The sequence below is a fragment of the Ruditapes philippinarum genome, unplaced genomic scaffold (assembly GCF_026571515.1).
Source record: "Ruditapes philippinarum isolate M1 unplaced genomic scaffold, ASM2657151v2 ctg3615_1_1_1_1, whole genome shotgun sequence".
Lineage (NCBI taxonomy): Eukaryota > Metazoa > Mollusca > Bivalvia > Venerida > Veneridae > Ruditapes > Ruditapes philippinarum.
Genome location: NW_026863180.1, coordinates 1 through 117,514, shown reverse-complemented (window position 1 = coordinate 117,514; position 117,514 = coordinate 1). Strand labels below are relative to the sequence as shown.

General features: G+C 34.5%; 8 protein-coding genes and 1 long non-coding RNA gene across 11 annotated transcripts; 4 read left to right on the top strand and 5 right to left on the bottom strand.

Annotated features, from left to right (window-relative positions):
• Positions 1-1,625: 1,625 nt before the first annotated feature.
• On the top strand, positions 1,626-4,141 carry LOC132721381 (uncharacterized). The gene is made up of 3 exons (XR_009624457.1): positions 1,626-1,779; positions 3,431-3,554; positions 4,075-4,141. It is a non-coding gene; the product is annotated as an uncharacterized LOC132721381 (long non-coding RNA).
• Positions 4,142-5,434: 1,293 nt separating this feature from the next.
• On the bottom strand, positions 5,435-15,426 carry LOC132721386 (uncharacterized). Its single transcript, XM_060705682.1, has 6 exons — positions 15,008-15,426; positions 12,827-12,890; positions 10,931-11,074; positions 8,269-8,403; positions 7,296-7,403; positions 5,435-5,888 (listed from the first exon to the last, which is right to left on the bottom strand). The coding sequence occupies exons 1-6, from the start codon at positions 15,065-15,067 to the stop codon at positions 5,809-5,811; spliced, it is 591 nt and encodes a 196-aa protein (XP_060561665.1). The 5' UTR covers positions 15,068-15,426; the 3' UTR covers positions 5,435-5,808.
• An 11,789-nt stretch (positions 15,427-27,215) lies between these two features.
• LOC132721385 (glycoprotein-N-acetylgalactosamine 3-beta-galactosyltransferase 1-like) lies at positions 27,216-46,565 on the top strand. 3 transcript variants are annotated; one of them, XM_060705679.1, is made up of 5 exons: positions 27,216-27,490; positions 40,599-40,872; positions 42,160-42,225; positions 43,613-44,307; positions 45,632-46,565. In XM_060705679.1, exons 2-5 carry the CDS (start codon positions 40,755-40,757, stop codon positions 45,779-45,781), a joined length of 1,029 nt encoding a protein of 342 aa, XP_060561662.1. In that variant the 5' UTR covers positions 27,216-27,490; positions 40,599-40,754; the 3' UTR covers positions 45,782-46,565. The 3 variants fall into 3 exon arrangements, with proteins under 3 accessions (XP_060561662.1, XP_060561664.1, XP_060561663.1); XM_060705681.1 differs by lacking the exon at positions 27,216-27,490 and adding an exon at positions 34,967-34,984; XM_060705680.1 differs by lacking the exon at positions 27,216-27,490 and adding an exon at positions 39,326-39,464.
• Positions 46,566-54,439: 7,874 nt separating this feature from the next.
• Positions 54,440-65,621, bottom strand: LOC132721384 (peroxisomal acyl-coenzyme A oxidase 1-like). Its single transcript, XM_060705678.1, has 14 exons — positions 65,455-65,621; positions 64,212-64,374; positions 63,826-63,986; positions 62,991-63,098; positions 62,114-62,233; positions 61,246-61,361; positions 60,843-61,012; positions 60,259-60,421; positions 59,617-59,807; positions 58,494-58,646; positions 57,571-57,676; positions 57,100-57,246; positions 56,242-56,448; positions 54,440-54,896 (listed from the first exon to the last, which is right to left on the bottom strand). Exons 1-14 carry the CDS (start codon positions 65,567-65,569, stop codon positions 54,813-54,815), a joined length of 2,004 nt encoding a protein of 667 aa, XP_060561661.1. The 5' UTR covers positions 65,570-65,621; the 3' UTR covers positions 54,440-54,812.
• Positions 65,622-67,773: 2,152 nt separating this feature from the next.
• LOC132721380 (uncharacterized) lies at positions 67,774-77,230 on the bottom strand. The gene is made up of 4 exons (XM_060705674.1): positions 76,949-77,230; positions 75,204-75,498; positions 73,983-74,152; positions 67,774-68,405 (listed from the first exon to the last, which is right to left on the bottom strand). The coding sequence occupies exons 1-4, from the start codon at positions 77,177-77,179 to the stop codon at positions 68,175-68,177; spliced, it is 927 nt and encodes a 308-aa protein (XP_060561657.1). The 5' UTR covers positions 77,180-77,230; the 3' UTR covers positions 67,774-68,174.
• Positions 77,231-80,416: 3,186 nt separating this feature from the next.
• Positions 80,417-84,033, bottom strand: LOC132721387 (uncharacterized). The gene is made up of 2 exons (XM_060705683.1): positions 83,256-84,033; positions 80,417-80,466 (listed from the first exon to the last, which is right to left on the bottom strand). The coding sequence occupies exons 1-2, from the start codon at positions 84,031-84,033 to the stop codon at positions 80,417-80,419; spliced, it is 828 nt and encodes a 275-aa protein (XP_060561666.1).
• A 9,163-nt stretch (positions 84,034-93,196) lies between these two features.
• Positions 93,197-99,262, top strand: LOC132721382 (uncharacterized). Its single transcript, XM_060705675.1, has 5 exons — positions 93,197-93,628; positions 95,513-95,642; positions 96,070-96,252; positions 96,709-96,876; positions 97,325-99,262. The coding sequence occupies exons 1-5, from the start codon at positions 93,491-93,493 to the stop codon at positions 98,233-98,235; spliced, it is 1,530 nt and encodes a 509-aa protein (XP_060561658.1). The 5' UTR covers positions 93,197-93,490; the 3' UTR covers positions 98,236-99,262.
• A 475-nt stretch (positions 99,263-99,737) lies between these two features.
• On the top strand, positions 99,738-110,757 carry LOC132721383 (uncharacterized). The gene is made up of 2 exons (XM_060705677.1): positions 99,738-100,171; positions 107,349-110,757. Exons 1-2 carry the CDS (start codon positions 100,148-100,150, stop codon positions 108,762-108,764), a joined length of 1,440 nt encoding a protein of 479 aa, XP_060561660.1. The 5' UTR covers positions 99,738-100,147; the 3' UTR covers positions 108,765-110,757.
• A 2,347-nt stretch (positions 110,758-113,104) lies between these two features.
• Positions 113,105-117,239, bottom strand: LOC132721378 (uncharacterized). Its single transcript, XM_060705673.1, has 4 exons — positions 117,113-117,239; positions 116,584-116,766; positions 114,845-115,012; positions 113,105-114,385 (listed from the first exon to the last, which is right to left on the bottom strand). The coding sequence occupies exons 1-4, from the start codon at positions 117,237-117,239 to the stop codon at positions 113,667-113,669; spliced, it is 1,197 nt and encodes a 398-aa protein (XP_060561656.1). The 3' UTR covers positions 113,105-113,666.
• Positions 117,240-117,514: the final 275 nt, after the last annotated feature.

Genomic DNA, 117,514 nt, shown 5'->3' with positions numbered 1-117,514 from the left:
GCACGAGGGAGAATGAAAGGGGAATAATTTTCTAAACGTGATTTTATTCGGTTTGCTGGGGGAGAAACAACTTTGTTCCGTAGGCATGATTAATACTACAAGACTTCTTATTGTCTAAATTTGGGACTTTAAAATGTATAATTTTTTATGTTCAATTAAGATGTTGCTTAACTTGCAGTTGTTATTATCATTCAATGATATTAAAATGACATAAAGTATTTATGATGAACAGTCCCTAGAATTTTTGATAAGGAACCGTCAGTTGTAAAATGGTATTATGATCTTATAATGAACAGTCGTCATACCTGCTGGTATGTCATTTATAAATGGTTTTTAGGTTTTTCAAAATTTGCATGATTAACAATCCGAATGTAGACCTCAATGAAATGTTCTGGAAATATTAACAAAATGAAAAGTCAACCATATTAACCATATAATTATTATATGAATGGTTGAACGATAAATGGCGCAATGTGCATATTTTCTTATTTAACAGCACATTTTAAGGCAAAAGAAAAGAAACTATAAGTCTGAAACATTCTGTCATAGCCTTCCCATCGTACTAGTACATTCAGTGCTTTGATTATATGTGTTGTACCGTGTGCAAAAGAATGTTTTATAGTATATTATTATTTTAGTTAATTATAGATAAATTGGCTACAGAGGATGGTGCTGGTATTCAATACTTGAAACTTTATTGTGTTTATCATAGACATTTTTTATTTATATCTTTCTCTTGGTGAAAATTATTTACTATAAATGTATATTTAAATCCATCTTTCTTCATATACATGATATATATAAATTTGCTGCGGTATTTGAGGAAAATATCAGTGAATATAGGAACTGTTAAAAAAATTCGTAATCAAATTTGAAAATTTATTGAAAAGTAAAATATTGTGAAGGGAACAAAGAGATTAATTTACACAAGGCAAACGGCACTTATAAATTTATGTACAGAACCCCCCAAAAAAGGTCAAAATATTCAAAAATAGTTCTGACTGGGTTAGTCACGTAGCAAAAATATGGTGATAAAAACTAAAAATCAGAAAATTAACCCCGCACAAAATTAGGGAAAATGATTGTTGATCTTGAATTTTTTTTTTCAAAAATTTTAGATACATAACTAAAGAGTTTTTTTTCTTGACTTTTTTGCTATTGGAGGCAGCTTTTTTTAAAGAAAACCCGAAGGCACGGTTGTCTGGTTATAATAAATTTGGTGTCCAAACAATTTCAATACCGAATATATCGAATATATTTAATTTTTTTAAATAAATATGAATTTATTTTCATCTAGTGAAATATGATAATTTCCTTACCACAGAATGAAAATAAATACTGTATTAACTAGTATAGAAAAAACTTGGATTTCCTGTTTATCATATACATTTTTTGTTTGTTTTGACTATTCAATTAGAAAGACTTCCTCTTAAATTTTGTGTATTGACTAAATATAGAAGAAATAAGTCCGACAAGACACCAGTGAAAATACGGAAAATATGTTTCACTACAGTGAAAAATGAATTTTACAGTGAAAACACGGAAAAGTAAAATACGCATTTTATTCATCAATATTTCTCAATATTTCATCTTTAAGTATATAATATAATTATGTATACATGTATATCATTTACATCACAATGTATTGTATGTTTTTAGTGACAGCGGAGAACTGTGATCATGATTCTGATTGCAAGTTGACAACATGTGGCACTAACTTCCACCTTGATTGCTACAGTAGAGATAATGTGTGCACATGTATACCAGACCGTAGTTCAGGTACAGTCTAATATAATACCAGACCGTGATTTAGGTACAGTCTAATGTAATACCAGACCGTGGTTCAGGTACAGTCTAATGTAATACCAGACCGTGGTTCAGGTACAGTCTAATGTAATACCAGACCGTGGTTCAGGTACAGTCTAATGTAATACCAGACCGTGGTTCAGGTACAGTCTAATGTAATACCAGACCGTGATTCAGGTACAGTCTAATGTAATACCAGACCGTGATTCAGGTACAGTCTAATGTAATACCAGACCGTGATTCAGGTACAGTCTAATATAATACCAGACCGTGATTCAGGTACAGTCTAATATAATACCAGACCGTGTTTCAGGTACAGTCTAATATAATACCAGACCGTGATTCAGGTACAGTCTAATGTAATACCAGACCGTGATTCAGGTACAGTCTAATATAATACCTGACCGTGATTCAGGTACAGTCTAATGTAATACCAGACCCAAACTCCTCACAGCGGTTACGTCACGCTTTGCTACTTTAACTGTACAGATCAGGGGAAGTAACCGCTGCGAGGAGTTTGTACCAGACCGTGATTCAGGTACAGTCTAATATAACTCCCAATCCTCCTCTGCTCAACAAAATCAGTCACTGTGCAGTGTCATATGCTTCCGGAATGTAGCACTGAAAAAGCAAAAACATAATGTTATGTTGCCTTCCACGAGATTTTTCTGTTTATGAATATTCCTTCCACGGGATTTTTCTATTTATATGAATGTTCCTTCCACGAGAGTTTTCTGTATATGAATGGTAAATGAATGTTCCTTCCACGAGATTTTTCTTCATATGAATGGTAAATGAATGTTCCTTCCACGAGATTTTTCTTCATATGAATGGTATATGAATGTTCATTCAACGAGATTTTTCTGTATATGAACGGTATATGAATACAGCTTCCAAGAGATTTTTCTTTATATGGTGTATGAATGTTCATTCCACGAGATTTTCATGTATATAATTGTTAAATAAATGTTGCTGCTACGAGATTTTTCCGGATATGAATTGTGTATTGATAAAAATACCTTAAAGATAAGAGTATTAAAACCCCTGGACAAAACAGTAATGCACCTCAGCAGACGTTAACCATATGTTTGCAAATTCAAAGGGTCATAATCGCACATGTTTTATCCAAATTGAACATGAAAACTACGTCACAAGGCTGATAACTTCATTCAAATAATAGTAGTGGTTGTGGATATAAAACTCGAACAAATTTGTACCGAATATACAGACGGATGTACAGAATAATGTATGATGCCAGTAATTAATTTAAATGTATGAAAAGCTCAGGATGTGCAGCCATATTCCTATCACAGATAAAAGCACTAAAAGGTCAAGTACGGAACAGAGAATGTTCCGATTGAAGTTCCGAATACACATCCAGGTCATTCCCTACTTCCGGTTTCTCAGAGTATATTACTCTACGCGTTCCAATAGAATTATTCGGTAAATTATGAGCATTTCTGTCTACTACTTCATTTCTGTATTACTACTTTCAATTGACATAACCGTAATTTGGCCTTTCATGTCCTTTATCGAGACATGACAAAAAGTTTCTTGAAGTGTTCCGAAGCTAAACGGCCAGAAAGATGCGATTGGACTGATCAATTGATTTTTATGTCCACAGACTACAGCTGTACAGGAAATGGTGCCGATGCTTGCAAATCACATTTCGGAGATTGCACTCATGGTGACCATCATTGGCATTGCGTTGACGGACGTTGCCGATGCAGCTATTTCGGATAAAGCAAGTATGTTACCAAAAATTGTTGCTTTATATTCTACAATATTTTGAGTGCTTAAATAAGAAATGTTTGTTGACAAAAATAGACACTGACTAAACTTTAGGTACGATTTTTACTGAATTTGTAAAACAGTATTGTGTTAAGACTATTATTTTAATGCGCATAGGTTCTTTTAAAATGTTGACATGCGAGATATTGACTCTTGCTCTTTTTTATTTTATTATATAGAATTTTAATACAGATTTTATATTTCAGCGAGGCTACCATAGCAATTTTAACGTTTAAATTGTTACATGTTCAGCTTTAGTGAGTATCATAACATAATCTCACGAGATTGTAAAAGTTCCTCGCAGAGAGGATTGACCTAATTCTGACATGTCTCTTTCGGAGAACTTCGACGTTTTTCAAGTACCTTCAATCAAAACCGAGGTCTACCGAAAAAGATATACGAAAATTAAGGTTATTACTTTATTTTTTCGTTCCGTTTTGCATTTATTAAAGTTTGGTCCTTTCCTTTCTATTTCAGTTTGAAACGGCACATCAACACGCATGATTACTTATAATAATTTTGAAATAAAATTATTGCGTTAAAATTCTCAGGTTTGTTTTCCCTTTCAACCGTAAGTTGTAAATTCAGCCATCTTAACATAATTGGTAAAAAAACCGCCGAAGGTCACTAACCAAAACTGACAAATAAAATGAACAGAGCTTAACTCTAGCCCCATATATTCTAATAAATTCAATGGTATATATCTAAAAGTTTATTAAGCGCTTATCAATTACTCGGCGTGGAAAGCTCCAGATGCAGGACTGTTTTCACCACTCATCGTGTGGCCAGTGATGTAGTATATATGCAAGTCAATCTGCGACGCATCAACTTGGCGCATCTTTAATATTTAAAAGACTAGCTGTTTCCCCTGACAAATGAACTTTCGTGTTGCCGCTTGTAGTTTACGTAATGATATAGGTATACACAGGGAAATGGGTTCTACATAGTAACTTGTTTGCTAGCTGATAGTTTACAAATTTCTTTCTGTTAAACGGCCATTTACGTTATGGTTGATAGTATTTCTGGGGATGGCAATTATATACTTATTGAAAATTATTTCATTTCTTTAAAATCACCGGCAGAATGCTTTACTACTATCGCATGAATCGTTTAGTTTCCAACGTGAAAATATCTTAATATTCTGCTTTATATCTTTCTAGCAAATCAGACGACAGTACATGAATAGTATTTTTTACTATAAAGGGAGACAAATCTTGAAATCATCAAAATTATTATTAATGTACGGATTATTTCCCTTGATAAAACACTGAAAACTTAACTAGATTATGATTTATTTCATCTACGTCTTACGCGTATAAAAATTCTCTGTAATATAAACATGATGCTTTTCATAAATAATAGATAAAATTACACAAATTTGAAATCTTGAAGCTTCTTTTTAGTTCACCCTGTCTTTTCCTGTGCTTTTCATCGAATCATCATCGAGAGATTTTCAACACTTATATGTATTAGTGTCCAACTTTATTTGTCATCCAATGAAAACGCGGTATTTCTGTGCGTTAATTTTCATAGAAGAACAAAAGTCGATACTATATCGAATTTGGCCATAGTCGACTTCTATTTTTCACAGTACTTCATAGAACCGCATAGTGACGTAATAAAGTGAATGATAATGAGGCCAAATAAAGGTTGACACTAAATATGTTAGTATTCATCCGTGCTGTTCTACAGAAATTAGAAACATTCTCCTGTCGCTATCGCTCCCGTCGAAGTTTCTAATTTCTGTAGAACAGCACGGATGAACACTAACATATACGTATAATTTCAGAAGAAATGAAATCTTAAAAAAATAATGTTGTCGCTATCGCTCCCGTCGAAGTTTCTAATTTCTGTAGAACAGCACGGATGAACACTAACATATACGTATAATTTCAGAAGAAATGAAATCTTAAAAAAAAATGTTGATCAAAACTATGTAGTTGGAGGCAGTTCGTTACACAGCAAACTGACGTCATCTTGTCCGACGGCATTTGAAGAGCCTGAGACGTACCAAATAAAAGCATTTCAGGTCAAAGATTTTGTTTAGATAAAAAAATGATGAGTAAAATGCTAGATTAAATAATAGCTTGATGTTTTTCTCCAAAACTTAAAAATCGTGTCATTTGTAATGAGAAAAACATATTTTTCGTGAAATGTGTGACATCATTCTCTACGTCATATCCGGTGGCATGGCATAATATTTGAAATTCATTATTGCGTCTCATTTTGTTCATCTTGTTCTGTTGTATAGTATCCACATGGCATTGACTTGGTAAGAAAGTTCACAAACTCTGAAATATAAATATAATATAAATATTGTTAGAAACTAAGTACATTAGATCTAAAACATCATATCTAATTTTCAGAGGAATTGAAGATCTACCGGCAAATTCTAATATTCACTCCGTTACTCTATTTCCGTCATTTTACACATATTCTACATCATAGGCACTCGGTTCCACAACCTTTTTTGATTTTAATTTCTTAAAAAAATTATATTATGTATATAAAATACTACAAGGTTTCGCAGCCGCCATGTTTTAACGCAACGGAAGTGCATTAACTGGTTTACAATTAAAAAAAATATTGGCTCCCGAGTCACCTTTTAAAGAATATTGTCGAAATAGTCAATAATTGTGGTACCCATATTAGCCAATAGTCTCCTTTCATCGAATCGGGAACTAGTGTTTTTTATTGAAAATTGTGCACCAGTCAACGCACTTCCGTTGCGTCAAAACATGGCGGCTGCGAAAGCTTGTAGTTTTTTTAAAGTTGTTACCACATTTAAGTGAAATTGTATATAAATTATGTAAATAATTATGCTTCTAAAACAATTTTCAAACACCGAATAATATGTTAAATATGTACTGCAAATATTTGTCCACATTATATGTAATCATTAAAATATATGCATTCATTTCTTCTTAGACTTTATAGAAAACAAATTTCTAATTACCTCCCTTTATTAACATGAAATGTAAATTTAGTAATATCTTTACAAATAGAATATAATGCTTTTTGGAACTTACAATATTGTTAAATCTTCATTAGAACATTATATTTATGATATGAAATCATAAAAAAATTGTGTTACATGATCTTTAGACTCACCCTCCAAATAAAAGTTAAACTAACTTTTAAAACCAAATTTACACTCCCTACGTCACATTTACAGTCAGTCCATCACAATTTCATTATCAACTTCTAATTAACGTTTACGTGTATTACGTCATTACCCCTTCATTGTGTTAACACTTTCAACCCTTATATCACATTTACACTCATCACGTCATATTCAAACTTACTACTTTACATATCCAGCTAGCTTACGGAACGTCGGTGGTTCTACTCAGGTGCCCGTTCGTACTTGAAATAATGCACGGAGGGGCACCTGAGGTCTTCCTCCACCAGTAAAAGCTGGAACGTCGCGATATGACCTATACTGTGTCGATGTGACGTAAAACCCAATCAAACAAACAAACAACTACTTTACATTCGTACTCCATACTTCACATATACATATTGTATCACCACCATATCTGACAGTGACTGACGGTTTACATTCTCAATGTTGAATTACACGTGTATATATAATTACGCGATTGTCAAAGGAATATAAGAGGCTTTAAAGGTGTATTTCTTTACTAAACAATACATAAAGTCACCATATGACGTATAAGGTTGACGGAGAGTATTACCGTTTACATCAACATATCCATCTTTGTTCGTGTCCATGGCAGCCATAAGCTGATCTGCTTCTTTCTCTGTTAAAGGATCACCACAAACACACAGCGTGTCTACCAGTACTGTAATAGATCGACATTATGTTATGTTACCAAGGAACAGGTTCACAGTAATGGCTAGGCTGCTAGTACATTATATGTACACCTCATTCACATTACATGTACACTTAAAATAAACTTCACATACATTACATGTACATTTAATATACATTACATGTACACTACATGTACTTATACACTTCATATACACTACATGTTCACATCATGTACTTAAAACATTTCATATACATCGTTATAAGTATCGTTATATTTATTCTGAAGATAAATTTAATCAAATAATTGACCAATTAGCTTCTTATCCTATTCTTATCTATTTTGGGTCATTGAGTCCTACAGATGCTAAGTACTTAAAAAGCATAACCTACATTGGTGATATTTGGTGGACAACTTAAAAACGTTTGTTCAATAGATTACAACTGAAATGAATTGGTTTTCCAAAAACAGACTAATAGGATCGTTCAGCTCTTGCATATTGTCACATAACTTCGCTTTTCTTGGCTGGAGAACAAATCGGCAATTACGAATCAATGATGGAAGTGATATATTATGCTTTCAGATTATCTACAGTAAAACGTCTGCAAAGCGGCCTTACGTAGAACAAAAACCTCTCGTTTCTATAGAAGTATCATATTTATCCAGATATTTCACAAAATCTTTGACCTCAGTCTGTAGAGCAACGCCATTCAGTATAAAGCCAAACGTTTTGTCTGCCAAAATTGTTACTATGCAAAAGCCTTTCTTTATTCCAAAACTTTATAAGCCTCTTTTTTAAACATGTTTTTTTTTGCAATAGACGTCTTGTCACTGTATAAAAACGGGTACGCTGAAGACTATAAGCTATTCCATATGATGAGAAGAAGCAGTTTACCTTTTTTGTTTACTTTCCCTTCTGTAGAGGAGAAGACAGAAAATGCATCGCGTAATTCTTTCCTGGCCTGTTCCCGGGTAATCATATGCTTCATAATTAACCTTACAAACTCTTGCTCATCCACTTTTCCATTTTCTAAAACAAAATATATAATAACATGTTATCACGTGAAATAAGCAGACATCCAACAAGTACGGTCATCATTCTGAGACAAACATATATCTAAATCAGTGTTTTTATATTTATATTATGGCGGCTAATTTGTGCCATGTCGTATGTTCGCTCCGCGATCAAAATACGACAATGTCACTGCTTTGACGTATCCTCGTTTCTTCGCCTGACGTCCGGCAGAGCAAAAATATGACATGGCCTAAATCAGCTACCATAGTTTATTCAACGGGACTGAGTGGTCGAGAATTTGCCATCCCTATCACTAGTGTGGGTTTAATCACAAAACTCTGCGAGTACGCCTGCGTTTTTATTTGTTTGGGTCGTCAGACCAAACAAATAATGGTAGCGAAATTTCAGAGTCTAATGTTGCTAATTGCAAATGCCGAAAGTAGTCCAATTTTTTTGGAGCGGTTACTTCCCTTTTGTATGTTCACTAAAGCCGAAAAATTCAGGGGAGATCACTGCGTAAAGATGGTCAAAGACAGGCGCATCAATTTTCAAGCAAAGTAATTCCCGAATGGTCAAAGATTTCTAATATTGTTTTATTGTATTTTCTGATCGAAAATAACTAAATACAAAGCGGACATTCAATCTCTGACACAGAAGTTTACTACAAACCTAACAACAAGTAGTTCTCAAAACAGCTAAAAACTAGCGATTTAAAAGAAAGAAATATTTTATTTTGTTACAAGTATCCAACAAATTACAACGCATTTAAAGTTAAATTATTTGTTTGGGTCGTCAGACCAAACAAATAATGGTAGCGAAATTTCAGAGTCTAATGTTGCTAATTGCAAATGCCGAAAGTAGTCCAATTTTTTGGAGCGGTTACTTCCCTTTTGTATGTTCACTAAAGCCGAAAAATTCAGGGGAGATCACTGCGTAAAGATGGTCAAAGACAGGCGCATCAATTTTCAAGCAAAGTAATTCCCGAATGGTCGAAGATTTCTAATATTGTTTTATTGTATTTTCTGATCGAAAATAACTAAATACAAAGCGGACATTCAATCTCTGACACAGAAGTTTACTACAAACCTAACAACAAGTAGTTCTCAAAACAGCTAAAAACTAGCGATTTAAAAGAAAGAAATATTTTATTTTGTTACAAGTATCCAACAAAATTACAACGCATTTAAGTTAAACAATAGCGTTGGCTTATAGAATTGTCAATAAATGCACAATCACAAATTACGCGGATGAATATGATTTTATCAATGAAAATACTATTTTTAGCCATGTTGATTACCGAATACTACACAAACCGAGTAGTGGAATATATAGATTCTACATGCCGGACCGTTTGGGGCGAGAGGATTTTTGCTAAAAATATCTACTTCAATTATAAACAACAGGTTTAGCCTAAACAAAATACCTCGAAATTAATAAGGATTACAAAACCCGAACTGCAATGGAAGTTCCAAATTTAGAATGATTTGATATTATTCAGACACACTGTGTATAACTTTTCCGTGGTACAAGGGTAACGCGCTCGCCTCGTGAGTGAGAGGTCTCGAGTTCGTATCCAAGTCGAGAAAACTTTTTTTTTGTTAAATTCTTTTTTTTAAGTGTTTTTTGTTAAGGAAGTAGCCATGATATACAAAGATAAAGTGTGGCTGTCGTAAAAAAAGGACATAAATTGATTTTTTGATGCAACTCTAGTTATGCAGAATTACGGATGTATCAAACTCTGGTGCCTTACAAAAGGAATTATAATACATAAAAATAAACTTATACAGGAAAATGCATACAGATATCAGAGCTGCATTACTGGTAATGGTACTGGTACTGCAGTACGTACTGCAGCAATTTTGCAAGTACTGTCAGATATACAGTACGATTGCAAAGATCAGAAAATACCACAGAACTTGCAGCCGTTTGATTCTTTATAAATATACATGCTTATAGTAAGCTCCAGGATTATTTACATCTGTGTTAAACAACAGTTAAAGTCGTTACAAGCCCTAATTTAGAATAATATGGTTTTCTTCAGGCCGTTCACATATAAATTTTCACCGTGGCTAAAGGGTTTTCGGGCTCGCTTAGGAAGCGAGAGGTTCTGGAGTTCAAATCCCAGTAAAGGTTACTCCTTTTTTTTAATTGTTAAAGTCAAAATAAACATTGATTGAATATCAGTGTTGCAATTAGTCTAATAGCCAATTTACCACAATTAAAACGCTGGAAAGCATTGGTGGCACTCAACATATAATCTCACAACCTGCACCTTTCTTACATTCTGAGACCCAAACAAATTCAGCGCCTTCTGTGCTTTGATTTATTAAAGGTCCTAGTATCTTTTTGACCAATAACTGAAACATTGTCATGACTGAAAACGTCTGAATTCGGATATGATTGGATTATTTCCTTTAAAAACATTGCTGTCAAAGTTAATTAAAATCATTTTGAAATTTTGGCCACAATGTACAAAGGAATATAATCCAATGATTATCGCATTAATCATAAAAGCTTTTAATTCAAAAAGGGTTATTCTTACTATCAACATCTGCTTCCTTGACAATATCATCTACTTGTTTCTTGGTGAGATTTAACCCCATTATTCTGAACGCTTCTCCTAGCTCTTTCTTGTCCAGAGTGTTGTCATTATTCTGGTCAAACAGCTTGAAAGATTTCATCATCTCTATAAGAAGAAATTTGTTTTAGAATTATGATACTTTTTTGAGTGAGACTAAAAAAGATTGGAGCACCACACTAAATACCTTATTCCGGTAGATACCGTACAAGGCGCTTAAATGATAAAATGCTAAAATTTTGCCCTTTTACCCGACGGAATGAACTACATTTGTATAATTGGTCTTATTTATTTTTCCACACCGATTTTTGTATGATACTGAACAAAAAATGTAAGAATCGGTGACATAACGATATTTGTCTATTTTGTGACCATGATTTCTGCAAGCGTCTATAGGTACTGCCCCAGTTCTGTAGTGAGTTAAATCCTACTTTATTTAGGATTTAACTCACTACAGAACTGGAGCAGTACCTCTAGACGCTTGCAGAAATCAAGGTCACAAGGTACAAAAATATCACAAATGTAAACAAAAAAGTACTATTATTCTGACTTCTTTACAAAAAACATGTACTAAAACACTAAAATAGTACTAATTGCATATAGCCAAAATGCAACGGATCAAAAGATGGTCGAGATAAATGGCAAAATAAGTACCTTTTTGGAAACAATAACAAGACACCAACTATGAAAAGATTTTGAGATATATAGATAAACGAATTTCTTGCGAATAATACTTGGCCTTTAAAGCAGCACGCCTTCAGATATCTGATAATGTTCATGAAAATTTTGAAAAAGTATTAAAAAGCAAAAAAAAATGTAAAGTGAAGAATTAAAATGATTTACATATTGCAAACGGCACTTTCAATCCATGTACTTTACAAAAAAAGTCAAAATATACAAAAAAGCTTTTACCGACTTAGTATCGCTTTAGAAATATGGTGAAAATCCTTCAAAATCGGTCATAAATGACACATTAAATGGAAATAATTACTTTATCTTGAATCTTTTTTACATTTCTCAAAACCTCATTACATTTTTCTGAAGTTCGATTTTCTTGAAATATTGTATCTCATTTGTGGTGTGCAGCTTTAAAACAAGCAAACATCTTTGAATTATACTTTATTGTTATTTGCAAAGACTCAAAATATTACAAGTTATCAATAATATACAGGTTTGTGCCACTTTCCTCTTATTTCCATCTGTAATGGAGGGCCACCATCTTTAAACTTTATTCAACAATTGTGAAATGTCCTCGTTTAGTTTCTCACGAGTATTTTAGTGTTAAACTTACACTATACATGTATCTAGTCACCTTTAACTTACTTAAGTTGATTTTTGGAATATTTTACACTTATTTAGACTTAGTATAATTAAGAACGTATATAAAATGTTTATACGAAAAGACGTGCGGACGGACGAACATCCCATCACAGTATCGCAGTATACAGTATACATTTATTAGATGGGGGCATAAAAAGTGCATGAAATTAAGATGCACTGAAGTGAAATCTTAAGGGGATGGGGTGAGGTTTAATCCGTGACCAACTAACTGGTCTTACTACATAGAGTTTGAGTTACTTGGTTTAAACATATTTATTTAAGCTCGCTTGCGAAACAAGTTCTTGCAACTTTTATTAATCACTTTCGAGTCCGCTTCCTGGAATCAACCAGTACTGGTGTCATATGAAGAAACATGGTCGTTACCCGATTAGGGCTCGAGCCCATGATCCATGGGTTGAGAGGCAGACACCTTAACCACTAAGCTACCGCTCTCCTTTTTACTTGTAGTTGAGGAAACTATCCAATTATTTATTACTTAATCATTTTTAGAAATAATATAGAATACAGAAATCAACATACGTTTGACTTTTAACGGCGTTACCTTCACGTCGGACGTTTGACCCGGTTTGCATGCATCGGTGTACTGTAAAAGAAAAAGAGAGTTAATGCCTCTATAGGAACCTAAAGATAAAAATATATATTTTGTATATTCTTTTTTAAATGTCTACAGGAGGTCAACAGATGTAAGTATTAATTTTTTGCTGAATAATGGCCCTATAGATTCTACAGTGGTTGAAAAATGAAGTATGGCACGTGTTAGAATTTTAAGACAATTATTAACTTCATCTCTTGTCTTTTACTAACTAACGTTCTCTTCTTTCTCAATCTTTTTCTTTGTTGATCTATGACATAAATGAAAATGCCATGTCATACGAAATGAAATTATAATGCTTATTATTGCAATGAATACTCATGTAATTGTTAACACTTTTGAGTTAATAAAGGTATGTTCTGTTCTTCTCTGTGGCAGATGTTCTCAAAATAGAAAAAAACATGCACAACCCAACCCCACCACTACTGTACTGTACCCATCCTATGTACTGAAGGGAAATAACTCGTATAGAAATATACGTTTCCTCCTTCAGTCGTTCACCATGCAGTTGTTTGTAAAATTGTTGCTTGTAAAGTAAAACTTCAAAATAAAATACTATTTTTAAAATTAAAATATCATGAAAAGAAATCTGCCATCTTATATTAATTTACATTTATATGATACTGACTGCGTTTATTTATGTGTTTAAATAATAAAATCTAACAGTCATTGTTGTCAGGGGGTGGGGGTGGGTGGGTACCTTCACAATCTTAATTCGATTTGTCATGATATACACATTATAAGGCACACTATACCTCAGAAATCCATATATATATTTTAATTCTTTGCAAATGTCAAACATTGGTTTAAAGTGTTTAAAATCTTTAAAATGATTTAACAATGGTTTTAGATGTTTCACAAACAAAGAAAGTAGCATTGACGTGTTATAAAGGTACCAAATGTAAACAAAGTGGTATTTTGACTGCCATACAAAATACTTATTCAAAATAATTATACCAATTACTAATATAGCAACAGGAGCAAAGGTTAGTTTATCTAGTATATGGCACATGAGTTATGTGAGAAGTATAATTAGTATACTTTAGTTCCATTGAGAAGTCGCAGCACTTTGAAATCAGTTTTAATGGAAAAATCAATGCAAAATAGTAATTTTTGGCAATTTTGTGATGTCTCCTCGTTGCCATGGTAAAAGGAAATTTGAGATTGAATATGCGGTTACAAAGGCTATTGTCCAGTTAACATTTGTGCTAAGTTTGAACAGATTGAAGCCTTTTTTTATAGTTTCATAGCAATTTGAACTTGTAACAGGAAATTTTTCAATGAAAACAGTCATTTTTCACAAAATGCTTACCAAGTAATAGGTTAAAGTGTGATAAGTAAGAAACACATTTCAACCTAAAGATCAATTTATACAATCTTTGACCATTAAAAGAAAGATTAAAGAAATTTGATTTATTTTTTAAATGTGCCTTTTAGAGGCAAATGAGTTTTAAATAAATAAATACTTGCTTAGAAAAAGCCAAATATAAGAGACATAATATGTAAATTAGAATTACCATACAAAATACTGTAGTTGAAATAAATTATCACGAAAAAATTCTGCCATCTTTTATTAATTTTCGTTTATTTATTATTATTTGTTTTTTACATTTTCAAGTTAAATTATTGTATTTTGATTAAAGTTTTTATTTCACAAACGTAAGTGCGGATAAGAGGTAGTAAAGATTATTCAGAAAATATCAAATGAAAATTATAATAAAAATATCATTTAATTAAAACGCAGCATCAGTTTATTATAACAGCTGGGTTCAAACTTTCAAGAAAAAAATGCACGCGACACTTAAAACAAAAAATAAAACTTGTGACTCTAGTACCTTTATACATAGGCTATACGTATATAAACACACATATCAACTGAATTTCCAACAAGTTACATGTATTATAAATATGAGCCGCGTCACGACAAAACCAACATAGTGCATGGATCCATGCTGTTCGCTTACAAACCCTATAACAAGTAGAGAAACTGATAGCGAACAACATGAATCCTGATCAGACTGCGCGGATGCGCAGGCTGGTCTGGATCCATGCTGGTCGCAAACCCATTATGTTGGTTTTGTCGTGACGCGGCTCATATATAACCATACCGTGTCGACGGCAGTTTCCAGTTTATTTACTGCGTTATTATGATCCTCGTTTTCTGACATCCTGAATTTCGTCGCAATAAACTAAGAATAATTTCGTGTAGTTAATAAAATATCCACCTATCAATAATGATGTGTAATTTTAGTCAGATAACTTTTAAGTTATTATCTTTTTCAGCAGTTTTCGTCAAGGATTTCACATTTTCCAGTTGAATTAGGTAAACAAGTAAAAACGTTCTTAACTGTCAAATGATTTAGAATAATCCTTCAACACATAAGTTGACACCCCTTTTACATCGGTTGAATTTAAAGTTAACATTTACACCAATGTGCTTATCATTAGTGTGTTATTTATCTGGTATTGACATTAAGATTTTAATAATATTTTTAGTTAAAAGAATTTCAGTTCACATTGATCAATAGAACGGAACCTTGATTATGGCTACACTGCCCTACAAAAGTTCCGCCGCGCGAAATGTATCCAATTTCCTTTCATTTATATTGCATGTATTGCCTGTAGGCTTGATTTGCGACGCTACATTTATTTTGTACGTTTCATAGTTTAGGTTGGTATTTTGAAGTTAATAAGCAGGATATTAATCATACACACAAATCAAAATTATAAAATTTAAAAATAAAAATTCTAAGTGTTATAATAAAGATACGAGTACCTTTAAACGAAGAAAAATATAACCACCATTTTAATAAAGAAGCTTGATGAGGTAAATATATGTATAAAATGAAAAGAAATAAAATGAAATTTAAAAAACATCTACAAGGAACAATGGCCGTTTTCATGCAAATTGAAGTCTAACTTACAACAAGTTTGCTTCTTTAAAAAGAAGCATGCGAGAGGTCTTTTTGCTGCTGTAGAAGATTTGTTTAATTTGAAAATATTTGGAAAAAAAGACACAATGAATGGTTATAAATTACAATTATTTAACAAAATAGAATTTATTATACAAATTGAATATATAGTATCATAATGAAAGTTTGTTTTACACTTCATTTTTTTAATGTTTTGAAACATTATATGCCGGAGAAATTGACTATTTCTTGGCGCATTAGGGATACTTTTTCTACAAAGGGAACTTAATTAAAATAAATGATATGTATTTTAAAAGTAGTATCAAATTTTCTTGTAAAATTCAATAAGAAAATTTTCGCTTAATGTTTTGGCAAGTATATGGAAACATTTCCTCTACATTTTCGAAAACGGGCATAAAGTATGTTAATCAGACAATTTTAAGTCCAGGATTTACATAAAATATGTTTTATATCATTTGATTGGAATAAACAGAATATAAAGCTGCATGCCTCCAACCACTATTTTTAAGAAAATCAAACTTGTGTCAAATTTGTGCCATTTGCGCCTAAAAATCCCCGTTGCGTTACTTAGTCATACCGGTTTAAAAGTTTAAGGAGCAGCAAAATTTCGGTACATGGTTCACTCGGTCATATAATAGTGTAGCTATAATGTTCACTGTTACTTTTTATTGTCACTGTTACTATTTATCGGAACATGAAATAGTAAAACGCTATTCAGAAAACAATACTGTAATCGATTTATACAGTTTAAAAGATTAGAACGAAATGAAACATCCACGTAGCGCATAGTAACGTAAATTATATTTTCCGATTTTTCTATGTACCGATTCGTTCACTTCGATGTTAATTTTTCGTTTAAATTAAGTCGTATTTTGAAACGGAGCATGCGCAAAACAAATTTTGTAGACTGCTCCTAATGATTTTTAGCTGTAAATGAGATTCGTTCACTACAATCAGATACGCAAAAATGAATGCCGCCAGCAATCAGTCTGAACACTGTGGAGAGGTCTGATGACCTCTCCAATTAGATACTGTTAAATTGTAAAATATGAATCCTTAAGTCACTGATCAATGCAAAATAGGTGAAATATATTTTTAAGGCCTGCAGTGACAAAACCATGCCATTGAACATATATAAGTCTCTTTTACGTAGGCACTGTGCCTTGGTAAATATAAATAATATGTCGTACTAAAAACAAATATGGTGACGGCCCACTGAATTTTCGTACTATATATCCTACAGTAAATCCATCACATCTAAGACTAAATTCTGAACACAGCATATCCCGTACAGGCATTTGATGGCTAAAACTTTCAACAACAATACTATCCAACTAAATTTAGCACAAAAAATAATACAAATAATACATTAGCCCTTGGACTTCGAGTGCAGCTTTTAATTTGTGTAAGCACTATAAAATAAACCAAATAACAACTAGGGTGTAGACTGGCGCATGGTACTTCCTGAAACCTTCCACCAAGAAATTAACTCCTGCAAAGATAATACAAAAAAACAACCTTTAAAGTACTCAGAAATGAAACTTCATGTACACATTTACAAAAAATATACTTAAAATATAATCAGTCTTACCAAGATTTAAAAGAACTACTTTCTAGACTACAACGGGCACGGTCTAATTCCGTACCAGGGTGATACCGTACGGTCTCATATCCAATCCTTGTGCTAACAAAGTTAAGATGCCGGGCTAAAAACTAGTATATATACGGTGCCGTACTAAAACAAAAACGTTTCCATGCTCAGATCTGTTGATTTCGTCGGTGCGTGGTAAAACCAGATACGGTGCCAGTGATTGCGTCGTGCTAAATATAAGCGAAATATTGATGCTAAATATATAGATATATATATTATAATGCAATATTTATGGCGAGTAGTGTAAAGTAGTGCATTACAAAATATAATTTTGCACCTACACAAGGCGGATTACGTTATGTTAACAGTATATAAGTACGTTAACATACTAAATAAGCCTAATCACGAGAACCACTTTACTTCAAACACTTACCACTGTGATCTTTAGGTTTCTATTTGCTTGTTTTATTGATATAACAAACATACGGTCTAACTTGACCGGTGACTTACTTTATTAAAAGATCGTAGATCAAGATCCGAGTCGATTATCTTCTTTTCAATTAAATCTGGGCCTTTAAAGTAGAAAGTTCTATTCGAAATACCCGGAACGAAAATCTCAAATAGTCACACATTGATATACAATTTTACAGACACATAATTTGCAATATTAAATTTCAATATCACGCGCGTTAAAGGAACGTATATTTATCGGGAATGTTGAAAAGATCTTTATTGAAATGTAGGTACAGTTGTAATTATAGACAGAAAAAAATCTTGAATGTCTCACAATATGTAAGTGTCGTATAATGAATTATGAAGACGTTCCGATATTATAATGTTAGACACTCCACGAGAAAGAAATTTTCAAAAAGATTGATTTAAATAAGGGATAAAAAAATGTACAATGATTATATATACCGGCATATTGAAATCTTCACATTTGAAAGTAAACGTTGGTGAATTTAATCTGTTTTGACTGATATTTCTCTGTGATAATAAAGCGGTTAGAAAAGGTTTTGTGATTTTGTTTCTAACAAAGATTATCCGACTTTCGTCTTTAACGTGTTACAGGTACCTTTAACTCATCTTGTTTCCTGAGAGGTTCGTAACGACGGAGGAACTATTCCTCCTAAATTAATCAAACCAACCCTATATATTTACTTCAATAAAAATGCTAAGCAAGTTATTCTAATCTTTTATACACCAATAAAACTCATATAAAAATACCATTCATATAGCCCTACAATCAACATAAAGGTGAGTATTAAAAATTGAAAGCATTTACTTTCATCAAATCCCCTCTATCTTTTAAAAAAATATTGCGATACGGGCGGTATAAATGTATTTCGAATGTAAAAGGTATAGTTTCTTAAGTAGGTCAGAAGTTTTAAATATTTTCAAATTATCTTCGTGTTCTGCGACTGAACATTTTGCCCATTCAATAACTTTTTTTATTTCAGAATACAATTTCTGTTACGGTTTTAGCTTTTTCATTAGTCAGTTGGTATTAAAGTCACTCCGACATTGTAACACCTTTACCCTGCTTGCGGCAAGAGATTCAACACATGCGACCGCAATCGGAACATCTTCGGCTATTATCTATAATAACATTATCCGAAAATTGACGGAAAGGGCCGAAAAGTTGCGATTGATGCGACCGGTGGAGACACAGAACATGTGATACATTGTCTGCACTTATCCTTATTGTATCATAGATATTGTGAATGTTTAGCGTTCAGTTAACGCTAGTTATGTTTATATTTAAATGAGATTATTCTGATATACATTTATTTATATGTTTAATCATTTTTTTCTGCAGCAATATATGTTCATTCTCCAATATACTGTAAATCTTTGATTTATATCATGTGTTACGCTATTTATTATATTTTGATATGTATAGTGTTACAAGATACTGTATTGTATACGTTATGAAATAAAATTTCTGGTCTGTTCATATTCAATGCAAATCGAGCCATGATATTTTTATTTTCATACAATGTATCAGTTCACAAACAGTGATAATATGATGTATACGAAGAAGAAATCACATTGTTTGATACAGGTAGAAAAATTGTACAAAGCAAACATTTAAGCCGTGTCACGACAAAACCAACATAGTGGGTTTGCGACCAGCATTGATCCAGACCAGCCTGCGCATCCGCGCAGTCTGATCAGGATCAATGCTGTTCGCCTACCAACTCTATTACAAGTAGAGAAACTGATAGCGAACAGCATGGATCCTGATCAGACTGCGCGGATGCGCAGGCTGGTCTGGATCCATGCTGGTCGCAAACGCACTATGTTGGTTTTGTCGTGACGCGGCTCATTTAATTTAATTGAGTCAGTACATTCTAGTTTGTACGGGAGCGTCCTGGTGCCAATTTAACATGCTCTATAAAAAAAGATAACTCCTACGTAGGACTTTGTAACTCCTACATAGGACTTTGTAACTCCTACGTTGGAGATATAAAAACCTGATTAGGAGTTTTGATGTCCTTCGTAGGACTTACAAACTCCTACGTAGGACTTTATATCTCCTACGTAGGAGTTAAAAAAACCTAATTAGGAGTTTATAACTCCTACGTAGGACTTTATAACTCCTACGTAGGACTTTATAAGTCCTACGTAGGACTTTGTAACTCCTACGTTGGAGATATAAAAACCTGATTAGGAGTTTTGATGTCCTTCGTAGGACTTACAAACTCCTACGTAGGACTTTATATCTCCTACGTAGGAGTTAAAAAAACCTAATTAGGAGTTTATAACTCCTACGTAGGACTTTATAACTCCTACGTAGGACTTTATAAGTCCTACGTAGGACTTTGTAACTCCTACGTAGGAGATATAAAACCCTGATTAGGAGTTTTGATGTCCTATATGTAGGACTTACAAACTCCTACGTAGGACTTTATATCTCCTACGTAGGAGTTAAAAAAGCCTAATTAGGAGTTTATAACTCCTATGTAGGACTTTATAACTCCTACGTAGGACTTTATAACTCCTACGTAGGAGATAAAAACATAATTAGGAGTTTTAAAGTCCTACGTAGGAGTTTAAAAGTCCTACGTAGGAGTTTATAACTCCTACGTAGGACTTTATATGTGTTCCTCTACGTAGGAGTTATCTTTTTTTATAAAACATGTTATATTGGCACCAGGACGCTTCCGTAAGTTTGGTTTAATTCATACTGAATGATGAACAAGTTCATTGCGTAGAATGTGTTGCAGTGCTGCAGCTTAACCGGTGGTGGAAGATATGAGCACATGACCAGAACCAACGCCTTTCCGTTCACTAACTGGAAAATTCACTCACATGAAAGAATCTTATGTCCCTAGAGGGATAAATGCCTGATTATACAAATTCTGAACCTCGAAGAGAGGGCTGCTTTTCTGTTTTATGTGCATTTTTGTTTGTTTGTTGTTTTTTTTTGTTTGTTTGTTGTTTATTTGTTTGTTTGTTTCTTCTTTCTTTCCTTCTTTCTTTCTTTCTTTCTTTCTTTCTTTCTTTCTTTCTTTCTTTCTTTCTCCAAAAGCTTTGTTAAAACGCAATGTTAGCAGAAATGCCGAGAACTTAATAACAATATCAATATTGGGAAAAATATAAATGGCCTACCAGAACAACCTCGGACAGAAATGACCAATCGGTTGTCTGTGATACCTCTCGATCGTTAATCCATGTTTGTTTACATTTTATCGACTAATTATAACATGTTTATGTCATTTTCTAAGGTTGTACTTTTGTAGTGTAACGATCCTACATTAATATTGAATATTATTAAACAAATATGTAAATTGTACTTAAATAAACATTTCTTACTTAGGCAAATGTATATATATGTTTGAAGAAAATCAGAAATTCTATTATTATAGCTCTCAATTAACCTTGTGGTCAATAAATTATCGCTCAGACTTATAACAACTTAATTTGCAGGTAAGTTCTATGTTAGGTATATACTGTGGTCATTTAATTTCCAGAATGTTTCTTTGATAACCGACACAAATAATTGACCTTTGTTATCATTTTTTTTATTCTGTTTTTGATTGAATTTATACGCAGATTGATAAATGATCGGATGACACTAGATTGGATATAGTTATTAATTTTGCTTAAATGATGTATTATGAACAAGTCTGATATATCCTGTAAAAACCTAGCATTTCTACTTGATCTTCCCTGCTGTAACTTGTTACAATATACCATCAATATGGAGCCAGTCCGACCTATTGAAGTCCATTAAACTTTAACGGATTGTTCTAAAAGGAAAGCTCGAAAAATCTTTTAAACAAATAAGGCAGATTTGGATTAAACGAAGTCAGTTAGTTACCACTGTGTATATCCATGAATAATGACATATCTTCCGGTCGTCGCAAGAAAGAAAAGGTTATAGTTCCCTCTTAGGTTAACACAACATAGAGCATTCTTTTATAATAATTAGAATTAATTACAATCAATAATGGTGACATAGTATGATGAAATAAATAATTTGAGAATGACAAACATAGCCATATATACACTATAACAGTTTTGCAATATGTAAATAATTCTTTACGAACATATATTAGTAAATAAAAGCATCATCCATATCTACACATACAATATGTAAACACAACTTAACAAAGCAAAATTTACAAGTATATGGCTATTCTATACAGAATTACAGGAGACTAAGACTACACACATATGAGCTGTGTCACGACAAAACCAACATAGTGGGTTTGCGACCAGCATGGATCCAGACCAACCTGCACATCCGCGCAGTCTGATCAGGATCCATGCTGTTCGCTTTCTGGTCAGTTTCTCTACTTGTAATAGAGTTGGTAAGCGAACAGCATGGATCCTGATCAGACTGCGCGGATGCGCAGGCTGGTCTGGATCCATGCTGGTCGCAAACGCACTATGTTGCTTTTGTCATGACACGGCTCATATAATAAAACATATTACATCGGCAATTTGTACATAGTTTAGCTTAGGAGCAGGAGGTAATCATTTTGTAAGACTTATATAAAAACAGTAAAGAAACTGAAACAAAAATGCACTACTGTACATTTGTTACATAAAATCTGTACTATAAAATAATTAAAATCAGCTGTAAAGCTTTCTGTCCTTCCGCCAATTTATTATACAATGTATACAGAAATGGACACAAAAATCAAAGGAAGTGTTATAGATACATATATGTTATATAGACCTGTAGTAAAACAATAAAACAACAATTTGGACATAAAGTTTATTTGATGCCATGTGGACAAAAAATACAATTAGTAATCATATTTACAATAATAGAAAATAAAGGGAAGTAAGGCAAAATGATATTGGCTCTTTGTTGTTCTTACAGTTATCTCCCGTATAACGGATAATGAATTAATGGCTAAATGTGACGGCCTTCTATAAATACACACCATCAAACAGTCATCAGAGGATTTTTTTCTATTAAAAATCAGGAAATGTATTTTATTCAAGTCACTTTTGTCGATGTTAACAATTAACCGCTTTAAGTGTTTACTTCTGAAATAGAGAGGGCGTTTGAAAATAAACCTATTTTTTCTTAGTGTATTCATCGAAATCTATCCCGTTTCTTATCTTAAGTTTTTATGTAAAAAAAAACAACCTATATTTCCAAAAGAAAAACAAATAAACGCCCTTGTGTACGTTTTTTTTATATTAATAAATTTAAAATGAACAGATTTGAATAGTAGGTTAAATTTAAAACTTTAAGGAAAGTTTTATAGGTCACACATACCGCTGTGTTATCTTTACATTTGTCAACAGTTAACATTTTTTTAACATAGTAGGCTTTATTTTAAGAAGATCTCTACAATTCTGACAGCATACAGATGATAAAAGACAAGTAGGTTTTAAAGTTATACTGATTTTTTCTGTATTACTATTTTGAACAGTTACTGTCTTATCTAGGCGAAATATTCTTTCAATGTACATTCAAATGAACCCACGAACACCCCCCACCCCCCAAAAAAAACAACAACAAAAAAACAAAAAAAAACACACACACATCCAAGAAAAACAAAACAAAACAAAATAAAACAAAACAAAACAAAAATAAATAAATAAACAAAACAAAACAAAACAAAACAAAACAAAAATAAATAAATAAATAAACAAAACAAAACAAAAATAAATAAATAAATAAATAAATAAATAAATAAATAAATAAATAAATAAATTAAATAAATAAAATAAATAAATAAATAAATAAAATTAAATAAATAAAATGAAATTAAATAAATAAAATGAAATTAAATAAATAAATAAATAAATAAATAAATAAATTTTAAACAACAGGATTTCATCTTCAACTGATGAAGCTTATAACGCGGAACATTTATTGATATTTAAAATTGTGTTGGCTTTTGGTTTATTTGTCCTTTTCTCAATCACGATTTTAACCTAATGAATTCATGACGTCAGTCTCATGAATATTCATGATATCAGCGAGTGTTCATATCTTCTCCATTGCATGTGATAATTTATGGTGGCTGATTTGGTACACTACAAAAGTATTGAGGCTATTCGTTGCCAAAAATCCAGCCTTGTTGATTTGAGTTGAACAGTTTGTTAACGAAAAAAATACATTTCTTTGTATGTAAACTCCAATGTTACATTCTTGGATTTAACATTGTAAACATGCATTTCAACAAAATACATTTTGTTAAATGACAAAACATTAACTGTTTTGCTGATAGTAGCAATACCAAGTGTTGGAATACTCATTGTTAGTGTATATGCCAACAAAACAGAAGTTACATTCTTAGCTTTACATTGTCGAACCATCATGATTCGGATCAGCATAATCCAGCTTTACACGTTTTTCAATAGGAGACAAGTAATATGGTTTCCTGCGGGGAACATTTTTAATGATATAAAGATATTTCATTTAACTATTTTCAACATTGCTTGGGGGGGGGATAGATAAACGTTTGTATCAGGAATATAGTTGACAATAATCGATCAATATAGAGGAAGTTCTTTGGAAACTGGTGACCGTTATAGACCGGAGAAGGCCGAACATACAACAGTTATTTCTTTTTAAGAAAATGATTAAAGATGCCTACCTTATTATAAATTCCGAGCAAAAAAAAAATTAAACACACAAGTTTACGCAGAAAATATCTCTATTTATTATGGCAGATGCCACTACGAGTATTTTAATTTTGTAGATTTTCAGTATAAACAAAAAATTTAATGTTTGTAAAATTTGAATAGATATTAAAGTAACATTGAAATTTTCAAACAAATCATTCAAGTTTTTCCACCTTAAACGGTAAAATTGTTATATAAGATTAGAAATACAACGTAATAGTTTTTTGTTCTTAATTAGGTGTAATTCGGACTATGACCCTAGAGGTAAATCCGTAACGTACCGGTACACGGTATTTAGCTAGGTTTTCGAAAAGGTCAATTAACCAATCATGTACGGTTTATGGATCACATGCTCCTCCATGTACCGAAAACAGGTCACGTGCTCCTCCATGCCTCAAAAGTTAAACGCGTACCAATACCCTGCGGTCTCCAGACCGCAGGGGCCTGGGTATTGCGGTCTCCAGACCGCAGGGAATAAACAAAGCTCCGCCCATTTTCCCTCCCACTACATAATCGTAAATAAACGTATTTATCCACTCACCTTCGGTATTTACCGTCGGCGACAAGAAGCTGCGTAGTTTCCGTTTACCAAACCTTTTAGGTGTTTAGTTATTCACCAAACTAATCACATTCACTTGCATGATTGCCATTCTATGCCTTTATACAATCAACATCAGCGGACTTAAAAGGATTATAGGCATACGTTGTAGATACCATATTTCCTAGAAAAAAAAAAACACTAAAAAATAATAATAATAAAAACCTCACCAGGCTACTAACTGCCTGAGGTTAAATATTTTTCAAGGAAGTAAAAGCTATTGATAAGACTACTAGTATATTCAATGATAAATAAATTTTACTGAGGGGATTCCAATTTGCATAGGAATGAGTAACATTGGCAGTTAAGCTGCTACCTTACCACTTTCAAATTTTCAATTCAACATCTGATAGAGATTTTGATACGACTAATTACTAATACACTGTTGTCTTTCCTTGTAGTAGCATTTACTATCACATTAGTAACCCTAATTCTAGCGTATGACTTGACAAGAAAAAACTTTAAACGATAGTAAAATTAGAACAAAAGTTGTATGTACCCTTTCGTACATTAATTTTTATTTTTACCATACTGTATAGATATAAATTCCCATATTTACCATTTCGTTTTTTAATAATAATATTTAAAGTCCAAAGGTATGTATGTTGATTAGCTGATTATCAATTTATGTATACCTTGTTTATTATATCTCTTAGAAAGCCATCGCTTACCAAACTTAATAAATATTCTGTGTAGTATTTCATGTAAAAATAGTTCTCTGCTTTTGATCAGATAGACAGCATGTCTAGGTAAGAGCTATTGACAGCATGTACTCGCAGATTTAAGAGTTGCTATTGATTCAGTAAAATGCATGAAAAGACCTTAACCTACGTCAGCTTACATATATTGAATAATAAAAGGCTAAAAACACATCCTATGACTCAAAATACCTCCCAATGGAGGTAAACAGAGATGCTAGGATACATTGAATATTTATTTCAACATTAAAATGGGACAAATTCACAAGCTTTTGATTATACAATGGAATGATCGATAGTAAACTTTGAATTGTTTCATGGTTATACACTTGGTCAAAAATATGTTTTTTTCTACAATCCACATAGTCCTTTAAAGAAAGAAGGCACGGGCTTACTGATCAGTTCTCTTTGTTCGTGCTGCCATTAAAGTGACTTCCATGTATCGCATTTTAGTACTATTTGCTGAATGTAAAAGATATGCATTTGAGTATTACCGTGTAACGTTTGAAGGGAAACAAACGCTATCGTTCATATCAACAAATTGTGGTGTGTGTCATTATATATGGGAAACATTCCCTTATGTTATCTCGCCAACTTTAGTTTTTGCATATTATTATGCTCATTATCAGTATAAACGTTGTTACATTGTTACATTATATCTTAACCGATTTTGCATTACTTGAATATCCTGTACTAGAATACGTTTTAACAAAATCAGAAGATGTTCAAAGTCAACTGTAATGCAGTTGATGTATGTATAACAGACAGTTCATATAAAATTTGAAATATTTTTGTAACAGCAAGAGTTACCTCTCTTTATATTCTTGGCTCCGTCTATTCATTTTCGCCTATTTCCGTGATAAATCCATATATGGAAGTTGTAAAATCGTTTACAAATGTTAATCGCGGTAGTATGTAAAAGGAAAGTGTGGTGTTGTAAACCTGAGTGTGTCAAGTTGATGCAGTTACATTCTCAACGTCATGATGTACAGCATTTAACTTGTTGTGTACGTTCTATCGTTTACATTTCTACATGTCGCTTTGAAGTTATACATTTATAATACAGTTTGCAATTTATCTAAGTTGCATGTTTACAGCTTCCATTTTATCAAATCGAGTTAATCAAAATGCCTAATACCAGTGCAGTATGTAACTCTCGGATCGACAACTAGATTTTTACTAATTTGTTTAGTAGAACCCAAGTATGCATTGTGAAGTCTCAAAGGCTGGACTTTTGGCAAAGAACAGCCTCCATACAAATATTTGAGCCGAGCAACAATATGACATCGCGACAAAACGCCGTTTGACTATGGCAGACCTGCGCAGGAGAATAGCGAGAAATTGACTATAATGGCTTTCCATACATTTTATGATATCACTATATTTAAACAGTGAACTTTTTATCAATACGTAAAATAAAGGGTGAAGATAACGGGTTGAGTTGGTCATTTTAGCCTATGACTATTTCGGATGGAGATATTTACGAACATTTTATATACATGTATATTGTGGACTGTGTTTAAATTAAATTACACTTTATATTCCGGATTTAACTTTTATCATTTATATATATATTTGAAGCACAACATATTCAGAATGTTTCCGCACTGAACAATATTCATAAGAGTGTTTTCATTATGTAGATTGGATTGTGATGTAAAAAAACAAAGGTACGCAGTTTTACTTCTCATAATAGTTTTAATTGTTTTAAAAGGCAAGTTTTAAGTAAAACAAGACAATAGAAGATGACAATCGTAAGCGCGCAGTTATACAAAATATGTTACAGAAACCACTTCACGTACATGTATTAAACTAGTGGTCGCACTGTCTGACCCTTGACCTTAAGTATTTGTCAACACGAGCTTGTATTAATTATGTCAGTGATATTGTTATGAAATTTGAAACTAATCTTTTACTAGAAGAGTATTCTTTTAGAATGGTAAATCTGGACAATATTTCTAAGCTGGTTAAAATGTTTATGTTAACTTTTACTCATTTTTGTTGTAAAACAATTGAGTCATTAACAGTCCAGAATATTGGCACAGCTCAGTTATTTTTAGATTATGATCATACCTCATTCCAAATTTGGAAAGGTCGCGCAGACAAAGGTCGCGCGACACTTAAGGTCGCGCAAAAGGAAAGGTCGCGCAGAATCAGCTTTCCCAGGCATGCTAGTTCCAAATATGGAGAGGTCGCGCAATAAGAGGTCGCGCAGACTAAAAGTACAAGGTTTAAGTTATTTTTAGCCCTTCAGCATCTCAATTGTTGTTAACAAAGCATAATTTGGTCATATCAGATTTTATGAATGGGATTCCTTCCTGCTTTATCTATGTACAGGTTACTTGGTTCAAATGTTGAGCTGTATGTTGTAAAGCTGGAGAGATTATATTTCTGTTGTTTAATGAATTATCAGTCAGTATTAAAAGTTTATAGAAATGTCAATCAGTAGTAAATGTATTGGTCTTATAAGCCATATATAGTACATATATCTTTATTACTGCAAGTATATTTTGCACTATTAAGATGCATTATTGGACAGATAATTATTATCCTATTGAGTGTTCAAACATGTAAATTTATATAACTATTATGTATTTTTGTACTAATGTTTGTATTGTACAACAGTCTGTATACCTGAACCAGTTGCAGGCCATTTTGAACATTGTTAAGGCATTGTCAGCATTTTAAAAGGTCGCGCAACATTCAGGTCGCGCAATGAGTTGTGTGCAAAACTGGAGAGGTCGCGCAATAAGAGGTCGCGCAACAGTCTACTTTTGCACACCACCCTAGCTGCGCAAACAGAAGGGTATATAAGCTGGGAACTTTTCTAGCTGGGTTAGTTTTGGAGTTTTGGAGTTTTTGAGGAGTTTTGGAGTGAGTTGGAGTTGGTTGAGTTGAGTTAGTTAGTAATTGCAGAAATGTATTTGTTGAAGTTGTTAAGGATTTTACTTTGGTTTTGACTGTTGATAGAGAATAAAATGATGCATTATTTTGATTTACTGCAATAAATATAATCCTGCTTTCACTTGGACTTGACTTGTTCATTTTACCAGCATAGAGAAATGGTTTACTTTTAAGCGAAAAAAGTGAATAAACAAAGCTTTTCACAAAAGTGAAATGATTTCGTAACACTGGTGGCAGCGTCGGGATAAAGACTTTAACATGCTTCAGCATAGGGATAAAGACTTTGATTTTTTCTACTTTTGAGTGTAATGGACTTACAAAAAAATGGAAAAGGAATTAGAATCATTGCGTCAGACTGTTTCTTTGTGCTGTTTAGAAATAGGAAATATCTCCAAAGAACTAGTTAGTCATAGTGAAAATCTAACAAGTGCATTTAGTGATTTTTGTAACAAAGTGAATGAAATTTTAGAAAAGAAAAATAATGAAATCAGTGAATTAAAATCATATAATGCAAAATTACGTGCTTCTATGTTAGACGATGACACTCAGGTTTTAGAAGAAAGTCAGTAATATGGGACCTAAGAAATCTGCTAGATCTGCATCAGCATCACGTCTTGAAAATTCAGAACTTACAATGGATTTACGTCAACAACTTTCCAGAAAAATTGATGAAAATGATGATTTACAAGCTAATTTAACTGATGCATTGGCAAATATTGAGAAATTAAATGAAACTGTCAAAATTTTACAAAGTGAAAAAGTTGGATTACAAGAAATTATAGAAAGTGAAAATGAACAATTTCGAAGAGATAAGGAAAATTTGAACAGTCTATATCATACAACTCAGATGAATAGAGACAGACAAATCCAAGTATTGACAAATGAAATTGATGAATTACAAAATATTTTACAATCAAGAGATGTTGAACTTAGTCGCCTGCAGAACATTGCATTACGAGAAAGTAACCAAAGAAATTCTCGGGATTATAATGTTCCACTACCAAACCAGGTTCTTTTTGATGGTAAAACGTCATACACCGCATTCATACGTCAATTTGCTGTGTTGGCTGAAACATGCCAATGGAGTGATAAAGAGAGGGCATTTCGCTTGCTGAATAGTCTGAGGGACGATGCAGCAGAGTTTGTATTCAACCAGGTCAGTCCTGAAACTCAACAATCTTACACACAGCTTGAGCAATGTCTAGCAGCAAGATTTGTAGAAAGACGTTCTACTGCCTCTTATCTGATGGAGCTCGAAAATGTAAAGCTTCACTCAAGGGACAAACTCGTGGAGTATGTTGCAGATATAAAGCGTCTGGTTCGAAAGGGCTACCCCACTGCAGATGATCACACTATTGGTACAATTTGTTTACGGCATTTTATTAGAGGTCTGGGTGACTCCCAGATGGCTTTGGCTATAGGGATGAAGGATCCGACCAGTATCGAAAATGCACGTGAGATTCTGGAGACGTACTATAGTTTGAAGGACGAAACAAAGGCCAACACCAAAGTTCGAATGGTTCGACAAGGGAACAACAATGTTTCTCAAGAGCAGTTTTTGTCTTTCAAGAAAGAAATAGATAAAAAATTTGATGAGATTCTGTCTGTCATTAAAAAGCAAGATATGCAGCCAGAAAAATTCAAAAGAAGGGATTTATCTACTGTTGAGTGTTATAAGTGTCATAATTTAGGTCATTATGCACGTGATTGCACGAGTCAGCAGAGTGATAAAAATAAAGCGGAAAACTAGGTGGGACTAAGGCAGACGGCCTTGCGTTAGTCCAAAATCATAGTGAAAAAGTGATAAAAATTCATTTTAATGATACCTGCAATGGATTATCTTTGTTATTACCTGTGAAATTTGGTGATATCAGTGCAAATTTAGTAGTAGATACTGGAGCAGTTGTTACTATTGTTTCTTCTAATATCTATCATAGTGTGCCTTCTGATATTCGTCCATCATTGGAGAAAATTGATCCAAATTTTAAGCTTGAAGTTGCAAATGAAGGGTATCTCCCTATTTTAGGTAAAACTGTGATGAGTTTTAAAATTCATAAGGATATATTTAAGTTCAATGTGTTTATTGCACCAATTCAAGAAGATGGTCTTTTAGGTCTTGATTTTCTACAAGAAAATAATTTTGTGTTAAGTGCAGAAAATGGTTTGCGTCTAAATGGAAAGAAGTATCCTACGTTGATGGAATCTTCAGTTTTCAAAGTGATGCGTGTCAAAAGTTCAAAGTCAGTCATTGTACCAGCAAATAGTGAAGTGATAATAGAAGGAAGTTGTTCTGGCGGCAAAATTGATACCGAGTTTGGAATTGTTACGCCATTAAAAAAAGGTGATGATAGTGAAAATAGCTTAATTGTTGGCCATACGCTGGTCAACCCTCATTCTAAAAATGGTTGTGTTCCAATTCGTTTAATGAATATTAGCAATGAAAATGTAAAAATTGAAGCTAATACTACTCTTGGATATATTGAGAATGCTGAAAAAGTTAGTTTTTGTGAGAAAAATGAGTGTTTTGTTAATGAAAAGTGTGACTCAAAGCTTCCATCTCATTTAAATGAGCTTTATGAAAATTCAGTGAAAAATCTTAATTATGATCAAAGAGTGAAACTTAAGAATCTTTTGATTAAGCATTCAAATGTGTTTGCAAAGTCACCAAATGATTTCGGTCGTACATCTGTAATAAAGCACAACATCAATACTGGGGCAGCAAAGCCTATTAAGCAACGCCCTAGGCGCCCACCAAAAGCTTTCGCAAATGAAGAAGAGAAAATAATTAAAGATCAGTTAGCGGCCAATGTTATTCAGGAAAGTAATTCTCCTTGGGCGTCACCATTAGTATATGTCAGGAAACGTGATGGAACAACACGACCTTGTGTGGATTATCGTCAGCTTAACAACGTAACAGAAAAAGATGCATACCCCTTACCTAATATTAGTGATTGTTTGGAAAGTTTAGGGGGATCATCATATTTTTCGTGCTTGGATATTTTGTCAGCCTATTATCAGATTGAAGTTGATGAGGCTGATCGCCCAAAGACAGCCTTCACTACAAAATTCGGTTTATTTGAATATTTGGTAATGCCGTTCGGATTATGTAATGCACCGTCAACCTTCCAACGATGTATGGAATTAGTAATGAGAGGTCTTCAGTGGGAAATTTTGCTGATATACCTTGATGATTTGATTATTTTTGGCCGCACATTTGAAGAACATTTAGATAGGCTTGATTCAGTTTTAACGCGTTTGTGTGAGTGTGGAATGAAACTGAAGCCAAGCAAATGTTTTCTGTTAAAAACTGAAGTGTCATTCTTAGGACATGTAGTTAGTAAGGAGGGAATAAGCCCTCAAAAGTCTAAAGTTAGTTGTATTGCAAATTGGGAAAGGCCGTACGATTTAACAACTCTGCGATCCTTTCTTGGTTTTTGTTCATACTACAGGATATATATTCGTGATTTTTCCACAAGAGCTAGGCCATTAAATAGGTTGTTGGAGGCCGGACAACCATTCGAATGGTCTGATGAATGTCAGAAAAGTTTTGACGATTTACGCAGTGCCTTGACTGGTGATGAAGTCATGGCATTCCCTCAAGATGATGGATTATTCATACTTGATTGTGATGCGTCGAATTTCGGTATAGATGGAGTTTTGTCACAAATGCAGTTTAGTGAAAAACTTGGACAGTGTATCGAGAAGCCAATAGCATATGCGAGCAAAAGCTTGAATAAGGCTCAAAGACGCTATTGTGTAACACGTCGGGAACTGTTGGCAGTTGTTACATTTGTTACTATGTTTAAACAGTATTTGTTAGGACGTTCGTTCTTAGTGAGAAGTGATCATTCTTCATTAAGATGGATTATGTCCTTCAAAGAACCAGAAAATCAGATGGCTAGATGGCTTGAAGTGCTATCACAATATGACTTTAAGCTAGAGCATCGCAAGGGAACTAAGCATGCAAATGCTGACTTTTTGTCGAGGATTCCGTGTGACCCTTGTTCGTGTACTTGTTATAGTGGTCACTCTATTCTAAGTGAGCTTCCGTGTGGAGGTTGTAAAGAATGTGTGAAAAAGCATGAACAGTGGTCGGAACTTGCAGATTTTGATGATGTGGTTCCACTGGTGTCTAAGAAAGTCAAGCGAGTCAGAGGAAAAGGTGTTCCTGCCGACTTAATTAGGGACTGTTCTGCATCAGTGCTGAATTTTCTGTTTGTTTTTGCGTTGTATCTGGGAGCGTTTCTCAGGCAAATTGAACAGAAATTTCGTGGTTGTGAGAAATTTGTTTCTGTGAGAAGACTTAGGGCAACGGAGAAGAAACGTGCGCCTAAGTCTGGTGCTGCGGATAACATTGATTTAAGTGATGCCACCAAAGAGAAGGATATGGCACAGACATCACATGCAGGAGGTCTGTACCCAAATGGTGACATTTCTTCTGAAAAAGTGTATAAGTTCTCAAATTGGGTAGGTTCGTATACCACAACTGAACTTATAAAAATACAGAAAAAAAAACAACAGGCAATTAGTGACTTTCTAAAATGTCTCACTGAACTTAACAAAAGTGTGTTGGAGATTGTGAATTAAATTGAAGAGACAGGGAAAACTGTTATGGGATTTTATCTAATTGAACAGTAGAATACTTATGTTTTATATTTCATAAAAATCCATTATGCTTATTTGTTAATTTGTTTAGTTTTGCTTATGTTAATCTGCATAATATCATATAACACTTAGTAGTTTTTCACATGTATTGTTTAGTAACACTTAGTAGTTTTTCACATGTATTGTTTAGTACCAATATTATTCTTTTATTTTTATTTCAATTTCACTTAACAAGAGTTTTCAAGGTTTGCTTCAAATTTAAAAACTTAACATATGTAAATTAATTGGTTTTGCTTCCGGAGTAAGCAAAGTCCAAAGGTGGGAGAGTGTTATGAAATTTGAAACTAATCTTTTACTAGAAGAGTATTCTTTTAGGATGGTAAATCTGGACAATATTTCTAAGCTGGTTAAAATGTTTATGTTAACTTTTACTCATTTTTGTTGTAAAACAATTGAGTCATTAACAGTCCAGAATATTGGCACAGCTCAGTTATTTTTAGATTATGAGCATACCTCATTCCAAATTTGGAAAGGTCGCGCAGACAAAGGTCGCGCGACACTTAAGGTCGCGCAATAGGAAAGGTCGCGCAGAATCAGCTTTCCCAGGCATGCTAGTTCCAAATATGGAGAGGTCGCGCAATAAGAGGTCGCGCAGACTAAAAGTACAAGGTTTAAGTTATTTTTAGCCCTTCAGCATCTTCAATTGTTGTTAACAAAGCATAATTTGGTCATATCAGATTTTATGAATGGGATTCCTTCCTGCTTTATCTATGTACAGGTTACTTGGTTCAAATGTTGAGCTGTATGTTGTAAAGCTGGAGAGATTATATTTCTGTTGTTTAATGAATTATCAGTCAGTATTATAAGTTTATAGAAATGTCAATCAGTAGTAAATGTATTGGTCTTATAAGCCATATATAGTACATATATCTTTATTACTGCAAGTATATTTTGCACTATTAAGATGCATTATTGGACAGATAATTATTATCCTATTGAGTGTTCAAACATGTAAATTTATATAACTATTATGTATTTTTGTACTAATGTTTGTATTGTACAACAGTCTGTATACCTGAACCAGTTGCAGGCCATTTTGAACATTGTTAAGGCATTGTCAGCATTTTAAAAGGTCGCGCAACATTCAGGTCGCGCAATGAGTTGTGTGCAAAACTGGAGAGGTCGCGCAATAAGAGGTCGCGCAACAGTCTACTTTTGCACACCACCCTAGCTGCGCAAACAGAAGGGTATATAAGCTGGGAACTTTTCTAGCTGGGTTAGTTTTGGGAAGTTTTGGAGTTTTTGAGGAGTTTTGGAGTGAGTTGGAGTTGGTTGAGTTGAGTTAGTTAGTAATTGCAGAAATGTATTTGTTGAAGTTGTTAAGGATTTTACTTTGGTTTTGACTGTTGATAGAGAATAAAATGATGCATTATTTTGATTTACTGCAATAAATATAATCCTGCTTTCACTTGGACTTGACTTGTTCATTTTACCAGCATAGAGAAATGGTTTACTTTTAAGCGAAAAAAGTGAATAAAAACAAAGCTTTTCACAAAAGTGAAATGATTTTCGTAACAATATAATGAAATAACAATTAAGTATTTGACATAAAGCGATATGCAATTTACTTGGATGTAAACTAATGCGCCAACAAGGTAGGTGTTTTTATTGATGAAGGAATAAAGGCTATGCATGTTGCTGCTGAGTTATACATGGAATTCTGTTTACACATTTAATTGACAGCAAGATATTATAATGTAGGTCAGATTACAAGTCCATGTACATGTATTTTGTGAAATTCTGAATAAGATTAAAATGAGAACAGGACAATTCTCAATTCTTTATTAAGATATTATTTTTTGAATTGAAAACGGTATTTTAAGGCTTGGGTGATATCAGATTGCTATAGGGTTTGGGAAGAAATCATGGGTCAAAGTTGTTTGTTAGGCAAGGCAACAGACACAGATGAATTTTAAACTTTTATCTTAGGTTAGTTTGGATGGTGAATATTTGTTTATAATGTACATTATTGTTGTGTCTGTTACGATGGTGAAGGGGGTGGGGGTTCATGAAATTGGTTTTGTATTTTCCTAAATTGAAATAGTGATGAATTTTTGTCTCTCGGGGTTAAATTGTTGTTGGTTTATTCACATGTAAACGACTCCAGGTGCCCCACCCCTTTTATGCCATTCTACACTACGTTCATTAATGTACATGGTGACAAAATAACCTGAAATATACAGCTAACACTTCAATAAATTTTATGTTAAAGCACACCTATTCATTAAGATTTGTATTTAAATAGCTTTACTTATGATAGTGTCAACCACTTAATGTGCAGAAATTTATGTTATCGTAGGATTTCTCAAAATGTTCTCTACTTTAAATAATGCTCAACTTAAAACTATTTACTTATCACATTAGAAAAGCGGAACATACGACATTGTGGTTTGTGTATGTAACTATGTATTCTATTGAACGGTCATAACATATTATATGTTGTAATGATGTCATAGTTTGTCTCAATTTTTAATCCGCTATACTATTAATAATTCATTACAGACTAAATTAAATGTTTCCAAGATGATAACACATGCTATATATGTGCTTCATAGCTGATTATCATAACACTTACAACAAATGTTTCCTTGTTAGTTACAATTACACATACGGTGTCATGCTGCTTTAAAGATATTTTTCTATTATTCAATGATGTAGAGACACTGCAGAGACTTAATGAATATAGATTTCCCGGGTTTATTTAAGTAAGTCTGACTTTAGTTCCATATGTATATAGTACAAATGTAATTGTATCATAGTTTGGGGACCTTTCTGTTGAAAAAGTGTCAGAGTTAAATCGTATACATATACATGCACAGTGCGGTAACTGGAGTGCAGGTATCAGTTACCCGCACTCCAGATCATGCCCGTTGATTGGCTCATTTTTGGTGGGGAATTTACATATTGTGACGGAAGAAAGGGAAAACGACAGAAATATCATATTCAGATGCTCGATCATTGGTTACTTTTTCCCGGGGTTTAAAATTGTGACAACAGGGAACGTGTTTTTATGTTTGACTATGATACAAAAGAGAAAGAACACCAAAAACACTCGGCAATCTGATTTATACTCGGGGGCTACGCCCCCTCGTACAAATCAGATAGCCTCGTGTTTCGGTGCTCTTTCTATTACTTATCACTACGGATAAGACTGACAAAAGTTTGTTTAAGGATATTCTATCATTATATTGAAATAATTATGTGTCAAGATATCGTGATTCAGCTTGTTATGATTATCGTTATTTATGATTTGTACACTTGACAATGCCACAGTTAGACACATCATTCCAGTCATTGCAGTCGTTGTCTCATAAAATCATCACTGTTTATTATATTGATTTGATCACCCACAATTATATTAATATTATGAACCCTTGAATTTTATAGAACACCATAAACACCTAGATGTAACAGGAACGAGTCATGGCACGAACTGTACAATATCGAACATTTTAGGTTTTATAAAAATGTTGAATAAATAAATTCCAGTACGCTTTGCCATACCCTATTAAATAGAGTACAAAAATTAGAGTCTTATTCGCTGAATTGAACAACATTAATTGGGGTGCAAAAAATAAAAAAACAACTTCTAAGGTGTCTTATGTAAATTAGCCAAAGTGGAACCCCTGTTCGAGATTACAAACAACACTTTGACCGTCCGGAAGGAGAACAGCACAGAACAGATGCAATACCTGTGCTCTCTGTTGTCGACCTTTTTTGGCAAGCCATCTGTTTTGGAAAAGCTGTTCCGGTTAGGTGGTTTCCTGCTTACATTTGTTAGTGCATGATTGAACGGGAAACCAGCTGCAATCGTGCCAATCGCAACTTTTCGGCCCTTTCCGTCACTCTTTGGTTTAATGATAATAGCCGATGTAGTTCCGATTGCAATCGTGACAATTCGGGCGAGTCCGTCATACTGCGGAATCAGACGAAGTAATTTTACGGAAATCTAAGCTATTTTAGTTACTTCGGTAATCCCAGTTTGTTTATATAAATAGGATTTCTATTTTTACTTGATTTATCGGTTTAAACCGTAATAAATTATAAACGAAATTGTTCCGTTTCAATTCTTTTTCAAGACGCAAAAGTTAGTTTCATTATAATTGTTTTTGTCTGTATTAGTTTTATACAATAGAGAATGGTTACTGTAGTCCTGCTTACCAAGTCACACAGAGTATTAGTTCATGATCGAGTTATATTTAGATCTAATGAACGCAGTTCAACGTCTTGGTGAGGTAATCTAAAAATAGCCCATGCATATCATTAACCTTACCACGTGCTGATCTACAAATAGAGCATCGTATCTGTGGTCGACATGCTTATTAATTGGTACCACGTAACGAAGTATTTTAGTGCATTTACTTGTCCATAAAGATGCTATATAAATGAAATTAGCAACTGCCAAAACGAATGATTTCTCTGCGAAAAAAGTGGAAATGAAATGTGCACACTTGTTTCCCTTCAGTATGATAGATAGATCTCCACGTTAGTATTTTTACGATTGATTATTTTCTTTATTAGTTTTATACAATAGAGAATAGATTTCAAATCGTTTTGACAAAAAATATTCGTTTTTACAAAAAAAAAAACAACTAAATAAACCATTTTTGATATACAAATACCGTAATTCAAAAAAATTGTGATAATAAATTGAAACAAAAAAAACAAAACAATTTTTAAGGGTTGGGTTGAAGGCCAACTGTGCAAGCCTTTCCTTTTAAAAGGAAACTTTATTTTGAGATTTTGACCAAACACTTAATGACCAACTCATTGATGCCTAAACAGTAGTAGTTATCCGCTCGCTGATGCCAGCGATTTCAATAAGTTTTAAAGTAAATATATATCGTGATATTAATAAAATTAAGTCAGAACTGACATCAGACAGACACACAAACATAGCAAGAACAAATAGATGCTCAAACAAGGTTAAAAGTATCTCAGAATAAACTTTAACAAATAGATAAATAGAGAGATGGACGGACAGTCGGACACACAGACAGGAAGACAACCATGTGGACAAAAAGAGATACTTAAAGTTAACACACGGACGGACAGACAGACACATTGATGAAGAGAAGTTCTTATTACTACTGTAAATATGTTTTCGTCATGCGATTGTTTAAGCAAAAAATCTACTAACTGATAAAGAATAATAATTATATTGAATTCTCCATCAGATACTCCGAATACAGTTTCGCATCAAATCCAGGATTAGGTTTCGGTGGAAAACGTCGAATACAGATCCTCGAATGAATTACAAATATATGTATATTAGATAATCAGACACTTTAAAGGAAATTGGACTACCATTGACACAATTTTCAGAAGAATTTTAAATATTGATAAAAGCAACAGCTATGTATCATTTGGATATTCTTATAAAATATTTCTTGGAAAAAATGTTGATTAAGTTGAGAGTGATTACTTTATCGAGCTGATACATACATAAGGTGAAAAATAATATTTTGTTCTAGAGCATGTTATTATGTGCTATAAATATAGGTAATGTCGGATCATGTTACAAATATCCATGTATATGTATAATTCTTTCATATTTTTTTGTTATGTCTGATGCTAAATTTTTTTCAACATCATGCTTAATTGTATATACACACATTCCATTATAGACCAATTTACTTTAACAAAGTTTAAAAGAAACACTTACGACCTTGACATGTGTCTATCATAACTATCATAACAATTATTTTGTTCTTATCAGTACAATTAATTCGCATATTTTTCATAATAAGACAACATTAAAGTGACGATAAAACATTAGTCATATGACAATTTAATTGTCGTCTGCTTACAATTTACAAGTGTCCACTTAATTGTGTATAACAGAAAACACATAAACGTGTACATGGTTGATAAAACATAATAACAAGTTAAACATTAAGTATTTTATCTATAATTAGGCATTGGGTGGGCCTGGGAACATATTTGAACTTTTATCTGGTGAAATTTATTTATAATTCGTACGTTTGTTAATAGGATACAAATATTAAAAACTTTTGATATCATTTAACGGTGAAATATAAAACAACAGAAATAATGACACTGGTATTTACAAATGTAATTATTTATTTTCTTTTATATTTCTTTGTGTTATTGTTTTTGTGAGTTCTAAGTAATGTATGTATTTGTGATTATCCAAAAACAAAGTTCGAGAACAAAACAAGCTATAGCCCTATGCAATTTATTAATACTACAGACATAGTGTTTAACTTTTGATATTTATTTTGTTATTTATGAATAGCAAATGAGCATAACTTTCGGATGTTTTACACGAAACTAAACATGTGTTAGCTTTGTGTGAATTTGGCAACGAGCCCACAGTAGAGGTTAGGGATGAGGTTTGTAATATAAAATGTTGATGCTTATGTTTCGTAACGTACTATTGACTAAGGTTTAGAATACTGTTTTTTTTTCCAAAAATACGCAATGTTTACCCATAAGACTTAGCATTAGCCCGATCAATATTCTTAGGTTATTTTAAATCGGTTGTGACCGCTTTTGCCACCATATATATAGCCAGGCCAACTTGCATACCCGTCCAGTTTGGTCAGGTATTATACTGCAAGTTGGTAGCATAGATTTATAATTTTTAAATCCTAAAACTCGGAATGAACTGTTTCAAATTTAAAACAGCGCAGATCTATTAGATAAACTCGGTAGATTAAAAGAACAAAATGTCCGGCCTCAAATTATAGAATCTAAGGAAAATAACAAAATGTAAAGAATTAAATACAATGAAACTTTTCGCAAAGCGGATATAAAATTTACTTTAACGTTTAACAATTTATGCAGTAAATAAAAAAATAGAATAAAAAAGAAATCAATTCCCACACGCATAGACAATGAAAAGTCATTTTACACGGTAACAATTCTAATTGGCCAGTTTTGCATAAATGTACTTTATTCAATGATTCAGTCTGAGTAGATAACTTCCAGTTGAAATTTCTCGGGCGGAATAGTTTATTTGATACTGCACGGAGTAATTATGACTTGTTTGAATAGAATAAATGAAAGTCCGTAACATGAAGTGTTTCCGACATGATTGTATTCTAATCAAAATATTGCAGTTTCCTGTATTGTAACCCCCTAATTGTGCGTATTTAAGTTTATACCGTCGAACGACGTACATGTATTTGTCTGTTTTATAACAACATTGTATGCTGTCTTTGTTTTTATTTGAAACATTCGTAGGTGATGAAGAACATAGACCCTGTACGGATAACAGATCAACAATAAGGAAATAACGACTAACAGTCAACCGACATTGTCGTCTAGTGTTGGATATTCAGCGTGATGTGAGCTAGAACTGACAATTTACGGAATAGGACCGATCTCCGGTTTGACAGGATGACGGAATCTGGTGTGTCGTTAGGGAGGTGCCATGTACATAAGAGAACGGTCATATGTGTTTTTTTCGCGCTTATTGTTTTATTGATATTTGCGACATATGGACAAATAGGGAATGGTAAATATTTGCACAAAAAGCTTCATATTATATTATAGATTCTTGCTTAGTTCTTTAAAGAATTTACAATTTATCTCCGTATTCTTCATTTTTGGTTCAGCAGTATTATTGTCTTTTTTAAACTAGATACCCTATATTCATCAATGATCTAGCTGATCAATTATGGTGTATTTCCTCACAAAAGGGAATATATCAGTGACATCCTGGCTTCTCAAATCTATGTCCATAACACGTGCGCATGCGTTCAAGGTTAGCCATAAGAAATCAGTACAAGACTTGGCCATATGCTTTTCTAGTGATGATTTTAATTTTAACGAATTCGGAGAATAATTCCAATAAGAAGGTATTGTTTGGCAATAAAATCTTCTAGCAAGTCATGTGAAGATAATGCTCGCACACCTTTATTAAGGGCACATTATGAAAATATATTTTTACTTCTTAGAAAGGGAAAATGAATTTTATAACGTTTAAATAATGGTTATAGAGAAAATTTGAAGCCTGTTACTTGAAGAAAGTAGCGTTGAATGTGAATTAACTAACTTACCATATAAGGAGCTAAATGAAAACTAAGTAATATTTTGATTTCAATACAATATATAAAATCACAATAACTGTACTAATTGCCAAACGGCAACAGAAGAAAAAGATGGTTCAGATAATTAGTCAATGAGTAACTTTTTGAAAACTATGTAAGTACAGAAAAAAAACTTTTGAAAAATAAAATAAAAGCATATCTTGGGCATAATGGGCCTTTAAAGGGTCAATGTCGCAAATCTTATTTCAGAGAAATTGTTGTCATAACTTTGCTTTACATAGTTTTTTAAAAGAAGGCATTTGAAATTGTACTAAGGATATGTACATGATGTAGTCTGTTAAAAACATACTAATCTCAAAATTGAAATTAGAATGAATTGACAATTGCTACACAGTTTCTTTCTAAATATAAAGTAAACATGTTTTGACTTCATGACTTCATGTTTTGTTAAAAAATTCTACACTAGGTGGTTACAATATGAATATTTAGTGTCATTAAAAATAAGAAAAGACCTACTTTAATTGACGTGTAGTAGGGAACGCAGCTTCACATACATAGTTTATTTATTCTTTTTATTCAAATTAATAGACATATTCAGTAAGAATTTCATAGAATTCAATACATTTCTGTGACTGAAATATTTTAATCAAGGAGTAAAATAGTATAATATAATTATTATATCTTTAAAAATAATTTTTTAAGTATGTCAAATATATGAGATAACAATTTATATGGTTTTGCTTTCCTGATAGGACGACAGCTACACAGACCTAATATGGAGAATATACAGTGGCCACCGAGTCCTAACAACCTAGCAGGTAAATTCGTAATTTAACTTTCAGAATTTGTCTTTTTCAAAATCTTACTTGTACCTTTTTCGTGTTTCACTAACAAAGAAAAAAGTTCTGAAAATATTTTACTGCTGGGTTAGATGCCTTTCTTAGAAGTTGTAGGGTATACAATAAGATCAACGCATTTTTCTCCTTTATTCTGTAATATATAATTTATTTCTGTAATATATAGTTTAACAAGTGAGTTATGAGTGAAATGCAATGAGTGATGTACTGTGAGTGATATATAATAACTGATAAACAGTGAGGGATATACTGTGAGTAATATACAGTGAAGGATATACTATGAGTGATATACAGTGAGTGATATGCTGTGAGTGATATACAGTGAGTGATATACTGTGAGTGATATACAGTGAGGGATATCCTGTGAGTGATAAACAGTGAGGGATATACTGTGAGTGATATACAGTAGGGGATATACTGTGAGCGATATACAGTGAGGGATATACTGTGAGTGATATACAGTGAGTGATAAACTGTGCGTGATATACAGTGGGGGATATACTGTGAGTGATATACAGTAAGAGATATACTGTGAATGATATACAGTAAGAGATATACTGTGAGTGATATACAGTGAGTGATGTACAATAACTGATATACAGTGAAGGATATACTGTGAGTGATATACAGTGAAGGATATACTGTGAGTGATATACAGTGAGAGATATACTGTGAGTGATATACAGTGAATGATGTACAATAACCGATATACAGTGAATGATATACTGTGAGTGATATGCAGTGAAGGATATACTGTGAGTGATATACAGTGAGGGATATACTGTGAGTGATATACAGTGAAGGATATACTGTAAGTGATATACAGTGAAGGATATACTGTGAGTGATATACAGTGAGAGATATACTATGAGTGATATACAGTGAGATATATACTGTGAGTGATAAACAGTGAGTACTATACTGTGAGTGATAAACAGTGAGTGATATACTGTGAGTAATATACTGGGAGAGATAAACAGTGAGTGATATACTGTGAGTTATATGCAATAGTGATGGCAGCGAATGATAGAATGCGTGATATTCAGTAAGTGATATGCAGTGAGATACTGTTAGTCTATAGATATACAGTAAGTGATATTCTGTAAGTGATATACAATAAGTGATATACTGTGAGTGATATGATTTGAGTGATATACATTTTTGATTTGATCAGTATGTGACAGGCAACTCGCGCTTTCTTATCACTCAGTATGTAGGTGTCCAATTGAAATCGGTTATGTTTGGTCCCAGAATATACATGTATTTTTCTGCACTCAGATCTGTTATTGAGTACCGCAATCAGTGTGGAGTTAAGTTAAAATACGTAATATTGCTGTCTTGTTTTCAGAATCAGAACCAATCTTGAGCGAACAAAGACAAATTGTTGAGGCCGTAAAGAAAGTGCGAATTCTTTGTTTAATACTTACTATGGAAAAAGACATAAATACCAAGGTGGCGGCCGTAAACAGCACGTGGGCGACTCGATGTGATAAACATTTCTATGTGATAAACTCACGTCAGAAGCGACATGATTTTCTGAACATTGATGTTCCTGACACTCGACGTACTTTGGTACACAAAATGAGGAAAGCTTACGAAGAAATCTATAAAAATTATAGAAACGATTTTGATTTCCTGCTCAAAGCAGATGATGACACGTATGTGATAGTTGAAAACTTAAAATACCTTGTGTGGCATCATGACGCTGATAAACCGGGTTATCTAGGCTTTCATTTCAATAAATTCTTAAAAAGTGGTTATATGAGCGGAGGTGCTGGTTACGTCATCAGTAATCGTGGACTACGTCAGTTAGTTGAACGGGGATACCAAAATGGCGTTTGTGAGATTGTTCCCCGGAAAGATGACCCAGAAAACTCAGAGGATATTGAAACCGGAAGGTGCTTGGAGTTAGCAGGGGTTCCAGTCTGGTCGTCACTGGACGTGCAAGGCAGAGAGACGTTTCATGCATATCCGTTAGAGCAACATCTGTTTGGAAATTTACCACAGTTCATGTTTAGCTGGGCGAAACATCCCTTAAAAAAGGTAAGAATTTTGTTTGATTTACAAACCAAACCACAACACTCGTTTTACCTAAAATGTTAAGTATTAAGAAATGGCAAACTTTACCTTCATTATAGATGCACATGTAAATTGATTTATGAATCTCATTTTTATTATGAACACACACACATACCTGACAAATCGGAAAGACACTTGTAAACATGCAGTGGATGTGATGTAATTTATACGCTGTTTATAAAAATGTTTTAAACATGTTAAGTAGATGCAAATGATTATGGTTTGAATAATTAAGATACAGAATGTCCACGAAAGTTGATAAATCATCAATGGAATATAGCAGAAATGTATGGAACGCCTTTACTGCCTCATTTTACATTTCGTATTTTTATTATTGGTATTATCCATTATATGTTTATGTGTCTAGTTTATTCTATTATGTGCATACTTATCAATCAGCTATCATTTTAATCCGAACATGACGTATATGATTATTTTATCTTGACGATGTGAGCTGTTAAGTAACAACATTGATAAAATAAGATCGCTTGTTAGATAGGACTGTCAACTTATATCCTCCTCAGTTAAACGACACGGATGTAAACATCTTCAGATTACTTTCGTTTATTAGTAACAATCATTCACTGAATCTTGTAGTATCACGTTCAGTACACAAATACATGTATGTAGCTATACTTAGTTTTATAATTTCATTACCACACTAGGGCAGCTTTACAATTTCTAAATTAAATCTTGCTTTTTCTATATCTATGTAACGAATTTGATCTGCTGTAATAGGATAATTTGATGAATGAATTATTTTTGCTTTTCTCTTTCGTGCTTTATTTCAAACATGTGCGAGCACCAGAATAGACCCTAGGGTATCCAATTACTAGCTGGATAGGCTCTCATACATCACAAAATCCAAAGTCTCGAACCTACAATGGTGATGGGCCAGTGTTATTTAGGGAACAAACTTAACCACCCGGTCACGGTTTGCCCAAATATGTCAAATATTAAAATGAAATAAAAAGATGAACGAAAGTTTCATTAAGCCTCGTCATACTTCCAGTGTTCAAACTTACCCGGTTTTGTACCAGGAGGTCCACTAAGGGAGAGCATCAGATTTTAAAGCCAGGCAGAGGAAGCTCTCGGGCGACCCTCGGGCGAGTCGAAATATTTCACACGACAGTTGATCTCTGACTTTGAATAATAAAATTCTTTTCATACTTCATTATGATTTCTTCCTTATAATTTCGTTTTAAGTGCACAAGGTGATCAAGTGGGGTTCCTTTAATTTGGTTAATCAATATGCAGACTGATCTATTCATATATTCTTCTCTTTCAGGGTAAAGAATGTTGTTCGAGGTATACAATATCATTTCACTATGTGAAACCGGATGCCATTTACTATCTTCACCACGTGCTGTACGAGACAACCGTGTTCGGGTTAGCCGAGAGTCAACATAGAAATGAACCTGTGTTCAATACGTCATGATGTCATTTGAAGTTGTTTAGCAGACCTTTAAAATCTCACTTTTGTGTATTTAATGGTTCCACTCTTCATTTTGAGATTACGTTTTGCTCTCTCAGGAATTTAGCAGATGTGAAATTCTGAACGTGGCCAGTTAAACAAACCAACGCAAGATAATAATTTTTATAACATTTTTATAAAGCTACAAAATTAATGTGCCGGTTCGGAACACAATTCAAAAAGAACATTAGCAGTTTTTTTTCAAGTAGTGATTAGCGTCAACAGACGTTAAATAGTGAAATAGTGGCATTGACGTCATCGTCACCGTTATTTTTGAAGAATCACTGATACGCGTCATAAGTAGCCAATCATTGTTCTGTTAAGTCATATGCGTCATATACGTCTCAAACTTTTTTGTGTGAATCATCGATGAGCGATGAGTTTGTAGTAACGTGGCAAAGCGTAATACAAGTCCCGCTGGCCGAACCTGACGCCACCTAAAAACTTCAGATATTCACAAACACGGCTACGGATGGCGATAAGTACGCGAGAAGACGTCAATCTGTTAAAATACTTGAATAATTCCAAACCGGCTTAGGTATTGATATTGTGCCAAAAAGTGCATTTTTTTCCATAAACGAAATAATTCACGTTTACAATATCCATTCTTATAACGATTTGGTTTTATATTGATAATAAGAGATTAATTTTGTATGTTTTTCAATAACTAATAAAATACACGTTATTGTTACATGTTAAATTTGCCATATTTTTAGATATTCTATGCTCGTCCTTAAGTAAAATATTTAATTACAGAATACATATGAGCCGCGCCATGACAAAACCAACATAGTGTGTTTGCGACCAGCATGGATCCAGACCAGCTTGCGCATCCGCGCAGTCTGATCAGGATCCATGCTGTTCGCTTACAAATCCTATTAAAAGTAGAGAAACAGATAGCGAACAGCATGGATCCTGATCAGACTGCGTGGATGCGCAAGCTGGTCTGGATCCATGCTGGTCGCAAACCCATTATGTTGGTTTTGTCGTGACGCGGCTCATATGTTTAACGGTTATAACAGTTGAAGTAAAGATGGTATTTTCTTTGTATATTCATATTGAAACTGTGCAACAATTATCAATATTTTTTTTCAAATTTGAGCATAGTATATTTTTGAAATAATATACATGTAATATCGAACTTAACTTGTAATTCTCGAAAGGTCTTTTGTTTTGCTCCGATAATAATGCGTACCTGAAATATTCACTGTACAGACGAACAATCTTTTACATCTGAAATGTTGTCTTGTCAATATCATATTGTCCATGTGACATTAAACAATATTATTATTTTTCTTAATTCGTATTTATGTCTTTATATTACACAAGTTCGTGTTTTCTCTTTTCTTCTTTTCCAAAGATTGACTTACTGGCAATTGAGCGATATTGATGATCATAAAAGTTATGAACTGCATAAAGTATAAAAAAGATTATCCCACTCTTTTTTTTATAAATTGAACATTACTGATATTTTCGAAGAATATTTGTGGGTCAAGGGGTTATTGAACACTCGGTTGACTTTCTTTTCAAAATTGAAAACAAATATGACAAAATGTAAAATTATTTTAATTATATCTTACCACTCGCCATGTACTATTATTATTTGATAAATAAATGTACGGGTTATCGTTCAAATGCTTGACACTTGACATCATATGACTTTTTTTCTCAGTGAAGACTTTTGAATTAAAACGTTATTCTTTTGTGGATTAAATTATACATTTAATATTTAATATTTGTCTTAAATTTGAAATTCGATCTTTTTCGACACATTCGCCTATTGATTATAATCTCAGACTCTCAGTACTGGGGTAAGATCCCGGGCATGCACTGTAACACCGCACTTTGGGGTCAAACGCACTTTGGGGTCGAACCCCAAAGTGCGTTACGCACTTTGGGGTCGGACCCCATAGTGCGTTACGCACTTTGGGGTCCAATTTCGACCCCAAAGTGCGTTAAACAGGTACATATGCATTTTTCAACATCAAGCAAACGACCGCACTTTGGGGTCAGAGAAAATTTATGTTCATTATGTTTTAAATAATATAGTGTAGTCAAAGCCAATGGTAAACAAAAATCAAGGTATTAATTAGACCTGAATCAATAGGGATTTAAATGGTCTTGATTAGTAAGTGAAGAACTTTCACAAAATAAATCACCAAAAAAAGAATTTGTATAAATGCAGCACTGTAGGAGCACATTTGTCTCGAAGCACATTTGTCTCACGAAGTGTGACCGATGTGTTCGTAAACATTCTTATTTGCGACAAATTGGAAATGAGACAGATGTGTACGACACACAATAGGAAGGACACTCGAAGCACATTTGTCTCACATTTTTTCCATAAAATTCTTAAAAGGTGATAATTATGTCCATCTGTATACCGGCTACCAGCCATTTTCTGTGTTTTCTGTATATATCATACCGTTTTTAGGTCACTTTCGGTCAGTCAAAAACTTCCTGCCTCTGCATAGGAGTCATATATTAAATTAAAGAATATCCCTGTTCTGCATGTCACAATGAAAATTTCTACAAGTGCAGCATCCAGAAACACATTTGCAGCAAGTCTATTCTTATCGTTATCAAGTGATACGTTTATTGTCAATGCGTAAAGTTTTATAGAGGATTTATGGCACTAGAAATATTCTTAGCAAAAACAAGGTAGTATCTACGGTGGCATGAAGGGGACACGAAAGCGCACACGATAGCTTTTCCGTGGCCTTGCGATACTATTACGTGCGCACGCACATATGTATCGCGCATTTGGACCCTGACCGGGATTTTTGCATGAATATTTCGACGCCCCGTGTAGTCGAGCATACAGCGGTTAAGGACAAGTGGTTTTTTGAAATCACTCGGCCACGAAGGCCCTTAAATGATCTATAGAGAAAATAAGAAGACCATTACACACGTATTTCGTTTTCATCAGAAATATATGTATACAAATCGTCATTTTCCAAGAACTGCGGCTTTCAGATTCGCAGTTGAAAAGCACTTACAACATGCATGAGTGCCTAAAATAATCCGGGTAATGCCATAATTATGGAATATCGGGCCACTCAGAATGGGCGAGACGCATTCCGATGAGACACAAAGCGAGGCACGATATTGTAACAGGAGATCTCCCAATGTCGAAGTATCCCGTACCAAAAGATTTCAGAAATTAATAAATTTTTACTTCTTTAGATAGGGCAAGTATGAATTTATTAATATTCAAAAAATGATTTTTGAGGAAGTTAGATGCTTGTAACCCAAAGAAATTTGCAATAAATGTGAAATAATGCGTCATTAAGCAGCAAAATGTTTACAATGTACATGTAGTACTTTGACTTCAATACAAAATTCTAAATCACTTCAACTGTACAAACTGCAAAAAAAGCAGCAGATGAAAAATGCTTCAGGTAATTAGCCAATGGGTAACTTTTTGGAGCTTTAAAAGTATACCAAAAAAAAAAGCTTTTGAGGAATACAAATATGTAAAAGCATTTTTCGGGCATAATGGGCCTTTAAATGATTTTATGTAGATTATAAAGGGAATACTACTTAGCGGTTTATGACCTGGAATCAATTTCTTGCCTCGCGTCGACGAACGGGATGCGAAGCGAGACGCGAGATTTCGCGAGACGCGAGATTTCGGCGAGTTGCGAAACGAGTCACGATATTGTTTCATTCAATATAAACCGATTACGGTGTTCTGTTTGGACATAGGTATCATTTTTGTCTCCCTGAACAGCTTTGCACATTGGTACAAGGTGAAATTGAGATGGTACGATGATTTAAACACGATGGTGAAATCACGATAATGCGATGACACGATAGAGAAAATAATATCGCGTTTTCATCATATCGTACCATCGTATTTTCCCCATCGTAACATCATCTTTCGCCATGGTACAATCACGTTTTCATCATCGAGCCTTCGTTGTTTCACCATCGTACAATCGTTGTTTCACCATCGTACAATCGTTGTTTCAAGTTCGTACAATTGTGTTTTCACCATCGCATCATCGCGTCATCAACGTACCATCGTGCCATCGCGCTGTCACTATTGTACCATCGTGAATGGGATTTAGTATGTTTCAGTGTACGCCTTCAGGTTAAGCCAATCATTTTCTTGAATTAGAGATATTATAATTAATTGTTTACTCTAGGTTTTCATAAAAAAGCATAAGCAAACCTATTGATGATTACACTTGAGGTAAAACGGCGAACCTCGATTCTAAAAAAAAATTTCTGCCGTGGGGAAATATGTGATAAATAATTCATAAAAAATGACATAAGACAAATGTGCTTTATAAACATATGAGACAAATGTGCTTTCTTGTCCCTTAAAAAACTTGATCGGAGCACATTTGTCACACAAATAAGTTTTTTGGGGTAGACATTTGAGGTCCCATTTATCTCATGTGGGACAAATGCGACCGCATCGGTCTTACGTAAGACAAATGTGCTCCGAGACAAATGTGCTCCTACACAGCACGCCTCCAGATTCACGCTAATTTTCATGAAAATTTTAAAAATTTATTTGAATGTATAATATTGTGGAATAACCAAAAGGAAGCAATTTGCACATTATCAATGGCACTTATAACTTACGTAAATTACCAAAAAGTTGTCAAAATATGCATAAATAGCCCTTAATGCGTTAGTAACGCAGTAGGAATATAGTTGTAAATATTGAAAACTCAGTCATTGACCGCACATAACATGTAAAATATTACTTGAATCTTGAATCATTTTACATTTCCTATAATCGTAGTACATATTTCTCAAGTTTGATTTTATTGAAATATTTTGACTCATCTGGAGGCATGCAGCTTTAAGCTTAAAATATGTTTTTCTAAAATTTTCCATTTATTTTAAAAGAATGTACACCTTTCATTAACTCCATTGTTTTTAGCTAAATGCATCATTTTCCCATTTGTTATTTACACATTTTACAGAAATATGATAGTCTTTGCATAGACAAAGGCATAAATTATGGGTAATCTTAGTAAGACATTTCAGTAAAAAAAATGCCTGATAATATGTTAAAATAGCCATTCATTTAGCTAAATGTGACACATTAGAAACTTGACTAGGTGAAGATGCGGCTTTAAGTAGTAGTCCGTACAGGCAGTCAAAAAATATCAACTATTTAAGTAGTCGCACATTAAGAGCGAGCTTCAGAATAATGTAAAATTCTCACTGGGGGTGTAGAGGGGATTGTGGGGTATCGATCTCCCCGAGGTTTAAAAATAACATTTTAAAGGTCCATTATGCTTTTATTTGTTTTTCTTCAGCTTTTTTATTTTGATGTTCTTTTATATTATCAAAAAAATACACATTGGCCAATTACCTGAACCATCTTTTTCATCTGTTGCTTTTTGACAATAATGAGTACAGTACTGTTATAGTGATAAGTTGTTTACATGTTTTATATGGAAGTCAAATACTACATTGTTTTGACTACTTTTATGACAAATAATTTCACATTTATCGCTACTTTATTCAGGTAACAAGCATCTTACATTTCTCTGATACCATTATTTTAACATTATAAAATTCATCTTTCTAAAGAAGTATGTAAGATTTTCCCATTAAAAAAAGCATCTGGCGAACGGTTGTTACGGAGGGGGGGAAAAATATTAACTGCATTTTATTTCATTCTTTACATATTTAAAATGGAGCTCAACATGGCACCAAAAGGTATCAAGTAAATGACTGACAGATCGGGATATTTTTCGCAGCATCTTTAAACTTTAGGAATACACGATTTCTGTACTAAAATATTTTGAACGGTGGCAAAAATGACATTTGCAACTTTTTTTTGTTTTTGATACTTTTTTTTTTCGTACATATTTTTTGTTGTTTTTTTTGTTTGTCATACATTTTTTGTTAGTTTTGAATACATACTTTTTTTTAGTTTTGGCATACATATTCTTTTAAAGTTTTGCATACATATTCTTTTTAAGTTGTGCCATACATATTTTATTTTAGTTTTGCATACATATTTTATTTGAGTTTTTGGTACATATTTTATTTTTGTTTTGTTTTTTACTTTTTTTTCGTACATAATTTTACATGACGCCATTTGCAAAGTAGAGGTTTGGATAATTACGCCATTTGTAAAACACCATTTTCAAAACACTTCGCCATCTGTAAATTACAGTACCCCATTTGCAAACGCCATTTGCAAATACCAACATTTTCATTTTGGAGGTTATCAAAAAGATAATAACACATTTTAGTATACATATATATACAGAGACATAGATATTATCTATGTCTCTGATATATACATGTACATGTATATACATGTATATATATATTTTTTTCTAAATCAGTGGAATATAAGAAACTATTTAGATCTTTTATTTTGCATTATTGTAATACACCAGTCATTGTAACCACCTCCCTTGCCCCGGGGGAGTGCGGGTTAAAAAAGAATCGTGTGATTGTCTGTGCTGTTCCGGTGCATAAGCAGGAATGTTATTATCTGAATAATCCCCCGCAGGGCGAAGATTTTACCAGTGGTCGGCTTGGTTTAAAGTCAATGCCCCTCCCCCCCGCTATACTCAGGGGGTGGGGTTGAGTGGTGCATATTCATTCACCAATCAACAGCAATTTCCAAATAGACACTAATATAATAGTAGATAATTATTTAAAAAATACACTAATTATATTAAATACATATGATTTAAAAAATGGGCCGAAAAAGGTCGGTCGAAACCAGACTTGCGCGGCCAAAAACGACTGGGCCGATTCCAAAAAATGGGCCGAAATATGACCAAACTACAGTGCTAGTTTTATACTCAACTATGGGCTGTTATGAGATGTGAAGGCTGTTTTGATTGGCTAAAATATGTACGAAAAAACCAAAATAAAAAATGTACGAAAAACTTTAATAAAATATGAATGCAAAGCTCAAAAAAAAAAAATATGAATGCAAAACTGAAAAAAAATATGTATGCAAAACTTAAATAAAAATATGTATGCAAAACTTAAATAAAAATAAATGCAAATGTCACTTTTATGCCACCGTAATTTTGTTATATGAACAATTTATTATTATTATTGGATATTTTAAGTGGTAAAATTAATGAAACTTTTATCATTTAAGCATCATCAAAGTATTGACCGCCATCTTGAACTCCACCTCAAATATTTCAATGTCGAAGATCGAAAATAAGTCAGTTCTCAGTATTTAAGCAGAACTCAGATTACACCTTTAGACCTCTGGAACCCAAAGTGCGTTGATATGTAGCATATTAACGCACTTTGGGGTCAATTTCTCGATTTTGACCCCAAAGTGCGTTTGACCCCAAAGTGCGGTGCGAAGTTTTACGCACTTTGGGGTCGGACCCCAAAGTGCGTTTGACCCCAAAGTGCGGTGTTACAATGCACAATCTTCAGTTTACTAAAATTTTATAAAACATACTCGGAGTAATGAAATAGTTTTCTGAAAGTCAAAATTTTAAAAGTTTACATAAGGGTTACTTTAGTTTCAACAAAAACGTCTGAAAAAAAAATGCATCGTTTTGATCGGTGCTTAAAATGGATCGGTAAAATGGATCGTAAAATGGCTCGTCTAATATTGAAAGAGATAAATCACACGAGGTGGATCATTAACCCTTTTTCTTGCCTTTTATTATCTTGTTATTATCTAATCTTACTGAATTGACAGCACAAAGTATGCTATTTAATTGCATGACCTCGCATTTTATACACTTAAAAGGGAGGGGATTTGGCTTGCATGCATGTCTAATACTGAATGTATTTTCTTTTGTGTTACTGTCGTCTGCTTAAGTGATAACGGACCATTTACATATTGGCTTGATGCAGATTTTTAAAAAAAACTGACTTTACAAAGATTTTTTTTTAATTTTCGAAACCTGGATAAAGTATAATTATATCGTTCAAAAAGAGCCATAATTGTGTCAAAGTCCATGCTAGAGTTATGGTCCTTGGACAGTGATACCAACCTGCACATGAAAGCTGATCAAAACCGACGCTTGCATGAGCTCTCTCTCTATTCTTTGAATATTTGAGCTACATACTTATAATCTTAAAAAAGTCCCAATGACTGTGTTAGCTCGCCAAAAATCATCATAATTCTTCTCTTTAATTTAAATAATAGTAATAGAAAAACATGCATTTTCCTATAAACCTTTCAATCAATTTTCATAAAGTATAACAATAAATATAAGTAACAATCATTGAAGTCATTTTACGTACATGACATATGCACGCGGCCTTATCAAAACATTATATGATTATAACCTTTTTGTTTATAAACAATATTTCAAATACTTTTGTTTTTAACTGGATTTACACCATCCATAGAAATCTAAACCGCGCACTTTTCTAAATATCAGGCCCTTCACAATGGCCTTTGATCTGTGGGTAATCTTATACACAGGTTAGAATTGTCACTGTCAATATGTGTTTATTCTGTTTTACAAAACTCCGAAATTCTCTTTTCCACATTTGAGTATATAAGTAATGTCGAACTTGGATCGTTTTATTGATTACATTAAATTCTCCTTTGAGGTTAATTTGAAGTTCGATTGTAATACTCTTTAACTTGTTTTTGTTTTCATGTTGTTGAGTCTTATTAAAACAAATTCATGAGGATGATATACGTATAATAAAACGTCACGTTTAACTATTCCACTATCAATCACTTTTAGTATGATCATAAACTGAAAGTCATTTTTTTTTATACATGTATGATGCACAATTACTTGTTGTATGTTTGCAAATGTACTGACTATCATTCATGAAAAACCTAATTTTTTTTTGGTGGCAACTTGTTACACCCCCATACAGTAAATAAACATTTTTCAAACAGCGATTCATGAAAGGCATCGTTATCTGATAAAGTGTGTGCAAATGTCTCATGAACTTTGTTACTTTAAAAACACGATATTTTATTAAATAGTAAAACAGCACCAAATATGTAAACAGAACGTTTTGTTAAACAATGATAACACAAAAATAAATGAAATTAATTCTACAGCTTCGAAGGCGGTGCAGCGTCAAACTTGAGCGTTCCCTCCATCAGCGGTTTTAGTGTGGTATAATATGAGTCTTGAACCTGAAACAGAAAGTATTGCTCGACAAGTTGAAACATATTTGAGCCGCGTCACGACAAAACCAACATAATGGGTTTGCGACCAGCATGGATCCAGACCAGCCTGCGCACCCGCGCAGTCTGATCAGGATCCATGCTGTTCGCTATCAGTTTCTCTACTTGTTATAGAGTTTGTAAGCGAACAGCATGGATCCTGATCAGACTGCGCGGATGCGCAGGCTGGTCTGGATCCATGCTGGTCGTAAACCCATTATGTTGGTTATTTGAACTACTCTCTAGTCGGCTTGATTGAACTACCCCAGCACTAGTTTCCTAGGATATACACGTATGTCACATCTGGAAGCATTGATCGTTATCCAAGTAGGGTTCGAACCCACGATCCTTGCCCTCTCATCCCACCATCTTAGCTAGTTAACTTGACCTGTGTCACTTAAATCACATTTAACTCAATTTGAAATATCTTAATATTTAAAGAGCACATGTAATGTTGAAAATACTTTAAAACATTTACATAACGTAGGGACAGTTATATGTTAAGCGCAACCTTTACAGAGCGGGTCTTTGTAAATGTATGCTTTCATTACATTTGGTATTACATATATGAGCGGATGCGCAGGCTGGTCTGGATCCATGCTGGTCATAAACCCATTATGTTGGTTTTGTCATGACGCGGCTCATATATATTTTGTTACATCCATGTATGACGTCACTCACATACGTGTACATTTCGTATATGTGCCACATAAATGCATTAAGTATATTTATGACGTCACTACATTTGGTAAATGTACCGCATAAATGTATGACGTCACTTCATTTGGTATATGTGCCGCTTAAATGTATACTGTCACAAAATTTGGTATGTGTGTCGCATTAATGTATGACGTCACTAAATTTGGTATATAAGCCGCATTTATAAATGTATAATATACTAGTAACTACTTTTGTTAAGAATGTTATTGAAACTTCTTTTTGAAAGACCTCATGTACGCTTCCGTGCATTATTTCACGAACGAGTACCTGAATAGAACCACCGACGTTCTGTAAAGCTAGCTGAATTACTTTCTCACATGAAAGAATGAGAACTCCATGTCGGAATTCTAACACACAGCAGTGAGGGGCAAGTAGTTTGAAGTCAACGATCTTAATCATTCGGCCACGCGGACAACAAATCCAATGTATCTTACTCATCACTCGAGCTCATGAAGTCACGCCTAGCACTTGTCCTGCTGAGCCGGATGCATTAACAACTGTAACTGCACAACTGTGTGCTTAATCATACCTTCAAATAATAATAATTTCAAATTTGTCTGTTATTTTTTATATCATTTCTTATAATATTATTTACCTCTTTTTCATTTAGTGGTGATGTCTTGGCGTATTCATACAGTGCCTCGTAAACGTTTCCATCATAACGTCCAAGACAACTTTGTAAGATTTGATCGGGATAATCAAACGCGTCAACCAGAGCTACAGCGTTTGGTCTGATCTCGGCAAACAGTGTCAGGGTTTTGTTCAGGATAATATCCGCTTGCCGACCGTCCAAGAAACCGTCCTAAAAGACAAAATAATATCCGATAGATTCATACAGTTATAAGAATTAGAAAAAAAAATATCTAGTTAAATGTTCATATAATAGTTCATGTCATCAGTCTCCATAAATTTTCTAACCAGTATAAGACTTGTTAGCCTGTTCTCCACAAAAAGTTGTCAACTTCTCCACATATCAATATAAACAAAAAATTAATGTGGGCATACGGATAGTCAAACTGACTAAAGCATCTTTTACACCGATGGAATATAATTTAAAGTATTGCTAAGAGGCATGAATATGTTGAAAACATCATACTAGCATAGAACAGATCTACAACAATTGTCACCTTTTAATCTAAATTGATTTCATTGATATCTAGGGATCTCCCCCTTTTTCAGAATTTATTATTTGACAACGGTTCTCTTTATAGGTTGCAATTGCAGAAGTGGGAAATAGAACTCGCAAACCCTATCTGAAGAGTCTAACAGCAATAGTTTAACGTTACAAAATTGGATAATCTTACCTAAACAGTAGTTTTTGGTGAAGTCAATAGAAAAAAAAACTAAAAAAAAGTGCCCTGCCAAAAGTATGGCCGGAGAAAAATTTTCAGATTTTTTTCAATGTTCTACGTGTTTTAGTAGATATATTATACATGAATACAACCGTAAATACCTGCATAAATTCACCTAGTCTTTGGTTGATTCCATAAACCGCATACAGTTTGCACAGTGTGACCAGGACTCGAGCCACGGCAGGATCAATTTCCGGTTGTTTTACGACACTCGCAAAAAGTTTCACCACAAACGCGTGGCAGTGAGCCTGTATTTGTAATTTATTTCAATGAATATTCCTTTCATTTATTAAATAAATGATATCATTTGTTTATACTTGTTAAAACTTTGAAAATAAAATTGAGTCTGACAAATATGAAAGCATATCATAGTTAATAAACCTAATGATTCTCCTGGACTATAACAATGAACTAACAAAAAATGGCGTCAAACTTATTAAAACAAATTATTAAGCTTTTTAGAACAAAATCATTAAAAAACGACATCTTTAGTTATGCATTCATTCATAAGTTAGAGAAAGATCGGTATTTTCCGTCTTCTTCTGTATCTTACAATCGATGAAAGGCCTTACCTTTGCAGCCACCACCAAAGATACTCCACATCGATTTCTTGCCTCTTCAATAGGAAGTCCACCTTTTACCAGTGACTGAATCTTAGATGCTGCCACTTTAATTAACCTTTGTTCAAATACATCAAAGATCAATTATTAATTTGCAGGGGAAACAACTGTGCAAAATAGTATCGATAGTACTTGTACTATTTACCTCCCTTGTTTACCTACACAAAAATTAAGGTTGTTGGGCTGACCTCAAATGAAAGGATAAAGGGACTTCTTGGTTGGAAGTGACAGGCATATAATTCGAACCAAACATTCTGACAAAAAGTGAGATTTCATCATAAATTGACAGCAGCCCTGTATATATTAGTTATAAAGACCGTTGACAGGTTATATGGCCCTATATAAATGGCTATTTGTAAATATAACCCGAGCCGCTAGGCGAGGGTTATATTGCAAACAGCCGTTTATATACGGCCATATATCCTGTCAACAATCTTTATAACGAATTTATAATACAGCACGCATATTTTTTTTAGAGAAAATGTAAGATTTCTTCATTATTCGACAGTAGTCGTGTATATATAACTATATAAACACCACGATTATTCATTGAAAAGCGACGTTACAAACGTGCAGTATTATAAAAAAAACTTTATAATACTGCACGTTTGTAACGCTATAAGACCTCTTTGGGTATTGAACTTTGACCAACGACGAACGAAATGATCAAGGTCAACATTCCTTCTCCTCTCAGCAGTATAAATACACTAAGGTAGCTGCCTTCTCGTCTAAAACACATTTTTACATTGTGTGTATTCATATTGTAGTGAGGATGTACTATGTACAAATCCAAAATAGAATTATGTTCTGTTCTGTTCTGTTCTTCTATGGATATATGATTTATACAAAGCAAACGTAGGAGATTTATCGTTTACCTGACTGCCGTATGTTCATATGCCTCAATCAAATCAACCATACTGAGGGAATCATTGAGGGAACTTCTCTGTTTGACTGGATTGTTGAGGTAGGACATAAATCCTACAAGTGTCTGTCCACTGGCCGCCTGGGCATACTGTTTTACTAAATACCTAAGATTAGAAGCTATGATATATACATGTATTTGATAAATATTTTTTAGCATTTTAACGCACATTTTCTTTAATGTATATAATGATAAAAATAAGGATATAAATACGTTTTGTTTCGATTGCTAGAAAGATGTTACAAATTAGTATTTCACAAATCTGTTTAAAATCAGCTCCTAATTAATGCTACGCATAAGGCAAGAAATAACTTAAGTCGATCTGAGCTCTGTGTAAGATTGGTATTTCACCAATATAGAATCACCGGAAAACAGTAGTTTAGTTTTATATGTTGTGCATATGTACACTGTACGTATTGCAGTACATTTACGACATTAGAAGCAGATAATGTTCAGCGTTCTAGTTGTATTGCACATTGTTTCTCTGACACTATTTAGTCTTTTAATATAACACATAATTTTACATTCTTATGCGCATGTGAGTTACTGTTTAAATGTAATGAAAAATGAAATTTGTACAGGGAATGACCCTAGAAAGTAAGCTAAGACGACAAGAATGGTGTGCTATGGTGCGTGAGCCCCTAGCACAAATAGACAGCATGACCGGTAGGCTTTTTGCTGACACCAACAGTAATTTTAAGGGCTACCCTTTCATTATTGTCTCAGGTTACTGTACATTTAGTTTATCATTGACCGCCATACAGTGACCTACTTTTGGCTCAAAATCCAGATCTTTTGCTAATACTCCGTCGAAATTGCATGGAGGTAAATTATCACCCCTTTGTGCTTCTAAATTAACTCTTAAAGGGCATGGCTGTTGACATGTCCGGGGTCTGTACTCGACAGCGAAAGCTGCATTTTGTGCCCTACCAGGCGGATGGACCCTCATAAAGCATAGACTACATCCAGGGATAAAGAAGTTGTAAAAGTGTTTTGTTTTTTTCGTGTTTCTAAAATAACTATAGCTAATACCTATGAAGTTGTAATTTTCTTTAAAATCTAGTTTAAATACACACCTTGCACACTGTAGATACATGACCGTATTTTCGCCTTCATAAGTACATGTTGGTGTCATATATGTCCAGATTTTAGGGATTCCGCTGGCGTGAGTGTATCCGTGGCCGCCACACGCCATACGTAACTTATCTACACCGTTGCTAGCGACCTCTGCAGAAAACGCTTTTAACCCCGCGGCCAACCCATGTAGCTATTGTAACAAATAACATTTAAAGTCAATGCTTTTATTACTTCATTACTTGCATTCATTTCTAATTCTACATATCCAGTTCTTAAAAAAAAAAACACCAAAAAAAACCTCAAATTTAAGAAAAATATACTTATATTTAAAAAATATACTCGGTTTGATTGAGTCTGTACATGAGGGATAATGGAAAAGTGCAACATCTCTCAAGCCCCCTCGCACTGGCTTGATCGGTACTAATCTCTCAACACTTAATAGTTCTGGCAAGGGCCAGAAAAATAGGTCTTTCTATGAAAACATGATTTATTTTCATCGAGTGGTATGAAAATAAATATTTCATGAAATAATAATAATTATTATAATAATCACAAAACAATCACCGTCAGCACCACCACAACAACAACAAGGTATATAAAATGAATATAAACTAAAATGTAAACTTAAGTTGAATTGTTACCGCGGCCATTTCGTCTAGGATTCCTTTGTCAATGTCGGCATTTATTCTAAAATATTCTTTCAGCATCACAGTCCCGCTAAAAAGGAAGGCGTAAGCAGACGACAACAAGGGAAACAACTTCTCCTGCTGTGTTTGGTAGTCTATAACTTGCGGTTCCTCGCCACTTAATGAAAGGAAACAATTATTTTGTAATTACTTTTATCACGTATAATTGTTTGAGACAAGCAACGGCCACAACAAAAACAACGACAAAACGAAGGAGGCAACAACAGAAATAAAATTTAACAACGGGCATGTTTATTTAGCAAATTTCAGTTATTCGGCGGGTCTGAATAACTCGGATTGGCTTATTTTAAAATCTAAAAGTAATGGTACCTAAATAATTACAAATTCTGTGTTATAGCTCAAATTGGTTCCTTACCAAAGTTAGTTACAAAACGTTTAATGGCAATCAAAATGTTTATTCAGGTCCATTTGAAACGTTTTGACAAAAAATGTATTTTAAGTCACTATTTACAGTTACAAGACTGAATGCTTATCTTCTTTTCTTTTTAAAGGAAATCATGTTTTTTTTTTCAACATACCCCGGTCTTATTTCTGTCTGTCTTCTCACAGCACTGTATCTGGTTGCTATAACTAGGGCTTGTGACAGAGACTTGGCACACGCGCCTACAATGAGTGAACGTATAAACACCATAGTGCCATATGCGATTCTTGGATTTTCTGGTGGTATATATGTACCGTCTCGTTCTAACTGAAAAACACGAAAACAAACATAAAAAAAAAAAAAATAATAATAATAATAATAGTAATAATAAAATAATAATAATAATAATAATAATAATAATAATAATAATAATGATAATAATAATAAAGTAATAATTATAATAAAGATATTAATAATAATAATAATAATAATAATAATAACGAAATAGTGTGCTGTTCAAGAGTGAAATTAATACGGTGTTTATAACTTCACCTTCATACCTTAGCATATCTTGATAACAAACTATTTCTGGGAACCCTGACGTTGTCAAATTTCAAAAAGCCATTGTCTACTGCATTGAATCCAATTTTGTTACCTATATCTCCAGCAGAAATTCCTAAAAGATAGAAACGATTGTTCAGAAAATATTTTATATATGCACTAGACGTCTTCAAGATTTCTTCAAGTTTATATATAGAGAAAAACATGTTTAGAGTTACTTTAAAAGCGTATCTTGTAAAGCGCGACTTAAACATTGCAAAACGTTGCAAAGCGCGGCTAAAACATCGGAAAAAAACGGCTAAAACGTCGGAAAAACGGCTTTAACGTTGTAAAGCGCAGCATGAACGTTGCTCTTAGTTTTTGTAAAGTAAACAGACGAGCCACACAAACACGAACATTCAGTAATTATTTTTTATTGCAAACGTTTCGGCTATATGCCTTCATCAGTGCAAAACATAATAATTTTTTTCTTAGTTTTTGTAAAAATACTCGTTTCCTATTACTGAGGTTTTTTTAAAAATAATTTCACAGTACTAGACACTGGATAAGTGTTATGTATTTAGGTGTTAAATGTTGATTAACAAAAGGGAAACTGTTCATTCACATTGTATTCTGATAGTCATATCCAGATAAGATTTCAGCAGAATGTGGATTACATCAGAAAGCGGAAAACGCAACATTCAACAGTTTTAGGGTTACGTTTAGAAGCAATTTTGCATGAAATCCTTCCGCTTTAGAGAACTTAATTAAGCATTACTCTTTCATTGTTGGTACGATTTTCATCACGATAATGACAATTGATTTACAAATTACATACCACCCAAATATAGTTTGGATTCTAGATTTAAATATGATAATAAGACAAACCTGGCAACGTTCTGTGGTCTTTCATACTTCGTATCTGCAAGATGAAAGCGTGCATACCGTGACACACACCCCGGCTGTACAGCTGAGCCATCAATACCACGTGATTACACGTGCTTCCCACTGTAAATGTGACAACAATTTTAAAATAAGTCATCAATTTTCGCGATTTCAAACTCAGTCTTACAACTTTCATTTCTAGCAGCTGTTATCACCTTGCAAAAAAGGTAATGTATCCACTTTTGTTATGAGTAAGCTTTGAAAATAATATTCCGATCTTTTAAAATAAAAATACAGTCAATTACAGACTGAACAATAATGTGATAACACATGCCTATTTAAACGGGATTCATAGATGACAATGTCAATTTAAAATGAAATATTGAAGGAATATTCTTACGAAAAGCTTGTCCCAAAGTTGCAAAAGTATGTCAGAAGAATATGGAGATTTTTCTTGACCATTGGAAGAAGAAGAAGATAATGAAGAAGTAGAAGAAGGAGGAGGAGGATAAGAGAAGGAGGAGGAGAGAAGGAGAGGAGAGAGGAAGAGTAGGAGGACGAGGAGGAGGAAGAGGAAAGGAGGAGAGGAAGTGTAGGAGGAGAGGAGGACGAGGAAGAGGAGGAGGAGAGGAAGTGTAGGAGGAGAGGAGGACGAGGAGGAGGAGGAGAGAAAGAGTAGGAGGAGAGGAGGACGAGAAGGAGGACGAGGAAGAGGAGGAGAAGAAGATAGGAGGAAGAGGAGAGGAAGAGAGGAAGAGGAGGAGGTGGTGGAGGAGACAAAGAAAATAAACAAAAAGAAAACACCAATACTACCACCGACAAGAACAAGAAAAAACAAAAACCAATCAACACCAATGAATGAAAAGCATAAGTCACATACATGCAGCCGGCCAGTATTTTATAGATGACACTGTTGGGCTGTTAATAACAAACTCTTCTGTCTGCGGGTCATATGTAGCCGTTGTTTCCAAACCACGAATATATGTTCCTGAAAATAAAACATTTATATATATTTATAAAAGTGAAAATTCTCTCATTGTTACAGTATGCAAGAGCAAAAACAACCTGTGTGTAAAAGTACATGTCAAATTTAAATAAGAAAATGATAGCCAATAAAGCAACAACAAAAAACTATAACAAACAAACTAAAATCAAATTGATTACATAATAAAAAAAACCCTACAAAACATTACGAAAACAAGTTCCTAAAGGTAGGTTGCAAAAGAACAGATACGTGTTTCATCTATTTATAGATGCTTTAAGGGCAAAAAGTCTCAGCTAAACGTTATGAATAAAACCTAGCTGATAAAGATATATACTTAACCTTCAAGAGTTCTCATTATATAACTCGATCTATGAACGATGAATGAATGAAAAAAAATTTGTTCATTAATTATATACGGTGCTCCGCGTTTTCTCTGAGAACGAAAAGCGCTAAACCTGAAAGTACGATAGTGACAGTGCGACAGTATGATGGTGTTAATACGACAGTATGATTGCGAAAGACAGGAAGATGGTGCCAGTACGTACTGCCGTATTGTCATCATAGTACTGTCACCATCGAACTGTTGTACTGTTATCATCGAACTGTCATGTTTCGGACTTTCCGTTTTCAAAGAAAACGTGATGGCCCTAACGGAACACCGTTATTATAAAAAAGAATATGTTTATTTTGTTGAAACTTGTATTATTTTGTACCAGCTGTTGACACTCACCATGGCCGATCTCAGTCTGAGCATAGGTTCCTATGATCTTGAATTGTTTGGCTGGTTCCAAATATTTAGCTTTTTGTTCGTTAGTACCCAGCTTCTCGATTGTAGGGATAAACATAGACTGGTGTACACCCATTGGTTGCCCCTCGTGATTGGAACCAGCCCTGATATGACACAATGTTTGTTAATAAATAGGAAATGAATTAAGAAATAATCTAACACCTAAGTCTCATTTTATGGACACTTTTAAAGTAATAAAATACACTTATTCTATGAGGTAATAATGAACAGTAATACACTTACACATTAAGATAATTAAAAATGAGGTAATTAAAAAGCAATAATACGCTTAATTTTTGAGATAATAAATATATCAATAATACACCCACTCTTTGAGGTAACTTTGCTCCAAGAAATCAGTTATGTTCAGGTCCTTGATCAGTTTGTTCATGTACGCCCCTTTCTTGATAGCAGTTTCGTATTGTTCAATACGGGATCGATTCCACCATGGCTTGAACGAGTTCATGTATTTGTCCTCGAAAATAATATTGTCTGCAATCAGATATGAAAAATGTTAAATGCCATTGTTTGTACTGAAATATACAACTTTTTATATACAATACATAAAATAATGAATTAATTATGGCTAGCTACTGAACGGGTTGTCGTCCGCTCCTAAGCATCACAGACCACATTATGGACTCTCGCGCATAAATGTAAATCTGTGATCCAAAAAGATTTGGTTTTACTGCAGTGCCATGCTATACAAATTGTACGTATAGTAAATTTAATTGCCAAATGAGAATCCGCATTTCCGGTTTAGAGAGTTTTTACTGTGCTATGGTGGCCTATCAGTGCTTTATCTAATACTGATAAGACGGAAACTATTGCCTTGAGGAAAATAGATTAAAAAGTGAATTAAAAATAAGTAAAAAATAAGATTACATTTCCATCTAACTTTGGTGACATTTGCAGTTTGATTGCCGTCATAATTTTTATGTGGTAGCATACCACGTTGTGTATGACGCAATTTCCGGTGGAAGATCATTAATTTCTACTTCAAATATGTGTTATCATTTCGTTTTTTTTTTTATCAATTTATATTGAATTTAGCTCATGTCTCCTTACTCTAACACACTTATGTTGTTTTTTGTCATGATTTAAAGTTGATTCAGAATGTGTAGCCACTCCGAATTTATTGCTTTCAGAATCACATATTTATTTTATTTTATATCAACAATGTTAACAAAATGATATATTCCTTATACTATTATTGCCCTCGAGAAATATTTGAGATTAAAAATTCTTGGATGGACTATGATATGAATTTAATAGATATGTTGGACTCTAAAAAATCAAAACGTGGCTATATAGAGTGCGATATGGATTTGATATCGACTTTTTGGATTCTAAAAACGAGACTAAAGTGATCAAAATGGATCCAATTGAACACCACGTGATGCAAATGCTAAAAATGCATTTATCAAATTTCATAAAGTGTGAAATAATATAAATTATATCAAAGCAAATAACACTTTTATTAGCAGTAGCGTGATTCTGATTGGCTGTAATATTGCACGAGAGAAACAAAGCGTCCATTTATATAAATAATAAGTTCATGATAAAACTCACGTAAATATCTTCGACGTTGCACCATTTTCTTCCCGCCATAAAGAACTGCAGTAAGCTTCTCTGTGTCAAAGGTTGCGGCTGCTCTTTCCTTTTGTAGATCCGGATTTACCGCCATCTTGACAAATTTCTATCCGACTACTGTTACAGTATAATAACACCCAACGACTGATACACATTAACTAATTCACTTCCCTATAAATAATGGTCATATAGTCCCATTTAGGCCAGACAATTTATTTTAAATCTTATTTTGAAAATCAGGATCAATGTATTTATTGATGCAAATATATATTGTGGGTTTAATAATAACAGATTCGTTTGTGAATAAATTTGCATTTATTTTTTTTTTAGAAAAATACATTTTCTAATGACAGAAAAAAATCAGAAAGGAAATGACACTGAAAATAAAGGACTATTACACATTGTTTATAAAACTATTCGCCTTCTAAAATAAACAAATATCATTCTTAAACTCTTATTTAAAGGCCTGTATTTTAACCGAGGTAGTTCAGTTAAAATCTAGGCCCCTAGATAAAATATAGTTCACCAAGATGCACACGTACTATTTAATTGCATTTATTTATCGGATTAAAAATACTGATTTATACCTGTTCAACCACTGGTCCATGTTGCGATAGATGCGGTCGTTGCATGATTTTAAATCCATTCCCATACGGTTCCTCGTGGATTTTTTTGCATCCGACTGTATCTACTACATACGTTATTGTACTTCCGCTAGTGAGCAAAACAAAGATTTTGTTCACTGTATGGGTACAATGCTGCTTTTACCCTTTTTCAATGTACATATTAGGTGTAGTTTTCCAAGTTTATGCGGTAAAACATTAACAATTAACAGCGGATTGTGAAGATACACATCAATGAAGGTATACTGTAACAGGAATTGTTTGAATTGCTGGTTTAAATGGTAAAACATATAAATTTTGATGCTAAATTGCACAAAAAATGAAGTGTATTTAGAAAAGGAATTCTAAATGTCTAATTGATAATGTATCAAGTTTTGCTGTAAAATCACAGGATGCGATAATAAACGTTCTTTTCTACTTTTTTTTCTATATATCTATAATTGTAGGCTGTATAACGACTACTTTATATTTAGTATGGATTAGCGACCTCAATTAATTTGTATATATTTTGGAATATTCAGACTTGGCAAAAGTTGTATTTTTTCAGCACCCACCTCGTTTTGATTTACAAAAAGTGTTAATTTTCTAAATGTAAAGTTTTCAGGAACGACATTTAAAAACTTTGATAAAGCTAGAATTCATACAATTCATACAAATAAATCACTGTCATTATATAGATCACTGACCAACTTTTGTTTAATAAGCCATTTTTAAAGCATTTTTCTCATATAAAGGCAGTCTCAAGCGAAATTAACTTAAGACTATAACTATTCACTTCTTCTAAAATTGTGTACTGAAGCTTTTTTTTTTATTGATATACCAATGATAATCATGTACGCTCTTCATTATAATTACAGGGCAAGTCAGCCACGAGCACGGAAACTATTTTTTTCAATCTCTAAATGAATGCTCGAGTGTTTTTGTTTTTTTCTTTGTTGTTTTTTTGTACGTGTACACTTCATGTACTGATGATTACCTTAAATATTTTACCCAATATTTACAGCCTACCCTTATAGTAATAGTAACGGACCAGTTCTTTATTATTCATTTACTTTATTAATGCCATAAATGCGATTATGTAGGACAATTTAATTGTTGAACGTGTATTCCAAAAACATCTACGACAAATTGCTCACAAGCGGAAGTTGAAACAGTTGAGTTCATGTCTCAAATATTTTTGGGGATAGAAGGCTATAAGTAAATGAATTCGAAAGTCAAGTACATCATAAACTTGTTTTATTGTTATATAACCTTACATAGTTTGCTATGTTTTCAATTGTGTTTTACGTCGTGCCAACACAGTATAGGCCATATGGCGACTCCAAAGTTTTATTGATGAAAGAAGACCTTGGGTGTCATTCCGTGTATTATTTCAGGCCTCTGAATAGAACCACCTACGTTTCAAAAGCTAGCTGGATAGCTTCCTCAAATGGATAAATCCAAAGACCTACTAGGGATTCGAACCCACAGCGGAAGGAATACATGTGTTGTATAGACAGAATGACGTTGCTGACTAAATTACACAACCTTTCGTTACGTTGAAGATATACAATAAAATTTATATATGGCCATTGTCTTGATCCAAAACACGATGAACACATCACACTTGTCGCCTTTCTGGATCTTACCTAACTTGCCGAGAAAAATCTACCCCAATTAAATACAAGTACATTCATAATATTCTTACAAATTTCTTTATTTGTAAACAAAACACTGAGTAAATAGTACATCTTTTGATCTTTTAGAAAAACCTTTAAGGAATGAATGAAAAGACATACATGTATATTGCTCGCGATATTTTAATACGTGTATTTAGATAGAAAGCATATCTAACTAGTGTCATCAAGTATTGATAACATGAATAAAGCACTATCAAGTTCAATTGTAACTCCCCAAAATTTTGTATAGGTATAAGTGTACAAAAAACGCACATTTATAAATCAAACTGTTCAAATTACAACGAATGTCTTATACATTTGTCTTTATTCAAAATATTGCATATGAGCTATTAATTCAAAAGATGATTTTTTTACATATGCGCCGTGTGAGAGAATTTCCGGTTCGTCTGTTTCCTGTTTAAATAAGTTGGTTCATCAACGTTATTGCCAACATCACCATGGTAACAAAGAATGAATATCTACATTGATCAGTACCGTGGCTTCCCGGTGTGTTATATCTGTCTGGGAAGACATTACCACGTGCTACGGAAGCCTTATCCGAGCACGTGACGTTATAAACCTTGAAATAAGCGCCTCCAATGACCGATGAAAGATCATTGCTATTGAATGAAATGGTGATTGGAAAATTCTGAAAAAGAAAAAAAAATTGTAACTTACACCAAAGGAAAACACGATAATCCTTACTTTGTGAATAAAAATTGATTCAATTTGTTGACGACTTGTAAAGTTTATAAGTTTTTGATTTGTATAAGCATACATTCATTAACAAGGACTGTCAGTAGAACAACACACCGCTTAACATTACACAAGAGTCTGGATGATGTAGGATTAAACAAAAAGAGATGTTAGCCTTGAACAGTTTCAGACCTCCAAGACATTCATGAAATGAGCCGTGTCATGACAAAACCAACATAGTATAACATAAACTTTAAATTCCAGTGTCATTAGGATACAATTTTGTCTCGAGAATGTACTAGGTCACCCCCAACGGAAATGACGTTGTCAGGGGCGTACCTACCGATACGCCAATACGCCCGGGCGTATAAATTCAAGCAAAATTCAAAAAATTTATAAAGTTAAAAATTCCAAAAATGGAATAAAAATCAAGGGGCATAGTGTAGGTCCTTTGAAATTTTAGCTTACTCGAATCGATCAAAACTGACTAGATCGATCCTGTGAAGTAAGAAATAAACGTATAGATTTCAAGTAGCCTTATACCGTAAATACGGTTTATACCGTAAATACGGTACTCGGCAGTTCTACTTTGTCAACGGGAAGCAACTCTAGCGAGGATGATTTTTATCGTTGTTTCTATTCGGGATCCGAATGAATGTTTAGCGCTACAAGTTTTCAAGGCGGGAATTTTAAAATGTCTTTTAAAGATGGAGATTTTATTCCGCCCTATCCTCATCCTTTTGGAGATGGAGAAAGATTCAAAGAAGTTAACAAGAAGCTCGTTCTTTTGACTCAACCATGGAATGATGTGCAGGCCTTTATATTCCCATCAAGGTAGATTCTAGCTTTTCATTCTACCTAGAATTATATAAATAATCAAAAAGTAGCTTTATCCAAATTATCGCGTAAAAATATTCATTTGAGATTTAAATGATTAGCGTGGCCTAACATGTATGGAGAACAATTACATTAATATACGGCCGAATATTTTAATGTCATCTGACGACTATATAATATTATATACTTAATATCAACCGAATTATATTAATGGCTATATAGCTCAGTGGTTAACAAAGAATTCAGCTGTCAGTTCAAAACCTTTCTGCGTGATTTTTTTTCTTTATTATATTTTTTTTAAATACAAATTTATTTTGCATAAGTAGAATTTAGATCTTAATATGATAATTTTAATTTTCAATGACATTCTTGTCTTTTTTTAGTTTTATAATTCGGTAAAAAAATTTTACTCTCAATAATTTTTTAACATTCAGGTATGCTAGTGGAAGATTTAGGACGCAACAACCGGCTTAATTGGTTTACGTCTTATATCTGGCTGAGTTATTCTGTGAAGCTGGATGGGGTCTTTTGTGTCCCGTGTTTTCTATTTTCAGAAATCAGAAAATTGCAATATAGCACGTGTGAAAATGGGAATATTTTTTCACTTTTATGTGTGATAAATAGCATATTCATTAGAAACTAACACATTTTCTTTTCAAGATGCCTTAAAATGTAGAAAAAACTCAATTTTCAATTACTGATTTGAACGACGCTCGTCAGACATTCAATGTGCGAAAAACGCTATTCAAACAAACGAAATAAAGCTTATAGTTAACATTGTGGTGAAACGTTTAACTTTTTTAGAGAAATAATGACATTTGAATCGATTACCGAAGCTTATCAGGGCCCCCACGTATGTAAAAGTTTTACGTCACGTCAACTTGTTTCTTCTTGTTTTGACCAAAAACATTCCATGAAGACGTTATATGATAAATACGTAATACGTAGAAGTTTTTAATCATTCCCAAAAAACTTTTGTTGAATTACCTGAGCTATTTGTCAATGCGAGTAAACGTCATTGCGTCTTACTAAATATTTCAGCAAGGTCGTGAAATCACGAAGCTTCGACAGGATTTTTGTCGGAGAGCATATCGAGAAAAGTTCAGTTGCAATGCCTTAAATCTTCTCATCTTTGTCAGTAAATTTTATTGAGAAATTCAAAAACATCTTATCAATGCGAATAAAAATAAGGTAACTTAGCGTAAAACATCTTATCAACTGTAGGCCCTGATAAGCTTCCGTACCATTAACAAGTTAATTTACAAATTTTTTGAAATCATGAAAATTGAAGCGTACACCAAAACAAGTTCGGTCACAGTGTGAATGATAATTATACTGTTGGTGATGTGGATTTTAATTCACCAATAAAACCCAGTATCTCTCCAGTTAGCATTTTAATAAAAAATATTGTATGAAATTGGGCATTTTATATGTTTCGTTGTGTTAACAGTTACGGAAGCGTATCAGGGCCTACAGTTGGTGAAATGTTTTGCGCTAAGTCGACTTATTTTTATTCGCATTGCTAAGATGTTTTTGCATTTCTCAATAAAATTTACTGACAAAGATGAGAAGCTTTTAGACATTGCAACTGAATTTTCTCGATATGCTTGTAACGTTTGTCTCTTCGACAAAAATCCTGTCGAAACTTCTTGATTTCACGACTTTGCTGAAATATTTAGTAAGACGCAAAGACGTTACTCGCATTGACAAATAGAACACGTAATTCAGCAAAGTTTTTTTTGCAATGATTAAAAACTTCTACGTATTACGTATTAATCATAACGTTTTCGTGGAATGTTTTATGTATTACGTATTAATCATAACGTCTTCATGGAATGTTTTTGGTCAAAACGAGAAGTAACGAGTTGACATGACGTGAAACTTTTAGATAAGTGAAGGCCCTGATACGCTTCCGTAAACAGTACTGAGTGATGCTGAGAGAAATTGTATGTCGACATATATTTTGACAAATACTTTATCACATTATATAGAAGCTTTCATGATAATTTGTAAACATGTTTAAATCAACTTTATTCTTGATAACTAAGACATGTACTGCATATTTGAAAATGCTCATTGAATCCATTACTACTACATATATAACGATGAATTCTTCTTTTAACATTATTTCATTTAAAGAATTGATTCTTTGCTTAAATTGTAATATTGAAATTATCGATTATTTTATAGGTTTCAAAGTCTGGTCTTCCTGTATTACAGTGCTGAGAACTATACAGGGGTCTACAGACATGCTTGGATGTAAAATTGTTGACGAAGATACATTCCTCCGTGAATGTGTCTTGTGGAGGACGTGGTGGACTGATCCAACACTAACTGCCCAACGAGAAACGACTCCAGAAAACGGATTCATTAAAAGTTACAAGTGAAGCATTGTATCCAAGTATCAGGAAATGCTTGGCACTTCTTATGGTAGTCCCGGTCTCTACCGCTACTGCAGAGAGATTGTTCTCTACAATGCGTAGAGTTAAATCATACCTCAGGTCAACCATGACAACTGAGAGGCTGTCCGGCTTGGGACTTCTGAACATTTACCAGGAAAAGAAGCTTGATGCTGAACGTATTGTCGATATTTTTGCGGCTAAAAAAGAAAGAAGACTGGCTTTGATATTTAAAGTGTAGATTATAATAGAGATGTAAATGAATAAATAAATAAATAAAAACATAAAAATTATAATAAAAAAGAATGAATGAATTAATATATAGTAAATAGTAATGAAGAAGGAATAAAATCTAATCGTTTGTTGTCATACGTTTATTACTTTTGAGTTTTTTATATTGGTTAAGTTTTAGTCAGGGAAAGACATTTGAGAAGCTATTTTATGGCATTTCAGCCTTTTAAAATGATACTTAATCAAATTTTTTCGGGGGCCTCCGGCCCCCTGAACCCCTGGCCAGGGCTTTGCCCTCGACCCACCGGGGGCCCTAGCGGCCCCCTGGCCCCCAACTTTTATAGGCGTATTCTTCAAATACCTCTAGGTACGCCCCTGGTTGTGCCCACTGCAAACGGGCAGCTCGATGACGTGCTGTAAGCACTTGTCCCACACAGGGCCTCCTCGGCCGAATTGGTTGCCGGGCTTGCCTGAGGCGGCGCAACACTGTCTGTTTCCTGATACCACACTGCCTTGCAGAACTTGTCGCCGTTTGAAAACGACGTCGAGGGTGCGTCAACGTAATGAACCTGTCCGTTCAAGGGTTTGTAACCCTCGGTCTACCGGGTCTAGGGCGATCTGCTATCCCGTCTGTTTGCTGGAAACGCTGGCGCAACCGAAAAATTGTGTTTCTGTGACAACCGAACGCTCTACTGACGTTGGAGACGTTGTCGCCACGAGCAAGCATCGTTAATGCTTGAATTCCCTGATTTTGATTCAGTCTAGGCATGTTCAGTGGCAAGCGCTGTGAAATCAAATGTGTTTTTTCCCTATGTAGTGGGTATAAGGATTATTTCTATACACAGTTCCTATGACATGTACCTTCGCCTCGGACTGCACGTGCAAATTATGCTATATTATGCATTGCCATATAAAGCGAAAATTCCGTGCCAGCACGGGATAGGTTTTACATTGGATTGATGTATTGTGTACTTAGGACTAACAATGCCAAATTTGCAAAAGAAACGTCTGCTAATTTTCTAAATATTTAATATTTAAAAGTGAACACTTTCTTTTGGAACCGAGTATATAAGAGACACAAGTCAATAAATAAATGCTAAAGAAGCAATATTGTAAAAAAATATTACAAGCATCGGTGACCTTGAACTCGGTGACCATAAACTTCACCCAAAGCTATATGTCCCTACAGGACGTGTAAGTGAATAAAAAGTCTGTAAAGGAAATAGAGTAAAATATATATTTTAGCACCAGTGACCTTGACCTCAGTGATCTATTGATTTTCATAAAAAATATGGAAGATATCGGTCAATAGGAGAAACTTAAGACAGATCCGACTAACCTTAATAGGTTTGTCATACCAGAATGTGATAAAGGGAAATAATTTGGGGCGCGGGGTGGGGGGAGGGAAGGGAGGTGAAAGCCATATTTATGTATTTTGCCAAAATCATGTATTATAAAGCAAATGGTATTTTTAGAACTTAGGATATATCCAACATGTCGGTTAAGGTTAACCTCATACGGACGGACAATTAAATTATATTTTGTCCGGGAAGCATTAAAATTCGGATCTGCAAAGTGTTGTTCAACATACACTTGCACAATAAATCGAATCTCACAGACACAATGTCATAAGGAGTTTTCAGCTTAACTGGAGGTGAAAGAAATAAGGTGACCCTAATCCACCCGCACTTCTCTTGCATTATTTTAGGCACTCTATACATTTTCCAGACAAACGTCACATTTTGACATCATTCTCTCATTTCGTTATTTTCTACTTTACAGCAGTATAACAACAATGGCATATAGCGTAACTCATTAAGTATTGAAATTGTATCAATCTTGTAATTGTTCACGTAATATCTTATGACCTATGTTTGGTGAAGATATTGTTGTTTTGTTAGCTGTTTATATTCATATGAAAATGTGATTTCAATGAATAAACGAATAGAATTGAAATCGAACTCATCTCTTGATATCCCCGCAATTGATATGGACTGTTCCAGAATGGACGCTGGATGAGTCTATTTTAATAATTCAGCAGGGTAATGGGTTAAACAGCTTACCAAACTACATCCGCCGACGGCAACAAAACGTCTACCTTCCAGGAACTCAGAATTGCATTTTTGTTTTGTCAATTCGGAAAATGATACAACGTAAATCAGTTGATCTGGGTCAGGGTTACTGACGTACAAAATACCAAGGTTGTCTGGATTGCAGGCGATGGAAATTTCATCTGAAAAGAAAGAAAAGAAATCATTGAATATTTTTACCCGCCAAAAATCATATACATGTAGATATAAAATCAATCGATTATCAACTTAAAATGAGCCGTGTCAAGACAAAACCAACATAATGGGTTTGCGACCAGCTTGGATCCAGACCAGCCTGCGCATCCGCGCCGTCTGATCAAGATCCATGCTGTTCGCTTACAAACCCTATTACAAGTAAAGAAAATGATAGCGAACAGCATGGGTCCTGATCAGACTGCGCGGATGCGCAGGCTGGTTTCGATCCAAGCTGGTCGCAAACCCATTATGTAGGTTTTGTCGTGACATGGCTCAAATGATTATATTATTGTCTGGTCCTCGATGCTTATCCTTTAAGTGATAATACTTTGTCATCATAATATCTATGCAGTGTGACCAGGTTGAGTTACATATGTCTAACATAATTATCACCCAGGTCGGGAACAAGGCATGGGATTTCTCAGTACTCTGTCTAACCCAATATTTTACTATTTCTCTCTTTTACCTGGTCACATAGAAAACTAACCTTTTCAAACATCAGTTAATCCACTTGTAATGCACATTGAATTTTTTGTCCAGTTCACAGCCTTGTTCGAGAAGAGGGGCTGGACTTAGTCGCTTGACGTTTCAAGGTTGACAATAATCATACGGCAGTTGTAAAAAACATGTATCTTATTTTCTGAATGGAACGACTTGCTCAATAGTTCAATAATCTAGCGATACATACTACATTCATGTAATGGATTCGTCCAGCTTTAAATAAGGAACATACCAAGAAAAATTTAGGGGGGTTTCCTTGTATTAACAGTCTACTCAAATTGAGCTTTTATTTAAGTAGTTAGTTTATAATTTTTTATTTTGGTTCGATTGTGTGGAAGTTATAAGCTTATATTACAACACTCAAATCCTCAAAGCTTTAATTGTACATGTTAATATAAAAATTCCTTAAAAAGACAACCATGAAATTACTATCAATAAAATAGTCCAAATTCAAGCTGAACATGTCACAGATTTAGAAAGGTTAAAGATTGCCCATACCGTTACTGCTGAAGTTGAGCTTCACTTCAAACGAGACCGACGTCTGGAGGTTCTTTATATCGTCGTCGTCGTCATTCCCCGCGTTAACATCACCCGAGACATCTTTACGACGACGTTGGCCAACAATAGGTTCTTGGTAAGTAAGATATTCGCTATCTTTCCCGCTTAGATCAGCAGCTTGGTAAGTTTCATGGTGACGAGTACTCACTAGAGGTAAGCAATTTATTCTGTAAATATGTAAGCTAGAATCTGAGCCGCCATGCAGGAAAACGTCCACGTGTGAAGAAACACCTGGCTGAAAAAAATAATCATTAAAACTTGTACAAGAAACGATTTTAATTTTTACTTTTTGACTTAAATATTTGCAAAAAATGACTGTCGGTATTTTATACATAGTTAATAATAGCATTTTTATATACTTTTCAAACTTTCTACAGTTATTAGGTATTGGTAATTTTATTAAAAAAATTGTATTTACGTCTACAGATAAAAGTCAAAGACAAAAAGAATGAAAGAAAGAAAGAAAGAAAGAAATGGGGGAAATATGAAGCTATGCATGATCAAGGCGGAATAAAAATTTACCAAGAAATAGACAATAAAACAATTTACCGATAGCTAATGCTGTACAGAAAACTTAGCACACATGAGATTTCTATTAAAATTTCATACATTGCTCTTGAGAATAAAATTTTCTCATTGGCTCGCAGATTTACCTCCATCAATTCCATATATAAACTAAGCAAGTACGCAACAAGTATTTAGTTGGTTAATATAATACACATTACGCGAAATCCTGTATTCATTAATGCAGTTTATTAGAAGGGAGACAACTCTGGCATCAGAATGTCATATTCATATCAGTTTTCTCCTTTAGAAAGTCAGGTTTCTGTTTTGAGTTAATTTCCATCATAAAGTTTAGTTTCAAAACTTATAAATTTGCACAAATATATAAAAAAAAAGTAAAGAAAACATGAAGCATGGCAAACAGATCTTGCACTTCAGTGATCAACACGATTTCGAATGGAATTCACCTTTACTAATGTAAAGTAAAAAGTATATAGTTATATTAGTATATGCGACATTTTCGTGGACAATAAAAATGTTATATGTATTTTTTTTGTAATGTCTGATACATGATGGAGTACATTTATAACTGCAACTTTTTATGTTCCTGAGTTATGGACCGTTTTCTGACTAAAACAGTTACTTAATAATAAATTTAATGATTTTGCTTCGCATAGCTTTTTAATACAATTCCGTGAATTACGTAAGAGTTGAACATGACATTCTTTTTCTCAATGCCGACATAGAGATTGTTTTGCTGGCACAACAGTAAGGTTATTGACGGTTGAACTGACGTGTAGAGCCTAGTGGCGTTCACGACATCACACGACAGCACGACACCCGTAACAGTATAATTGACCAGTTGATACGTGAGCTAGCACGACTTTCAGCACGATATTCGTAACAGGATAACTGGACAGTGAATATAGAAACTGGCACGACATTCAGCACCGCATTCGTTACAGAATAAATAAACAGTTGATATAAAAACATGCACGACATTAAGCACGACATTCGTTACAGAATAAATGAACAACTGATATGAAAAGTAACACGACATTCAGCAGAATAAATGAACAGCTGATATTAAAACTAGCACGAATGATTCAACTCATATTTGAGACCTTAAATCTTTTGAAAATCCAAAAAATATATTTGTAAAGCAATTTGGAAAAATATACCTGCACACATCCATGTATCTTTAAAACATCTCCTGCTACTTGATGGTCACAGACCGTTTTCTCTGAGCTGGCAAATATATATTCCAAGCTCCTGGACGTCAAGTTCGATCCTTGCGAGCTCTTTCGGAGATACACGTCCCCATTCACAGCACATCTTACATCTGGAGATATCTTTGTTTCAACAAACTTCGACAACAAAATAAAAATCATACAAGATTTTAAGTAAGTCATCTTTTCGTATCAACTGCACGAACGCTGATACACACCACTCACTAAATAAGTGAAAATCAAAATTCAGGCCCGGTAATGTAGTTCATTTGTTTCTGGACACGATTTTACAATCTATTTTTAGTATTAAGGCCAAATAAAATACATTATTTTTAATTATTTCTGTACATTTGTATATGTCGCGCTGCCTGTTAATATGGCAGTATATATATATATGTATTACCAGATACAATGTATATTATGCACAGGCGAAAACTTAACTGTCCATTCTTCTGACCAAAAACAAAGAAAAATAGCCTTTGCCTTACTCATTTGTGTATACAATTTCAGCACGAGAATTTCGTAAATCTCGGTCACTAATGGAAACGATGTATGGTGTTCAAGAAAAGCCACTGGAATTAATTAAAGAGTCTGTTTGATATGTAAAATAATTGAACCTATTTTATTCAGTATCGAGTCAACACTATTCAGATACCCAAGCGCAGATACTCAAGCGATTATGCTGATTGTTATTCATAGAAGAATATAAGAATTTTGGCCAAGAACAGGAACTTCGGCCATAAACTATGTAATAAACAAATGCACTAGATTTCTAGTGCTCGAATCGATAACAATTTATTGAATATGAATATGCAGGGCGATTATTAAGGTGGTGTTAAAATATTGTTTTACAAAATGATGTCATAATCGTTACAAGTGTTTCGCGCGTGTGTGTGTTCAATCAAGTATGTATGGTGTGTAAGTGAGGCCATTGCCGAAATAGCGACGTTCACATGTACATTAATGCCCAAATGATCGCAGTCCGTATTTTCTTTGTCTTATTAACCTTTGATCTTTTGAACCGTTAGTTAACCTGTTGAACTGTTATTGATTAACCTGTGTCATCAATTAAGGCAGGAACTGCCATCTGTATAATTTTTCCCGTTTAAATTGTTTCTTTTATTATAACAACATGACAATGTTTAATAAAATTCTATTGAACAGTTTTAAGTTTGCCTATGTGTCTGTATGAAAACTACCGAAAAGTCTTAAAATGTTGTTAACATAATTTTTCTTTCCCTTAATATTCTGTAGAAAAGCACTCACACTTAAAGCTTAATGCAGGACTCTGCAACAGTTCAATAATCAAAATGTAATGTCAAATTATAGGGTGAGCGGTGGCCTAGTGACTCATATGTCTGTCTTTCAACCAACCAAGGGACCGCGGGTTCGAGCCCCGATCGGGGAAAGACCATGCATTTTCCTATGACACCAGTACTGGTTGGGTTCAGGAAGCGGACTCCAAAGTGATCAATATAAGTTGCAAGAACTTTTTTCGCAATCGAGCTTAAACAATATGTTTTAACTAACACGTACATTATGATAAATAGCCACATTTTCACTGCAAACCCATAAGCTGCTTAATTTGTAAAATGAATTTTCTAAGGATTCAATTTCAAATAGTTCATTCAAGTGATTTTGATATCAAAATACAGCTGCTGTCTGGTAAGATGTAACTGACGTAATGAAGGCTAGCCCGGCGCTATAGTGGTCACAAACGTGAATCATGTTTATTTAAGCTCGATTGCGAAACAAGTTCTGACAGCATAATTATATTAATCACTTTCGAGGCCACTCACTGGAACCAACCAACTGGTGTCATATGATGAAGCATAGTCGTGACCCGATTAGGACTCAAACTCATGATCACTGGGTAGAGAGCAAACGCTTTAAAAGTTAGGCCATCACTACTCACTTTTTTTAGCATTTAAAGGATCATTGACTATTTACAACTTATGGACGCGCTATTGTTTCCAGTCTTGAAACTATAAAAATATGTTATATTCAGACAACACTTAATACACAGCCCCGCTATCACTAACCCTGTGAACGTCTGGCACATGTTTTGCTTGGAGGTATCCCTTACGTGTGTGGCGAATTTGTAAAAATACAAAATTATGATTGGCTGAGGAAGCAATATAAAACACATGGCCGTGTCTTTAACGGTTGCAGAATGCCCCAATGGCATAGTTTCTAGCCTTTGCTGCATTTTTCATAAAGTATATATTCTTAGTAATAATATAATCTTATGCAATAGTTTGAAATATTTTCTATACGATTGTGCTTGCAGAAGTAACGAAGTCACAAAATGGATCAAGCTCGCGCAGCATTTATTTCTGCCAGTCTTAAAACGTTTATTATAAGCGTCCAATCAGCTCAAAAGGTAGGGCGTTGAAGTGTGAATCGGGCGACCCAGTTTCGATTCCGGACGGCGCAGGTCACTTTCGTCGTGATTGATCATGGAATCATTTCTACGGCCATTCGCACTGTACCTCTGCTCTTGCATGTACAGAAATAATCAGTTCCTTGCTTAAGTGTAGGCAACTTGTACTGGTAAACTGATTGACAGCCTGCCCAGGAACGATGCAATGGCTAAACTGTGCTCTTGTAAATTTAATGTGGCTTACTGCCGTGATCCGAAATGAAAAGTACCAACACCACCACCACCACAAACTCGTTTACTAGTGTTAGAAAAGATACGCCATTATCAGAGTTATACTGATTATACCGCAATGAAATCAATTGTGTGCAATACATTTTCCAATATCTTATTTGAAACAAGTGAAATGTCGATGCTGCACATCAAAGACGCCGCCAAATGATGTGAACAGTCACAGGTGATGTACAAAATACATGTTTTCTATTAAGGTTGGATATCCAAAGCATTGATTACTTTTCTTCATGCTCATGGTATGTGCTCGTTGTTTAATAATTTAGTTGCATATTTTTGTGAAAAAGTAGAACCTAATGCATAAATGTACAAAGTTATGCCATGTCTGAAATTCTAAAATGTTTGTCTTTAAGTATACCGACCATTTCATTTCACTTGTTATCCAATAAATTTTGCTTCGATCAGACTTTTCAATCTTTGTCGCAACAAAATTCAAGAGAAAGACAGACGTAAAGAAAAACATCTCCGTTGCGCCGAGAACACGTCCATTTAAATATTGGTGCGAATTGCATAATGTCCGAATGATTTTGAGGACGAACTGTTCTGTTTTTTTTTTACAAATATGTAGCAAAAAATTGTCTGTAATATCAAATAAAAGTTATGAATAAATTGTTGATAAAATGAACGTTTAAACAGACACGTTTGTGACCCATGAGCTGGATAAGAATAGACATATAAGAATTTTTACTTTTATTTCCTTTTTATAATAAGATTGTACAGCTTGAAGAATACACAAGACTAAACAACCATTATTCTGTGGTGGCTGAAACATTTTTCAATTGTCTAGATGATGAACGACCTTGAATATTAGAAATTACAAAATCACGCAAATATGCGCCACATTGCTTTTGTTATAATTAATTTACAAGAGGTGTAAAGCTATGTCGGACCGTATTTGGTACAAAAACGAATATGGTACAAATTTGTACCATATTCGGCCGAATATGGTACAACTGTCTAATTGTACCATATACGTATCTGCAGTTTTGGGATAAAATGCCTGACCAAATATGGTACAAACTTGTACCATATTCGGATGAAAAATGTACCACATTCGTTCCGAAATTGGTACACACTCATCATCGTCATCATCATCGTTATCTCATCATCATCACCATCATCATCATTATCATCATCATCATCATCATCATCATCATCATCATCATCATCATCACCATCATCATAATCATCATCATAACTACAATTTGCATCAACGTCATCAATACCATCATGAAAATAATCATCATCGTCCTCTCATCATCATCATCATCATCATCACCATCATCTTCGTCATCGTCATCATCATCATCATCATCATCATCATCATCACTACAATTTGCATCAACGTCATCAATACCATCATGAAAATAATCATCATCGTCATCATCATCATCATCATCAGCATCATCATCATCATCATCATAATCATCATCATCGGCGGCCGGTAATCATTGGCGTCAACATAATAAAAAACTTTTTTCATCATCATCATTATAATCATTACATCGGCCGATAAACATCGCAGTTATCATCATCACAATCATCAAACCCCAATCATCATCACCATTGTCATCATCATCAATTACATCATCATCGTCACCATTAACACCATCATCATCATCGTCACCATTAACGCCATTATCATCATCATCGTCATGATGATGACAAAAGTTTTGATGATGATGACGACGATCAAATTACCGTCATCATCATCATCACAAACTTTTATCATCATTGTCATCATCATTACCATCATTATCACCACAATCATCAAGGTCATCATCATCATCAACACCATCATCATCATCACCATTATCATCATCGTAATGAAGATCACAAAAATGTGATGATGATAACTGCGATGTTTTTCGGTCGATGGTGATGATGATGACAAAAGTTTTGTAATGATGATAACGACGGTCAGCACATCATCATCATCATAATCTACCGATAAAAATCGCCGTCAGCATCATCAAAACACATTTGTCATCATAATCATCATCATTATAATAATCATCATCGACTGATAAACATCGCTGTCATAATCATCCAAATACGTTTGTTATCATCATCATCATCATCATCACATCAATTATCAACACCCCAATGATCATCATCGTTGTTATCTTCCCCAACACCACCATCATCATCACCATCAAAACCAACATCATCATATCCATTATCATGATCGTAATGGTGATCACAAAAGTTTTTTTTGTGATGATAATGACAGCGATGTTTTCGGTCGATAATGAGGATGTTGTGATGATGATGACGACGATGAGAATATCATCATCATCATCGGCCAATAAACATCGCCATCATCATCATCACAAATATTTTGTTATCATCATCATCATTATCATCATCGTCGGCCGATAAACATCGCCGTCATCATCATCTAAAATCTTATCATCATCATTATAACCATCATCATCGTCCGATAAACATCGCTGTCATCATCATCCCAAAACGTTTTTATCATCATCATCATCATCATTATCATCATCATCCTCACAATCATCAAACCCCAATCATCATAACCACTGTCATCATCATCACCACCACCATCATCACAATTTTTTTAACATCATCATCATCGAAAACGTTTTGTCATCATCATCATCATCACATATTCATTTTACATTTTGTATTTTATAATTTGTTTCATTCAAGAGATTCAACAAACTTGTACTTTTTTCATTTATTGGTATACTGACAGGATTTTTCAAAGTAATATTGAAGAACATAGAACAGCATTTAAATTTTAATCCAACTGTAGCATTTTGACCAGACATAATATACATATATACATTCATTTTAGTAGCAGCCAAAATATCCCAAATGTGCTTCGTAAAAAGTTACCATTAAATGAGCAAATGACAACAAATTTCCGGTAGAAGAACATAATCATCAATCACAAAAATAACATAACAGGTTTCCAAACACCGATATACATGTATATTTCACCTGTAATGTCTGTACATGACATCTATGATATCATACCAACCGATTCCACTAACACGCGCAAACGCAGCCATGCGTTTGCCCATTTTGGCCCCTTGATGATTTCTTTTATTGCCGAAATAAGACCGCTGTTTCTGCCCGCTCTTGTTAATAGGAAACGAACGCTAACAGGATTTCTGTTACTAGTATCTAGTCCAATATCCAGCCGAATGTAAATTCTAGGTGTTTGCAAACTCATTGACCTTATTAAATCTCTAAAGGGTTTGCCGACCTTCGCCAACACAAACTGGATTGACGGGTTTGATTGTATGCAGAACTTTAAAATTTCAACTTGAATGTGAAGTGGTAACATCAGAAATGGAAAAGTCGTTCGCCTCTGTGCCCTCCTATTGTTTATCATATCTTGAAGCTCTTTCAGGGCTGAACACACAGAGACGTCACCGTTGTCGCCAGAGTCACCGTTGTCGCCGGAGTCACCGTTGTCGCCGGAGTCACCGTTGTCGCCGGAGTCACCGTTGTCGCCGGAGTCACCGTTGTCGCCGGAGTCACCGTTGTCGCCGGAGTCACCGTTGTCGCCAGAGTCACCGTTGTCGCCGGAGTCACCGTTGTCGCCAGAGTCACCGTTGTCGCCAGACGCAGCGTTGTCGCCAGAGTCATCGTTGTCGCCAGAGTCATCGTTGTCGCCAGATGCAGTGTTGTCGCCAGACGCAGCGGTGTCGCCGGAGTCACCGTTGTCGCCAGAGTCACCGTTGTCGCCAGACGCAGCGTTGTCGCCAGACGCAGCGCTGTCGCCAGAGTCACCGTTCTCATACGCCTGTTCTAAGCGTGATATTATGTCCTTGTACACGCGTTGATTGATACGGATACTAACGTAATGCATGCCAAATCCTTCTGGGAAATACCCCAATGCAATTGTTCCAACATCACCATCGAACTTTCCATCTGCTGACACAATTGATGAGTGTTCTAGTCCTCGGGTAGAAACTACCAGGCACTGCAAATTATATTCTCTCATAAGTGCAATGAGCGTGAGGTTGTCGCCGTATGTCCCATTCTTAGACATATTCTTAACGTATTCATCAAATGTTTCATCATAGACAAAAGTTTCATAGAAATATCTGTTTTCTACAATGTGATGGACTGCTTCCTTACGTAAAGCATCTACGTCTTTGTATATACCAATTTTACCAAGTTGATGCGATATAGCAGCAAATTGACAATTTCCATCCGGATTTGGGTCCATGGCAATATTCACCCCATCCAACAACTGCAGATTTTCATGGTGTGTTAAAACATGATAGTACTTAGTTCTGTGATTTTGTTTCTCTGAGCGGTTCTGTTTTAATAAATGTTTTTTAATTTTTCGTTGTTTCTCTAACGCAACAGTTAGGCTAGTCATGTTTTCGACCCCAACCGATTTGCTTACGAATCCAAGTTCGGTTTGTTCGGTACTTGAAATGACACGATATAAACACCATTTCGTTTTACTTTTTCTACCTTGCCTTCGATAACATATCTTTTGGTTGGCACCCTGGATTTTCGAAAGGGATAGCGAATTAATACTGTCTCTCCTACTTTGTACTTGCTTGGGGAAGTTGCGTTTTTCAACAGCGACCTGTAAGCTTTTTTATTTGCTCGCCGTATGGTTTTCTTTATTTCACGAGAACTATGACGTTCTTTGGTAAAAACATAACTTCTTCCGTAGTAGGCTTCAAAGGGCGTGAGACCCCCAAGAACTCGTTTGAAACTTGTGTTTATGGCATAGGCTAAATCTTGAAGCCCTTCGACCCAGTTAAATCCACGTTTACTTTTTGTTGCAAATAGAATCTTGGCCTTTATAACACTGTTTGACCTTTCACACTTGCCCTGTGATTGAGGATGATACGGCCTACTATTGATCATTTTGATGTTGTACTAGTTCAACAAAAGTTTCATACTAGGGCCTTTAAATTCCAGTCCGTTGTCACATTGGATGATGTCAGGGGCAAGGTTAACCATCAACACGTCCTCTTATGCCTTTGCAACTTCACGCGAACTCTTCGTTTTCAGGGGTTTTGGCATAACGTACCTAGAATAAACGTCCACGACTTGTAGAATATAACTGTATGTGGACCCCTTGTAGCTAACACTTTGATTTTTCATGTTAATTATGTCAATCTGCCATCTTTTGCCTGGTTCCTCTTCTGTAATTGTCTTTGGCGTTGGCTTGTTTGTAAATCTCGGATACTTCTCATGGTAATACTTGCTATTGTACAGTATTTCAAGGATAGCTTGTTCCGAGAACCCCGTGTAATTTACTTTCAGTTTGTTGTAAATAACCCTTGCTCGTCATCCTTTGTTTTCCATGAACATCTTCTCAACAAATCTAGGAAGATCTTCTTTCACAAGGACTTGCTTTCCTCCACACAATAAATAACCCCGGTCACCAAGCTCGAAGTCCTTACGTTTTCTAATCATGGCCAAACAATTATTCTCTTCAGGTGTCCGTTTCTTCACAGGGACATCGAACGATCCGTTTAAACATCTGACAATAATGTCGTACTTCGACCTGGGCAAGCACCCTAATTGCTTCCTTTTTCTCCTAATTGCTTCCTTCATCTGAAATAATATAATAAGTTATTATACATTTATACTTCATTAGTTAATAGAGCTTGTATTGAACACCGCGTGTCGAAAACGAATGTCTCACGACATGAGCTGAGCTAAAATCACTCGTCTGATAGCTCCGCTAAAATTTACAATCCGAACTTCCGGGCAATATGCGCAATGAAAGTAGCAAGTACTTCATGTAAAGTTTCATTGAAATCCAACCGAATTCAAATTCAGGGGAAAAATAGCGGGCAAACTTATGGCGGTCAACGGACAAACGGTCTGTAGAAACCAATGCTACGTGGATGGAAGGGATATAAAGAAGGGGCCCTGGGGGCCTAGGTCGCTCACCAGAAGTCACGACTAGGCAGAGTTCGAAGGTCAAAGACCTATAAACTCCATAAAATTTAAAATGTTCAAATCTACAGATTAAAGGAGCTCGATCTGATTTTTGGTGGAAAATACACTTTCGAAAAAAATTGTTTCCAAAAGTCGCTATTAATGATTTTGTGAATTGTTTGGGTTAATCTAAAAATACTGACCAGAGGACATTGCATGACATCAAATACAATCCGAAAAAATAACAAGATTTTTTATTTTTCAATTAAAATACACCAAAATTTGGTATTTTTGTCCTATTTATTGAATAGGAATGGAATAGGCCGAAAATATCGCGTTAGTAGATCTAACGCGAAATCCATTTTCCATGCATTTTCAGTTGTTTTACGATACAATTTCTTCGATATAATTCAATATCCTTTGGTCAGTAGTTTTAGATTAACCGAAAACAATTCACAAAATCATTAATACTTTAATAGCGACTTTTGAAACAATTTTTTTTCGAAAGTGTATTTTTCACCAAAATCAGATTGAGCTGTAATAACTGTAAGGAAAATAAAGGCAAAAGCTTCAAAATTAAGTCACTTGGTCAAGGTTTAATTCATCAAAAGTCGAAAGTTCAATCGAAAATGTCACATAACAAATATCAAAGCTCTGAGCAAAGTGGTTTTAGAGAAAAAGATATATATTTTTAAAATTTCTCTATATAATAATTATATAGTTAAACTAAGCGTTTTTGTACCAAATACTGTCGACAGAGCAGGGCCAATTTTAAACCCAGGGGCAATATTCGAACAACCTTGGTAGAAGACCTCTAGAGAATGCCGTCTATTTCTTGTACACGCATACGCACCCGCATCCGTAGCCACCCGTATCAGTAACTGTATCCGCAGAGTTATGCCATATTCCATGTACCCGCATACGTAATCATTTTTGTAAGTAAAATGTCTAAGCTGCCCTCTGTCTTAACCCTTTAATTACAGTATAAGTATTTCAAGTATGTTTTCATTTATTTTATGCTGCTTTTTACTTTAATTTTCATTTTACAGTGATTAGCGTTTATTTTCTGGGTTATATGGAAATCCACACAGTCATTTGAACGTAAATGAACTAAAAAAGCATTGCAATTTGAAATGCTAACGTCTGACAAGCTTTACCAGTCGGTATATAATTTATTTATGAATCTTTAAAATAAATGTCTGTTTTTCATGGGCAAATCTTGCCCAATGTTTGGCTTGGGAGTTCGTGCATTTTGTTTTCAAGAAGAAAAGTTAACAAAAATGAAACAGTAGAAGTATGCAGATGTATATTATGTAAATATTCAATAAATAGGGACAAAAATACCAATTTTGATGTATTTCAATTGAAAATAATTAACTAGGTGTAATTAGAATTGTCCGCAAAAAGGGTCCGCATCCGCATATCCGCAAACGAATCGCTCGCTGAGCGATTCGACTTGCGGATGCGGATGCGTATACGGATGCGTACTGCGGACTACGGATACATGGAATAGGTCTCGAACTCTGAACTGTTTCGATTTTTAACGGATGCGGATATAATGTTATACTAGAACGTCATGAATAAATAGTTTTAAATAGAAATAATACATAATTCTATGGCCAGTGGGGCCGCCCTGCGTGTGCTTGGACTGTCCAGGTCCCGGTTGTGCGACTCCGCTGGTCATGGGTTACCGGTATGATAATACCGTAAGATTTAAATAATGTCTATTAGACATAGTGTCTACTCAAGGAGCCTTGTGTGCTTCCTAATATGTACTTCAGTGCCAGTCACTCACTAACATTAAAGGCCCCATTCAAGTTCTTTGAGAGCATTCTGTCCTCTGACATATTAAACATTATAAATGGGAGTAAGAACACCTGACCTGTCGCTCAGGTGGCCCCATGCTTGTCCCTCCCTTAATTATAAGGCACCTCACAGGCCTGTTAAATATATGTGCCGAGGTGTCCCCCATTTATAAAATGCCCCCCCCCCCCCAGGAATATGTGTCTGGCACTTTAGGAAGCACACAGACTCCTACGCCAATTTCGTAAATTTCGAACAAACCCAAATAGGAAAACTAGGAATAAAACAAATAAAAAAATGAAAAACTGAATGGTATTCCGTGCCTCGGCAACCTCGCATCGGCCTCCCCCAAAAACCCACCATACAGCATCCTGAACCCCAAACTTTAAAGGAACAGGCTCACCATGTACAATTAACATGCAGGTGGGCATGCAGAACTGACCTGAGTGGAACATACCCTACCGCAAACCTCTGGTCAAGTCATGCTGTTACCTAGGGAACAACGACCATTGTTTTTTGGGTTTTACGCCGTTTTCAACAGTATATTTCAGTCATATCACAGCGGTCAGTTAACCTACGCACCGTTCCTGGGCATGCTTACACTCTGGTGTAAGCGGGTAACCAGTACTAAGCAGATACATTCGCCAGTAACTGACAACTGCCCTACTTGAAACAGCGGTAGGGGAAGAATGGCCGTAGAAAGGAACAACGACCAAGTCAGTTTTAAATTTAACATGAGAAACAAGAGCTGGCCATGTCTTCATCTTCAATGATCTTATCACTACCCCTGTGTGGCAAAATCACCCTTGTTTTATAGTGTAAATATAGTATATATGTTATTAGTTACTCATTCTTTTTAACATGGTCCTGGGAAGGTGCCGTTTGTTATAAATATGTATATAGCACCGCAGTTGTTCAAATTTTAAAAATAAGATTTAACGTCACACAGGGGTAAATTTCATCATTTTATGTTCCACTGAATTATGCATCAAGGGAGCTGGATCTCAACGTTGAAGCATTAAGGTTACATTTCCAGCCCCCAGTGATTGAACGGTTTTAGTGATGCACTCTGTGCCATCATCATCATCATCGTCATCATCCCATCGTCACTTATCAGCCTTGGGGCTCTGTCTCCGGTCTGCTGGGAGGGGGGCCCTCGATGAGGCCCACTTCATATGGCGTGTTATATGAAACCGCCATATTTGTGCTGGACCTCCGGCCCCCCCCAGCGGGTTGGAGACAGGGTCCCAACACAGGCACGGGACGGTGCCAATTTTTACCCCAGGGGCATAATTTGAACAATCTTAGTATAGGACCCCAAAATTATGTCACATACCAAAATTATGTCACATACCAAATATCAAACCTCAAGGCCTTGCAGTTTCGGACAAGAATATTTTTAAAGATTTCACTATGATTTGCCTTTTCGTTGCCATGACAACCAGAGTTCTTCATGAAATGGAATTCTTTGAACAACTTTGGTAGAGCTTGATGCAAGGACTATTCCTGCCAAGTTTCATTGAATTTGGCTTAGCGTGTTAGGAGGAGAAATCGTTTGAAGAAATTGTTGACGGACGCACGTACGGACGCACGCACGCACGGACGATGGACAACTTGCCATCACAATAGCTCACCTTGATCACTTTGTGCTCAGGTGAGCTGAAATGTATCTTGAGAGCTGATGATGGACAACATTTTTCATGAAGTTTCATGACTGTAGCTTAAATATTTTAGCAGTTTAGGAGTTACGCACCCGGAAGGAATGCCACGGACAATTGGATAGACGGACGGACAACTGCAAATGCACTCTGAGGGGGGGGGGGGGGGCATAAAACATAAAAAATCAATGCATGTTAAAACATCAATGCATATTAAGACAACTGAAAATTAAAATTATGTACAGTACTTACTGTCAAGAATTCTTTTGAAGTTTGAAGAAAGTTTGGATTTCAATTCTTTCTAGTCGAAAATCACAACTTTTCTTGCCGACCGCCAAGTCAAATATGGTTACTGACTTCTGAGTAAGACTCGTGTGCAAAATTCCCGCCTTTTTAAAGCGGCACGTTATCAAAGAAAAAATCGGAAACTTCAAAGCTTTGTCGGCTTCTCAGCAATATGACGTCGGAACGACAAATCAACTTTACAAAGTAAGGCCAAATAAAACATTATGTCTGGTTCCGGTGACATGCCCCCAAAAAGTAGGTAGGGTAGGTCGGCATTTCTTTTTATTTTATTTATTTATTTATTTTTACTGATGCTGAGTGAAAGGTGATATAATAACGTTATTTTAATGTATATTTTGTGTGATTAAAGTCTTCTGTGCGTGCAACACTAAGCTTTTTATGTACTGTAAACATGCATAGTGTGCAAGCTGGAGGAGTTTTATGCACATTTAACCCTATAGGTTTAATAATTGTTTCTTTCTGTACGTGTTATATTTTGAAAATATAATTCGCTATAAACGAGACCATTTTCGGTGCTTGCTATGACTAGTACAGTATTTATGCAATTATATGGCAAAATCATGGGTTGTAGAACATTTTAAATTGACTGAATATCAGCGTAAAAAGAAGTCGCAGGGAATGCTTTACGTTGAATGCTTTAGTGCTGTGCAAATTCGTACATTTATTTAAAAATATGAGGTTTTGATTCGAACCTTGCCACAAGATCTAGAGGGGACTGGTAATAAACCCAGTAAATAAAAGACTGTTTCATCTAAAACTCATACTCTGCTATTTCAGTCTTTAAATCAAATGGTTTTGGGTTTGATAGTTCATTATATTAAAGCTAACAACTCCTGTTCCAGAAAATAACCAACACTAACGCACACATCTGCTTACCAACCAAAAAAGATTGAATATCCAATGTTTCGAATTCAAATAATTGACACATACAATGTATTTCTATTTTCAAAATTTACTTTCCCTTAATGAAGACAACATATTATAGATTCAAAACTTAAACTAAAATTATTAAGTTTTGTTTTATTTTTAGAATGTTTACATGAACGCTTTAAAAACGTTCTTTACAATTCTCTTGAATATTGAGTAAAATATCGGACCAATTTTTTCGTATTCAAATAAAAAAAAGTTAAGGGTCGGGCGAAAAAAATAGGTAGGGTCGGGTCACCGGAACCAGACAATTTTTTTCTTTTCGCCTAATGTTTAGGAATGCAGTCACACCTGTCTAAAGCAGCCAGTCAAACATCCTTATTTTTGGAGAGATATATTCATTTAAAAGAGCTCAAAATCTCTTAAATCGGATTTTGGTGAAAATACACTTTCGAAAAAATTTTTTTTAAAAATTTGAAAATTGCTATTAATGATCTTGTGAATTGTTTGGGTCAATCTAAAACTACTGACCAAAGGATATTGAATTATATCGAAGAAATTCTATCGTAAAACAACTGCAAATGCATGAAATATGAATTTCGTTAGTTATTTTTTCGGCCCAATTTCTTGTTTATTTTTCGGATTTTCTCATGCAATATCTTCTTGTCAGAAGTTTTAGATTGACCCAAACAATGCACGAAATCATTAATATGGCTGACGCGACGTCATTCGACCAATCGAATGCGACGTCGACATTCCTGCAACGACGTTTGCTTGGGGCAATCATATCTGGACAAAACCTACCAATTATTATTAAAATGTATTAAAATATAAGCATTAATACCGAGGGGTATTAAACGATCAAATTTTCCAAGAAGCGCTGGCGCGCTTCATGGATTTGCTCGCCTACCTTTACCCTTACAAGTTCACACTCTATGAACATAACCAAAATGCGATAATCCTCAAACTTTTACAGAGTTACCTGGAGCAAGCACGTCTCTAGTCTTAGAGTACTAGTACTTAGTAACCAGTACTAAGCAGATACATTCGCCAGTAATTGACAACTGCCCTACTTGAAACAGCGGTAGGGGAAGAATGGCCGTAGAAATCATTTCGTGACCAATCTCCACGAAAGTATCTGGCCCGCCCGGGAATCGAACCCAGGCCGCCTGCGTGCCAATCTGACGCGCAACCGACTGAGCTACCCGGCGAAACAGTTACACAACCAGCAAAATCCATGTAAAGTGTGGTTAGGTTAGCTGTTTCTGTTACTGCTAGTTACGACGACGACGACGACGACGACGACGACGATGATGATGATGATGATGATGATGATGATACTTTTGTCGCTTCCCATATTAGGTTAATACAATGTATTTGAGTTTGAAAAAAAGTTTACACATCGGCAGACTATTTCATTTATTAAGAAATACATAATTTATGTACCATATACGTAGGCCATTTTCATTTTATGAGTTTTTTTGGTATGTACCAAATACGTTTTGGCGAGCATAGAAAAACTTATTCCAACCGAATATGGTACAATGTTTGTACCATATTCGGTCGAAAATGTACCATATTCGGTCCGAATATGGTACATTTGTACCATATTCGACCGAATATGGTACATTTGTACCATATTCGTTTTTGTACCAAATACGGTCCAACAAAAGCTATTTTAACCAACTTACATCAAGGCTTATTTAACTATTTAACGGCCACTAGGATAAAATCGATAGACCTATCTTTCGACTTAGATATATTTACAAAAATGTGTACATTTTAATAAGACGTATCGTCAAATTCATGAAAATATGGTTTAAATAAATGGAAAGTTTATCTTTCTTTATGGAAGTTTCATTTAGCTTATTGCAATAACGAGGGTATATTTGCGCACATGAAATTAAATGTAACGGGTAAAATTCAATTTAAAGAGTGTCATAAGCTAATTAAAAGATATATATTTACACTACAATTGATAGCCAATAAATAATGCGAGTTTTAGCCCTTTTTGAGTGAATTTTGTGAATTTTGCACAATCAATATCATTGTTCTAAAATTGGAATGAGCAAATGATCTGAAATTTAGCCACCACACAAGTAAGTTTAGAATTATATCAAATGGAACTTAACTTCCAGCCCGCCATGTGACAAAACTCAGTTGATGTCTACATATATGAGCCGCGTCACGACAAACCAACGTAATGCGTTTACGACCAGCATTGATCCAGACGAGTCTGCGCATCTGCACAGTCTGATCAGGATCTATGCTGTTCGCTTACGAACCCTATAACAAGTAAAGAAACTGACAGCGAACAACATGGATCCTAATCAGACTGCGCGGACGCGCAGGCTGATTTGGATCCATGCTGGTCGCAAACCCATTATGTTGGTTTTGTCGTGACGCGGCTCATATATGTTTTATGTGGTGTTTTTTCTTTGTAACTCTTTTGCATTGTATAACAACCTACATCACCATATTCTAATCATGTATCTTTTCTTTTTTTTCTTTATTGAAAAAAATATTATCATGCAATGTGATATCAGTTACATTTTTGTGTTTCTAGGATTCACAATAGATTACATTGTTTTTACGATGTCAGCACTTCAAACCTTTTCAAACATTTTAAGAGCTTATCAAGTAATGAAAGAGTAGATCCATATTAATGTCCCAGTTTAAGTTATCTTTATATCTATATCTGATCAAGGAAGTTGATAATATATTCTCCATTTATTAACATTGATTTAAATTCTATTATCTGTAAGAAATATAGAGTTTAAGTCACCTTATTTCATAATCAACTTCTATTATATATAGTGTAAACTATAAAATTAAATGCTCATTCAAACATTTATAGATTTCTGTAAAGATACTTTGACAATGTGGACATCTTTAAAGTATAAATGAATGTCGGTTTAATAGATTTTTGATAAGAAGTTTTAAAAGCCAGATTCAATTAAACACAAACTTTTTTGTTTAAAATACCACTTACCGATAAGTTATAGTTTAAATCAGCAACAAATAGATATTAGATCTATTTTCATGAAATAAGTTTCGTAAACGCCTTTTTATCAGACTATTTTTGACATAGATAAAACTTGCAAATATGTGCCGAGTGTCTAATCACACACAAATGATAACTGACAGAAATACATGATTATATCTTATACATTTATATTGAAATAATGTCAGATTGAATTTGAATTAAGAAAGTATTGATACCGATATATTAACATGTTAATTTGAGTTATTGAAATAGTATAAATGGAATATATGTAAATATCACACGCCAAAATGCAGTATCAAATCGAAGATGTAAGTTATAGCATTGGAAGATTCTTTGACTTGTACCAAAACAGACTCCCCGTGGTTGTAATGGTAACACAAGGTTTCTGTGGCAACATTATCGAGGACACATTCGATCGAGAACAGGTATCTTGTCAATTTATTTCTTTTTAATCATTAACTTTAATTTATTCCTTCTATATTATTTTAAAACAGGATAAGAATGGAGGACAAAGGGTTACTAACGTGTGACATTGGATGTTCAAATGAACACATCTGCTGGTGTTTCTAAATTAAAATTTTAATCATTACAATGTTTAAATGTTGAATTTTGATTAAGTCGGTGCTAGGGAGCGTGGGGTAACTTACCCTTTCCAGTACCGTGCATGAACAGGCTCAATCAAAGCGAGCCTGCAACTTTTCAATTTTGTCGTTTTGGACGTTCCTACGGAATTCCGTTTTTTTATCTTTAAATACCGCTAAAACTTGCTAAAATCATAACTATGTTGCACTTTTCTTTGTCCCTCTTGAATAAAAAACCTAAATAAAAATCGGGTCATGCTTTTCTCCTTCCGTTGTTTGTATTGTTTGGTTTTAGGGCGAACCAACACAATTTAGATCATATGGCGCCGGAACAGGAAAGATTATTTGGACTAACCCTCGGGTGTAACAAACATAAAGCCACATTGGGTTAATACCACCTCATCTCGAATGCTGAATCTAAGAGATGTACGAGATATACAAACTCATGTGTTTCGAATCCATTTAATCGGCTCTTACGGTCACGCAAAGATAAACGGTGGCTGTAATTCTGATGCCTTAACACTAAAAAGCACCTCCTCAGCAATATGGTGATTTTTACCTTCCCGTTCTTTTTTATTTCCTGTTAAAAATTAGGAACATTTTCCATTCTAGATTTTCCATACTAAAAACAACTGATAATAAATGTTGAAACAGGTTATCCAGCACTTCAGTGTTGCTATAATATCTTAATATCGAAGTGTCTTCGGGATTATTGACCCCCAGTATCTTAGTGTCTAAAATAGAACAGCTTAAGCTAGAGTTTATGTCTTTAAAACCCCATTTTGCAACAGAAATGCTTTCTTGTTTTTAATTCACAAAGGCTTTTTATTCTGAGTGTCTTGTTATGGTTTACTAAAAGGTTACCCATTGGCCAATAACCTGTACCTTTTTAGATTCTGTTGTTTTTTAGCAATTAGTTAAGTTATATTGATTTAGTACTTTGTAAGGAAGTCAACATATTTCTTTGTTTACACTCATGTGATAAAATTATTATAAAAGTAAATTAATAATTCAATTAAGGTCAGTAACGTTTTTAATTAAAATTTCCTTTCACAATCCATTTATTAAATTTGGTTATTGATAGAATTAAATGGAATCTTTACATAACTTTTTACATAGCATATGCACACACATATATATACATATACTTTTTGTTTGAGAAGTAAAACAAAGAAAGTTTACAATACTGATGCTGATAATGACGTTTTACTTGTACATTACATTACTCTTTATAAACCTAACCGAAGTACATTAATCTTTATAAACATAACCGAAGTACATTACTCTCTATAAACATAACCGAAGTACATTACTCTCTATAAACATAACCGAAGTACATTACTCTCTATAAACGTAACCGAAGTACATTACTCTCTATAAACATAACCGAAGTACATTACTCTCTATAAACATAACCGAATTACATTACTCTCTATAAACATAACCGAAGTACATTACTCTCTTTAAAAATAACCGAATTACATTATTCTCAATAAACCATAGCCTCATTACATAACTCTCTATAAACACAGCCTAATTATTTTACTATCTATAAACATAGCCACATTACATTGTTCTCTATATACATGGCCTCATTACATTACTATCTATAAACCTAAGCCTCATAATATAAGAATCTATAAACATAGCCACATTACATTACTTCCTATAAATAAAGCCACATTATATACCTCTCATCCGAATTTATATTTTTTTCGTTTACAATAGGTGATGATTATCAATGCAATATCAAGACAGGAGCGTGTGTTGGCAAAATGTGTAATGCATGGTATACCAAAATTGTTGAGTATCCCCGAAGACTACACTGAAAAGTTATGCATTATTAAAAGTGGGATAGGTAAAACACTGCATTAAAAACAAATTCTTTATTTAAGTGATGATTGTGACCACATACTTTTTTATTGAAAATTGGTAATCCCTGCAGTCAATATAAGACTTTGTTTTAGTATTTATCGATCCTTTTAAATATATCATCACGAAGCTATCTTTTAAATCCCTTTTTTATAGCACATGGGTTATATACTTTGCCGGTAGAGAGCGATAGTTTGTGGTTAAGGCGAATTCTTGCAACATATCAGTCTTGTTTATTAATTTTCAGTCATTTCATAAAGCCTTTCGGAAAATTAGAGCATCATTTAACTCGCAACAAGGTTACTTCTTTACATTTGTATGAACTGCTTTAACACGAGTCTATAGAGAAACACATCCCCTATCTTATTTATGTATTTGTTTCATATATGAATTAATTCATTTTCTTAATTTAGTTGGAGCAGAGTTATCTCTTTACAACATACTACAATCTAACAGCTTGCCATTATGGGTACAGTTCCCAGCTGACCGTGTGCTTACAGTTTGTAACAAGAGCATCAATACAAACGACATTCCTCCTTGGCAGCTCACGAAACGTTTTGACGAAGTCTATTTCCTTGCAAATACTATTGTAGACGGTAGGAGTTTTAAGTAATATAATTATTTAGAAATGTTTAAATAGTATATATCAATATTTTGACAAGGAATCATATGTAATTTCCAACAGATACGGCAACCCATATTAAATATTTTCTTTCACTTTGAAGACACACTCTTCGATCTTACTCGTAATAAAAGCCGGTGCTGCATCTAGTAAATTCACACGTTTTTGTTCATATGTACCACTAGGAAGTCCTATGCAAATGAATATGAATAAGTCGTAATAAATTATTAATAATCTAACGGGCATTACTCAGAGCGTGCGTTCGTTTGTTTGTGTGAGTGTGTGCGTTGGTGCGTGCGTGCATGCACGAGCGCATGCGTGCGTGCGTGTGTTTGTGTGTGTGTGTGTGTGTCTTTATATATAGGCATACATTACAAAACAAAAACCTATGAGCATTTTTTCACGTTAATATATATAAATATATTTGAAGGTCAACTATGGACAGAAGTGATTCCTGTGCCTTTATACCTGTCCAAGCTTAGCCTATCGGTTGTCACAGGACTCAAAGGACAGTGTATTGATAGATGGAGGGTATACTTCGACCATTTGGTTTGCAAATGCTTGGCTATTGAATATGATCAGCAATTTGGAAATCCTAGTGCGTATTCTAGTTACTTATGAGTTTCTTTAGAAAACGCTTATTAAGTTGTATTTTACCTCAATTTTCTAACCTATAATTATTAAATAGTTGCCATCCAATAAAAGATATGTGGTAAGAAAAAACTACCTGTTTGTAACAAAGTTTATTTGATAAATGTATTCAATTCATCTCAAACTATTTGAAATTCATGAATTTATTAATTTTTATATAATCAAGGCTGAATAGAATCGATTTTTTTTTAATATTAAAGGAAAAGATCTTATTTGGAAATATCGGCAATAGAGTGTTTTGATTTATTTTCTTTCGTGACATTATCTAAAATACAATCATATAACCTCTAGTCAAATTATATAGGCTCAATACCAAATGTTATGCAAAAGTCGGTTTCTTCAGTATTTTCTTATCTGATGCAAATGTAAAATGATATCATCATATTTTTTTGCAGATATTGCTGAATATGACCAGTCATCTATACATTCCACCACAAAGATGCCATACTGTGAACCTAAATTATATTCTGATATAGTACGCTTAGTTGAAGGCCCGCCTTTTAAAGTTACACCACATCCTTGTGTCCCGCTGAGAAGCGATGGGAAGAAAGACACAAATACTAAAGTTTCCATTCAAGCAAGGCCTTTACCACCTCTTCCGGACGATATTCCAAAAAACAAACAGCATAAATCGAACCAATCGGATACAACAGAATTATCTGAAAAAGTTAGCAATATGTACATCACGCCTGAACACCAAACAGAAGGTGATGTAAACAAATCTTCTTATTTTGATATACCTAAAAGATCATCATCACCTGAACCGGATTATGACCAGAGAGAAGAAAGTGTAGAATGTAAGTCAGCTAATTCCAAACCGCCTGCTCCTGCACCAAGATATATTTATCCTAAATCCGCTCCATATACACTGAAGCAAACAACAGATTATTCTAATGAAAATGACAGTTTAAACGCAAAACATTCGTCTTTCCGAAAAACAGACAGTAACCCACAATACGACAACGATATTCCTAGAGCAACGTTAAAACCAAAACCCCGAAGTCATGTACAATATCCGAAGGAAGCACCAAAAATAGCGAGACCAGATCGACCTAACAGACCTTTTGAGTACAGACACACTAAGGATACAGTTATGAATGTTGAAAGTCTTTCTATTCATGAAGTGACTGAATACCTAAAAGTTCTGAACCTTGGTCAGTATGCGGAGACGTTTAGAAACAATATGATTGATGGTATGATACTGATTGGTCTCTCGGAGAAAATGTTACGAGAAGACTTTGGCATGAATGGAGTAGAAGCCTTTAGACTTTTAAAGTTTGCAAAAGAAGGATATATACCCAATTAAGTTATGTAAAGCAAATACTTTTACAAATTTGCAATCAAATTGAAAGGTGCCTAGCAATTTCCAAGGACCCGAATGGGCAGATTATGCTCATGTTACGTACATAAATAATATTTGCTCATGCATAATTTAACAACTACGTGGGTACAATTTACAAAAGTAATTTCTTTTTGCAAAGTTTTATGCCGAAGTTTACTGCATTGCAATCAGGTGTAAAGGAAATACTAAGTACATGTACCTCAATATACGTAAAAATGATGTACAGAATTGTTATCAATTCTCTTTCATGACTTCTAGTAGAAACATTTGTGATTTAATTCTTTAAAAGCGTGGAGAAGCGTATTTTTCATTTATAATTAATATGATTTTGTTTATTGATATTTCTATACAATGTGATTTTATATGACACAATTTAAGTATGCAACATTTTAGAAATATCACAAAGGAAAATGGAAGTCTGTATTATAATACATGTATTATTAACAAAAAACAGTTTTTGACTTATCTAAATTACACATCTGATTATCCCCTGTCTCAATAAAACATTCGAAAACGGCTTATAAAAGTGTATTCATAAAAAGTTGTTTTCGACAGTTCATTAAACTATGGAACGCCATTTCCACTTTAATTGCGACGAATTACGTACAATAAATTCTGAATACTTAAATTATGTTGTGTTTTTATTTCTTAATAGTTTTGATTTGTTTGGGTCGTCAGACAAAACAAATAATGGTAGCGAAATTTCAGACCCTGCTATGCTTATTTGCAAAATCCACAAGTAGTCCGTACTACTCGAGGCGGCTACTCCCCTTTATCTACACTAACCAGGAGAACAGGCATTAATTTTAAGCCTTCTCGGAGAAGAAAAAATAGTTCCCGATTGGTCAAAGATTTCTGATGTTGTGTAATTCTTTACAAGTATACATGCTGATATTAAGCTCCATGATTATTTACATTAGTGTTAAACAACAGTATTACCGTGAACAAAATATCTCGAAATTAATAAGGATTACAAACCCAAATCAAGAATAATATGATTTTCTTCAGGCTGTTGTCTTTTAACTCCCCGTGTTCGAGGGTTTACACGCTCGTTTAGGATGCGAGAGGTCTGGAGTTCAAATTCCAGTTAAGGCAACTCATGTTTTTTTGTCTTTTTATTATTTTTAATTTTAAATTCCAAATAAACATTGAATTGAATATCAGTGTTTCAATTGGCCTTATGGCAAATTTACAACAGTTATAACACTGGAAACAACATTTGTGGCACTATACAAAAACAAATTGGTTTATAATCTCACAACCTTCACCTTTCTGACATTCTGAGACCCAAACAAATTCAGCGCCTTCTGTGCTCTGATTTTAATTATTTTGCATATAATATATGTAATGTTATTATTATTCGAGGGAACCGCTTTAATATATAATTATACATATGGATTTATTATTTTCAAAATCAAGCATACATCAGTGAAGGCTGCTTATATGTGATATATATTGAGATGCCCCAGCATTAATGTTTAGCCTGATGTTATTGTTGATTATATGTTATGTTAAATTGGCAAACATGTACTTGAAAGATTCATCTTTATTCCGTCTATTGTTCACACTTCGCTATTTTGTAAGACAAAACTGCTGTATCCGAATGTTGTACACTTAGTGAGAAGATTGCTTTTTTAGGCTTTTTGGGCCTTATAAACAGATTGTTATCTAATGATTTAAGATATCACTTCTGCTAACATGTTTAAATTATTTCAAAATGGAAATGATTGTCTATTAGGCTTATTTATTCGGTAATTAATGTTATTTTCGCTAATTTAATTTACTTCCGGGTTTTGTTAAGCGGTGTTAGGGTAACTTTCTCCCTAGCAACTGTAGAACGTTAAAATATCAGTGTTTTTGACGATTTTCTGGCAATATGAGTCTGAAGAGGAGTTATAATGTAAGAACCTCTTTGTCTTTGATATATTTTTGTCATATAGATTAAGTTTTATTACTTTTTGGTAATATTTATGGCATAAATATGGAATTTGACATCGATTTCTGGTTGCCAGTGCACAAAGTTTTTTCGTGCACTTGTCATCCAATGGCGTTCATGTATTGTACACGTAATATTTTGCGTGCTGTGCACATTTTGTGTACAAGCACTTATTTTTTGTGCACACACAAACTATTTTTGTGCACAGTCCTTGGGTATATAAACTGATTGTTCCCGTCATTCGGGGTCTCCACAACTTAGAAACATCTAAGGTAAATCTTTGTCAGATTCCATTCTCAAGCAACAATTTGAACAATCTTTGATAATTATAAGGTTAACATAATAATACAATTTTTGAGTGAATAGCATTCTTTCATATTACAGTATAAATAAATTAAATATATCTTTGAGGCATTTTTAAGTAAACTATCTGTTATATTCTTGATTTTCATAAGTCTAGCAAGATACAAGATTTTTGTTGAATTATCATATGAGATATAATATTCCCATTTAGTCGACAGATCTTAGTGAATTTTTGCGTAGCTTTTTCGGGATTTTCTTTCGTGCAATATAGTATACAAGAGGTATTAATTTTTATATTTACATTTCTTGACTTGTATTTTGCATTCATTACAATTGATATATTTTCCCTTATAACATTGAATAAAGAGAAAGTACTGCCATATATGAGTCTTTTTCCTTTGAATTATAAATAACCCCCTTTACTTATATATGATATCCAATAATTCCCTGTGGAGACCAAACTCTTCAATATCACCTCATCAGAAAAGATCAGCTTGTGTAACCTGTGGCGCTTAGTTACACTGGTTAAGAGACTCCAACTTTACGACATTGTGCAAAACAATAGAAACACAGTGTTGCGAGGTCGGTGCTTCTTATACGCTACCCATAGATTGACATCACCGGCGCGCAACATAATTTTTGGTGGCAGCGGTGGGATCCTTTTGACTGTGTACAGGATCCAGAGATTCGAACTCAAGCTTCAAGCTATTATCAAGTACATAAATAGATAGAGATATTTTGTTTGTTTTGTTTTGTTTTGGGTTTTACGTCACATCGACACAGTATAGGTCATATCGCGACGTTCCAGCTTTACTGGTGGAGGAAGACCCCAGGTGCCCTTCCGTGCATTTTTTCAGACACGATAGGGCACCTGAGTAGAACCACCGACGTTCCGTAAGCTAGCTGGATAGCTTCCTCACATGAAAGAATCCAAAGTCCCTGTCGGGATTCGAACCCACAGCGGTGAGGGGCAAGTGGTTTGACGTGAACGACCTTAACCACTCGGCCACGGACGCCCCAGATAGAGATATGGATTGTCATACACCTGCCGGCAGTGATGCTGAAGTATTCTTTAGGCGCTCTGAGAGTCAGGGGTCAATATCTAGGACCAGCAGTATTCAAAGCTTGCCTGCAAGCAATATACCATCTGATGTTGATGTCAGTCAAGATTATATACAACAACAGCAAGTAAATAGAGCAGTCAACACATCTAATGATCAAAGTAATGACAATAGGGTCTGCTCAAGAGACTTAAGCGATATATCCGGCATTTTGAAAGAAGTAGTCCAAGAACTTAGAGTCTTAAAACAGACAATTCCACAAGGTTATAATCAGGCAAATCATTTTTCATCAAATAGGCCTTCTGAAAACCAGAACTTCAATAATTTTGGTGAACATGCTCAATACATAAATAGAAATTTTCAGTCTTATCAAGATGATGACATGACACCAAGGGTAGGGTACAACCGTTATTCAGATGTGGCGCAGTTAAATGAAAATGCATATACAAATGACACTTATGATGATAGAATAAACAACCGCATAAACTACAGGGAAAATGATAATCAGTTTGATCATAGATATCACCGAGTGAATAATAGTGGTGGTTATGGTACCCGATACAAGGGATCTGATAACATCAAAATTCCGATATTCACTGGTAGAGAAGACTGGCAGGTTTGGATTGCTAGGTTTGAGACCATTGCCGATAGGTACCACTGGAATGATGAGGACAGGCTAGATCAACTCCTGCCTCGCATTGAGGGTCAAGCCGCACAGTTTCTTTTTGGACAATTGCCAAAAGCAGTCTTAAAGAATTATCGCGAAGTAGTTAAGGAAATGCATTATCGATTTCGCGTTGTTGAGACAAGCCGCGCATATGCTGCAAAATTTAGTCGTCGCAATCAAAAGCCTGGGGAAACAGCAGAAGATTATGCTGCAGACTTAAAGATGTTATATGACAAAGCACACGGCTTTCGTGATAGACAAACAAGAGAAGAAGATTTGGTCAGGAAGTTTTTAGATGGTTTAAGGGATGATGAAATAAGATTTGAAATAGAATTCCATAAAGAACCTGAAACAATTGATGAGGCAGTCTACCATGTAGTTAATTTCATACAGACACGAAACAGCGGTACAATAGATAAGAGGTATAAGGCCACAAGAAGAGCTTTTCAGTCACAGGAGACAACCGAGACAGATAAACGTACAGACTCAACATTGAGTAATGATTCAAATAGGGTAACAAAACAAGATGAGGTGTTAGGTAAAATTCTTGAGAGGCTTGAGAAACTTGAGGAAGTAAGTAAGAAGGATCAAGCCAAAAATCTTCCAAATCAAAACAAGAGACATGTAGAATGCTTTACTTGTCACAACACAGGTCACTATGCTAGAGATTGTCCAGATAAGGATATATCTAGGAGAAACTGGAGGGACAGAAAGAATGATAGGGAAACAAGGGTGAACAGTAATTTAAACTTCCAGGGACCTGCCCCAGTGGCCAGGAGGGGGTCCAACTAGAGAGTAAGGGCCACAGAAAAAATCAGCAGAGTGAAAAGATAGAGCCAAAAGAAAGTAAGGGGCTCAGTGATGGGGTTTATGTTAAGGGAAGCGTACAAGGAGTAGACGTAATATTCACTGCTGATACAGGAGCATCTAAGTCTATACTGTCGGACAGGGTTTATAGTAACTTAGATTCGAGTAAGAGACCTAAGTTAACAGAATGCAGCAATCTTTGTGGCGCTAATGGTGCACCTATAAGGGAGTTAGGTCAAGGTGAATTCAGCATTACCATGGGGTCATATGAAATGACAAAAGAAATGGTAGTTGCTGATATCGAAGATGATGCCTTGATAGGGTATGATATATTGAAGGGAGATGTACATGGGCCAGCTGATTTGCTGTTGAGCAAAGGAGTTATAGAATTGAATGGTGTAGATATTCCTTGTTTCCAGGTAGGAAAAGGGAAAAGATCAAGAAGAGTTACAGTTGCGGATGATGTTTGTGTACCAGGGAGATCTGAGATGTTGGTAGATGTATTTGTAGAAAGAGAGGAGCCTCATGATTATGATCTTCATCCAGAGTATATAGTTGAACCAAGTGAAACTTTTATGCAAAAATATCAGTTAGTGATGGCTTCATCATTAGTAAATATTAAGAGAAGTTCCACATGTAAAGTTAGGGTATTAAATCCTATGCCAGCAAATGTGACACTGTATCAGAATGCACACATTGGAGAAGCACAGCAAATAGAGGGTATAGTAAGTGTCTTGGCTGAGAAGGAGGATGAAGGAGAATGTGAAAATTTCCATATGGTTAGACGGTTAAACATCATAAAGAAAGTTAGTAAAAGTAGTTCTGATGTATTGAACTTTAGTACTTATGAAGTACCGGATCATTTGAAAAACTTATTTGAGAAATCCACAGCTAATAAAAGTGAATCAGAGAAAAATGCTGTAGCAGGACTTCTAAACAAATACAGTGAAACCTTCTCAAAAGATGAATGGGACATCGGCTTGACAGATCTTGCAGAACACTCAATTGACACTGGAGATGCAGCTCCTATTAAGCAAAGACCAAGACGAGTCCCACTTGCATATGCAGCTGAGGAAAAAGCAGCCATTGATGATCTGTTAAAGAAGGGCGTTATCCAAAAAAGTACGTCGCCATGGGCCAGTCCTATTGTTTTCGTTAGGAAGAAATCTGGGGCCATAAGACCATGTGTTGACTATAGGAAGATCAATGCACTAGTGAAGCCAGATGGTTTCCCACTTCCGAGGGTCCAGGATTGCCTTGATTCAGTTGCAGGAATGAGTATGTTTAGCTCTTTTGATTTGACAAGTGGATACTTCCAAATTCCTCTAAAAAAAGAAGACATGCCAAAAAGTGCATTCACTTGTAAGTATGGTCAATTTGAGATGCTTAGAATGCCCTTCGGTCTTAGCAACAGCAGCAGCACCTTCCAAAGAATGATGGAATTAGCACTACAGGGTTTGCAGTGGCAGACATGCTTAGTTTATATTGATGATATAGTAGTCTTTGGTGCAAATTTAGAAGAACATATTCAAAGAGTAGATGAGGTACTTAGCCGAATAAAACATGCCGGTCTCAAGTTAAAGCCTGATAAGTGCCATATGCTCCAAACAGAGGTAGTGTTTCTTGGGCATATAGTGTCTAAGGATGGGGTTAGACCAGATCCTACCAATATTTCAAAGATAGCTGAGTGGCCAAGACCAATGTCCTCTAAAGAAGCTAAACAATTTGTTGCCACGGGATCTTATTACAGACGCTTTATAAAGGATTTCGCAAAATTAGCAAGGCCTCTGATAGATCTCACCAAGAAGGATGTAAGCTTCGTTTGGACCATTGAATGTGAGAAAGCGTTTCAAGACTTGAAAGTTAAACTGACCGATACAGAAGTAATGGGTTATCCCCTTAATGAGGGTGGGGAATTTTTCCTAGATGTAGACGCGTCAGGTACTGGGATAGGAAGTGTTTTATCACAACTTCAAGACAACCGTGAGAGAGTTATAGCATATGCGAGCCGATCCCTTAACAAAGCAGAACGTAATTACTGTGTGACAGAGCGTGAGCTCCTTGCAATAGTCTATTTTGTCCAATACTTTAGACAGTACCTACTTGGCCGGAAGTTTACTGTAAGAAGTGACCATCAAGCTTTGGTTTGGCTTTTCAGTCTCAAAGAGCCCAATGGTAAAATAGCCAGGTGGATTGAAATACTTGCAGCCTTTAATTTTTCCATTCAGTATCGTCCTGGTAAATTACAACCTCACTGTGACGCCTTATCTAGATGTGACAACCCGCGAGACTGTGACTGTAACATAGTAGACATGAGCGAACCTCTTAAATGTGGGCCATGTAATAAATGTAGACGTCGTGCAGAAATTATGGTTTTAGAATGGAAAGCAAACCAATTATCACAGCAAATAACACCTGATCAACAAAGTGAAAATGAAAATACAGGTAAATCTGAAAGTTTTGAAGAACAGGGAAGACAAGGGCAGATAAGAGAGGTTAATATAGAAATACCTGCAGCAAGTACAAGTGATGATACCACAAATTGGAGGGCATATGGGATAGGAAATACAATTGATCAAATACAAGCTAAACAACTTGAAGATAATGATATAAAACCAGTTTTAGAGGCTAAAATATCTGGCAGAAAACCAGCTAAGGAGGAAACAGAAACTATGAGCTCAACCTCACGACATTATCTGTTATTATGGGATCAGCTGAAAGTGGTTGATGGGGTGCTAACAAAAGAGTTCACTAAAAAAGACGGGTCAGGAAGTTATGCTCAAATAATAATACCCCAATGTGAGAAGAAAGGTATACTGCAACAATTGCATGCGGGACCTTTAGCAGGGCATATGGGTACAAAGAAAACCAAAGCTGTTATATTACAAAGGTTCTACTGGTTTAATTTAAGAGAAGATATTAAGCTATTTATCAGACAATGTGATATTTGCGCCAGAGATAAGAAACCCCCAAAGCCCCCAAAAGCCCCAATGGGAAGTGTAAGAACAGGTGCCCCATGGGATATCTTAGCAACCGATTATTTAGGTCCCTTCCCCATTACTCCACGTGGCAACCGATATATCCTAGTACTCACTGATCTTTTTTCTAAATATGTTGAAGTTATTCCTGCCCCTGATCAGACAGCCGAAACCTGTGCTTATTTAATTGTAAATGAGTTTGTCTCTAGATGGGGATGTCCTATATCTATTCTTAGCGACCAGGGCAGAACATACGAAAGCAGAGTCTTTCAAGAGATGTGCAAGTTGCTAGGCATTAAGAAGGTGAGGACAAGTGTTCGAAACCCAAGATGCAATGGACAAATAGAAAAATTTAACCACACGTTGGCACGCATGATCCGAGCATACCTTAAGGGTGCACAAGAAGATTGGGATTTGAACCTGGGATGTCTGGCAGGAGCGTACCGTGCAACCCCAAATGAAGCAACAAAACTGACGCCAAATATGATGACAATGGGAAGAGAAGTACGACTCCCAGCAGAGCTTGTTTTTGGCTGTACCACCAAGGAGTCCGACGTTCAGGTATCAAAATATGGGGACTATGTAGAGAAGATCAGAGCAAACATTAACCATGCACATGATGTGGCCAGGAATCACTTAAGAAAAGCAGCTGCGCGAAGCCAAGACATATATGACAGACGAATGATAATGAATGTTTACGAGAAGGGCGATGTAGTGTGGTGTTTAGCGGAATGCAGAAAAATTGGTGAGGCTCCGAAGTTGCAACCAGCCTATGAAGGTCCTTGCTTGGTGCTGAAGAAGTTGTCTCCTTTAACCTTTGTTATTCAGATAAAGGACCAGGGATCAGAGCGTGTGGTGCATCACAATAAACTAAAGCCATATGTTGGATGCAATGTTCCTAGATGGATTAAGAAGTTAAAGAAGAAGCTACTTATCTAAAGCAGTAGTTGTCAACATTTTATCAACATAACAACATAAGCTTTTTGTTGTGTTACATATTTTTGTTTTTTTGTGTAAAAATATATATTAATAATAAAATGAGCATCAGCTGTATCAGCCATATTGTTTCGCTCTTCTGTCTATTTTTTTCGAATATTTGCAACGTCATTTTGCCGTCGAGCGTCAACATATTTTCGCCGTCAAGTATCAACGTCACATCGCTGTCCAGAGGTAATGAATTATCTAGCGCGGTGTTAAGATCTGTCGATTCCCACCCCACCACCCTTCTCTCATGATAGAAGCTTAATCTATTTCGCAAAATATGAAGAATAATGTCATCATGATTTTTATCAGTTTATTAAAAATCTGTTTTTGTATCTTCTCAGAACGCAATGGCTGAACCACGACGAGGCAAGATGTATTCATGTGTTCATTGTGAAGCGGCTGGAAAGAAATACGTAGAAGCTCGCTACAGAGTGACTGCTCACATCTACAAGCACCATTTCGCACTTGACAAAGCACCATTTTACTGTACTTTGTGTTTATTGAGGTGCTCTACTAAGTCTGCCTTAATCAACCACGTATCTAAGTATAGCAGGCATCGTTTGGCAGCTGCTGAGCATCGCACGGATGACAGGAGGTATCTTGTGGAAAATCCACGCCCAGCACTAGTTGAACTAGGTAAGGATCTAAGAGAATTATCATCCCTAGAGGCTTCTCTACACAACAGCAAAGAAAACACAGGTAGCTCTTTAGGATGGGAAGATGACCAAGTTCCTTTAAGGTCACCATCAATCGTCAGCCAAGCACCTTTAATGTCACCTCCTACAACTAGCCAAGCACCTGTTAACCAACAATCTGGAAGTGGTCTCATCAATATTCAGTTAACTCCAGAAATGCTTGAAAAATTTCTTCAGTGTCAACAAACACCAGTTAATAATTCCCATCAGAAAAATACTATGGATAATTCTACCATCAATATGACAACAGGGGCAATGTATAGCCCAAGTACAACATCAACACAAGTGTATATTCCTACACCAATTGTAAAGGACAATAAAACTAAGGGAAATCAACAAAATGTTTTATACAATGTGCCTTCAACAGATAATGTCTCTTCAACTAAAAATAGAAGTCAACATGTGGGTTCCTTACTGAACACACCTGAAATAAATCAGTCTACTACTGAAGACATACTGCCAGGTCTACTCGGGATCAACGACAACACTGAGTCAGAATACGAATTTGGGTTTAATCATAACTGGCTTGAAATTGAAGCAGGTGCTCAAACTGAAAATGGTAATTTAAATAGTGATTCTGGTAATGTTGAAGATCCTCTTGTTGGAACATCAAGAGTAGAGGTTGCCACCCAAGTTGAGCTGACGTCAAACGTCGAACCGGCAACAAAACGACCTAGAATTGATGATACAGTAACCAATGAAGAAAAGCAGGACTTTAAACTAGCAAAAGTCATTGAAAGTGTAATTGAAAGTGGGGTGAAGCAATTAACTGACGCATTTGAGAAAAACAGCAGAGCTGTGAGAGGTGTTGACAAAACTTTAGGTCAGTTGATGGAAGTTATGTCAAAAATGAATCGAACACTGGAAAGGATGGGCGAAGAGCAGAGACGAGAGCATGAGAGGCGTAGGGAAGAGGGTCAAAATGAGTTATCAGTGAAGCGTGCAGATGAAAACAGGAAGGAGAAATCAAGAAAGAGTGAGGAGACGAGTAGGAGAGAGGATTATTCGAAGAAAGAGGGAAAGGAAAATAGAACATTAAAATCTATCGTGAATAAAGTGTAAAAAAATAGAAGTTGGAGAAATGACAGTTAAAAGTATTACAGATTTAAGTAAAATGTGCTAAACAGGGTTCTTTAAAAGAAATGATGCTTTATTTAATAGGTTAAGATAGATTACTATTGAATTATTGTGTGTATTAAAAATAGGAATAATTTTTCTTAAAGAGTATACATGATTGTATTTACTATTTTTTTTAATTTTAACTCAAAGAAACTTTGTCTTAAACTCTTTTTGAGTAAGAGTTATGTATTAGTGCTTTACTAAGTGTTTAATTAAAGATGAACATTAGTTTTAAAGATTAAATTAATGCAATTGAGCATTAAGTTTCTGCATAATGTGCAATAGACTCGAAAGAATTTTTGCAATTTAGGAGTATTTTCATTACTCATGGTGCTACAAGATGTACTTTGTAGGATTTGACGAGAATTGTTTGTAAAGGTTAAATGCATTGTTTAATGCTAGCATTTTTTAACTTTAAATGTTTAATTCACATGTTGTAAGTTCGAATTGTTACATGACAAAATTGTTCAATTGTTAAGCTGTTATTAACTTGATTTTCCTTTGATCATCAATGATTTTACATTTTTTAACTTTTTGCTTTAAAGATGAACTGCTAAGATGTAAGTCACTTTTCTTAAAGGTGAACAGTCAAGTTTTAAGTTAAAGATGAACAGTCAAATATTTAAAGTAATGTGTAAGGCAAAATATTGAATGTGTGATAGCAGTTATTTATTATTCATAGTATAGTAAATTACTTGTGCATATCTTGTTATTTAACTGTTAAGTCTAGTCATATTTATTATTTATTGTCAGTCGGAGCTTTGACATAGAAAGAAGGGGGTGATGAGATGCCCCAGCATTAATGCTTAGTCTGATGTTATTGTTGATTATATGTTACGTTAAATTGGCAAACATGTACTTGAAAGATTCATCTTTATTCCGTCTATTGTTCACACTTCGCTATTTTGTAAGACAAAACTGCTGTATCCGAATGTTGTACACTTACTGTTTTTTTAGGCTTTTTGGGCCTTATAAACAGATTGTTATCTAATGATTAAAGATATCATTTGTGCTATCAGGTTTAAATTATTTCAAAATGGAAATGATTGTCTATCAGGCTTATATATCCGGTAATTAATGTTATTTTCGCTAATTTAATTTACTTCCGGGTTTTGTTAAGCGGTGTTAGGGTAACTTTCTCCCCAGCAACTGTAGAACGTTAAAATATCAGTGTTTTTGACGATTTTCTGGCAATATGAGTCTGAAGAGGAGTTATAATGTAAGATTCCATTTGTCTTTGATATATTTTTGTCATATAGATTAAGTTTTATTACTTTTTGGTTATATTTATGGTATAAATATGGAATTTGACATCGATTTCTGGTTGCCAGTGCATAAAGTTTTTTCGTGCACTTGTCATCCAATGGCGTTCATGTATTGTACACTTAATATTTTGCGTGCTGTGCACATTTTGTGTACAAGCACTTATTTTTTGTGCACACACAAACTATTTTTGTGCACAGTCCTTGGGTATATAAACTGATTGTTCCCGTCATTCGGGGTCTCCACAACTTAGAAACATCTAGGGTAAATCTTTGTCAGATTCCATTCTCAAGCAACAATTTGAACAATCTTTGATAATTGTAAGGTTAACATAATAATACAATTTTTGAGTGAATAGCATTCTTTCATATTACAGTATAAATAAATTAAATATATCCTTGAGGCATTTTTAAGTAAACTATCTGTTATATTCTTGATTTTCATAAGTCTAGCAAGATACAAGATTTTTGTTGAATTATCATTTGAGATATAATATCCCTACTCCCATTTAGTCGACAGATCTTAGTGAATTTTTGCGTAGCTTTTTCGGGATTTTCTTTCGTGCAATATAGTATACAAGAGGTATTAATTTTTATATTTACATTTCTTGACTTGTATTTTGCATTCATTACAATTGATATATTTCCCCTTATAACATTGAATAAAGAGAAAGTACTGCCATATATGAGTCTTTTTCCTTTGGATTATAAATAACCCCCTTTACTTATATATGACTTTCCCATAATTCCCTGTGGAGACCAAACTCTTCAATATCACCTCATCAGAAAAGATCAGCTTGTATAACCTGTGGCGCTTAGTTACACTGGTTTAGAGACTCCAACTTTACGACATTGTGCAAAACAATAGAAACACAGTGTTGCGAGGTCGGTGCTTCTTATACGCTACCCATAGATTGACATCACCGGCGCGCAACAATATGTATATACACACTAAATGAGTAAGTTTGCTTACAGTGTACCTGGGCTTATATTTTTGTAAAATATATACATATATAACACAAATATTTGTTTCCACATTATCTGTTAATAGTTTTAGTGAATACTATACATGGAGGAAAAAGAACGTTTTCTGCATAATACAATATATCTGATTTTTTTTCCAGTTTTTTATATAGATAGAAGGAATTTATACGTGGTATCGAATGTGTATGAGTGGAGCTTGATATAAAAAGTCGTATACTTCTTCTAGGCGGTATTTATAGACTCCCAGACTCTTACAATCAGCATTGGCTATTTCTTGAACAGTGTATTGATGAACATTTTCCGAGAGATCTGACAATATCCTGCGTGCTGGCGATTTTAACATAAATCTAAACTCTAATTCAAACAAACTGTACGTCTTATCTCAAAGCGTCTGACAATGCAGAACAGATTATTACTACACCAACCCACTTTACACAAGGCTCTAACTCACTACTCGATGTAATGATTGTAAAGAACTCAAATTATATCTTAACCTGTTGTATCAGTAATGAAATTATCGAAACAACAAGGTACCACATACAAACGCAAAATATGGCTTTTTGATAGGGGTGATTGCTGTGGCTACAGAAATGTAATTGAAATATGATAATTAAGATCAACAAGGAAAGGCGGCGTTCAATGAACGCAACCCCCATATGACCTATCAACAAGAACCAGCGGCAGGGAGCCCAGGCGGACCCAAAACAAAAACAGGACGGGGCACAAGACAGAGCACGAACAGGTTAATCACTAAATGATAAATAATTTGTTTGTTTTAACTCAGCAGACGACTGGCAATCCATAATAAACACTGACTTTGATATAGATGAAACAGTCAAACGTAAAACTATTATCATGTATAACGCCACAGACAACAATTTTCCTAACAAAAATAGTAACAATAAGACCTCATGATATTCCATGTATGACCAACAAACTAATAACGCAAACTAATAATGCAAAAAGGCCCTACAATATATCAAAACTGATGAATGCAGAGATATCTTGACAACAATATAGAGCAATCAGAAATGAGGTATCAAAACAAATACGAAAATGTAAAAATGAATATCAAAATAGATTAACTGAACAAATATACTCATCAAAGACCTCAACGAAAAATTGGTTTAAACTGACAAAATCTATCACACAAAAACGATCAAAACCAGCAATCCGAGTCCTCCTTGATAACGGAATTTCTGCAAACACTGACAAAGAAAACATAGAACTACTAAATAATTTTTGTTGAACACAATCATATATTGACGTTCAAAACACACAACTCCCAAATCTGAACTTGCATATAAACTGACCTCTTCCCCAAATTACAAATGTAAAAGATACTACATGTATATTGTTAATAGACCCATCGAAAGCTTGATGACCACCATTACTGAAAGAAGGATCCTCTATTCTGTCTAAACCTTTGGCTGGCTTTTTTCAGCATGTTACTTTCAAAATGTACCTTTCCTTCCTCCTGGAAAATAGCCAATGTCATTCCTATATTTAAAAAGAATGATCCATCTAAGCCTTCGAACTACCAACCCATTTCTCCTTTACGTTGTATAAAAAACTAATGGAGAGGTGTATCCACAAACACTTGCACAACTTTATTATATATATTATATTATTTTATATTAGTGCCCTCCTCACGTCTTATTCCACATCCAGTGTTTCATTCAAAGTTGGCCCACAATCAATCTTTATGCTTACCCATACATACTACACGATATTGAAAGCTCTTGCACAGAGGTTGTCGTACCTCCGTATAAGATGCTGTGTTTTGCGATATTCTAAGCATTCGAAATCGCTGCGTTATTTCAGCGATGTCTTTCTGCCATCAAGTCTTTCAGCTCAATTTGAAATTGAAAGGCGCCTTTACCCTTCGTAACCTGGCTTCACCTCCCTATCTCTCCTGATCGCGATAACAATACACCCGTTGTCAACTACATATAATTACCTCAATTTCTTCCGTCTGCTAGCTAGTGCGCTATACTAGACTCATAATCAGCTTAAGCCCAAGTCCGCGGCAGGGCTCGATCCTCGGACCTCTGCGAGCCTTAATATCATTGTAGAGCAGCCAAGCGTTTATATGACGACTTTAAAAAAATTCATGAATGGTCAAAGGTTTGGTTGGTTACTTTTTATCCGTCCAAAACCGAATCCATGATATTTTCAAGAAAAATAAAACAAGTAAACCATCCCCAAATTCAAATTAATAATGGGATACTCATATATCTATAATTCTGCAAAATACTTGGCAGAGAGTAGGCATTATAAAATCACTGAAATTTCTCCTCAATCGTTCTAGTTTGGAAAGAATGTATATGTCTATTTTCCGCCCTATCCTTGAGTACGCCGATGCTACTCGAACATGTTAAAAATGAACTTGAAGCAGCTGCATCAATTGTAATAAAATATTGTTTAATCTAACATCAACATTATAAGCATTCAAACTCATTTTGTCAATTTCATTCACACGATTTTCCAAATTAGGCATTTCGAATATTATTTGCATTATCAGGTGTGATACAATTTGCCTATTTGAGTCTGAAAGGCACTTTTTATTTTGATTGTAAATGTTTTCGTTTAACATTACTTAAGTGGGTATATATCCTTCTTTTGCAAACTTTAACAGTCTAAAGACCTCTACTCTATTCATGCCAAAGTCTTTTCGTAACATCTTCTCCGAGAGACCTATCAGCATCATACCATCAATCATATTGTTTTTAAACGTCTCAGCATATTGACCGAGGTTCAGAACTTTTAGGTATTCAGTCACTTCATTCATAGAAAGACTTTCAACATTCATAACTGCATCCTTAGTGTGCCTGTACTCGAAAGGTCTGACAGCTCGATCTGGTGTCGCTATTTGTGAGGATTCCTTCGAATGTCGTACACGATTTGGGATTTTTGGTTGTATCGATGCTCTCGGAATATCGTTGTTGTATTGTGGGTTAGTTTCTGTTTTCTGGCAAGACGGATGCTTTGCGTTAAAACTTTTATTTTTATCAGAATAATCTGGTGTGATGTACATATTGCTCATTTTTGCGGACAATTCTAATGCATCCGATTGGTTCGATTTATGCTGTTTGTTTTTTGGAATATCTTCCGGGAGAGGTGGTAAAGGCCTTGCTTGAATGGCAAGTTTAGTGTTTGTTTCTGGCTTCCCATTGCTTCTCAGCGGGACATAAGGATGTGGTGTAACTTTGAAAGGCGGGCCTTCGACTAAGCCTACTATATCAGAATACAATTTAGGTTCACAGTATGTCATCTCTGTGAGGGAATGTATAGACGACTGGTCATATTCTGCAATATCTGCAAAAACATATATCATGAACTCATTTCCAATATGTATCAGATATGAAAATACTGAATATATCAAAATTTGCATGCTATGAATTTGAATACTTTTCGTATTAAGCCTACATCATTTTACAAGAGGTGAATTGATTTTGTTTTAGGTTATGTCACACAAGAAAATTAATCAAAACATTACATTCTACAAATAAGCTTATCTCCTTTAATATTTATAATGAATCGATTCTATTGAAGAAAAATCCGACTCCGTTATATATTGGAAAATAATAAATTAAGTTTGAGATGTTTTTAATGCATTTATTATAAATTAACTTTCTAACAACCAGGCTGGTTTTCTAACCACATCCTATCTTAGACGGCAGCTTTTAACAATTAGAGGTTGGAAAAATAAGGTAAAGTACAATTAAATGATCAAAAGCATTTCCGAAGAAACTCATAAATAACTTCAATACGCACTAGGATTTCCAAAGTGCTCATCATATTCAAAAGCCGAGCATTTGTAAACCATTTGGTCGAAAAATACCTTCCATCTATCGACAGATTGTCCTTTGAGCCCTGTTACAACCGATAGACTTAGCTCGGATAGGTATAAAGGTACATGTGTCACATCTGTGCATAGGTAACCTGCAAACATACATGTATATATAAAACGTGAAAATATGCACATATATTTTCGTTTCATTATATAAATACATGAAATATATACATATATACACACATATATATAACGACTCACTGAATCATTGGACTTCCTTATGGTACATATGAACAAACAAAAGCTATCAGTAATCACATGTGTCGCCTCATGATATCCATAACTCGGCCAATCATTATTCAACTTATAAATCGAAACCGATCAATTCAGTAAGATTTCATTGAAATTGCACTAGTGGTACATTGTATAAGAGGAGTAGTCCGGAAGAATTAAAAAAAATAAAATCATGAAAGGGCCATAACTCTAACGAAAATATCAATGAACCGAAATATGTCAATGAGATGCACAACTAGACATAATATTGATCATTCCCTTACATTTTTAATGAAAGTGCACCACTAGTGTCTGAGAAGGAGTAGTCCAGAAAGCTTCAGCATAGCTGGCAAAACAAAACAACACCTTTTATTCAAGAGGCAAAATGTGTGTATCATGCACAGAAACTTGGGCTATCAACCAATCCTGTAAAATTTCATTGAAATTTTAACATTGGTATAAGAGTAGAATCCCGGATAAACTTTATTAACACCCTTTACATTCTAGGGCCATAACTCGCCAAAAATCATTCAAGCAAAGACCTGGGAAGTAAGGGCAAGTGATTGACCTACCAATCAATCCTGTAAAGTTTCATTGAAATTGCATCAGACAAACTTAAAACACCAAAATAATAAATGGGCCATAACTCCGATAAACGATAAAAGTATTGAACCATCAGCACAACCAGACTTGGTACTATTTATTCCTGTTAAGTTTGGATGTAATTGCACCAGATGTTCCTGCGAAATAGTCCAGACAAGCTTCTGTGTAGCTGTCAACACACAAAAATCACAATTTTATTCAAGGGCCATAACTCGGAAAACAATAATTCACCCGGAAAATCTGTACAATATGCACAAGTACTTAAGTTGAAGATCAATCCTGTAAAATAGAAAAATACAGAATCCCTAAAGAAGGCCCAACACGGCAAAATTGAAAAGGTTGCAGACTAGGTTTGATTGAGCCTGTTCATGGACGGTACTGGAAAGTGAAAGCTACCGTCCATGCCCCCTAGCACCGGCTTAAGCAGAATTCAACATTTAAACATGAAACAATACAATTTTGAATTAAGAATCATCCGCAGATGTGTTCATACGGCGAGTTTCATTGACATTGTGAAGACGTGGTACTGATCATTCCTGTGAAGTTTGAATGAATTTGAACAAGTGGTTTTTGATGAGGAGTCTGAAAAGTTTTGTGACGGACGGACAGACAGATAGACGGGTAGATAGACGACGGGGAAATGATCCCTATATATCGCAACTACTCTGTAAAAGCGACATATTTAGGATCAATATAGAAGATGTTGCCTGTATTTGGTAGTTATATGATTAAGCAACTTTAAACTTCAAAGTGAAATGCCTATTCCATCCCTTTTTTAATTTATAGGGGATTCCTAAACATAATATTAATATATGTTTCTACGGAAAATAACTTAAACACCTACCGTCTATGATAGTATTGGCAAGTAAATAGACTTCGTAAAAACGTTTTGTGATTTTCCAGGGAGGAATATCGTTTGTATTGATGCTCTTGTTACCAACTGTAAGCACACGGTCAGCTGGGAACTGTACCCATAATGGCAAGCTGTTAGATTGTAGTATGTTGTAAAGAGAAGACTCTGCTCTGACTAAATAAAGAAAATGAATAAATTCATCGGTGAAACATATGTAAGGTAGGGATTATTTTTCTATATAGACCTTTGTTAAAGAAGTTTATACAAATGTTATGAACGTACCCTGTTGCCAGTAAAATAGTATTCTAACATTCTAACAGACTTCATTACACAACTGAAAATTAATTAATGATCTTTAACAATATGACTTATATATAGCAAGAATCCACTTCAAGCAATGTAGCAAAAACCCATCTTAACTTATGGAGCAAGATCCCGCCTTTACCAATGTAGTAAAAAAGAATTTAAAGAATCGTGTCAACAATCATCACTAAAATTAACTTAAGTAATTTGTTGTTACCTATCCCACTTTTAATCCTGCACATTTTTTCAGTGTAGTCTTCGGGGATACTCAACAATTTTGGTATACCCTGCATCACCCACTTTGCTACCACACGTTTTTGTCTTGATATTCCATTGATAATCATCACCTAATGTAAACGAAATAATTATCAATTCGGATGAGAGATATTGTGGATTTGCTTAAAGGGAGTAATGTTATGTAGTTATGTTTATAGGGAATAAATAGTGGGGCTATTTTTTGATAGAGAGCAATGTAATAAGTCTATGTTTAAAGAGCCTATTATACTAATGCTATGTATATAGAGAGTAATGTTGTGAGGCTATGTTTTTTGAGATAAATGAAACGAGGCTATGTTTATAGAGAATAATGTCCTTAGGCTATGTTTATAGATAGTAATGT

What these genes read in the sequence shown, in the direction of transcription:
- LOC132721378 (XM_060705673.1), bottom strand. Translation starts at nt 117,239, where the DNA reads ATGATTATCAATGGAATATCAAGACAAAAACGTGTGGTAGCAAAGTGG. An exon ending in CAGGATTAAAAGTGGGATAG is followed by an intron (nt 116,767 to 117,112) that starts GTAACAACAAAT and finishes TTCTTTATTTAG; the next exon opens with TCAGAGCAGAGTCTTCTCTT. An exon ending in TGCCAATACTATCATAGACG is followed by an intron (nt 115,013 to 116,583) that starts GTAGGTGTTTAA and finishes GTATGTTTGCAG; the next exon opens with GTTACCTATGCACAGATGTG.
- LOC132721387 (XM_060705683.1), bottom strand. Translation starts at nt 84,033, where the DNA reads ATGACTAGCCTAACTGTTGCGTTAGAGAAACAACGAAAAATTAAAAAA. An exon ending in CGCTGCGTCTGGCGACAACG is followed by an intron (nt 80,467 to 83,255) that starts GTGACTCTGGCG and finishes CTAATATTCAAG; the next exon opens with GTCGTTCATCATCTAGACAA.
- LOC132721383 (XM_060705677.1), top strand. Translation starts at nt 100,148, where the DNA reads ATGAGTCTGAAGAGGAGTTATAAT. An exon ending in GTCTGAAGAGGAGTTATAAT is followed by an intron (nt 100,172 to 107,348) that starts GTAAGAACCTCT and finishes GTATCTTCTCAG; the next exon opens with AACGCAATGGCTGAACCACG.
- LOC132721384 (XM_060705678.1), bottom strand. Translation starts at nt 65,569, where the DNA reads ATGGCGGTAAATCCGGATCTACAAAAGGAAAGAGCAGCCGCAACCTTT. An exon ending in TCAGACTGAGATCGGCCATG is followed by an intron (nt 63,099 to 63,825) that starts GTGAGTGTCAAC and finishes TTTTATTTTCAG; the next exon opens with GAACATATATTCGTGGTTTG. An exon ending in CTTTGGTGGTGGCTGCAAAG is followed by an intron (nt 57,247 to 57,570) that starts GTAAGGCCTTTC and finishes TTACAAATACAG; the next exon opens with GCTCACTGCCACGCGTTTGT.
- LOC132721386 (XM_060705682.1), bottom strand. Translation starts at nt 15,067, where the DNA reads ATGTCAGAAAACGAGGATCATAATAACGCAGTAAATAAACTGGAAACT. An exon ending in TGGAAACTGCCGTCGACACG is followed by an intron (nt 12,891 to 15,007) that starts GTATGGTTATAT and finishes TTTCTTTTACAG; the next exon opens with TACACCGATGCATGCAAACC. An exon ending in CAAGGAAGCAGATGTTGATA is followed by an intron (nt 8,404 to 10,930) that starts GTAAGAATAACC and finishes ATTTTGTTTTAG; the next exon opens with AAAATGGAAAAGTGGATGAG.
- LOC132721380 (XM_060705674.1), bottom strand. Translation starts at nt 77,179, where the DNA reads ATGACTTACTTAAAATCTTGTATGATTTTTATTTTGTTGTCGAAGTTT. An exon ending in GCTCAACTTCAGCAGTAACG is followed by an intron (nt 74,153 to 75,203) that starts GTATGGGCAATC and finishes CTTTCTTTTCAG; the next exon opens with ATGAAATTTCCATCGCCTGC. An exon ending in CCGTCGGCGGATGTAGTTTG is followed by an intron (nt 68,406 to 73,982) that starts GTAAGCTGTTTA and finishes TTTCTTTTTCAG; the next exon opens with AATTTTCCAATCACCATTTC.
- LOC132721382 (XM_060705675.1), top strand. Translation starts at nt 93,491, where the DNA reads ATGCAGTATCAAATCGAAGATGTAAGTTATAGCATTGGAAGATTCTTT. An exon ending in CATTATTAAAAGTGGGATAG is followed by an intron (nt 95,643 to 96,069) that starts GTAAAACACTGC and finishes TTCTTAATTTAG; the next exon opens with TTGGAGCAGAGTTATCTCTT. An exon ending in TGCAAATACTATTGTAGACG is followed by an intron (nt 96,253 to 96,708) that starts GTAGGAGTTTTA and finishes ATATATTTGAAG; the next exon opens with GTCAACTATGGACAGAAGTG.
- LOC132721385 (XM_060705679.1), top strand. Translation starts at nt 40,755, where the DNA reads ATGACGGAATCTGGTGTGTCGTTAGGGAGGTGCCATGTACATAAGAGA. An exon ending in ATATGGACAAATAGGGAATG is followed by an intron (nt 40,873 to 42,159) that starts GTAAATATTTGC and finishes CTTTCCTGATAG; the next exon opens with GACGACAGCTACACAGACCT. An exon ending in GAGTCCTAACAACCTAGCAG is followed by an intron (nt 42,226 to 43,612) that starts GTAAATTCGTAA and finishes TCTTGTTTTCAG; the next exon opens with AATCAGAACCAATCTTGAGC.